The 144179-nt window shown below is 36.5% G+C and overlaps 2 protein-coding genes across 2 annotated transcripts; one reads left to right on the top strand and one right to left on the bottom strand.

The window, feature by feature from the left end:
• Positions 1 to 44907: 44907 nt before the first annotated feature.
• Positions 44908 to 56521, bottom strand: LOC102963750 (60S ribosomal protein L36-like). Its single transcript, XM_042979801.1, is given in 4 exon segments — positions 44908 to 45169; positions 45172 to 45473; positions 49486 to 49735; positions 56500 to 56521. Coding segments are annotated over 2 exon segments (351 nt in total). The 5' UTR covers positions 45317 to 45473; positions 49486 to 49735; positions 56500 to 56521; the 3' UTR covers positions 44908 to 44963.
• Positions 56522 to 57974: 1453 nt separating this feature from the next.
• On the top strand, positions 57975 to 94249 carry TDRD15 (tudor domain containing 15). Its single transcript, XM_042982423.1, is given in 6 exon segments — positions 57975 to 58058; positions 64479 to 64596; positions 67088 to 71796; positions 71798 to 73314; positions 77403 to 77515; positions 93274 to 94249. Coding segments are annotated over 3 exon segments (6282 nt in total). The 5' UTR covers positions 57975 to 58058; positions 64479 to 64596; positions 67088 to 67090; the 3' UTR covers positions 77462 to 77515; positions 93274 to 94249.
• Positions 94250 to 144179: the final 49930 nt, after the last annotated feature.

Genomic DNA, 144179 nt, shown 5'->3' with positions numbered 1-144179 from the left:
AGCTATCCTAGAAGGGGACTTCTTTAATAGCTTTACTAAGACAAAATTCATATCATAAAATACACACTCATTTTAGGAGGATAGTTCAGTCATTTTTAGTATATTCACAGAATTGTACAACCTTTACCACAATACATTTTTAGATGTTTTTATCACCTCAAAAATAAATCCCACACCAGTTTGCCAACACTCCCTCAAATCTGCATTTACCCAGCCCTGGGCAGCCACAGATCTATTTCCTGCCTCTAGATTTGCTTATACTTGACACTTTATACATATAATCATAAAATGGGTGGTCCTTTTTGACTGGCATCTCTTCACCCACCGTAAGGTTTCCAAGGGTCATCCATATTGTAACATTTCATTCCTTTTCATTGCCAAATAATATTCCATTGGATGGATATACCACAGCTTATTTATCTATTCATCAATTGGCAGACATTTGTGTTGTTTCCACTTAGGGGCTATTATGAATAGTGCTGCTATGAACATTTGTGTATTAGTTTTGCATGACATATCTTTTCATTTCCCTCAGGTAAGAGTAGAATTGCTGAGTCATATAGTTAACTCTACTTGAAGGACAGCCAGACTTCAGACTTTTCCAAAGTAACTGCACCATTGTGCATTCCAACCACCAGTATCTGAAGGTTCCAATTTCTCTGCATCTTTGCCAACACTTATTTTTATCTGTCTTTTTGGTTAGAGTCATCCTAGTGGGTGTGAAGCAGTATCTCGTTGTGGTTTTGATTGGTATTTCCATGACGGGTAATGATGTTGGGCATTTTTTCATGTTCTTATTGGTAATTTGAGAAATGTCCTTTAGAGAAATGTCTGTTCAAATCCTTTGGGCTTTGAACTTTTTAATTGAGTTGTTTTGACTTTTTGTTTGTTAAGTTGCAAGAGTTCTTCATATACTCCGGATATAAGTCTCTTATCAGATGTAGTATTTATAAACAGTCTTTCATTCTGTGGGTGCCTTTCACTTTTTTGATGGTTGAAGTACAGAAGTTTTAAATTCTGATGAAGTCAAATTTATTTTTCTTCTGTTGCTTGTTTTTTGGTGTCATACCTAAAAAATGTTACTTAAAACAAGGTGAAGAAAATGAACTTTTATATTTTCTCCTAAAATGTTTATAGTTTTAGGTTTTCTATTTATACCTGTGATCCATTTAGAGTTTTTTTCTGCATGTAGGAGATTCCTTTTGAGCCTTATTTTTAGAAATGTCTAGGTTCTGTGAGCTTGTACATGGCCCTGACTAACCTCTCCTGCTACTTGCTCATGGGGCATTATCTGTTCCCCGGGAAGATGACATCAGTCCTATTGCTCAATGAGCAGAATCAGTCCCTTATCAGAGTACTGCTCCTCCCTGGTGCTTTCCAAGCAGTGACCAGTCACCTGGGACTGAGAACCACAGTCCCTGAGGGGATAGGCCCTGAGTCCTTGTCTTTTCAGTAGGAAAAAAAGATGTTTTTGGTCTCTGAGGCTGAAATCCAAAGCTCCTTGTGGAGTCCCAAATGCCACAATGCTGTGATAGCTGTCTTTGCTTTTTCTGCAGAAAGGATCCAGTGAAATGAAGTTTTTGTTTGCACACCAAACAGTTCAACATGTTCTACAAGGAAACATAGTAATAAACTAGTATTAAATAACACTAGTATTAAATAAAACTAGTACTAAACAAAACTAGTAATAAATAAAAGAAGTGACATAATGAACCTTAGAATGGTTACTCTGGGGGTGAGAAGGAGAAGAATGGGAGTTGAGAGTGGGGGCAGGGAGTTAGAAGGGGGACTATTCAGGAGTGTCTTGGTGGCTTATTTGGCTGGGCATCCGACTTCGGCTCAGGTCATGGTCTCAAGGTTAGTGAGTTCGAGCCCTGCATCAGGCTCTATGCTGACAGCTTGGAGCCTGGAGTGTGCTTCAGATTCTGTCTCTCCCTCTCTCTCTCTGACCCTCCCCGACTCTCTCTCTCTCTCTCTCTCAAAAATAAACATTAAAAAAATTAAAAAAAAAAGAAAGCTGGCAAATTATAGGTTCTCTGCCCCTTTCTTAAAAAAAAAAAAAGAAGAAGAGGGACTATTCAAACAAATAAACCAACAGACCATTGATAACAGTATGCCAGACACTGGGGGGGGGGGGGGGGGGGAGAATGGTCCTCTCTCTGCTCCTGAGTGCAAACAAAATGATAGTTATATAAGTATAAATATTTTTTTAAACCCCAATATTTATCAAGCACCAAAAATGTACCAATCCTTATGATAGTGAACTTTCATAAATTATCTCATTTAATTTCCAAAAGAAAAAAATCTTCAAAGTAGATATTTTAACCACCAATCTTACAAATAAATAAGGAAGCCAGAGCTAAATTCCATGCAGCTCACCAGGTTCTAATGTCTGCATTATGCAAGTAGGGGCCAATTATGAATGTGTAAGAGGATCAAATAAACCAAGGTTGCATCTCGGTGACTCTGGTCATACACACAGAAGTTGCCTTCTAACTGGGGAGGGAAGCTAGTGTCTTACTAAGAAGAGCTGCATTCCACATTGCTTTGAGGGTTTGTTAAGGGCTTTGGTATTCATTATTTCTTTTAACTCTTCTAATTGTCCTGTGCGTTTTATGCTGTATGTCACAGGTGAGGTATCTGAAGCTGCCTGGAGTTAAATGACTTTCCAGGATCACCTGGCTGATAACTAGCTGAACTAGAACTCAGGTTTTCTTCCAATCCCAAGTAGTTTGTACGCCATCATCTTGAATCTCAGTGAGAAGATTAGGAAATCCAGAACTCTTTATGGCATTTGTTCAAGAATTAAGGCAGGGGTTATTGAGCCTCAGCTGTCTCCCAGAGAGGATGCTCAGAGAAGCAACATGAAAATACCGTAGCACTCATGGCCGGAGCTGGAGATAGGGCTGAGTGGCATTTCCTAAGGTAGGCTTTTGATAACATTCAGATTTCTGAAGAAATGTGCTTGTGGGGAAGCACATACATGCGGAAACACCTGCGGTCACTGCTCTTTGGATGAGATTTTAATGTAAACGCTGTTTATTGCAATTTCCCTCTTCTACATGCCTTTTCCCCAAGTAGATACATGAGAAGCTGGCTCACATACCTTACTTCTTTTCCATGTTGGTTCTGTACATACATAATGGTGTTTGCATGGCTAATCCTCCTGGATCACCCTCCAGAATATGAGACACTGCATCACACCCTGAAAATCCTCTGAGAATGACTCAGTGTGAAACAATGTGTCTGTTCTCTCCTTCCAGACCAGGTCTTGGGACTTGAGTCCCTCAGGGGAATGGCTGATAGCATTCTCTATCACTGGCTGACCCATGAGCATAGTTAAAGGTCATCCTTATAAGTTACTTTGGAGAAGTCCAATATAAAATGGTAAATTGAGGCAATTAATTCAAATTAATCTATTCCTCTTGACTCTTACACTTTTTTTAACCTGAACATTTTAGTTGAAAATGGTGATGGATGTCTGAATTATCCAGATAATTACTTCATTCTCACTTCATTAATGCCAGAGCTGTGTCTTCTTGTTAGAGGGCAGATGAACTACTCCCTTACTGCTCAGAGAAGCTAGAACCTTCCTGAAAGGAGGGAGGTAGACAGGTGAGGAGTTTTATGACTAGAGCAGCTTCTGAGTTCATCCCACTGATGACCCCCCTCTATTGCTCTCCTCAGCTGGATGCTGTGCTTCCATCTCAGTGCTCCCCTGCCTTATCATTCTTGCATGGGTGGAGAAGAGGTGCTCCTATGTGTGTCTCCTCTCACATGCCCTCACCTTACTTGGGTCCCTCTCAGTACTCTCACTACCTTGCCCTGGTCACCAAGCCTTAGCCCTCATTTCCACTTTGTCTCCAGGTTGTCTGTTCTATTCCTCCTCCTTCTTCATATTTTCTTTATCACATCCACCATTTTCGTACTCCATTATCTCTGAATGAATGATTGTTTTGAGCTATTTTGTGGCCTGTGATGCTGGCACATGTGGAATATACCAAAATCATTCCCCAGATAGCCTGAGTATTAATTTTGATAGGGCTTCGATAACAAAGTACCACAGACTGGGTGGCTTAAGCCACAGAAATTTATTTTTTCACAATGCTGGAGACCAGAAGTCCAAGATCAGGGTGTTTGCAGAGTTGGTATCTTTTGAGGGCTTTCTCCTTGGCTTGTATGTGGCTGTCTTTTCCCTGTGTCCTCACATGGTCTTCCCTCTATGTCTGTTTCCTAATCTCCTCTTTTTATGAAGACACCACTCATATTGGATTAGGGCTCACCCTAATGACTTCATTTCACTTAATTTCCTCTTTAAAGGCTCTTTCTCCAGGACAATCACATGCTTTGAGGTACTGGAAGTTGGGACTTCAAAATATGTCTTTGTCTGCTTGGACTGCCATAACAAAATACTGAGTGCTTAAACAACGGAAATTTATTTCCTTACAGTTTGGAAGCTGAAATTCTGAGATCAATATGGTAGCATGGTTGAGTTCTGGTAAGAGCTCTATTCCTGGCTTGTAGGAAGCCTGTGTCCTCACATGGCAGGGGAGTAGGGATGGGGTGAGGAGAGGAGAGGGAGAGAAGTTCTGCAAATATTATTACATTAGAGATTAAGCTTTCAACATATGAATTTTTGGGTCAACACAGTTCAGTCCACAACAGCATATGAATTTTAGTGTGTCTGTGGGGGGATACACTTGAGCCCAGAATAGTCTGAATAGGGGATTAAAAACACAAGTATATGATTTCCTTACAGTGGGCTGTGATATGGACCCATACTTTCTTTGTTTCTTGAGAAGGGTTTTGAAGAGCTTCAAGAAGATCCTGTTAGTTGACTACTTTACTGTAGACTATGGTCCAAATAGTTTTGTATCTGCCTCACAGAGCTAAATATGGCTTCCTCAGTGTCTGAGTGCTTCCTGAGTTGGGTTTTGGCCATGGTGCTTGTTGCACTGGAAGAATATTGTTGGAGAATGCTCCTAGGGCATATTAGTGGGCAGCATTGCTAATGCATTCCGGGGGCCACACAGCCATGAAATCCTGGGACATTTATTCCAAGGGTAAGAGAAATCCAGAAAACAACTATCCTGGGACATTAAGACAGTCTGTCAACAATAGCAAAATAACCCAGGAAGAAGAATGATAAAGCTTGTTGACTTTTGCTCTCCAGGAGCTATTTTTCTTCTTGCAGAGTAAACTCATCTCTGGGGGATTAAAGGCAGCCTCCCAGAGAGCTATGGACTCCCTTCCACCTCCAGGCCAGCAATTCACTTAGCTCAAGAGACAATGGTGCCAGTGACCTGAGTCTAATCTGGAAGGGCAGATTAATGCTTGACACTGTGGTTGCTTTGGGTAGGGAACAGAGAAATAAAGGTGTCTCTGGCAAGAAAAGATTAAGTGTAAAGACTGTAAATTAGGAAAGAATCATTTATGTGAGATATCAAGCTTCTTCAAGGAAGTGCTGGAAGAAATATTTTTGGTTATTTAGGAGATTTTAAAAAGTGACACTTTGGATGTAAATCAGCCTATGAAAAATAGTATGGTAATAGTATATTTGGTAAAAATGATATCAAAATAAGGCAAAAATAGAATTATATTGCTTGGCTGAGTAGTCTGATTGAACCCAACCATAGTTTGATTCCATTAGGGTCAGATAATTTATACTGTGTGATTTTAATTATTTTAAATATGTTGGGGTTTGTTTATGACCCAGTCTATGGTCTATATTGTTAAATATTTCATGGTTACTTGAAAAGACTATATTCTACTGGGTTGGGTGTAGTTTTCTATAAATGTCAGTCAGATTCTGTTGGTTGATGGTGTTGTTGAGTTCTTTTATATCTTTGCTTATTTTGTGTATTGATTCCATGAATTGCTGAGAGTGGGGTGTTAAAGTACCTGACTAGAAATAAAGCTGGGACTCAAAAACCAGAAAGAATGAGGCTTCCTCCTATCAATCAATCAATGAATCAATCAATTAGTAAAAAAGGCATTTTGAGATACAGATGGGCCCAGTTAAGAGAATTGGATGTTTTCTTTAGGTGTGATATCAGTGTATATAGGCTTATGCTGATATACTGAAGCATTTGTAACTTCCCTTTATCAAGATTTTCTATGTTTGATTAATTCATCTGGTTAGCCAGACTTGGTTCAAGGCAACCTATGGACTAAGGAGGATGGCAGAGCTTCCACATGTTGGATGGTCTACTAAGGAACTTACTCTTGTTGTAGAACAAGTTGATGGCAGGCAGCCCCAGAAACCCACCATTTTTTCAGAGTTGGGTACTGGTGCTTCCTTTGCTCATGTATCTATTCTTTTTAGGAAGTGAACCAGCAGAGTGGTTAAGAGCATAAATTCCCAAAGCCAGAGCTTGGGCTTACATTGGCTGTGTGATGGGGACATGTTATTTAGTGTCTTCCTTCTCTTTCCCTACCTATAAAAAGGGAATCATAATAGATGTTCCTGCCTGATAAGGCTTTGTGATTATTAAATGAGTTAATGCAGAGAAAGTACTCAGCCTAGCTCAGGAACATGGTAAAGCGTAGGTAAGTATTAGTTATCATCACTGGTCTGTCAGTACATCCTTTCTTCTTTTTTTTAAATGCTTATTTTTGAGAGAGAGAGAGAGAGAGAGAGAGAGAGCAAGTGTGTGTGGGGGGGGGGCAGAGAGAGAAATACAAAGATATTCCCACAACATTGTTTGTAATAGCAAAGTTTAGAAACATATTGAATGTCCATTCACAGGAGACCAATTCAATAAATTACTGAACAAATACATAATGGAAAACTATGCAGTTCTGTATGTGCACCAATATACAATGATCTCCAAGATACACCATTATGTGAAAAGTAGATGAAAATAATAGTTATAGCATGTTTTCTGTGTAAAACTGTGTATACATGTACAATATTGCTACAACATACAAATGTATGCTTGTATATGCTTATGCCTTTTTTTTCTTTTTATGAAATTTATTGTCAAATTGGTTTCCATACAACACCCAGTGCTCATTCCAAAAAATACCCTCTTCAATACCCATCACCCACCCTCCCCTCCCTCCCACCCCCCATCAACCCTGTTTGTTCTCAGTTTTTAAGAGTCTCTTATGCTTTGGCTCTCTCCCACTCTAACCTCTTTTTTTTTTTTTTCCTTCCCCTCCTCCATGGGTTTCTGTTAAGTTTCTCAGGATCCACATAAGAGTGAAAACATATGGTATCTGTCTTTCTCTGTATTGCTTATGCCCTTTTTATTAGAGTTCTTCAGAGAAACTGAACCAGTGGGAACCTAAATTTGTGTAAGTGTATATACTTAGGTGTATATGTGTGTGTGTGTGTATATATATATATATATATATATATATATATAGTATTATATATATTAAATGTATTTTACATCAGGAGTAAGTATTATCTATTAAAAAACAAGTAAAATATAATTTTTAGAGAGTGGTAATGGGTAAGATGGTGATGGTGTGGCCTAGAAGATGGGGAGGAGAGTGCAAACCTTGCTCAGAATTTACTCTTACATTTAGGAAGATAAGGAGTAAAAACAAGTTGCTCCAAGTGAACCTTATGGTAATCAAGCACCCAGAAGCATTTATGTTCCAGTGTATCTTATATGTGTTTTTGATGCAAGGAGGCACGAATGGTAGAAAAGTTTGTAGACCTACGAGTCGCACAAAGTACCTGGAACATAGCAAATATTCAACAAGTTTTTATTGATTGAGTAAACAGAGAGGTGGACCCCTCTGCCCAGTTATAGATGATGAAGTTCTTTTGAGCTTCAAGGAGACTGCAAGGTGAAATAAATAAACTTTCCCGGAGACTGTACGAGCTCTGGGAAGTCCCCTTGGCATTTGTGTGTTTTGCAAATATTTCAAATATGATGTGTTTGTTCAATGAATAGATGAATGAATTTGTTGAACAAAACTTTTCCATCTTCTGTATCTCGCGTGGGAAGGAGCTATCTTTGTATATGGTGGCAAATATTTAATCACATGTCTTGATTGATGGAGATTCATAACTTAATATTTCTCATCTATCATTCACAATTTGTTTCCTTTCTGTTTTGATTGCCTATGAGATGTGACAATTAGACTGTTTTCCTCTAAGGTAGTTTCCATTGTTCCATGGAAAGATCACCTCTTGGGGGCACCTGAGTGGCTCAGTTGGTTAAGCGTCTGACTTCAGCTCAGGTCATGATCTCGCAGTTTGTGGGATCGAGTCCCACGTCAGGCTCTGTGCTGACAGCTCACAGCCTGGAGCCTGCTTCAGGTTCTGTGTCTCCCTTTCTCTCTCTGCCCCTCCCTTGCTCACACTCTGTCTTTCTCTGTCAAAAATGAATAAACTTAAAAAAAAATTAAAGAAAGATCATCTTTTGTATTAAAGCACAGAGTTAATAGGAATGCTTCTGGATGCTCAATTGGATTTGAAAAGGGTATTGGTATCTTAAGAGAGTACACATGTATTTTAAAAGATCAAGAGAATATCTATGGCAAAATTATTTGCAGCTTACTTTTAAGAAGTTCTGTTTGCACACACACGCACACACACTTTATTCACAACTCTCAAAAAATTACTGAATAAAGAAGGGAAAAAATCCATATTCTCTTGGTGCAGTAGATGGTTTTTGGTAATTTCTACCATCTGTGTGGCCAGACTTAACTTGGAGAATGTTCTTCTTTAGTGCTATGTGAAATTCCTCTGGCTCTACCCTTTAAAGTATTGTGCTACTCTGACCACAAGCACAGAATCCACTTTTTAATTCATTTTTATGGTTAAGTAGCGTGATATAACTTTTATTTGAGTAAAATTCTTGGGGATTTGAAAAAAAAGGAGTAGTTTAGAATTGGAAATATAAACACCCTGGTACATAAACCACCGGCTCACTTTTTCAGCAAAATAACCTATTAATTCATACCAATGAACTATAAAGCTGCGAAGGGGAGAATATATTTCTCATTTCTCAGCTATCTGAAAATTGTCACTGGGCCAACCTTAATCAGCTTTCCCATTATCATCTAAATGTACATTGAAATGTAGCATCATAAACTAAATGGATATTTTACATTATCATGTTAGATTTTCACTGGTTGTATAGCTGTCTGATATTATTTTCTATTATTTTAGAAGCCAAACAGAGCTCCTTTTATACAATGCTTACACAACTCTCCAAATCAACTTTATATAACTGAAGTCACACAGTGTAGTTAACTGTTAATTTTTCCTACTCTTTATTATTCTATTGGTAATGACCCAGTTACAACAGAGATAGTTATTGATTTAGAATATTAGAAAAAATAAATAGAAGACAACTCATGTTTTATACAGCCTAAATTTTTCACTTGTCACACCAATGTTTTAAAAAGTGAATGAATTAACATTGCTAGTGTTAATTATCTGTAAGAAACTTACTACTCTAAATAATTAGGTTTTTTCATACAAAGAGAAAGAAGCATCCCAATTTAGGTATGGAATTAACCTTCTTTGAACTCAGGAAAACTATACCTGTGAAATTAGGCCACAGTTAATCTTCTGATTAAAACACATGGATTCAGCTTATACAATTGTGTAAAAGTTATTTAGTGATTTAGAGGATGCCTCCTACAGATAAACTTTCCCCTCAGGTCCTCGGTAATGAAGAAAAATAAATAAAGAAAAAAATGCTTCTCCCACAACAAAAGCAAAAAGAAATAGACACTTTCAAAGAATAAGTTTTAGATTTGCTTAAATTCAAATTTTTAAGAAACAGATTGTATGTACACAATGCAATCAGATAACAAATAGCCAAACAGGACTCTGAATTGCAATAAGCCTAATAAAAAAGAAACATTGTGGCCCACTGGATATGAGATAGCCCACCTAGTCCTTTGTCTCCACATTTTCAAAAGCAGCAGTCACAGTGACAGACTCCACTATGGGGCAGTCTGTACTCTTCACAATGATGACAGAAAGGGTAGGATTGGCTGCATTGCACTACAAATTGATTACCTTCAATTTACTTGCTTTAAACCTGCTGCCACAGTAGGAGAGACACTGGAATGCTTGCACAGATGTCACAGGGATTAGTGACATATGACACTATATTTTCAGAAAATGAAGGTCAGCCCTTGGGTTTGGTCAAAGCATCTCTAATTGATCTTCCACAGGGTACATATTTCCATGGAGGCAGTGATACCCTATCACTAGGGTCTGATAACTGACCACTCAGCAAGTTGATGTTGGGGCAGTAAACTGGAGAGAAGCATGCTTCTGTTACTCAAAAGCACCTCTCACCTCCCGCTTTTTATCCAGGATTGCAGGAACTACTCTTCTTAATATAGGAATATATAAAAACTACAGTGGAGAAAACTAATCATTTAATAAACTTGGGGGCACACAGAGCCCTTTGTTGATCTGATAAGAGCTAGTAGCTTCTTACTGTAAAAACCTAGAAATGTCCATCAAATTTTGCACAAAACTTCAAGGGAGTGAAGCCCCTGAAACCCATCCATGGACCCTAACAACTCCTTAGTTAAGATGCTTACTGTACCAGCTAAAGGATAAGGTTCATACTTAATTCCTCTTTGTACCTCTAACCTTTCTAGTGCAGTGACGGGCCTGGAGTAGATTTTCAGGTATTTTGGGAATAAATAATTTACTGGGGGTTGGAGTTGGTGCTCTCATTCACAGGGAGCTCCAGAGCACCAGTAGAAAACCTCCTAGAGACTCAGTGCTCTCATGTCGGCCATTGCCAGAGGTCTACTGCTTTCCTGTTACTGCCTCTTGTCTGTGTGTTCAGGAGAGAAGGATTCCAAGAAGATAATGAGTGATGGGTGTGGGTGACAATCAAATGCAAGCAACAGCAACCCCAACCTGACTACACTGGATAAGTCATGAGTGAGGTCATTGCTGTCAAGCTGACCCTGATTTTGGCTCTTGCCCATTATGTTAGAATATTAGAATATCATTGTACTTCAATAGATAGTATAGTTAACTGCTCCTGTGTCACCAAGAAATCTTTGGAGTGAGCCAGAGAGTCAGTGCACTGAGGTACAGGTCCAGAACCAATGGTCTTGGCACGGAATCTGTGCTATAGAAAGAATACAGGAAATGGCTTCAAATTTATTCAATGCTCTGGCTTTAGAAGCATGTCTTTTTCAGGGTGAGGAGAGGATTATGATTGCTTTGTGTGTCTGTGTGACAGGGGGATGGAGAAGGAGGTCCCAAAGCTATGAACTCAAACCATGCTTTGAGAGATATTTTGAGGCTCTACTTTCTAAAGCACATGTGACCTGTGACATGATTTTAACTCCTGGTCCAGAGCCTTCAGTATTGTCTCAGAGACCCCCTTCCCCCCCCCCCCCCCCATGCCTTGGTAGTCCTTAAGAGTGGAGCTACACTGAGCCATGAAGCAGGATGTGTCATTGATAGCTAATCAGTGCAGGTATCAGGTTTCGATGAGAATGCCCCAGTGGCAAAAGTTTGGCTCAATTACAGTACATCAATAACACAAATGTGGCAAGTCTCCAATTACAGATTGTTTTTACTGCCTGCTTCTTACTCTGTCCTGGCCTATAGATACTATGCATAGTGACTGGCCAGGGTCAGGACTGAGGGAAGATGATCCAAAGAAGAGAAGATCTAGGCTCTGCTTGTTGTGAGCTGGTAGTTGGGGTCAACCAGGCAAGCAAGGACCACAAAGGGGAGAATGGCTCCACATGGTGGCCCAGGCAGATTGTTCAGGCCCTGTCCTAGTTCCTTCTCTTTTGTTCTTCTGTGAGCCAAATGTCACTCTTTCTCTAGGGTTTGCTTTCAGTGGACCTCCTGGAAATCTCCCCTAATATCTCAGCTCCACCTCCCCTTCTGTGATCTCCTGTTACCAAAGAGGAATTATTACCCACGTGGCATTTAAATGTTCTCAATAGTCTGCAGTGTTTCTGGTCATTCTCCTTCTAGTTAGATCCTTGAGCACAAGACATCTATAGGCACTGTCCCATGGGGCTGAGCAAGTGTAGAAATCAAGAATTTGTAGATTGAGTAAGTTAGGTATCTGACTATTAAATAATTAGAGAGCTAACAAGGCTGAATCCAAATTATTTTATGAACATTGGCATGGAGAGGGCATGTAGTCTCCTCAGCATTTTTCAAACTTTTTGAAGATGACCCAGATTAAGAAATTCTTTTCCCATCACAATAAAGTATTCACAAATATAAGTAATAAAAGCAAAAGTTACCTGAAACAAAACTTACCCTTACTACATGTGATGCACTCTGATATTTTCTGTTATGTTCTATTTCATTAAAAAAAAAATGTTGGTCACCACCCATTGAATTGATTTCATGATCCACCAATGGGTGGCTACTTTTTGTTTGCAAAACATTGGCTTGCCTCGTGGGATTGTAGTAAACCCGATAAGGAATTCTACCCTCCTTTCATTCTTCTCTAAAAACCATAAAAATATTTTCTATTCGTACATAGTTTACATAAAATCCAGAGCAAATACTTATAACAGTTCTGAAGTAGGTTTAACTGTATTTCACAGCTAACAAGTGGTGAAGTTGAGATGTAAGACTCCAAATCTTGGGTTGTTTTCACTTTATCATGCTACATCCATTATCATATCTGTGTCTTTCTAGTTGTAAGTGCCTAAAGGACCAGGGATACACCTAGCATCAGGCTGCATGCCCAGGAAGTGCCTGGTGAATACCTGATAAACAGAAGGTTATAATAAGGTTTGTCAAAGGCCATGCCTCTTATGAGGTATGATTATACTTCATGTATAATCTCATACCTATGACGGTATATGAGCCATTGGTCGATTGGGTGGCTCTGGAAAAGTCTCCCGAGCTTAGAGGGCTTCTTCAGTGAACACATAAGAGGGACTGACAGAGGGATACTGTTTGATTCCTCCCTATATTTGAGCTTTTCCTAGAGCTCCCAAAGAAAGGTCCAGAAAGGCATTAAAAGCACCAAACAGGAAGATCTTTATTTCTGCTAGTTTTCCCAAACAGCTGGTTTTCCAAGTCTGTAATTTGTAGACCTGGCTTCTACCAAACCCTAAATCCATGACCAGTAAACTATTGAGAACATGCTCCAATTTCTGTTGGACCTCTCCAGCTAAATCTGATGTCCTTGGGAAACACAAACATCTGTCCTAAGGTATATATATATGTGTGTGAGGAGGTAAGGTAAAAGAGTTAAGACTGAACAGGCACTGAATAATCATCTGTTGAATGCATCAATGAATGACTATATGGATGAAAAAACTCAAAGTGTAAGCATATGCTATACATATGTAGATATTCAGGATTTTTTGTATGTGCTCATATGAGGCTCTTTTCCTCAATGACCTAGGAGGGGGAAATGTGACAGTCCTCTGGGTACTTGGAAAGGAAGGGACAGGTAGAGAGAGGAGTTGAGAGAGGAGTTGAGAGAAAAGGGAAGATAAGAACTGGAAAGAAAAATGAGAGGGAAATATGTGGCTAGAATAACAGGAAGAGGACCCAGCGACACTGAATGTTGATCGCAATCTTTGTTAGTTCTAGAATTAACTTTATCTTACCTGTTACTCTGTATACTTTGTTGGATTCAAAGTACATGTTTCACTGGATGGAAAGTTCCTGTTTACTTATTCTTTCTGACCTAATTTTAAAAGGCTATTTAACCATTTTGGTAAGTTTCTTATAGCTGATATACCTCTGAGCTGAGGTGAGGAATGGGAGGAAGGGGTGTCATGGTGGCTTCTTAAATCCAGTTCATGTGGAAGGACTGAGAGGGGAAGTCTTCTCTAGCATTGAATCAAACAGAACCCTCTTAGCAGGAGCAAAATAGGTGATGTTGCAATGAAAGGATTCACCTTTCAACCTCATGTTTGATACGGTTTTGGGAAAAGAACAGCATTCTGTCCAAAAGTCAAGTCAAAAGCTTCTCCACACATTGATTTCCCAATCCAGGACTGGTAATATCAAATAAAACAAAGGCCCTTTCCCCAAATGAAGGCATTAGTAAATATGTCTTTGCTCTCCTGGGAATTCTGTTCTCTCACAACATCTTTCTGAATAATCACTTTCCATCGAGAGGGGAGTTTAATCTTTCCATTGAACTATATGGTGATGGAAGAGGCCAGTGGTTCCAAGGGCAGAAGAGAAGGCTGGTACTACCCTTGGGCATGGGAGAAACATTAGGATCAAGAGCACAGCTACTGGAGCCAGACTGCCTGATCTGAATTTCATTCTGCTACCAGCTATGTAAGTTACATAACCTTTCTGTGCATTATATGTGAAAGAGGGATAAAATAGTTTTATTTCTAGGAATAAATAAGTTAATACAGGTGATGCACTTAAAACAGTGACTTAATCAGGCATTTAATAGGTCCTAGATATTAGAGGATATAAGAAAAGAAATATTCATTTTCTAAATTCAGAGTTTATTTTGGTAATTTTTTTTCATTTTAATAATGACTAGTGGCTTCCAGAATCTTGTAATGATAGAACTGAAAGGAATGTTTATTTTACAGATCTGCAAAAAAGCCCAGAGTTGAGCTCTCTAAGGCCACATAGCTACCTAATGGCACATTCAAGTCTTAAAACCAGACTTCCTGATTCTAGACCATTCCCCACTGTACCATACTCCTTCCCTAGAGGAGGATGTCCAGGACCAAGAAAGTTCTATCAGAACAATAATTATAATCAGAACTACAGTACCTCCCCCAAGGACTCCCATGTCACTCCAAAGACAATCTTAAGCCGACTCATTCATTCATTTGTTCATTCATTTACTCACTCAGCACTGAGTTAGGCTACCCACAGAAGGTACAGAAAAGTAAAATATAGATGTTGTCCTTAAAGGACTTCAATTGAAATTGGGGCAATAAGGTAGGCAGAAATTAAAGTGATACAATAATGTAGTTATTTCTCTAAGGTGAAAAGTATTGGAAAGGTTAGGCATCTTTTGCTGTCTAACCAATCACATGTTCAATAAGAAGTTTCTGATAGGGTCAGTAAATTTATGAATGACTAAAATAAATGAAGCCAAGTAGATCTCCTATGAGTTGGACTGTGCTTAATGTTTGCTGTAGCTATAGGTGTCAGAGGCTTCAAATTTCTGTCGTGTCTGTTTTTGTCTCCCTGTTATCCGGGGATTCCCTACCTCTTCCTTAGACAGAGTCAGTGGTTTGTGGTGGTGAGGTGTTGGGAAAGGGAAGCGCTCTGTAATTGTATGGTAAATCTCAGTGCTTTAGTGTGCCTGGGTCCTTGGGATGTGACGTTCATAAGTGCTTCTTAGAATCCCCCCATCCTGTAAGTAAGAAAGGAAGGGTCCAGGGGGATGGAGTCAGTGGAGTGTACTTCTTCCAGGTAGCATAAATCTGGTTAAATCATTCCCCTGGAGAATAGGACTTTGTTATGGAAGAGATTCTGACTTTATTTCAAAAAAAAAAAAAAAAAAAAGAAAGAAAAGAAAAAAGAAAATTTCTTTGTTGCCTGTCAGAGCTATGAGGTTATCTTTCTTGGCTCTTCACCATGAGAACCTGGTGGGGTCTGAGAAGTAAAGCCCATGAAAGCAAGAGAGACCCCTAAGAGCGCTGACTCCAAGAGTCTATTTCTCTCATACTAGCCTACACTCAGCTCTAGTGATTTGTCAAAATTAGCATGAAAGTGTTCCTATCAAAGTATGGCTCCAGTGCTCCAGGTAAGCAGATCTCAGTAACTCTCTGGATTCCATTCTATGTCCAGTTTTCTGGGTGGCTCTTTGCCATGCAACCTCAGCTCCCTCACGAGTCCAAGAAAAAATTTATTAATTTTTAGTTTGTTCAGTTGTTTTTCTTTGTAAAAGATTGGGAGTGCTGACAACATCTACATGTATGGCTGAACCCTGAAGGTCCAACTTGATTAGTTTTTTGCATTTGCATATGCAAATGCCGGCACCATTTATTGGAGAAACAGTTCTTTCCCCATTAAATCTTTTGGCATTCTTGTCAAAAACCATTTGACCATACATTTGAGATTTTATTTCTGGACTTTCAATTCTGCTCCCAATCTTTATGTCTACTCTCATGCCAGGACGACACTTTATTGTTTGCAGTAACACTGTAGTAAGTTTTGAAATTGGGAAATGTATCCTCCAAACCCACTATTCTTTTTAAAGATTGTTTTGGTTATTGCATTTCCATATGGATTTTAGGGTCATCTTGTAATTTTCTGAAAGAATCCAGCTGGAATTTTGAAATAGACTGCATTGAATCAAGATCATTGGGGAGTTTTGTTATCTTAATAGTACTGTCTTCCAGTTCTTAAATATCAGATGTCTTTCCATTTATTTTAATATCTTTCAATGATATTTTATAATTTTAGGTGTACAAATGTTATACTTTATACTGTATTAAATGTATTCCTAAATATTTTATTCTTTTAATACTACTATAAATGGGATTGTTTTCCAAATTTCATTTTTGGATTGTGCATTGCTCATGTATAGAAATAAAATAATTAATTTTTTATTTTAATCATTTGAGTATAGTTAATATACAACCTTATATTAATTTCAGGTGTATAACATAGTGATTCAACAGCTCTAAACATTATGCTCTGCTCACCACAAGTGTAGCTACCATCTGTCACCATACAATGCTATTACAATATCATTGACTGTATCTCCTGTGCTGTGCCTTTTATTCCCATGACTTATCAATTTCATAACTGTAAGTCTGTCCTAGTCCCCTTCACCCATTTTGCTCATCCCCTTTCCCTCTGGGCAACCAATTCTCTGTATTTAGAGGTCAAATTCTGCCTTTTTGTTTGTTTTTTCATTTGTTTTGTTTTTTAGATTCTACATATGAGTGAAATAATATGGTATTTGTCTTTCTCTGTCTGACTTATTTCACTTAGCATAATATCCTCTAGGTCAATCTATGTTGTCTCAAATGGCAAGATCTCATCCTTTTTTTATGACTGTGTAATAGTCCATTGTATATGTGTGTGGGTATGTATGTATATATGTGTTTATGTATGCCACATCTTCTTTATCTGTTTATCTATTGATGGACACTTAGGTTGCTTCCATATCTTGGCTATTATAAATAATGCTGCAATGAAATAGGGGTGCATATATCTTTTCAAATCAGTGTTTTCATTTCTTTGGGTAAGTACTCTGTAATAGAATTATTGGATCATATATTATTTTTATTTTTATTTTTTTGAGGAACCTCCACACTGTTTCCACAGTAGCTGTACCACTTTAGATTCCCACCAACAGTCCACAAGAGTTCCTTTTTTTCCACATCCTCACCAACACTTACTATTTCTTGTCTTTTTTATTTTAGCCATTCTAACAGGTATAAGGTGCTATCTCTAAGTTGATTTTTTTAAATGTTTATTTTTGAGAGAGAGAGAGCACAATAGGGGGAGGAGCACAGAGAGAGGGTGACTGATGATCTGAGGTGGGCTCCATGCTGACAACAGACAGACTGATGTGGGACTTGAGTTCACAAACTGCGAGATCAAGACATGAACCAAAGCCGGTGGCTTAACAAACTGAGCCACCCAGGCACCCCTCTAAATTGATTTTTGTATGTTGATCTTGTGTCCTGCAACCTTGATGACCTTGTTTATTAGCTCTTATGATTTTGGAGTGTTTATTTTAAGGTGGTCAGTTAAAGCTTCTCTACGGTCCAGTGAAATTGGGATTTAAAATACCCACAATATTTACCCATTAGAACCATTGTTATACTAAGAAAGCACAATCTTTTTTTTTTAACATTTTATTTTTTTTTCAAGAGAGAGAGAGAGAAAGAGAGAGAGAGCAGGGGAGGGCATAGAGAGAGGGAGACACAGAATTTGAAGCAGGCTTCAGGCTCAGAGCTGTCAGCACAGAGCCCCATGTGGGGCTCAAACTCACAAACTGTGAGATCATGACCTGAGCTGAAGTCAGACGCTTTACCAACTGAGCCACCCAGGTGCCCCAGAAAGCACAATCTTAATAAGATGGTGATGGTAAGATAAACAGTAGCTAGAAAAGTCATGTGGTCCAGATGATTCATTTTTATTATGGGCCTAACTAACATGAACATGTTTATAGGCTGAAGAGAAGGAACAAGTGGGAAGAAAAAGATTGATATTTGAGCAAAAAGAAAATGGCTGGGGTGCCTGGGTGGCTTGGTCAGTCAAGCATCTGACTTTTGATTTCAGCTCAGGTCATGATCTCACGGTTGTGGGGTTGAGCCCCGCATCAGGCTCTGTGCTGAGAGCATGGAGCCTGTTTGGGATTCTCTCTCTCTCTTTCTCTGTCCCTTTCCCACTTGCGTGATCTCTCTCTCTCTCTCTCTCTCTCTCCCTCTCAAAATAAATAAATAAACTTAAAAAAAAAAGAAGATGGCCGATAAAGTGTCAAAGGAGTCAGAAGGGGGTGAGTTAAGTGTAGGCACTGACTTTAGATACCTTAAGGTTTACCTTATGTTCTTAGACGTTGAGAAAGGAGTCAAGGGTACAGATATGAATGAGAATGTGAGCTCGAATGTACATTAAAACTGCTGACTAAAAGCAAGAAGGTGATGGAGAGTAAGCTTGATGATTTCAATTTCTCCATGACATAGGAGCCTTGGTGATCTGCTGAGGGGAGGAGTTTTGGGGAGAATGGCAAAAGTTTGGAATAATTGTTGGGGAGGTTGAAGAGCAGTCTGACCAAGAGCAAACCAAAGGGTCAATAGGTGTTGCTAAGGGACATGTGCATATATAAAGAGACATAGAAGTAATAATGCTGCATCAATCTTGGGCTAGAGATTTACCGTACAGTTGCTGTAGCAGGGAAAGTATATTAACAAAAAAGTGTTAAAGATGCTGGTAAAGAATAATGGAGACAACTAGTCATGTTATCACAGACTAGGTTGGCAAGGGAGCTTTAGAAGGTCCCCATAGAGTATGAAAAAATTGTGGCGTTAAAGAACTGGAGGTCCTTACAGTCAAAAAGTAGGTTTAGTGGAAATAAAGGTACAAGAAAAGTAAGTAGAAAGATAAGATGTTAAGACCCATAGTAGAATAATGGACTTCAGAATTTCTGATGTGGTACAGCTAGTAAGATTCCAGATGTGACTTGGCCAATTATAATAGAAGTGACAGCCACTGGAATTGTGGAGGTCCAAGTCCGTGTTTCTGGATGGCTCATTTACATGAACCTTGATATCACCCAGAATTATGATAGTAACTGGGGTAGAGAGAAAGACCCAGGTCCTGTCATTGTCAATTAATGAAGAGCGGTAACTGGGAAGTTGGTAGATGTCATTAACAAAGTGAGGCAGAGGTTGGTATACCTGAATGACCCAACCTCATAGATTCACATTTACCCAACATACCTGAGGGGATACAACATTCCCATTAATAAGAGTGACACACTCTGGAATGGTTCTTAAGGTGAGGGAACATCATAAGAGAATGTTTGGGGGTGACATAGGGGGATAGTCCATATCTATGCTAGAAAAACTTAGTTTGATAACTCTGATTATACCCCATTAAAAAGTGTTAATTTCCACTGTCCCTCTCTTCCTATCGAGAACTGCTCTTTTACGGATGGGTACAGAAATTCAGGGAGAGTTCCTGAGGAGCATGTAGCTTTTATCCCATCCATACTCCTGCTTGCTACTGAAGACTATATAAAGACATGAATCTAGATTGCTGACAGATCTTTTCAAGGAAAAATGCACATAATTTTCATAATTACACTCAACTTGATACAAAAGAGCCTAAATTCATATATTCGCTTTTTATAACTGAGATGTTACTTATAGTGAAGTGAACAGATCTTAACTGTTGGTGAATTTCTACAAATGCATAAGCCCTCAAGCTATAGAATATTTTCATTACACCAGAAAGTTCTCTGGTGACCTTTCCCGCTCAATTCCTGCCCTTCTTGAGGCAACTGTAATCCTGATTTCTAGCATCAAAGGTTAGTTTTGCCTGTTTTAGGACTTTATATTAATGGAAACACAGCAGGTACTCTTTGGTGTCTTTTTTTTTTTCTGCTGAGACTAGCAAGGTTTAAAGTTAGAATTTGGGGATTAAAGGAAGTCATTTTAATGGAAAATTCTCATTAGTACTAAGGTGGCTAAATTCAGACCAGAACAAAGGCAGGTGTGTGAAAGATCTCTGGTGTGTTTCCACCTCCTGTATAGTTTGCCAAGAAAGCCTAAGACAAATTTTAGTTAAGCATTACAGGAACTATCCTGTGGCCAAAGCCCAGTAGGCTTTGTGGCCCCATCACCTGAACTCCCCATTCCTGAACTCTTTATTGTCTCTGAAATGTATCAAAGGAAACAGTTCCTTTCTGTACCTTCTGAGAGGGATAATAAACCTGCTATGTGCTTGGTAGGATGGTACTGTTCCTGCCTCAGGGCATAAAAAGAAAACCCTAGAATATATTCTCCAATGTAAAAATGAAATCCCAGCTTAAACATGGTATCCTGGAATAGATTTCTTAACATCTGTTTTAATAGAAACCAAAGTCTGAGCAAGTATCTTTCCCTTCCTTAAAACTGTGCTTATGTACGTGGTGATGCTATGGATGAAATGTTTGTGTCCCCTCCAAATTCATCTGTTGGAGCTCTAACCCTCAGTGGGGTGATATTTAGAGGTGAGGCCTTTTGGAGGTAAGTAGGTTGGATGAGATCATGAGAGTGGGGTCCTCATGATGAGATTAGTTCATTTATGAGAAGAGACCCAGAGAGAAGTCTTTCTCCCACTCTCTCCCTCTCCCTCTCTTCTTCATCTCTCTCTATATCTCTCCCTCAATATTTCTCCCTCCTCCCTTCTGTCTCTCAGTATACTGCCCCTGCCCGCCATCTTCCTCCCTCTCTCCTTCCCAAGAGAAGACTTAGAGTGAAGTTATCTTCTTGGCATCTTGATCTTGGACTTCCAGTCTCCAGAACTTTGAGAAATCCATTTCTATTGTTTAAGCCACCCAGTCTGTGGTATTGTGTTCTGGCAGCCCACGCTGATTAAGATAGGAGGTAAAATTTATTAAGCACTAACTATGTGTGGGACCCTCTGTCACATGTAATCTTTGAAACAAAACTAGGAGGTAGGTACTAGTATCTCCATTTTGCCAGGAAGGAAGATAAAGCTCAGCATCACACAGCTGGTAAGTGATGACAGATATCATCGAATCACCCTCTGCTCCAAGGAAGTTGTGCCCATTTATTTTCTCACTACAACCCTCATACACTTACTAATCTTCATAAATAACCCCAACCCTTTAAGAAATTCCTGATGGGTCTGTCTCACCATAAGGTCTTGATATCATTGCTTCCTTTTTTGAGCTAATGGTTGAGAATGGTGACAGCTTCTGCAACCAATGAAATATTGGCTTTGATGCTTCCGTATCAGCATATACTCATCTACAGGAGGATTCTTAAGGAAACAGAAGGGGGCTGGGTACTTGTACAGACAGGCAATGGTGCCTTGGCAAGAGAAGGCACCATGGGCAACATTTAGGGAGGCAGCTGGAGGGAGGGATATTCTGGTTTTGTCTTGTCTTAATTGCCACATTATTCTAAGGGGGTCTTGGATCAGAGATGAGATTAGGGGAGCTGAGACTGCTTTGGGATTGAGTGGTATGTCCCTAATACAACATACATTTTGACTGAAGTCTGCTTAGTAGGTGAGGAACTTAGGAGCAGAGTCCCACAAAATAGGGGCCTCAAAACACAAAACAAATAAAAATACAACTGAAGGAATACACAAGGATGTATCATCTCTTCCCTATTGCTTTCTCAATATGGAAAGTAGTGGCATTGGCCTGAGTCAGTAGGATAATGTCATGATGGTGAAGGCCGTCTTGGATGGGTAGCCTTTACTAAGATAGGTACATATCAATGTTACACAGCTGGGAAGAGGCTGAACTAGTATTTGAACCTAGTTTCTTTCTCTCCCTTTCAGATTTATTGAGTTATAATTGACATAAAATTGTAACGTATTTAAAGTGTACACTGTGATGATTTGACATATGTATATACATTTTAAAAAGATTTCTCCCATCTAGTTAATTAGCACATCCATCACCTCACATATTTTTATGTGTAATATATATTGTAATGTTATGTACATATTTTATACATATATATACATATATATACACGTATGTATGGTGAGAATACTTAAGTTCTACCCTCTTAGCAAATTTTAATTATAAAACAAATATATAGTGTTACTAACTATAGTCACTGTGTTATACATCAGATCCTTACTCATTTTATAGCTGAAAGTTTGTACCCGTTTACCAGCCTCTCCCTATTCCTTCCCCCCACCCCTGCTCACTCCCATTCCTGGCAACCGCTTTTCTACTTTATGTTTCTATGAGTTTGGTTTTCTTTTTAGCTTCCACATATAAGTGATGCCATGTGGTATTTGTCTTTCTGTGTCTAACTTAATTCACTTAGCATTATGCCATTCATGTTGCTGTAAATGGCAGAATTTCCTTCTTTCTCATGGCTGAATAATACTCCCTTGAATATATAGCCTATATCTTCTTTATCCATCTGTTGATGAACACTTAGGTTGTTTCCATATCTTTGCTATTGTGAATAATGCTGCCATGAACATGAGAATGCACCTATCTCTTATATTTCCTTTTTTCATTTCCTTTGGATATGTACCCTGAAGTAGGATTGCTGGATCATATAGTAATTCTATTTTTAATTTTTTGAGGACTCTCCATGCTGTTATCCACAGTAGCTGTGCCAATTTATATTCCTACAAATGGTGTTAAATGTTTCCCTTCTCCCCACATCCTTGCCAATGCTTGTTAGCTCTTTTCTTTTTGAGGAGAGCCATTCCAACAGATGTGAGGTGATTTATTGTGGCTTTAATTTGTATTTACCCAATGATGAGTGATGTTGAGCACCTTTTCATGTATCTGTTGGCCATTTGTATGTCTTCTTTGGAAAAATATTCATTTCTGCCTATTTTAAAATCGAAGTGTTTGTTTTTTGCTGTTGAGTTGTGTGATTTCTTTATATATTTTGAATATTAACACTTTGTCATATATATGATTTACAAATTGCCTTTTTAGTTTTAGTTTAAAAATTTTTTTTTAATGTTTATTTATTTTTGCAAGAATGGCAGAGAGTGTGAGCAGGGGAAGGGCAGAGAGGGAGACACAGAATCTGAAGCAGGCTCCAGGCTCTGAGCTGTCAGCACAGAGCCCAATGCAGGGCTCGAACTCACATACTGTGAGATCATGACCTGAGCTGAGGTCGGACGCTTAATCGACTGAGCCACCCAGGTGCCCCTGCCTTTTTAGTTTTTGATTATTTCTTTTGCTGTGCGGAAGCTTTTTCATTTGGTGTAGTGCCAGTTGCTTGTTTTTGCCTTTGTTACCTTTGCTTTTGGTGTCAAATCCGAAAGATCGCTGCCAAGATTAACGTCAAGGAGCTTACCACTGATGTTTTCTTCTAGGAGTTTTATGGTTTCAGATCTTAAATTTAAGACCTTAATCCATTTTGAGTTGGTTTTTGTAGATGGTACAAGATAGGGATCCAGTATCATTCTTTTGCATGAGGTTGTCCAGTTTTTTCAATTACCATTTGTTGAAGAGACTATCCCTTCCTTACTGTATATTTTGGCTCCTCTGTTGTAAATTAACATTTTTTAAAAAGTTTATTTATTTCTGAGAGAGACAGAGCATGAGTGGGGGAGGGGCAGAGAGCCAGGGAGACACAGAATCTGAAGCAGGCTCCAGGCTCTGAGCTGTCAGCACAGAGCCCGATGCGGGGCTCTAACTCACAAACTGTGAGATGAAGTATCATCTCTTCCCATGACCTGAGCTGAAGTTGGACACTTAACCTACTGAGTCACCCAGGTGCCCCTCCTTTGTTGTAAATTAAATGACCTTACTGTAGATAGGAGTTTATTTTTGGATTCTTTGTTCTGTTGATCTATGTGCCCATTTTCATGCCAATACTATCCTATTTTGATTACTATAGCTTCATAATATATTTTGAAACTAGGAAATATGAAGCTGAATCTGGTTTCTTTCATTATAATAACTATATTCTTTTTACTATGTAATTTTTCCGCTTTACCCTAAGGGGTTTCCTACTGCCCTGTTACATTGGCCCCAGTAGGTATATAGGTAATTTTCTTAATTTCCCACAGCACAGCTGGGAAATATTTTTTAAAACAGTTGATTTATTCAGATTTTCTATTCCGTCTTAGGTCAAATTTAATCACTTGTATTACAGGAAATATATTCATTTCTTCTAGGTTTTCCAGCGGATTAGTATAAAATTGTTATATTCTTGTAATTTCCTTCTATCTTTTACATATGTAAAACTCATTCCTAATTTTTTTTGTGGCTTCTCTTTTTCCCTTGATTAATCTTGTGAAAGGTTTTTATTATATTCAAGTAACAATGAAAAAGAAAAAATAGGGGGAGTTTGGGGAGTTGACAAATGCCACCTATTTGATAAATATTTTTTATGAACTCTCTGCCATGCACTGATCCTAGTTAAATGCTGCTGATAGGTGGGGTGACCATATGCCCCAATCTATGCCTATTTCAGGTATAAAAATTAATAGAACTCCCTTTTACTCTCAACAGTAATTTGGGCCAAATTAAAGTTGACATGTACAGTGGTGGCTTTAAGATAAATTTTGGTGGAGTTTTGAAGATGGAACCCTGGTTGGAAGGACTTACAAAAATGGAGGCGAACATCTGGAGACCATAAGAGATGATTATTTTGAAGAGTTTTGCTATAGGAAAGGGAAGAAATGAGGTAGGAGGCAGAGGAAATGGAGTTGTTTGCTATTTTACCTGTTTCTGCCTTTATTATTTTTATTTCTTCTTTATACTTTCTATGGGCTTATTTGAGTTGTTTATTTCCTAGCCTCTTAGATTAATGTGTAATGCATGTGAAGCCATATATATCTTTCCATGAACAAAACATATAGGTTCTGATATGGGGTGCTTTCATTTTCATTAATTTCTAAATTATATGAAATTTCAACGTTGACATTTTCTTTAAGCAATGAATTATTTAGAAGTGACTTAAAATATCTAGATGCCTGGATTCAATTTAAAAAAAATTCTAGTTTCAGGACACCTGGGTGGCTCAGTCAGTTCAGCATCTGACTCTTGATTTCAGCTCAGGTCATGATTTCGTGGCTTGTGAGTATGACCCTCATTTCAGGTTCTGTGCTGACAGTGCATGGAGCCTGCTTGGTATTCTGTCTCCCTCTTTCTCTGCCCCTCTCCTGCTTGCTCTCTATGTCTCTTTCAAAATAAATAAAAATAAACTTAAAAAAAATTTTTTTTCTAGTTTTAATACACTATTTTCAATTAAGTGGTCTATATATCTCTATGTATCTTCTTTGTTTAAAAGTTTTTAACGTTTATTTATTTTTGAGAGAGAGAGAGGGAATGAGTGTGAGCAGGGGAGGGGCAGAGAGAGAGACCAAAACACAGAATCTGAAGCAGGTTCCAGGCTCCAGCTGTCAGCAGAGAGCCCAACGTGGGGCTTGAACTCAAGAACTGTGAGATCATGACCTGAGCAGAAGTTGGATGCTTAACCGACTGAGCCACTCAGGCGCCCCTCTATATGTCTTTTTAAAAAAAAATTATTGTAATTTCCTTTCTGACCTTCTATAGGACCAATTTTTATAAATTTTAACTGAGTAAAATGAACAAATTGTGTATTCTCTATTGAGTATGAGTTCTATGCCTATCTATTAGCATCAATTTGTTAACTATATTATTTAAGTCCTCTGTATTGTTACTCACGGTACATCGTAGTGGGAGACTTTAACAGACCTCTCAGATGTGGATTTGCTAATTTCCTTTTGTGATTTTACCAATTTTTCATGTACTCCAAAACGATGTTAGGAGCATTTAAGTTCATGATTATTAGATCTTCATGGTGAATTATTTAAAATGTGAAATATCCTCTTTTAAACTTGTAATCTTTTTGACTTTCGATTCTGTTGTGTGTGATGCTGATGCTGCTCTTAGCAACTTTCTGTTCGTGGTTGCCAGGAATATGTTTTCAAGCCTAGAGTAATCACAGTTTTGGCTTTTCCTGGCAAGCTGCATGTGGCTGGATTCTTAAAATCCAGCCGATTTTACCTTTTATAAAACAGACTAATCCAGTTCATATGTATCATTATTTTGGATGTATTTAGACTTATTCCTGCCATGTCATTTTGTGTTGCAGATTAACATCCTTTCTCTCATTTCCACTTCAGCCTTTCCATGGATGGCTGGGATTTCCCTTGTTCCTCTTTTCATTTACTGGTTTGAAAACCATACACATTTTATTTTTATGCTTCTAAGAGGTTACACTTAAATTTTTATCATTAGTGTTTAAATTTATATTTTTCTAACAGCGTGAGGCTGCTCACTACCTACTAACTTTTTTTTAAATTATTTTTTTTAACTTTTCACTTGTTTTATTTTTTATTTTTTAAAATTTACTTCCAAATTAGTTAGCATAGAGTGCAACAATGATTCCAGGAGTAGATTCCTTAGTGCCCCTTACCCATTTAGCCCATCACCCCTCCCACAACCCCTCTAGCAACCCTCAGTTTGTTCTCCATATTTATGAGTCTCTTCTGTTTTGTCCCCCTCCTTGTTTTTATATTATTTTTGTTTCCCTTCCCTTATGTTCATCTGTTTGTCTCTTAAAGTCCTCATATGAGTGAAGCCATATGATTTTTGTTTTTCTTTGACTGACTAATTTCACTTAGCATAATACCCTCCAGTTTCATCCACGTAGTTGCAAATGGCAAGATTTCATTCTTTTTGGTTGCCGAGTAATACTCCATCGTATATATATATATACCACATCTTCTTTGTCCATTCATCCATCAATGGACATTTGGGCTCTTTCCATACTTTGGCTATTGTAGATAGTGCTGCTGTAAACATGGGGGTGCATGTGTTCCTTCGAAACAGCACACCTGTATCCCTGGATAAATGCCTAGTAGGACAATTGCTGGGTTGTAGGATAGTTCTATTTTTAGTTTTCTAAGGAACCTCCGTAATGTTTTCCAGAGTGGCTGCACCAGCTTGCATTCCCATACCTACTAATAACTTTTGACAAATCTTCTGATACTTTTATTTTCCTGAATTCTTCATTAGCATCCCTGCCTCCATCTTCTATACCCCATGTTGACATAATCTGAATTTTGACACCAGAATTTTGTTTTTAAAAAATAATTTTAGGGGAACCTGGGTCGCTCAGCCAGTTAAGCATCCATCCGACTCTTGATTTCGGCTTAGGTCATAATCACAGGGTCGTGGGATTGAGCCCTATGTTGGGATCCACGCTGAACATGGAGCCTGCTTGGGATTCTCTCTCCTTCTCTCTCTCTGACCTTCCCCCGGCAAATAAATTAATTAAAAAATTAAAAAAAATTTATAATTATGTCTCATAGAAAAAGTCGTTGTATTATTTTCCTGCAACTACTGCAGCTCGTTGTTAAATCTTGGATTCATTTTCCTGTAGAGTCTCTAATAGTTCTCTTAGCTTTCAGACAGGATCTATTGAGTTATTAAAACTCTGACTTCCTGGGTATTTGAAAAAAATCTTATACTGTTCTCACATTTGATTAATATTATGTATGAATATAGAAATTTAGATTTGAACTTCTTTTCTTTCAGTGAAGATATTATCGAATGTCTTTTCTTCATCCAATACTGTTGATGAAACACCTAATGTCAAATCTGATGAGAATGACTGTGAATAGTCACTTTATCACCCTCTCTGGAAGCTTCAGCAACTTCTCTTCACCCTCGTAGCTATCCTCATAGCTTAGAATGTTGGCTAATATTCTGAATTGTCACTACCTTTGTAATTGGCTTTTGTGTGTGTGTGCGTTTATTTTAATCCTGCTCCATATTTGAAGGACCATTTCAATCTGAAGATTTATGCTTCTTCAACTGTAAGAAGAAATTCCATTATTTTTTTTAGATTTTATCTCTCTTTTATCCTCATTATTCTCTATTAGATAGATGCTATGACATACAGAACTTTCCTCCATATATCTTCAAGTTTTCAACTTTTCTTCACCTTGTGCTTCATTCCAGATATCTCATTTCCTTCTCAGCTGGGTCCAGTCTTCTAATCCTATCTACTGAATTTTTTATTTCAGTAATTACATTTTTTTTATTTCTAAGGTTTATGTTTGGTTTGTTTTACACCAGACTGTTCCTGATTGTCACTTCTTCTTATCACTCTATTAATTTTTCATAATCGTAATTCTTCTGTTGGCTTGTTATCTATTTTTCATGGTGGCTTCATGTCAGATGTTGGTGATTTTGGCTATGGGCTCATCTTTGTGGTTTGGATACCCTGTTGGAGTCTTTATACTTCTAGTCCCATGGCCAGCCATCAGGGAGGTATTGGGGTAGCTACTGAGGTTTGTGCTCCATAATGTTTTCTGTGAGAATAGGAGAAAGGCTGCGTGTGTGCTGGGTAGGATATCTTAGAAGCCAATATTCTGGGCTTAGTCATTCCATCTGGGCATTTTCAGGCTCTACTCTCCTTGAGCATGGCCCCTGCCCAAGAATAGGCCTGAATGGATGCGGAGGAGGACAGCAGGCTGTACCAGGCACAACCAGTGTGGGTACCCAACTCCTTTCCCTGTCATTTGCATTGAATGCCTCCTCTCGGAGCCTGGCTTCCACCACCTGGAGGCATGAGATAGGCTTGGTGATGCCCCTATCTTCTGTGGCATACTTTCCAAAAAGCTTCCGAACAAATTCCAGGCTGCTGTTATCTTCTTCAAACTAATCTGGTGTATTTTTAGACCCTCAGGAATTTTTCATAATTTTGATTAGCTAAAAATTTCTCTTTGAATTTACAGAGTAAGGTATGTATTCTCATACTCAAAAAAGAAATGTAAGGCTTAGAGTAGAAATATAGAGAGCATTGGGGAAGGAGAGAACACCGCTGTCTGCAATTAGTTTCCTATGTGCAAGGCAAAGCTTCCACTTTTACTTCGGGTTGTTTGCCTTTTTCTTATCTATACTAGAGACAGTAAGCAATTGTCACTTATATTGTAAATATTTGTTACAAATGCCTTTTAATTTTGCTTATGGTCACTTCTGAGATACAGAAATTTTATGTTTTTATGAGGACAAACCTGTCCATTTTTTACTCTAAGATTTCTGGATGTTGTGTAATGCTCAGGAGGCCTTCCTAATACATAATTGAAACCTATTTTTATTATAGTGCCTTTTAATATTTCATGGTTCAATCTTTTGTGATTAGATATTTCATGTTTAGGTATGGATTCATCAGGGTTTTAATTTTGTGTTTCGTGTGAGATTTGATGTGTGTCCCATTCCCTCTTTTCTAAGATGAAAGCTTTTATTGCTAATTTCCTTCCTTGCTCTGTTACCTTGTTTTAGGTGGGTGGGTGTGCAGGGGCAGTTAACATTTTTTAGTGCATAGGTCATCAAACCATAATGAACCAAACTGGTATTTGATGGATGGACTGTGCAACACTCAGAGTTCTTGAACTTTGAGATGAATGTAGTACCTGCCTGGAATTTGGGGAGGAGACGAGTGTGAAGAAATGTAGGTACATGAAGCCAGAGAAGCTGACTGTGGCAGAGAGCACCAACCACTGAAATGATTTTCCGGTTTTCCCCTTGGACACATAGCTAGAGTTCATCTCCCTGCCCCCCTCTCTACATAACCAGGTGACTACTGTTCTCTCTAGTAACAGTGTGAACAGTCTTCATGCCAAGCCCATAAAAACCTCTCACTTGTACTCCTTTTTGAAGCCTGGATATATAGGTGATGAGGTTCTAGGAGATGGGGCCACAAGATGAAAGGATTTTAAATACGGACAAGGCCGTGTGGAGGAGAGTTGCCTCCTGGCCAGAAACATTCTCCTTGGACTAATACTGAAGTGAGAAATAAGCTTCTTTGGTGTCTGCCCAAATAAGACAGGGGATTTAAGTTTCTGGAAGATATGCTGTATTGAGTTAGGGAAGTTTCCTTCCATTTTTGACTTACTGTTGTTTTTTTTTTTTTTTTAATTTTTTTTTTTTTTACATTTTTATTTTATTTTTGAGAAACAGAGTGAGACAAAGCGTGAGTGAGGGAGGGGCAGAGAGAGAAGGAGACAGAATCTGAAGCAGGCTCCAGGCTCTGAGCAAGCAGTCAGCACAGAGCCTGATGCGGGGCTTGAACCCACAAACTGTGAGATCATGACCTGAGCCGAAGTCGGATGCTCAACCGACTGAGCCACCCAGGCGCCCCGACTTACTGTTGTTTTAATCAGTAGAGGGTACTGATTTATTTTATTTCTTATTTTTATTTTTTTTAACATTTATTCATTTTTTTTTTTGAGAGATAGAGACACTGTGAGTGGGGGAGGGGCAGAGAGGGGGAAACACAGAATCCGAAGCAGGCTCCAGGCTCCGAGCTGTCACCACAGAGCCTGATGTGGGGCTTGAACTCACAGATGGCGAGATCATGACCTGAGCTGAAGTTGGATGCTTAACTGACTGAGCCACCCAGGTGCCCCTTATTTTATTTTATTTTTTTAAGGTTTATTTATTTTTGAGAGAGAGAGAGAGAGAGAGAGAGATTGATTGGAGGGGTAGAGAGAGAGGGAGATACAGAATCTGAAGCAAGCTCCAGGCTCCAGGCTGTCAGCACAGAGCCGGATGCTGGGCTCGAACTCATGGACCACAAGATCATGACCTGAGCCAAAGTTGTATGCCTACCCGACTAAGCCACCCAGGCACCCCTGTTGTTTTATTTAAAAAAATCTGACAACTACTTAACTCTAGAGAAAAACCTGATGGTTACTCCAGAGTATCATAGAAATATTATTATGCTTAAATCCCCCAGTGTAATAAATTATAATTATTTTGTTGAGTTTTGATTTAACAATGTCACCATTTTCTAATTTATTTATATTTGCTTTTATTTTTATGAATTCCTTCCTTCTACTTGGTTTTATTTTGTTTTCTTTTTCTAATATCTTGAGTGCTGTTAATTTTTTGTTTGTTTAATTAGAAAGGTATTCAGGGGTAAGAAGTTTCCTATATTCCATGAGTACTGATTCATAATATTCTTTTATTATTTGCTAACTGGTGTGTTAATTCTTAAAGTTCTCCATTAAATGATTTCTGTAATAAACACTGAAATTGTGTGCCTTATGCCAGTCACTGACCAGCAGGATTTTGGAGTGTTCTGGGCCATACTTTACTTTTTGTAACTTATATCAGGGTAATGAATGAGGAGCCAAAGCAATCCCACATTCCTCTATAATATGTTTGGTATTTTTGAGGTAGGGTTTTACCCATGCAAGTCTCTTTATAGGTAATCTATTTCTTTTTCAGTATTAATTGGAAAAATGTACATATTGAACAATAGCTGTATTAAAACTTTTGAATTCTAAAATAATAAAAAATGTGAAAGCCTTAAGCTATGAAAATTGTATATTTCTGTCCTTAAATATTTTAATGCCTATAGGTGAAAATTAAGTATCTTATTAATATGACATGGTGATTTAGGTTTCTTTATTATGTTTATCTTTAGAATAAGTTGCTGGATGGAAACTTAGTATGACCATAAAGTAACCTTTACATGATTTGCTATGGGGATTTAAAGATGCATTTTCTTCTGTCCCCTCTGATCACCTCCTTATTAAAATCAAAGTAACATCTTTTTATGCATAGTGAATTTGTTCCTTAGGGGACTATCAAGTATCATCTTTGGTCTATATTACTGCACTTTAGAATATGGACTCCAGTGCTAACATTTATCAGCTCTGTGACATTTGGCGACTTTCTTATTCTCTCTGTGCTTCCGTTTCCTCAGATGTAAAGTGGGGATAACCAGGGTCTCTGCCTCATAGGATTTTCCCAAGGGTTAAGAGTTCAAAATTTAAAGTTCTTAGAATAGTCCTGGGGATGATGTTAGTTCTATGTACATTAGCTATTTTTATTATAATCTAGAAGCAATCACAGCTAGCTTCTCTAAAAACTTTTTTTTTTTTTTGCTAATATTCTCATTATTAAACTGCCCTTTAAGTTTTTTTTTTTGACGTTTATTTATTTTTGAGACAGGGAGAGACAGAGCATGAACTGGGGAGGGTCAGAGAGAGGGAGACACAGAATCTGAAACAGGCTCCAGGCTCTGAGCTGTCAGCACAGAGCCCCACGCGGGGCTTGAACTCACGGACCGTGAGATCACGACCTGAGCCGAAGTCGGCCGCTTAACCGACTGAGCCACCCAGGCGCCCCAAACTGCCCTTTAAGTTTAAGGGAAATTATATAAACTGTCACAATCTTATCACAAACCCAGGATTTAGGTATTGTTATGCTATATGAGAAGCTAAGAGTGTGAAATAATTTTGAGGGTCACATGGTAAAACGTGACAGAATTGGGATTTGAACTTATGTCTGTCACTGAAGTCCACACACTTCGCATTATAACACTCAGCCTGATGTGACCACTCTCTATAAAATCCAGCACCATAAACTTTTCCTGTCATTACCAAACCAGCGCTTCATCTTTTTTGGTACGCCAAAAAGTTTGTACTTATAGCACCAAGGTAGTATGTCTGTAGTTCTTTTAAGACAGTAGATAGCCCAGCACTGTTGACCTGGAGTAGTGCTCACACTAGCTCTGCCTGATGAAGGACATTCACTCTTTAGAACCACAGAGAGGAGAATGCAGACATTAATGGTTTACTGCTGCTTATCTTAGTTAACCCCAGATAATTTGTCAATCAATACCTAGCCTTTTGATTTTCTCTATGTCATAACTCTCCCAGCCCCTGGTTTCAAATGGGTGTTGAAGATTGCCTGTCTCTAACTCTCTGGGCAGTCTCTTGGCATGAAGGCACTACACAATATCACACGGGTTCCTGGAGTTCATGTAGGAACAGGAGGATAATGGGTGCTTTCTGAGGGAGAGATAGGAGAGGTAGTTGCTGGGAAAATGCATCCTAGGCCTGAAAATAATTAAGGCTTTGATTGTGGCCATTCAAAAACCTATGCCCAGACTATGTCGGTACCTCCACGATGAAGCCAGCATTCTCTGGCCCTTCTGATCCCACATGCTCACTAGTGTCTCCTTCCACCTCTCAGAGCAGCCTCCCATTACACCATTACACAGTGCTGCCCATTGGACTGGATTGTGTTATGTATTGTCCAGTCTCTCCAACAAAATAGTATCCCCCATATCCTCTGCCAAGTGGGGACCATGTAGTGACCATTCTTTTTTTTCATTATGCTAAAATATACATACCATAAAACTTAACCTTTTAACCATTTTTCAGTATACAGTTCAGTGGCATTAAGTACATTTACACTACTACGCAACTAATCACCACCATCCATCCCAAGAACTTGTTCGTTATCCCAGAATGAAACTCTGTACGCTTTAAACGACAACTCCCCAGGATCCCCCTCCCCCATCCCTGCAGTCAGCATTCTACTTTCGGTTTCCATTAGTTTGACTACACATATGCAAGTGGCGCCAGTCATGCGATCTTTGCCCTTTTGTGTCTGCCTTCTTTCACTTTGCATAATGTCTTTGGGGTTCACCCATGTTGTAGCATGTGCCAGGACTTCCTTTTTAAGGGTAAATAATATTCCATTATGTGTATACACTGTAATTTGCTTGTCCATTCATCCATGGTGGACATTTGGGTTTTTTTCCCACTTTTGACGATGGGGAATAACACTGCTATAAATGTTTGTGTGCAAGTAAGTGTCCGTTGAACCCTTGCACTCAGTTCTTTGGGGGTATATGACCAGTAGCAGAATTGTTCAATCATATGGTAATTCTGTGTTTAATTTTTTTGAGGAGGCTCTATGCTATTTTCCACGATGTGGCACCATTTTACATCCTTACCAGCAAAACACAGGCTTCTTTCTGATATCTCTACATCCTCCCAACATTATTTTACCATTATTCTGATTTAATCCTCATGACAGGTGAATGACAATTACTCTATCTGGAATCTTTATTGTACTTCACAATTTGTTTTTGCATACATGAGCCTTTGAACCTTTATAATAATCTTTGGTGTAAGTATTATATCTATATAATTATATATAAGTCATATATAATTATATAAATATATATAATTTCTATATAATTATATAGAAATTGATGTTTGGAGGTGTTTCAAGATCACCCAAGTTCACAAAACTAATATGTGGAAAAGTAAAAAATATGAACTTTCTATTCCTGATTCTTTTTATTATTTGGAGAATTAAACAGACAATACTCTGTTCACTGAAATCAAAGCAAAAGGAAAACTCACACATTGAGAAAATATTCCCAAAAAGGATACCTACTATTCTCCCATATGTCCTAAGGTATTAAAGAAAATAAATGGCTTAAATAAGTGGCAGAAAGGATTTAGGTTAGATATTAACTGGGTGGCTTATGTTGGTGAGACATTGAAAAAGATTACCAAAAGATACTTTGAGATAATTAAAGTCCTGAAAAATGCTATGCGCATTGGATTCCATCCCAGTATGTGCCTGAGGGTGCAGGAAGTGATTCAGTGAATCCTTGTTAATTATTTGAAAGCAGGGGGATAAACTGGCTGTCTTCACATAGTTTCTTTGAGTGAATTCTCTGATTCTACAGCAAAGATTCTACCGAATGCATTTGTACTACTCAGGAGTGGTGTTCTTTGGTGTTTGGGGATAGATCTTTGTTTTCTTGACCCCTTCATCCTTGCTCTCTGGAGAATGCAGGCTCCCTCACTCAATTCCATTTCAGAACCTTCATTCATTCAGTCCTCTGGGGAGAAGTCTGATATGACCTGACTCACCTGGAGTCTTGAGCTACTACTGGGGCAGTTAACTTTCTACACCACTGTTGGTTTGGTTTCACTCTGCTCCCCAGGGAGATTTGAAGAAGATGAAATTTTTGCCCTGAGATTAAAGGGGACAGTTTCAGTGGGTTTATGGCTTGTCAGTGTTGTAGGATAAAGAAGAGACAAGGTAGCTGGTTTAAGACAGTAAATAGCCTAGCTTTTCCAACGGGCCAGCACTGTTGACATGGAGTAGTAATTACACTGCTCCTTGCCTGATGCAGGACATTTAGTCTTTAGAACCACGGAGCAGAGAATCCAGAGCAGGTGAGAGTTGCTGGTGATGACCCCATGCAACCAACTCTGTTACTGTGCAGATGAAAAAGCAGAAAGATGAAAAGATGAAAAAGGAGAGGTGTCAATTATTTTTCTTTTACATTTCAGAGTTGGAAATTGAAGAATGCAATGGAAAACAACAAGAAAAAGGCAAGGGTGTGTACCCATCAATCCCAGATGTAGGGAGACATTCCTTCTGAGTAGCTGTGCCTTCAGATGCCCCATAGGGTCTGCAGAGTTTACAGAACAATTTAAGAACACTTGAGACCAAATATAATCTCAATAAACACACGCAATTAAGGCCAACAGAACCTGGCTTAGTACTTAGCTTATCCTCCTTGTCACCTTCAAGGCCCAGATAACTTCACATAATGTTAGGAAACAACCTCCTTGATCTGCCTCTTTACCTCTGAGAGCAGTTGGCAGCTTCTGTAGGGATCCCTGATCAGTGCAAGATCAACACAAATCCATGAACCTCAATCACTCTGTTTTCACCCACTCTAGATTGCTTTCTCTCTAATTTAATTGCTTGAATTTCAGTGTCTGTGATAAGAACTCAGGGGTAATATCACACACCTCTGGAATCTCTCTACCGATTATGGGCTGTGCCCTGCAAGTAAGGATAGCAGGATTTGGCCAGTTATGAATACAGGGTTCTCTCGGCACTGCCAGGATCTTTATAGAGAATGTCATGCTGTGCACACTCCCCTGAAGCTGGCTCGATTTCACAATTTTTCACACCTATTGTGATGTAACCCTATCTCGAACAAGGTCCCTGTCCAAGTACGCTTTGATGTTTTATGTAATAAGTTGCAGAATTCAGGATTTAAACATCAAAAGTAGAAATCCACAATTTTCTTTTTTATTCTGTAAGATTTAGCATGTTCATTTTTCTTTAATCACAACAGAGCATGGTGAACAAAATGTATTGTGGTGGATTATGAAAATATTTTTCTTTTTCCCTATATTGTACACCTGAAACTAATATTATACTGTATGTTAACTAACGGGAATTTAAATAAAAACTTAAAAAAAATTTATACCATGAAAATTTATTATATTTATGAATCAGATCCATGTTTTAAAGAATCTTTCCAGGTGTAGTGGGGGTTGTGGGACCTCTGAGGGGTTTTGTGACATTGGATCTTAGTCATTCCATCACTTCGATGATGAAGTGAAACACTATGACTTCCAGGTTGTTGGCTACATTGAGGTTTTATGGCTGTATGAAAGGCCTAAATTCGTCATCATTTAACATGGATCTGTAGAGCCCGGGGGATGATTCTGATACTAGCTTTATTGTTTCAAAACCTGGGATTTGGAGCTGGAATGTGCCAAGAAATCTCTACTTGAGTTAAAGGGAAAGCAGGTGGTCCTTCAGGAGGGGAGGGGGTGTGTGTGTTATGAACTCCCTTGTGGTTTCTGCTTCTTGGGTATTTTCCTCAGTGTGACTAACTAAAATGCTCTTTGTTCTTTGTTCCAGAGTCAGAGACATCCCTGCCACGCGGCACAGAGATTTATAACTCTGAGCAAAGGTTTCAACAAATACTATTTCTTTACTCCAAAGTCCATCTATGTGTGCTTCCTGAAATAAAGAACAGAGCATTTCTGTCTTCTGGTCTCTAATCCCAGGAGCCTTAGCAGCAGAGGCTGGGGGAGTTCCAAAAGGTCTTCTTATAACTCTGGAGATAATGACTGGCTCAAACAAGCTGGCGCCGTGTGGGGACACCCATAGACTTTATTTATCTCTCTCTGTCTCTTTTTTTTTTCAGGCTGACATAGTGTCTGCACTGACATACCCAGTCCAGAAAAAAGAAACTGTGTCTGTTATAACTTTTACTTAAGTGGTATAAGTGGAAAGATGATAATGCAAAGATTTGTTGAAAACACACTTCTTATCCAGACAATCCATTGTAATGTTTCAATTAAAAAGTTCTACTCACAGAGATTTAAAAAAAAAAAAAAAAAAAGAAGAAGGACAAGATCTGGGATTAAGTTTAACGACCTGGAACAGGCAAAGAACATAATAAAATTTCTGATTCGGTATCTGGGATGTGGGTATATGATCTGAGATATAAATGAGACTCGTAGATGGCTATTATTACCCTGCCCCCACCACATCCCCTCCCATGAAGATAGGCAACAGGGAAGGTGCTTAAATTCTTTCAGGGCCTATGGTTGTCACTGAGCAATTTACTTCTTTGGTATCTCACATACAGATGGCTGATATAACACACAAAGCTCACCTGGGTGCCAGACTGGGGAAGTGTAGTTCAAGTATCTCCAATCCATGTGACAATGTTATCTGAAAAACATGTGACTTGAAGCCAGTGTAATGACACTAAACCCACTCTAGTGCACATTTTTGTATAAGGCATCCATTTTGGAGCCCAGACCCAATGCTAGTAGAACTCAGTATTACATTACAGTCTGATTTACCACAAGGTCTGGCGGCAGAGTCCAGGTATGGTAATCTTGGAATTACCTAATCTGGGAAGGAGCCAACTGGCCTATGGAATACCTGAAAATGAAACACTGTCTACCAGAGATGGGGAAGTATATCCACCTTCGAAACTGTTAAGACACTCTTGAAAACTGAAAACCACACAAATGCCAACAATGTCTTGGTTCCTGTGAAGTTCACTGTCTAGTAATAAAAGGAGATAAAAAATACCCATCTTAAATAATTTAAGTGGTATACTAAGGGTATATCCAGGGCACTGTCAGAACACAGAAGAGGGACAACACTTATCCAGCCAGACAATGAGGACCAGGGAAGGTTGCCACTATATCTAGTTATAAGAAGTTCGGAGTACAGTTAATGCATCTTGTCTTGAAGGTGACACTTGTCCTCCAAATAACTCAGACTCTTCCCAGAACCATTCCAAAGGACTTAGCTCTTCCCATAAATGCTCTATGTATTTATTCATCTCCATCCTCAGTGAATGGAAGAAAGGTCAGAAATGTGTCACTGCTTTGTAACCTAAGGTCTTCTGCCTTGTCTACTGAATGAGTTACTGAATTAATATTCCTCCCTACACAAATTTTTCTTTAAAAAGTCTGTCCTTTCCTGCCTTGCAGTCTGAGCCCCTACTTCTCTGTACATAATTCTTCACAGATCTCTATCTAACCACTTAGACAAACTGTTTAACTTCATTTGACATTATTTTTTCTGGAAGAGTAAAGCAAAATTGCCTTAGATAGATTTTTTTTGGTTTTACATCATGAAAAATTTTACCCCACTTGCTATTTGCTGTTTTCCTTTTCCCATCTTCTGCATTCTTCCAGGAGGCCTCCTGAATAGTCCATGCTTAAGCTAAAGAAGACTGACAGTTATTTTCAGTACCAAGTCTCGCTTAATAACGAAAAACCTAGGCACATTTTCATTTCCTGTAAAGTTAGCTGAGTCAGGTGAGGTGAAAATCAGAGAACGGGCTCTATCTGGGGCTTCCGGGAAAACTCAAGGCCCTAAAAGTGAATGTTCTCTTCTAATTGCCTGACAGAGCTATTTAACATCCATGACTTAGCGTTTTACATCCTGGACAGGGTCTGACCAGCCTGACTTAACGACAAAGTTAGTTTTGAAAACCTCTTATTCATTTGTCTTTTCTCATTGGCAATGTCCATGAGTCCATTATTCCTACGGACTAGAGAGGAACTCAGGAATTACAAGGATGGGCCCTTTTGGTTAGTGGCTGGCTAGGATTTTGTAGTGTATCCTCTGAATGCATTCACTGTCCTACAGTGGGTCTCAGGGTGTGGAATGATTTGTTATTGAGTAAGGGCCATGCTTAAAGTTTTCCAGCCCGTGTTTGGATGCAATGCAGGGTCACTTCAATTACCTTGGAAATGAGAGTGCTGGTAACCAGTGTAGAGACTATTTTGGAATAAGATAATAACATCTAAAGCCACTTCCAGTTTGATAATAAATATCATGTACTGATTGATATGATGGTGCAGATTTTCTTGTTAGATCTGCTTATGGAGTGAATTACACCAACAGAGGTTTTAACAACATTGTTGAAATACAATTCCCATACCATGCAATTCACCCAATTAAAGTGTATAATTCAATAGATTTAGTATAATCACAGAATTGTATAGTCATCACCACAATCTAATTTTAAAAAATTTTCATCACACCAAAAAGAAACCCCATAATCATTAGCTATAACCAACCAATGTCCTCATTTCACGCCAGCCCTAGATAACTGCTAAACTACTTTCTGTATCTATAGATTCGTCTGTTACAGACATTTCATATAAGTGGAATCATATAGTATGTGGTCTTCTGTGACTGGCTTATTTAATTTAGCATAATGTTTTTAAGGTTCATCCTGTTGTAGAATATATCAGGGCTTCATTCCTTGTTATTGCCAGATAATATTCCATTGATGCATATACATTTGTTTATTCATTCATCGTTTGTTAGACATTTGGATTGTTTCCACTTTTTGGCCATTATGAATAATGCAGCTAGGCAGTGTTGTTTACAAAAGCCAATACATGAAAACAATCTGACTGCTCATGGACAGATGAATGGGTAATGAAGATGTGGTAAATCTACAATGTAATCTTATTCAGCCATAAAAAAGGAAATCCTGTCATTTGCAACAACATGGATGAACCAAGGACATTATGCTAAGTAAAATAAGTCGGACAGAGAAAAATAAATACTGTATGATCTCAGATACATGTGGAATCTGAAAAAGCAAAAAACAAACTCATAGGAAAAGGAAAGATTTGTTGGTTACCAGAGGTGGAAGGGGGATCGAAAGAAGGTCAAAAGGTACAAACTTCCAGTTATAAGATAAGTAAGTACTAGGGATGTAATGTACAACATGATGACTATCATTAACACTAATGTATAGTATATATGGAAGTGGTTAAGAGAATAAATGCTAAGAGTTCCCATCACAAGGAAAACATTTTTTCTTTCTCATGTTCTTTTTTTTTGTGATTATATGAGACAATGAATGTTAACTAAGCTTATAATGGTAACCATTTAACCACATATGTAAGTCAAATCATTGTACTCTATACCTTAAACTTATACAGTTCTGTATCTCATTTATATCTCAATAAAACTGGAAAAAAAAACAAAGCAGCTATAACACTCATGTTCAAGTGTTTGCATGGACACACACGTCTTCATCTCTTTTGGGTATACATCTAGGAGTGGAATTGCTGGGTCATATGGTAACTCTATGTTTAACCTGCTAAGAACTGAGAACACCAGACAGCAATGGGAATTTTTCCTAAGAAAATGTTAAGGACTGATAATAAAAGGAGATCAAGTTTGGGACTGAAGGGGGCTATCTCACCAGACTGCTTTAAGTCTCATAATACATATATGAAAGGTAGTAACAGAAAATATTACATAGACAATACTTAGAAAGCAAAGCTGCAAGTAAACTTTCCATTAGTCATAAAATCCCAAGAGTTATTCTGGTTCAGACAGGAAGGTAAGTAGATTTTTCTATTCTTGTAAATTATTTCTACATGGTATGTTTCAGAAGCACTTAGGGTGACATTGTATATAGATTTCACTGCCCAGAGTAGATCTGAATCTTGTAAAGTTGTGCTGTCCAATGTGGTTATATGTGGCTTTTATAATTATATTAGTTAAAATAAAATAACACTGGGGCGCCTGGGTGGCGCAGTCGGTTAAGCGTCCGACTTCAGCCAGGTCACGATCTCGCGGTCCGTGAGTTCGAGCCCCGCGTCAGGCTCTGGGCTGATGGCTCGGAGCCTGGAGCCTGTTTCCGATTCTGTGTCTCCCTCTCTCTCTGACCCTCCCCCGTTCATGCTCTGTTTCTCTCTGTCCCAAAAATAAATAAAAAACGTTGAAAAAAAAATTTAAAAAAAAATAATAAAATAACACTTAAAATTCAGGTCCTTAGTTGTACCAGCCACATTTCAAGTGCTCAATAACCACATGTGGCTTGTGGCTACCATCTTGGATGGTTCTCTCATTGTAGAAAGTTCTATTAGACAGGGCTATTCTAAAGCAGTGGTTCTTAAATGGATGGTGATTTCAGCCCCCAGAGAAATATGGCAATTTCTGGAGACACATGGTTATTTTACAACTTATGGAAGGGAGGGTGTGACTGGTATCTACTGAGTAGAGGCCAGGGATAATGCTAAGTATCCTATAATGCTAAGGGCAGCATCCACAACAATTAACCTTCCACAAATATCAGTAGTGTCTAGGTTGAGAAACCCTATTCTGCACTGTACATTCAAACTTGGCTAGCCCTTTTATAAAAGTAATCAAAAGAATTACCTGTTTAACTTTTAAGAAATCCATGTGCATGAGCTGTACCCCTAAGATTCTGATTAAGGATGTATGAAGAGAATCCAGGGATCTGTGTTGTTCAAAGCTTTCCAAGCGATTCTTCTGATTGGCCAGATCCAAGAACCATTGCGTGAAAGTAAACTGGCTCTCAGCTCTTAGTTCAGATGAAAATCACCTGGTAAACATTAGCAATACTCCCAGAATAGATTAATGGCTCCAAGGCCATTACCTCTTCTGTTTAATTTCTTCAATTACCTATCTCTCAATTAATGGGGTCATTAAGCACTTAAGACTTGCATTAATTTCCCTTCTTTAAAAAAATTCCTTCATTCTGTGTAAATCCAGGTTGCAAATGATTACATCTTGTTAATTATTGTACACTTTCTGTTTACAAACAGAACAAATGACCTAGAAAATGTTTGGCAGCTGTCTTTGTTCACTGGTGTTTAATGGAAAATAGCTGAGCAAACACGCACACTGGCCGTGTAGGCGGTCCAGCGCAATGTGTCATGGCCCATTGCTTTGCTACCAACTGACTAAATACATGGAAGTGGGGCTTCATTTTAAACAGTTTGAAGTGGTATACTTTAAGGTCAATATAATTCTGCTGAACTTAGAAAAGTATAAAAATAAATTAATTTTAGTTGTAAGACTTTTTTTTTCTATTTTCCATCATTCTGTAATAAATTACAAAAAGGGAACAGTCCTTGCTCTTAAACCTAAAAGGTAGCAATGAAAATGAAACATCAGCACAAGTATCTGTAAGAATAGATGTTAAATATTGTAAGAGGATACAAGTTTGAGAGGAAGAGATCCTTCTGGCTGGAGAGAGCTGGGGAGTTTTCATGGAAGTAGCAGCACCTTTAGCTTTCCCTTCACTTATTCGATATGTTTATGGATTCCTACCTCATGCTGGGTCCACCATATTAGGAGCTAGGGATAAGTAGGCACAATCCGTCTGTTTATGGAGTTTCATTTCCTGGAGGCTAATAAGTCAGCCAACAATTATTTATTGTGTCCCTACTGTGAGCCAAACATACAGACAGGTGATGATGATTCCAAGTGATCAGTGTTAAGGAAGGACACGGTACAATTAATTACGGGTTGGATTTTTATCACACTGAATCCTCCTTTCTAAGCACAGACATATCTCTGACCTCACTTGCAAGGCCAGTATCATAGGGCGCTCACTCACCCTCAGTGATAATTTAATCACGCAGCAGCAGATATTTAATAACATTCTGTCAGGATCTGGTGGATCACTAGGGTTGACTGGCATCCTCCAAGGAATCAGTAAAGAAGTGTAATTAAGAAACTACTGACCTGGGTGCTGGGTGGCTCAGTCGGTTAAGGGTCCAACTCTTGGTTTCAACCCAGGTCATGATCCCTGTGTTCTCAGATGGAGCCCTATGTCAGGCTCCACGCCTAGTGTGGAGCCTGCTTGGGATTATCTCTCTCCCTCTGTTCCTGTCCCCTGCTCACGCTCTCTCAATCTCTCTCTCTCTCTCTCTTTCTCTGAAATGAAAAAAAAAAAGAAACTAATGAACTGATCCTCAGTTTGTTAATACTTCTGATGAAGTTTCTGAGAGAACTAATATGTATTGACTCTTGTCTGTAAATCTGAAATCTGTGTCAATTGTGAGATAATTTCAGGAATATGATTACCATATTGGACACTTTGTAGTGCTGGCTTTATTCAATGTCAAAATAATATGAAATTATAAAACATTTCAAACATCAAAAGTACCGAAAATAATATAACAGATAACTATAGATACTCCCTATAATGCCTAAAAGATCACAACATTTTTTTTTTTTTTGCCTTCAGTTCCGTCTCTGTCATTTTCTCTGTGACATAAATGAAATAAAACATTAAAGATATAGTTAAAGTCTCCCCTTGCACCACCCCCCCCCCCATTCCCTCAGGCTTTCTTCCTGCCCAAGGAGACCAATAACTTGAAGCTGATCAATTAGCATTCTAATGCTCATGTATTAAATGAGAATTTAAAATAAAATTTTTAGCTGAAAAATGGAAAGTTTTCTATATATGTAGGCATGAATAAACAATATATACTGTTCTTTGTTTAGTGTTTATATAAGTGTACAATATCGTACATAGCCTTTGGCAACTTATTTTGATTCAAAGTTATATTTTTCAACATATTTAGGTATATGTAGCTTCAGTTCATTCCTTTTCACTGCTGGACAGGAATCCATCCATTCCACCTTTAGGTCTCTTTTCCCTGGAATATTCTTTATATGGGTTTTCTTTTCTAGATCAGTCCTGCAAGAGGTCTGTCTGCATTATTAGTTTTTTCAGATAGGTATTTATTTATTTATAGCAATTTATTTTTTCTATTTCATTACTTCTTGTTCTTTATTAGTTTTGAATGTCTTAAAAGGTTCCATCTTTATTTTTTTGTCAGTTTTTTTGAAGTACAATTCACATACAGTAAGATTCACTGGTTTCAAATGTATAGTTCAATGAATTTTGACAAACACATGCAGTGGTGTAACCACAAACATGATCAAGAACATTTCTATCACCCCCAAAAGTATTCTCATGACATTTTGCAGTCAATTCCTTCCCTCCTACCCATAAGCCCTGTCAATTACTCATCTGCTTTCTGTTATTACAGCTCTACTTCTTCTAAAATTTCATGTAAATATAAACAATATATAATATTTTGTGCTTGTCTGCTTTCAGTTAGGATGATGCTTTCAGTTAAGATGACCCATGTTATTACATGTTACCAGTAGTTCGTTTTTAGTGCTAAATAGTATTCCATTGTCAAAAGTGACCCTCTTTTTTTTTTTTTAATTCATTCATTTCAATTCAAGTTAGTTAACATACAGTTTAGTCTTGGTTTCAGGAGTAGAACGCAGTGATTCATCACTTACGTAGATTACCCAGTGCTCATCCCAACAAGTGTCCTCCTTAATGCTCATCACCTGTTTAGCCCATCCCCTCCAACCTCCCCTCCAGCAACCCTCAGTTTGTTCTCTGTGTTTAAGAGTTTCTTATTGCTCCCTTTCCCTATGTTCATCTGTTGTGTTTCTTAAATTCCACATGAGTGAAATCATATGCTACTTGACTTATTTTGCTTAGTATAATACACTCTAGTTTCATCCATGTTGTTGCAAATGGCAAGATTTCATTCTTTTTGATTGCTCTCAGCACAGAGCACACTGTCAGCGCAGAGCACAGCGGGCCTTGATCTCATGAACCATGAGATCATGACCTGAGCCAAAACCAAGAGTCAGACCCTTAACCAACTGAGCCACCCAGGTGCCCCTCATCATTTATTTAGGTCTTTAATTTCTTTCAGAAACAGTTTTATAATTTCTAGTATACAGGTATTACACATATTTTGTTAAACTTATCTCTAAGTATTTCATATTATTGATGCTACTATAAATATTTAAATTTTCAATTTCTAATTGTTCAGTGCTAATACACAGAATTTATTTTTTATATTGACTTTGTATTCTGATATTTGCCAAACTTGATTGTTCTTTTTTTTTTCCAAAAAGGCTTTATTACATACAGATGGGAGGGGTTCAGTCCTTCTTAGCTGCAACTTTCTGCATGGCTACCAGGACTTTGCACAGCGAATCTCTCTTGCTCTTGGCAGGGATGTGTGTCCCCACCCTTTTCTTGATGAACTTGAGAGAGAGCCTGTCCTTGGAGACCTTGAGCTGATTCATGGATCGCCATGGCTCCATGGCCATGGCTCCATGGCTCTATGGCCGCTCATACGGGGCTTGCTGCACACCTCTAAGATCCTGTGCTGCTGGAACTTGGAGTGCTTGGTAAGGCTCTGGTGGTGGTGGCTATGCCTCGGCTTGCTCACGTTCTTGGTCACCTTGTGGCCCTTGGTAAGGCCCAGGGCCATAGGATAGTGCAGAGCCATGGTTGCTAGTCCTTAATGGCTCCTGCTGTGGAAGTACCAAACTTGATTTTTTAAATTCTAATGGTTCATTTGTGGATTCCATAGACAGCTTTACTTCTTTTTTTTCATATATGGATGCACTTATTTCTTTTTCTTGCTCTATTAAGCTGGGTAGAACCTGCAGTAAAATCTTGAATAAAAATGGGAAGCATGAATGTCTCTGCCTTTTTTTTCTGACCTTATGAAGAACATATTCAGTCTTTTATCATCAAGTATGATATTAGCTGCAGATGCTTTTTATCAAATTGAGGAAGTTCCACTCTATTCCTGATTTGGAGTTTTCATCATGAATGGGAGGTGAATTTTGTCAATGGATTTTCTGCCTTTATTAAAATGATTATATGGTTTTTCTACCTTAATTTATTGATTTGGTGAAATACATTGATATTTACTTATTTTTAATGTTTATTTATTTATTTTGAGAGAGAGAGATAGAGCATGTATGTGCATGAGCGGTGGAGGGGCAGAGAGAGAGGGAGATAGAGAATCTCAAGCAGCCTCCAGGGCTGTCAGCAGAGAGCCCAATGTGGGGCTCGATCTCACCAACCATAAGATTGTGTCTTGAGCAGCAATCAAGAGCCAGACAATCAACTGACTCAGCCACCTAGGTGCCTCAATAGATTTTTAACTTTTAAAACCAACTTTGCATTCCCAAGATAAATCCCATGTGGCAGTTTCCCTTTATATATTTCTGGACTTGATATGCTAATATTTTGTTAGGGATTTTTGCATTCATGTTTGTGAAGGATTTGGATTTGTAGTTGTTTTCTAATGGCTTTATCTCATTTTGGTATTAAGGTAATGCTTACCTCATAAAATAAGTTGTTAAGCATATTCTCTTCTATTTGGGGGAAGATTTTACGTAAGATTGGTATTTTTTTTTAAATGGTTATTCATTTTTGAGAGAGACAGTGAGCATGGGCAGGGGAGAGGCAGAGAGACGAGGACACCCCTGTCCAAAGGAGGCTTGCTGCTGATAGCAGAAAACTCACAAACCAGGAGATCATGACCTAAGACAATGTCTGAGGCTTAACCAGCTGAGCCACGCAGGTGCCCCAAGATTGATATTATTTCTTACTAAAATGTTTGGTATCATCCACCATGGGAAACTTATGGATCTAGAATTTTCTTTTGGGGGAAGTTTTAATCTACAAATGCAATTTATTTACATGGCCTAGGGCTAGTCATGCTATCAGTTTCTCTTGAGTGATCTTTGGTAGTTTGTCTTTCAAGGAATTTGTCAATTTCATATAAATGGCACAAATTGTTCTTAGTATTCTTTTATTTTAAAATATGTGGTATTTGTAGTGTTGTCACATCTATCCTTTCTTATTTGTATCTTCTCTTATATACTTGATCAGTCTGACTGATCAAGAGTCAGACTTGTGGGAGTTTTGTCAGTTTTATTGGTCTTTTCAATGAACCAGGTTTTAGTTTCACTGCTTATTCTTTGTTATTTATTTTCTGTTTTATTGATTTCTGCTCTGGTGTTTACTATTTCCTTCCTAATACCTATGAATTTAATTCATTTAATTCACTTTTTTATTATCTTAAAGTAAAAGTTTATAATATTAAATTGAAACCATTTAATGATATCAATTTCCTTCAAAGCACTGCTGTAGCTTTGATTCATAAATTTTGATATATTATATGCTATTATCATATATATTATAGCTATACATGCTATATTATATGCTATATATAATATGCTATGTATCATATATATAATATGCTATATTATATCACATATATTATATGCTATAGATCATATATATTATATGATATATTATATGCTGCTTCATAATTTTCATTTAGTTCAATGTATTTTCTAATTTCCCCCATAGTTTCTTCTTAACTATTATTTGGAAGTATGTGTTTAATTTCCAAATACTTAGAGCTTTTCCAAATATCTGTTTGTTGATTTCTAATTTAATTCTACTGAGGTCATAACACATACTTTTTATGATTTATTCTTTTAAATTTGTAGAGACTTGTTTTGTGTTCTAGAATATGGCTTATCTTGGTAACTTTTGTGTGCACTTGAAAAGATACTGCATTCTGCTGTAGCTAGGTGGAATTTTTATTAAATGGCAAATAGGTCAAGTTGATTGATGATAATGGTCAGGTATTCCACACCTTCACTGATTTTCTTTTTACTTTGTCTATTAATGTTAAAATCTCCAACTAAAATTGTGAATTTGTCCATTTGTCCTTTCATTTCTCACAGTTTTTGCTTCAGGTATTTTGAAACACTGTTGTTATTTGCATACACATTAAAGAATATTATGTCCTCTTACCGAATTGACCCTTATATCATTACGCAGTTACCCTCTTTATCCTTAGTAATGGTCTTTGTTCTGAAATCTGATTCCTCTCATATTCCTATGCCACTTTAGTTTTCTTTAGATTGTTAAGCATAGTATATATTTTCCACTTCACTTTTAACCTGCGTTTTTATATTTAACGTGGGTTTCTCTTAGACAACATATAATCAATTCTTGTTTTTTTATCCAATCTTACAACCTGTGCATTTAATTGGAATGTTTAGACCATTTATACTCAATGTGTTTATTGATATGGCTAGGTTTATATCTAACCATCTGCTATTTGCTTCTTATGTTCCATATGTTTTTTTTTTCTCCCTATTTTCCTGTTTTTTTTTTCTTCCTATTTACCTACTTATTTCAACTAGATTTTTCATGGTGTGATAGATTAATTACAAAAACCCTTTCTTGTCTTTATGCGTTCCCATACCACACACTTTGCAAAATGACTGTGAAGATCTAGCCATCAAGTGGAAGAGTTTATTTTCCTTCCCCTTGAATCAGGGCTGGCCCCGTGATTCACAAGGTATATATTTTTTATCTCTTCAATTTCAATCTGTGCATATGGTGCTCCTTTTGTATGTATTTTATAAGTCTCATATAGCTGGATTTTATTTTATATTATTCTTTTATATTGCCTATAGCTATGGTCTGTAACTTTACATTCCAAATCAGTCAATAAACCTATTTGTACTTATATATGCTTACTTTGTCTGAAACTAATCAATTTTATAGTCTCATTATACCAAATAAGATAATTCTTTTAATTGATTTTAACTTCATATTTAGCTATGCTAAATCTTTTCTTTCAAATCATGTTGACATTGTCAACAGTGTTAATTCTACATAATCATTAAATTTGTTTAAATAGTATTCTACTTTTATTTTGAGGAATCCTCAATTACATATTATTTCACAGATGTGTCATCAGTGATTATTTAAATTTATGCTAATTATTGAATTAGCAGAGATTCTTTTCTTCTCATTTAATCCTTCTGGTATCAGGAATTCTGTTGGCTAACATGGATCAAATCACAAGGCCAACCAATATTTAAGGGGAAGGGAAAAAATTCTCCCACTTAGTGGTAAGATCTGCACTCTTTTTGCATTTTAACTCTTCTGATACTTACTTGCCTTCCAAAAGGTTAGGAAATCACTGGTATGTCTTAAAATTGATGGTGTTTTAAAAATGAGTTTGCTACATACACAGTAATGCCAACTTAGCTCACTTGATTAAGTGTTCATTAAAACATTACTCCTTCATTAAGAAATATGCATTGAGTACCTGTGTGCAATACACTGTATTAGGTACAAGAGATACACTTGTACCTGTGTGCAATACACTGTATTAGGTACAAGCTGTCTCACCAGCTGTGAGACAGATGTGATTCTGGTCCTTACCTAACCTACAGTGGGTCTATAGTCCATAGTCACAAGGTCCTGTCAGTTTGATGTTCTACATAATGTTGAATCTGACCCCTCTCTATTTCCTACCTCTGCTCTAGTCTAGCTCAAGCCCTTATGTCTCGTATCTGTTAGTTCAACAACCTCTCTCCCTACAAATCCATTTTCTACAAAACTTTGTGATTTGACTTCATCAGTTCTTAAACTTAGTTCCAGGGTGAAATTTAAACTCTATAGAACATCATGCTCTGTCCTTCGTAATCAAGTCCCTGCTACCCATAGGCTGTATCTCTGAACAAGCTTCTCAATTTACTCTTGTGTGCCACTGACCTGATTTTAGTTCTTTGTGCATTTCCTGCTACGTTTCTCTTTTTTGCCCTGGTCTCTATTATTCAAACATACCTCCATGTCCTCTCTCTCTGCTAGGCCAACTCCTCCGTATCCTTTGAGGCTTACTTCACTGCCACCTCCTGGAGCTTAGAAGAAGGGGCAGAGTGGAGGCTTCAGGAAATATTGTGAAAAGGAACTTGAAGGCAATGAGGGTAGAGCTGGCAGCTAGACTGAGGAAGGGCTGGGCAGGAAGGAAATGATGCTGGAGCCATGATGGCAGGATGAAACCTGGGCTTTGGAACAGGAACAGGACAGAGAGCTCCTAAGGATGATGGAGAAAAGAAGAGTGTGGGTTGGTGTGGGAATTCTTAGTCTTCTAGCTGTTTAGGAGGAGGCCATGATGAACCAGGATGGTTCTGGGAAATGGGAGCAGATACAGCGAAATGGAAACAGTCCACACACCATTGACATTGTCCCATGTACCACATCTTGCGATATATATACCACTTATTTGGAAAACATTTCAACGATATCATTTTTAACAGCCATATAGTAATCCATGATATAATCAGAATCCCTTATTGATAGACCTTTACATGGTTTCTAGTTTATGTTATTTTAAGCAATGCTGTCCTGAATGTCCCAGTAGCTAAAATTGTTCCCAGCCACAATAATCTCCTTAAATGAAATGACAGGGGGTGGGAGAGTGGTTGTGGGAAAGGAGAATGCTAGAGCAAAGGATATTAACAATTTTAAGACTTTAACTATGGAGTTTTCAAATCGTCCCAAAGATCACTTCCATTGAAAGTACTTAGCAGTGTCTCCTCCCCCCATGTCCTCATTAACATTGGGTATTATTTGAAAAATAAAAAGGTCAGGTTTAATTGTATATTAAATAGAAAAGACATCTTCCTTTAAGAAGTGGCAGAATATAGATGTGAGATCTTCACTATGTTCGTGCTGCCTCCTGGTGGCACCTGAAAGACCTGGACAAGGCAAAAAACCCAGTCAAACTGAACTATCTGAACAACTCATCATTGTTAATTAATCTAGGGCTAAAGTAATAGAAAGTGGGTAATAGACACATAGAAAAAAAATGGACCTGACTCTAGGATATTGGAGGATATGGAAACCAGAGGAGAAAATTCTTACCCACATGATATAGCATGTGGTCTGATGCGCAGGAGGCACTCAGAGATGCTTTGCTAAAAAGAATGATGGAAAAAGAAAATTAGTGTTTAAATGGCTAGTTGCTTGGGTGCCTGGGTGGCTCAGTTGGTTGAGCATCCAACTTCAGCTCAGGTCAGGATCTTGTGGTTCGTGAGCTGGAGCCCCACAAAAGCTCACTGCTGTCAGTGTGGAGCTGGTTTTGGATCCTATGTCTTCCGCTCTCTGCTCCTCCCTGCTTGTACTCTCTCTTTCAAACATAAATAAAACATTAAAAAAAATAAATTGCAAGTTCTCAGGGGGCATTTTGTGCAGCTTCCTTAAAGGGGAGGAGGGAGCTACTATATTTTATGCATTAAATTTTTTTTATGTTTTATTTATTTTTGACAGAGAGAGAGACAGAGCATGAGCAGGGGAGGGGCAGAGAGAGAGGGAGACACAGAGTCTGAAACAGGCTCCAGGCTCTGAGCTGTCAGCACAGAGCGCAACGCGGGGCTCAAACTCACAGACCGAGAGATCATGACTTGAGTCTAAGTCGGACGCTCAACCAACTGAGCCACCCAGGCGCCCCTATATTTTATGCATTTAACATCCATTTCTCCTATAGGATGGTGAAGACAATAAAGATCAAAGGGATTGAGAAATTTGCCCAGTGCCACAGTCTTCTAAGGTAATTGTTTCACTAAAAGAATGCTCTTAATGGTAGTTTTCTACTCTGGATCTTAGATTGGTTTAGCAAACAGGGTCATTTTTACTTTTGTATTGTTCCTGTATGCAAGACACTATGCTCCCTATTAGGGATGAAGGAGGAAAGGACAAGGAAGAGCTGAAAATGCAGATGACACAGGTGTGGCCCTAAAAGGAGTTGCTAACCTACTTCTGTTTTCCAGAGTTCCATCCTCTGTTCTGCACACACATTCTGGGTAATCACATCCACGCCTGGGGAATTCAAATACCACCTGTACAGTAATGCATTTGCCCATTTAATCTTTCCCTTAAGATTCACTGAGGAAGGGGTGCCTGGGTGGCTCAGTTCCTAAGTCTGAGTCTTGATTTCGGTTTAGACCATGATCTCATGGTTTGTGAGTTTGAGCCCTGAGCCCTGCTTGGAATTCTCTCTCCCTCTCTCTCTGCCCCTCCCCTGCTCACTGGTGTCTGAGCACATGCATGTACCCTCTCTCTCAAAATAAATAAACCTAAAAAAAAGATTCACTAAGGAAAAGCAATTTGCTCAGTATGTCTCCTATGAGACTTGATGTTGTAGGATAAACAGACATCAAATAGTCACACAAATGAATATATATTCATATATTATGATAAGCAAAGGAAAAAGTCCATGTTGCTATAACAAAATATAACTTGGTGTTAGTGGTATTTAAACTTTATTGCTCTTATATTCTTAATGCTCTCATATCTATAACGATTGATTGAGGGGCTGACTAGATTCTTCAGTCTCCTTCCCCTCCTCTTCCTCCTTGTCCTTCTTTTTATTTTAGTGCTAAAATTAGAGACCGCTTGACTTGAAAAAAGATTTCCTACCTAGCCTTCTCAGAATTATCTACTTTCTGAATTTCTGGGAAGTTTAACAAAAAGGCCTTATCATAAATTACCAAATTATATGTGTTATTCTTTCATTTAAATGTGACTTAGCAGATATATTTATTTTTTATATTTTTAAATTTTTATTTTTTATTTTATTTTATTTAAAACATTTAAAAAAGTTTATTTATTTTGAGAGACTCTCTCCTTGAGAGAGAAGCGGGGAGAGAGGAGGAGAAAGAAGCTGACAGTGCAGAGCCCGATGTGGGGCTCGAACTCATGAACCATGAGATCATGACCTGAGCCTAAACCAAAAGCCAGACACACCTGTCTGAGCCACCCAGGCACCCCATTTAGCAAACATATTTAGAAAATACATTGTTAATGTTAACATTGCTTTCCAAAGCCTTTTTCTTCTTTTTTCATTTAAGTTTCATTTCATTTTTATATAACATATATAAAGTGCATTCATCTTAATTGTACAGATCAATGAACTTAAAAAAATTTGTTTGATGTTTATCTTTGAGAGAGAGAGAGAGAGGAGAGAGGAGAGAGAGAGAGAGAGAGAGAGAGAGGAGAGAGGAGAGAGGAGAGAGAGAGAGAGAGAGAGAGAGCGCACATGACCAGGGGAGGGGAAGAGAGGGAGGGAGACATGGAATCTGACCTGTTAGCACAGAGCCTGACTCGGGGCTTGAACTCACGGACCGCAAAGTCATAAGCTGAGCTGAAGTTGGACGGAGCCACCTAGACATCCCCAGATCAATGAATTTTTTTTTTAATTTTTTTTTTAACGTTTATTTATTTTTGGGACAGAGAGAGACAGAGCATGAACGGGGGAGGGGCAGAGAGAGAGGGAGACACAGAATCGGAAGCAGGCTCCAGGCTCTGAGCCATCAGCCCAGAGCCCGACGCGGGGCTGGAACTCACGGACCGCGAGATCGTGACCTGAGCTGAAGTCGGATGCTTAACCGACTGAGCCACCCAGGCACCCCAATGAATTTTTAACATGAAGACACAGGTAGCCATGAAATCTTTGATAACATTTATTTTTATAATGTGTTAGTTTCTATAAAACCCTGGAGTTGAAGATTTGGTGAATTCAATATCTGAAAAGTTCCCACATGTAACCCAGTTGCCAAAGTGAGTTCTCATTTTCAAATCATTTAGCCAAATCTGCCTTCTTTTCCACCAGAACAAGTCTGACTTTATTTTTCATTTCAAATCAACATATTAGTAAGCATCACTATGATAACCATCTTACTTTGTAATTCTAATTGTAAGACAGATTGCTAAATAAGGAAAAGACCCTTGCCACGAGTTTGTAGTCTGGTTGAAATAAAGTGCCTCTGCTTTAAAACTTCTTACCTACATTTTCGGGTTGGTTTTGCTCTAATAGAACTCTCTCTTGGGAACATTGTATTATTTAAAAATGTCAAAGAGATGAACTAAAAAATGAGAGTTGTTCTTAATACTAGCTACAGTTGTTGGATAAAATACAGGATGTGCAGTTAAATTTGAATTTCAGAGACTAATAATTTTTCAGTGTTTTAGTATATCTGGGTAATCTGCATATTAAAAAAATTTTGCTATTTGAAATTCAAATGTAACTAGGTTTCTGTATTCTTAATTCCTAAATCTGGCAACTCTACTCTTGTTTTACTCCATATTATATCTGCTTATTAACAACCTAACATGCACCAAAACACTCCATTTCTAATGCTTCGCCTTTCAGAAAAATATGAATAACACAGGGAAAGACAAACATGGAAGTTTCACTGATGCTAATATTTTGAACTACTGACTGGTGTTTGAGAGGAATTTATTTTTTTAAAGTTTATTTATATTTGAGAGAGAGAGAAAGCATGAGTTGTAGGGCGGGGGAGAGGCAGAGAGAGAGAGTGAGAGAGAGAGAGAGAGAGAGAGAGAGAGAGAATCCCAAGCAGGCTCCACACTGTTAGCATGGAGCCTGATGTAGGGCCAGAACCCACAAAGTGTGGGATCATGACCTGAGCCAAAGTCAGACACTTAAGCCGAGCCACCCAGGTGCCCTTGAGAGGAATTTATACTCAAGGGCCAAACCAAACACTATGGTAAATAGAGGTAATAGAGACATACCTTTTTTTAAATAGAGATCTAGGAACTAACTGATTCAGGCTTGTGGGTAGCTTGTTTCTCAGGCAGATAAATATTAGGGAAGACTATATATAAAAGGTGACGATCCAGAAATTGAATCCTCTAAAACTATTATGACAGTGCCCCTTGGGAAGTCTTTGGGTATTTCTAAATACAGAGTAATCCAGTTTGATGACTACTGACCCAGACTCCAGGGAAGTCTGAGAGGAAGTGGCCTTTGAGCTGAGAAATGAAGGATGAGTAGGAGTAATTTAAGTACAGGGAGTAGATAGTCTGTCAGATGTTCACAGAAATTCCTCCCAGCAGATCTCAGGAAAAATCATATAAGTTAGAAAGGGAGGGGTGATAATTGAAGTTAAAATGCCCCCAGGTCTTTGTATCATTTAAGAGGAGGATGAAGGAATTGGCTCATTTCAGAATTCATTCCATTAAATAAATGTTACAAAATGTAGGGCAAACACTAACAGATAGTACCAGAGTGAATAACTGCCCAAGTGGTAGAGAAGAAAATGGCAGGTGTGGGTGTGGGTGGGGTAGAGAAGGATAAGTTAATTTTTTTTCAACCAATCTCAAAGAAAACATTAATGGAGAAACCTAGAAAAAGTATAAAAACCTTAACACTTAAAATGGTAGGAATGAATCACATAATATTAGAAATCACAATCAATGTCAATAGACCAAAGGTAAAAAGAAGCTTCTAAGTCTGAATAAACATTGAACAAACAGAAAACGAGTAAACATTGGGCTACATGTTATTTACAAGAGACACTTAAAACATAAGACACAGAAGATTAATAGGAAAAAGGAGAGAAAACAATAAACGAACCAAAGCAATAACAACTAAATGAAAGCTGGCATGACTAAATCAATACCATGCAAAATGAACTTTAAGGAAAAACTTTCTGGACTTGAAGAAGTATATTAAAATTGATAAAATGGTAGATTCCTCAGAAAGAAATTTTACACGTTTATGTACTTTATAAAATATATTCAAAATATAATAAGAAAATATTGGCAGATTTACAAGAAGCTGACAAAAAAAATCACTTTCTGTACCATATATTTGGGCAAAATTAACAACTATTCTAATGGATATATGTTTAAAAAAAATTTTTTTTAACCTTTATTTACTTTTTTGGCACAGACAACGGATGGGAGAGAGTCAGAGCGGCAGGCATGGAATCCGAAACAGGCTCTGATCAATGGGCACGGAGCCTGACGTGGGGCTCGAACTCGCAGACCCCGAGACTTCGACGTGAGATGCAGTCAGATGCTTAACCAACTGAGCCACCCAGGCACCCCATAATGGATATATGTTTTAAAATGACCAGACACTAGGCCATAAAACAAGTTCCAAGAAATTTTAAGTAATCAGTATTATATAGACCATAGTCTCGACCACAATGCAATTAATACAAGTTATAAATTTATATAAAAAAGATAACAATATACCTCATGTTATCTAGAAATTTAAAAAAAAGTATCTTTGCCCCATAGACTACAAAATAAGTCTCAATAGGAATTAGAAAAATTTTAAACAGAATAATGAAATTATCATATTTTATCATTACCATATATTATTACCATAAAAACTTAAGGGATATAACTAAAACAGCTGTTACAGGAAAATTCTATAGCTTAAGTACATTTTTTAGGAAATGAGAGGCTAAAATAAAGCCACTAAACATTCAACACAAGAAGCTAAAATAATTAATAGAACAAACTCAAAGAAATTTTTAAAAGGGAAAGAATATGATATAGAAAAGAAATATGAACTAGAGAATAATTAGAACAAGAAAATCCAAGAAAGATTAACAAGATCTGTCAAGAAAAAAAGTGAGAAGATATAAATAGATACAGAATAAAAGAGGAAATGGTCACAGACACAGATTTTATATTATTTTTTCTCTTTTTTAAAGCTTTTATTTTGATTCTAGTTAGTTAACATGCAGTGTTATGATAGTTTCAGGTGTGTAATATAGTGACTCAACAATTCCATATATCACAAGGTGCTCATCGCACTGTATGTTAACTAACTGGAACACATAAGGGTCCATGTAATCCCTTCGAACTGGGGTTTTTGTATTCTTTGGGTAAATACCCAGTAGTGGAATTACTGGATCGTATAATATTTCTATTTTTATTTTTTTGAGGAACATCCATACTGTCTTCCACAGGGGCTACACCAGTTTTCATTCCCACCAACAGTGCATGAGGGTTCCTCTTTCCCCACATTCCCACCAACACTTCTTGTTTCTTGTGTTGTTGATTTTAGCCATTTTGACAGGTGTGAGGTGATAGCTCATTGTACTTTTGAGCGGCATTTCCCTTGATACAAATGATGATGAGCATCTTTTCATATGCTGTTGGCCGTCTGTATGTCTTCTTTGGAGAAATGACAGACACAGATTTTAAAATAATGTGGTTGTATTATTAAGACTATATGTTAGGGGTGCCTGGGTGGCTCAGTCGGTTGAGTGTCTGACTTCAGCTCAGGTTATGATCTCACAGTCCGTGGGTTCCAGCCCCCTCAAGGGGCTCTGTGCTGACAGCTCTGAGCCTGGAGCCTGCTTCGGAATTCGGGTCTCCCTCTCTCTCTGCACCTCCCCCACTCTCACTTTGTCTCTCTGTCTCTCTCTCAAAAATAAATAAACATTAAAAAAATTCAAAGACTATGTTAATAAATTAGAAAATCTAGGGGAAATGGAAAAATTGATAGAAAAATAAAATGACAAAATTCATGCAAGGAATAGAAAACTTGACTAAACCTGCAGAAAAGAATTTATACGGAACTCAAGATTTTGTCTTCCCCCAAATACCCATACCTAAATGATTTCACAGCTGAGTTCCTATTCTTTCAAGGAACTGTTAATTATTGTGTAATATAAAGTGGTACAGAATACAGAAAAATAGTGACAGTTGCATAGCTCATTTTATGAAGTTAGTATAATTTTTTAAATTAGATTTTTCTTTTTCTTTTGAAATAATTTCAAATTTGCAGAAAAGATACAAGAAGAATAGAAAGAACATGCTCCCCACCCAATAATCTGAAAGTATATTGCTGACATCATAACCCAATCACCCCCAATACTTTAGCATTTATTTATTACCAGCAAGGATGTCTCCTTGCATCACCCCTATACATTCATTGAGATCAGGAAATTAACACCATAGAATACTACGATCTAGTTAATCAGAGACCCAATTCAAGTTTCTCCAAAACAGAGATACATAATTAAATGCAATAATATACCTAAATAAGTGATTAATAGGTGCTCAATAAATGGCCATTACTTTCACTAATCTGTAAATTCATTAGGGGCTCCTGAGTGTCTTTCTTGGGCAGCCATAGGGTAGGTCTGCCCATGTACTCCGCAGTCCTTACACAACTAGAGAAGTGGGGTGATCCTACCCCAATGTGCCACACCCTCATGACAAATTTACATTCTCTACACCACCTTAGTCTGGCTCTGAGACCCCCTACGAGGCTGTCATGGAGGCTTTTAGCCTATCCCACATAAATAAAGCTGGCAGGTCGTCCACGTGGAGCTTGTAGCTCAGATTGGGCACTGCCCTTCCTGGGCCCGACGCAGCAGTCTCTGCTTTGCCCTGGGGCAGGAGGAATTGTACCCACCTGTGAGTCTCCCACCCCTCCTCTCCTGGTAGCGTCCACGCTCTGCACATGCGCCCTGAGACCTATAAGGCGGGGGCGGGGAGGGGGACGCCAGGCGTCAAGCTTGCTGCCATCTTGGGCTCTGGCGCTCTTCTAAGAGCCGTGGGAGGAACGGCCTGGCTGGCGCTTCTTTGTAAGTCTGCATTTTTATTGTTAGCCTGCTGACACCCACCTCACCTTTTTCCTTTGAACTGTCGGCGCTTTGGTCCCAGAGGAGTGAGCAGTGGCCCCCTGCCTCCTGTGGGGGATCCTCCAGTCCCCCCTGCCCTCCCTGTCCTCTAATGGCGTCAGCTGTTCAGCTTGCCGTGACAAAATGCCGTTTTCAGGGAGGGTGTCTCTCAGGGTCGTTTCCATAATGGCTGAGACTATGGCCAGGGGTTTTTACTTGTGGAGCCGGAAAGACGCCAAGAGCATGGAAGTGCTCTCTTGAAGAAGCTTATTTTTACTGAGTCACGTAGTTGTAATACGTTAATACACATTCAGAAATAACTTTTGGAATTTTGAAAAACCAATGCAGACCGTTTGCAGCGTGTCCGCTAAGTAGAAGGTAAAATTAACCCCCCTTCTGTTCTTCCATGCCACTCTCCTCGTTTACCCTTCATGCCTTTTGGGCACCTGCAAGCACGTATTCATGTACCCCTGTAGGATATCGTGTTAGTATTCTCTACATGTTACTCTGACCCTCCTCCCCGCCCCCCAACTTTACAGGATTCCTAAGACCTATTCACCAGAGCCAATGGAGGTAGATTTATTTTTGAAATAATAATTGAAAGGATAAGAGGTGTTCTATAATTATTCCACCATTAATATACATTTAGGTTGTGTGGTGTGTGTGTTTTATAGCTTTACCGAAGTATAATTGTGGTACAAACCACACATGACGTATCCAATTTGATGATATTTGAAACAGGTACTCATGAAACCACTGTAATCAGGATGATAAACCTTTCCGTTATCCCCCACAGTTTCTTCTGGTCCCTGCCCTTAGGCGCACTGATCTGCTTTCTGTCATTATAGTTGGTATTTTCTAGAATTGCATATAAATGGAATACAGTATACATTCTCTTTCTCCGATTTCTTTCACTCAGAATAATTATTTTGAGATTCGTCTATGTTGTATGTATCAATACTTTGTCCCCTTTCATTGGTGATCGTTTTCCATTGTGTGTCCTACAACCATTGTATGGTTCCACTTTGATAAGAGACAAACTGTGGTTATTCAGATTTGAGTATTTTATAGACATTTCTGCAAAAGTGAGTGAAACAAGCTTGATATGTTAGGGAAAATGGACAATATTTATTGATGATAAAATTCATGCTTTAAAGCCAAAATTATAAACTTGGAAAACTTGTGCCCGTCACTGCAACCTTTAGAGCTGCCCAATATCGGTTTTCTTTTTTTTTTTTTTTCAACTTTTTAAAATTTATTTTTGGGACAGAGAGAGACAGAGCATGAACGGGGGAGGGGCAGAGAGAGAGGGAGACACAGAATCGGAAACAGGCTCCAGGCTCCGAGCCATCAGCCCAGAGCCTGACGCGGGGCTCGAACTCACAGACCGCGAGATCGTGACCTGGCTGAAGTCGGACGCTTAACCGACTGCGCCACCCAGGCGCCGCCCCCCCCCCCCCCCCCCAATATCGGTTTTCTGATGAGGTTGGTTGTGATACTTGATTTTTGAAATGTTGGGTAATTGCGGTATGTCAGTATGCAGAAGTTCTGCATAATTCTGAACCAGTATTTTCAAACAAATCAATGTAGTACCTTTAAAATCATTCGTGTTTTAAAGTTCCATTCAAAGTTCGAGATTAAAGGATTTAAAAAAAAATTTTTTTTAACGTTTATTTTTGAGACAGAGACAGAGCATGAATGGGGAAGGGGCAGAGAGAGAGGGAGACACAGAATTGGAAGCAGGCTCCAGGCTCTGAGCCATCAGCCCAGAGCCCGACGCGGGGCTCGAACTCACGGACTGTGAGATCGTGACCTGAGCTGAAGTCAGACGCTTAACCGACTGAGCCACCCAGGCGCCCCTGAGATTAAAGGATTTTAAAGTAAAATTACAAAAAGCTCACTTACATGGTTTTCTGTATTGTATTTCCATACTGTAAGTAATGTCTAAGAAGTCACCCCTCATTGAGTTTTTGTGACTATCAAAGAAGAGTCTCTTCGGCTATGTGAAAAAGCTATTAAAATACTACTCGCTTCTCTAATTAGGCATCTGTGTGTGGCCAGATTTTATTCACATACTTTACCCAAAGCAGCCTATTGCTACACACATTATAGAAACAGCTGTGAGAATCCAGCTATTTTTCTGTTATACCGACATCAGGACTTGCAAAAACTGTAAAGGCATGACCCTCTTCTCACTATATTTTTTGGTTTTGAAAAATATCCTTCATGAAAACATTAATATTTAATGGGTTTATTACGCTTTGAAATGAATAAATACTTTCAAAATGTTTTCTTTTTTTTTTAAAATACATGAAATTTATTGTCAAATTGGTTTCTATACGACACCCAGTGCTCATCCCAAAAGGTGCCCTCCTCAATGCCCATCACCCACTCTCCCCTCCCTCCCACCCCCCATCAGCCCTCAGTTCTCAGTTTTTAAGAGACTCTTCTGCTTTGGCTTTCTTCCACTCTAACCTCTTTTTTTTTTTTTTTCCTTCCCCTCCCCCATGGGTTCCTGTTAAGTTAAAAATGTTTTCTTAATATGGTAAACATTGTCAGAAGCTACATAAACACTCTTTGGGGTCTGTCTTGTCTTGGGCAGCTCTAACAAAACACCTTACGCTGGATGACCTAGTAAACACCAGAAACTTCTTTCTCACGGTCCTGCATGCTGGGAAGTCCAAGATCAAGGTGTTAGCAGATCTGGTGAGCACTTCCTGACTTAACAGATCTCAGATGCCCATGTTCTTGTGATCTCATATGGCAGAGAGAAGTTCTCTTAGGACTCTTATAGAGGCATTAATCACATTCCCAAAGGCTCCATACTCATGCCCTCTAATCCTGATTATCTCCCAAAGGCCCCATGTTCTGATACCATCACATTGGGAGATAGAGTTTCAATATAACTGGGGGGGGGGGGCACAAAAACTCAGTCCGTAAGAAGGTCCTCATTTTTAGGAATATAAGCGTTCTGAGACCAAATATTTGAAAACCATTGGTTTAATAGAACTGTTTTTGGTGTTTGAGAAAGAGAGGTTAGGGAGGAGTCTAGAAACTTCTAAATTAGGGGAAGGCTATAGTTTAAATGGAGTGGCCAGGGAATGCTTCACCTAAAAGGAAACCTCTGACAAAAACTTGAAGGCCGTTAGGAAGCACGCTGATCTCTGAGAGCAATAAACCCAAAACCCAGACTCGGGAAGTTCAAGAAATGGAAAGGCACTGTAACAGGTGTAATGAGTGTAGTAGGAATAAGGTAACAGAAGAACGTGTGTGGAGGGAGAAGGGGAGTCCTGGTGGTAGTGGTTACATGTTGTAGGACTTCTAAGCCATTCTGATGGCTTTAGTTTTCACTTTGAAAATAGCTACTGAAGTTTTTGAACATAGTAGTGCATGCGGCATCCTATATTTTAGACAGGTCCTATGATCCCACTCATGTAGAATTTAAGAAACAAAACAGATGAACATATGGGGGGGAGAGAAGAGATGGAAGAAACCACAAGAGACTTTTAATGATAGAGAACAAACTATGAGTTGATGGAGGGAGTGGGGTGCGAAATGGGCTAGATGGGTAACAGGTACTAAGGAACACACTTGTGATGAGCACTGGGTATTGTGTGTACATGATGAATCACTAAATTCTCCTGAAACCAATATTGCAGTGTATATTAACTAACCAGAATTTAAATTAAAAAGGAAGGGGCACCTGGGTGGCTCAGTCAGCTGAATGTCTGACTCTTGATTTCGGCTCAGGTCTTCATCCAGGCTCTGCGCTGAGCGTGTAGCCTGGTTAAGATTGTCTGTCTCTCTTTCCCTCTGCCCCTCTTCCCTGCTCTCTCGTGTATTCCTTTCTCTCAAAACAAAAATAAAGAGAAAAAAATGTCACTTTACCTCACAAGGTTGATGTGAGGATTAAGTGATTTAAAAAGGTCATTCTGGTTACAATACTGAGAATCATCATGGAGGGGTAGGGTTAAGGATAGAAGCAGAAGACAAGTTAGGAATCTAGGCTGTATCTGCAGAGATGGAAGAAAGTGTGTGTGTGTGTGTGTGTGTGTGTGTGTGTGTGTGTGTATAATATTTTAAATGTGCTTTGGACATAAATCCAGTAGGATTTCCTGGTGGGTTGTGTGTAGGATGCAAAAAAGTGGAATCTAGGATGATTGAAGATAGTTGGCCTGAGCAAATCTTACATGTGGTAGATTATATTGATTTTACTTTTGTTCAAGCTTCATTTTTTTTGCCAGTGATTTTATACATGTTTAACTAGGTTTGTCTCTTGAAAGCCTTCTTTAGCAAAACAAAATTTCTATTTCCTCTTAATTCTTTTAGGTAGTTTTAAAAAATTCTTTGTCTGGTAGTTTTGCTTTTAGTAAAGCCATGTTTCATAGCCTTCCCACTATTGACATTTTGGGCTGGAACTGAGTTCTTTTTTGTGGGGGGCTCTTCTGTGCATTCTGTGATAATGCCTAGCACCTGGTTTACATGTGCTGCATGCCAGTAGCTACCCCTGCCCTCATCCCTGCCCAGTTATGACAAGCAAATCTATCTCTAGACGTTGCCAAATGTTTATTTACTGTAGGACAAAAAAGGGCCATGGTTGAGGACTAATTCAATAAAGAATGTTAAATGGAAACTCTGAGTTTGAAATATGCAGATTAAAAAAATACTGTTTTATTTCCACTGCATCTGTGTCCTAAAAGACCTGAATCTAGAAATCAATCTGAAAAGAGAGGAGGAGAACCAGGGCACAGATGCTTAATCTGAACCAGTCTTTTGCAACACGGTAACTTTGCCAGGGTACTAGTCAGAGTTTTATCAGAATGATCTTAAATTTTGAAAAAGGGACAATTAGTAAGCTGATTCTATCACAAGGGTGCTTTACCTATTTTTATTTGTATGTTTTGGATTTGTGTCTTTCACTTTTAGTTCTTATACATAATTATGTGATTTAGTTGAAAGAGCAGTGTGAAACAGTGGGAGTTGTGTATGTAGAGAACTGGACTGAATCAAAACCTAAATTCAAGCTCCTGAATCCCTTTTATCTTCACTGTTGTTTTTTTTTTTTTTTTTTTTTTTTAAGTTTACTTACTTAGAGAGCACGCGTGCACGCTGAAGAGGGGCAGAGAGAGAGGGAGACAGAATCCAAAACAGGGTCCAGGCTCTAAGTTGTGAGCACAGAGCCCAACATGGGGCTCGAACCCAGACTGTGAGATCATGGCCTGAGCTGAAGTCAGATGCTCAACTGATTGAGCCACCTAGGCACCCAGGTTGTCTTCACTGTTTTGAAATGAAAAGTGGCAATCTCGGTTAAACTAATGTACTGAAAACCTCTAAAAATATTAAAGTGTTACAATAAGGAGCTATTAATACAAAGAAAGACATTTACATTTCTTTTAGAAGATTTAAAGCTTAAAAATTTAAAGTTACATATATGGATCAACTATATTTCTATCAGGTTCCACTGGTCTAGACTTTCTGGATGTGAACTCCTAGAAGACAGTTGCCAAAATGGTCAGAATGACATCTGTAAGATCTATTCTATAGAATTGGGGAATTCTAGTGTGGAAAGTGCTTTCCATATCTATTTTCTTAGTGTTTATAGATAGTATTTTCCACAAACCCTACGGGAATGGTGATGCTGTGAATTTTTAAATTTAATTCAGAAGTTTGAACTTTTGAATTTAGTTTTTAAAAATAGCCTTTTTAAAAAAGAAAACATTAAAATACGATAAATTTAAAAGCAGATACAAGCACTAATTAGCATCATCAGATAAATTTGATTATTTAAGGTGTAGATTTCTTTATCTGAGCCTGTCTGTATCTGATCATATGTTGTGGAACTATTACATATGTCTGAGCTTGATTTTCTCAATACAGTGCTATCAAACACGATAATAAGGCAAATTATTTTATATGTATGTATAGCCTTATAAGGCAAGTGATAATGTTATCATTTGTTGGTTTTATAATTGTATCAATTTATGAAATTATTAGAAAACCACTTATGAATCCAGTTTATAGAAGTTTTATGTTTTCTATTCCTGCATCTTATATTAGGTTAAGAAGGATTTTTGCTGCTGTTGCTGCCAAAAAAAAAAAAAAGTTTGAAAGTCCTAATTCAACCCTCTCACTTTAAAGATTTGGTATGATTCTAAGAAACAGTTCCCCAAATCTCACACAATTGAATCTCATAAAACTCCTTTCCTGATGTCTTAATCTTGAATACGCAAAAGTACTTTCCATGAATATGGTAATAGTCTAAAGAATAGAATATTGAGTAAAGATTGTTGGATGTAGAACTTAATTTAAATTAGGTCTTTAAAGGTCCATTGTATAGAACCATTGTTTAAAACCAATCATGTAATTTTCTCTGAATTGTTACAGTTTGACCTTCAGAAACACAAGGGTAGGAGCTTTATCCGTGACATTGGAAACTTTCTTCATGATCCTGTTGAGCAAGTATTGAAGAGGCAGGTGAAAGAGACTGACACCCCCAGAACAGGTTATTCTGTTTACGTGATCAAGAATCTTTCCCAAAGTAGTGCACTTTGGTAATCATCACACAGGACCTATGAATTTACGTGTCAGTTCTTTGGGGCCCAAACACCTTTCTCCTCTTGAGATTTCTTTGTAATAAATCCTGTCTTCTCCTGCAGAATTAGCATAGATTCTTATGGCCAGCAATTTCTTCAGGCAAAGTAGATGTACTGTTAGTTCTGTCAACTGTGACTGTTTCTCAGATAAGGCCTCCCCAAGTGCTTCAGCAATCTGTTTCTAGATGTTCCTGGCATTGGGTGAGAGCATATGCAAACCAGGCTCAGATTTTTTTTTTTTTATCTCCTGCCTTCTGCTGTGAAACTCCACATGAGGCCATTTGTATTGTTTGAGGGAGGGTTAGGCTTCTGGTAGTTTATTCTATTCAACTTCTTTGTGTGTTTGGGCTTTCTTTGGCTTATACTGTATATACGCCTTCATTTAATGAAGGCATCCTGGCAAATCTGCTTCTTATACCTGAAGAGTGGTATGTTTCCTGAAAGACAAGTATTTTTTTCCTTTTCCTATGTTCTCAGGTGAGTGGTCACATCACCCTTTGGGTGCATGCCAGGAAGAATGTTCTTGTGTTCTAGCACAGGATCCTTTCTTGAGTACTTGGTCTTCCCTTTATGTAAGGAATAATAAGCCTATAAATTGACTTAAGTCTGGGAATTGGGTAAAGGCCTGTGACTTTAAAGGTTTAAGGTGGTTTAAGGCCTTTCTTGTCCTGAAGACAAAGTTTATTCTTGTTATTGGTTTATTCTAATGAAAGTCTTTAGTGTATTGCCCATTGATTCTTTTATTCCTAGACACTCCAGGATCAAATAAGCATAGGCTATAATTTATAGATCAGACCGTGATGATTACCTCCAAATTAATTATCTAGGAGGAAATAAAAACCATAGTTGTACCCAGATGTTCCTAAATCTTAACTCTTTCTCTAGCCTTGCAGTGGCCTGTTTCAATTTTTGGACTTGGGTTTTAAAGGTTAGAAAGGGCTTCTGTTTATCTTTGAGATCGTATTTATACTTGGATAAGATTTTTATTTTTTTGTCCTATATGTTTCTCTTTCATGTTTTTACCTTTTTCCTCTGAGTTTTGGGCTTTCTCTCAAAATTCTAGTCCATTTATCTTTATTGTGTGTTCACTTTCCCCATTGCAGTCTTAAATTTCTTACATGTATTTCTTTGTAATCTCAGTTGTTGCATCTTAATGATTACTTAGTCCTATAAGTGTAGTGCTCTCTTTTGGACTTTTGAAAACAAATCAGACTTTTGAAAAGCAATTTTTTTCTGTTTCCTTCAGCATATTTATTCCTTAGGGGAGCATTTCCTTGGTTTCTTTTAAGTGGTTTTCTCTCTTTTTTGTTAGGTCCAGTGTTTTTCTCATCATGGAAAGAGATTGATAGTTGTGAAGTGTTAACTCCAAGTCAAGTAGAAGTTGAACTGAGCTGTGACCTATCACAATAAGTGTTGGTTCTTGCCTGAATTTGGGGAATATTTTATCCTTGAATATTTGTTTTACTATTTTTAGAATTGTAACAATCTAGAGAAAATTAGCTGGAGCCATAGTTACAGCTTTACCTCTGGGCTAAAGATTTCTTTTCCTTCCACACTTTTTGTGGCCAGCCATACCAGGGAAAAGGTCTGGATTTACTTAACCTGCCTTAGGGTCTTAATAGGCCTGGCTTTCCTTAATGGTGTCTAGGACTTAGCCTATTGCCCTCCATCAAAGAAGTATCCAGGAGTTGTATAATGACGCTGATAGGGTCCAAATGTTACTAATTGATAGAATGCGGAGTGCAAACATCATGTGTCCTGTGGGTTCACCATCTGCCCTTGCTGGTGGCATTCACCCCTTTGAGTTCTGTGTTGTTAGAAGAAGTCTGCATGAGGGAAGGTAGTTTTCTCACAGGAGTAGAAGGAGGACTTTATTTGGCTTCCTTCTATTACACCACATCTGTCCAATATCTAGTAGAAACTTAAGTTTCTAGAAAATAAACATTGCACTCCTGTCTTTTCCAGTGATTGTATGTATGTGTGTATATGTATAATATGTATATATAATATATATATAAAATATATAACATAATATACATAGCATATATAGTATGCTATATAATATATATTACATATTACATATAAAATATATGAAAATAAATATATTTATAATATATATACACACATATTTCCTATTTTTTCATGTTCTCAGTTATTTCAGTAGACTTTTTTAAAAGCAGAAGGCAGTGAAGTTATGTTTTGTCTCCATCTTGTCTAACGAAATTTTTTTTTTAACCAACATGTTCAATTTGATAAATACAGGCATATAATGATTTTACGGTTTATGTCTACATACCAAATTTATATAAGGCTAGTTTCAGGTCTCTATGTGGCAAATTTCATTTAGTTGTGACAGTTGCCTGTGCAGAAGCTAATTAGTACTTATTATTTGCTTTTTAGAAAATGGATTCCACATCTCTGTTACCAATGTTTTTAGACATGGATCTGACAATATCACATATAGAATGTTTTCCTAAGGACATTCTAGTGAAATTTCAAGGCAGAAATAATACTGAATGTGAGTTTGACTACCACATATTACAGAGGGAAATTCAGCATATTCCAAAAGTAAAAGCTAATGTGGACATTGATGAATTTTGTTTGGTGGAAGAAAGAGTATCTGGAGAATGGCAGAGAGGAAGAGTCATGGAAAAGAAAAACGAACTCTATACAGTGCTCCTCATAGATCACGGAGAAGAACTAAGAGTTGATAGTACACAGGTTGCTTCAGCCTGTGGCAACTTATTTGAGCTACCACCACGGGTAATATTTGGTATTTTTGCCAACATACTACCAAATGGGGAAAGATGGCCTCTTAAAGCTTTGAATTATTTTAAGTCATTAGTTGGACTACAAGTGAAAGGTTGTGTACAAGCTGTGTTGCCTCTTCAAAGGACTCTTCTAGAAGTACCAAAAATTATATCCCAGGTTCTTGAGTTACAATTAGGCAGACTTATTGATGGGGATTCATTTCGTCTTATTGTGGAAATGTTAAAAGAATTCCCACAAGAAATGCCCGATTTACTACAACATAGAAGACCTGAATTGTTAAGTAAGAATGATATTCCAGTTGATGTTCAACATGTTCTGGATAATTTGCAGCCATCTTTGTCAGTAGGCAGTATTGAAAGTATAAAGGTATCCTCTGCATTGAGCCCAAGTAAATTTTATTGTCAACTAATTAAATGGATTCCAGAGTTAGAAAATTTAACAGCGTGTATGACTTTGCATTATGATGCTATCAGTCAAGTAAGTAGTCCCACATGTGATAACTTTGGACTACTTTGTGTTGCCAAAAGAAGAAATGGACAGTGGTATAGAGGAATTCTTCAGCAGCTCTTGCCCAATAATCAGGTGAAAATTTGGTTCATGGATTATGGCAGTACTGAGGCTATACCTTCGATCCACGTAAAGAAACTTAAACAGGATTTTATTTTAGTACCATTATTTTCATTTCCATGTTCTCTGACATATTTAAACAGTCCAGATAGAGATGCCAGAAAATCTCAATTGAGTGTATTTAAACAAGCCTTGTTAGGACAAACAGTATATGCACACATCGATTGGTTCAATAAAGATGAACATTTGTTTTATGTAACACTACAAACTCAGGAGTCTACAATTAATTCTAAGTGTCTGCTGAAGACTGTAGGCACACAAGTAATCTGTCCAGTGTCTGAATCAAAAATCTCTAGTATGTTTAAAGAGAGTAGTGCTGCTGATGTAAATGGCTTTGCAGTTGAGCGTTTTGTTGGAAATACTGAATTGTCAATAGACTATCTAAATAAAAACTCTTTGAAAGTAGGTTTTCCTATTAAAACTGTAGAGATGGAGATAGAGGCTGCCTATATAGCTTTTGTAGTATATGTATTAAACCCATCAAATTTCTGGGTACGTACTAATGAACATCAGAATGAACTTCAAGATATAATGAAAAATATAAACAAATTTTATGATTTGTGTGAAAATAGTGAACTGATTCTAAGAAATCCAGAACCTGGATTATTTTGTTGTGCTAGATACAGCAAGGATAGACATTTTTACAGAGCTGTCATCACTGAAATTAATGGCTGTAAGATTAATGTTTATTTTTTAGATTATGGAAATACTGATTCCATACCATTTTTTGATGTAAAAGTTTTGCTTCCAGAGTTTTGTGAGTTGCCTGCCTTAGCCATGTGCTGTTCACTTGCACATATATTTCCTATTGAAGATTTATGGGTGAAGGCAGCAATTGACTATTTTAAAAAAATTGTCTTGAACAAAGAAATTTTGCTGCAGGTTCTAGCAAAAAAAGATGACAAATACATTGTAAATATTCAGAGTATTGAAGCCTCAGAAAATATTGATGTTGTCCCTCTTATGTTACAAGCTGGATATGCAGAATATTGGGAAGTAGAACCAGAGTGTTATCCCAAATCTGCAAGTGAATATTCAGTGTTAAATTTAAAATTTAAAAACAAAGTTAATATTAAAGTCCTATCTGCCTTTCTTGAAGGACCTAAACTTTACCATTCAAATAAGCTAAAAGAAAGTAGCTTGTCTTTGGTAAAAACACCAGCTGTTAATTTCTCAGACTTAAAAAGTCCTTTCACCTTGTCTGTGGGGACTGAGTCACCACGACCTTATAAAGAATATATGTTTAAACCAGGAACAGTCCTTGAAGTTAAGTGTTCTTCTTATTGTGGCCCAGGTGACTTCTCATGCCAGCTTCAATGTAAGTTAGAAGACCTAAAATTACTAATGGAACAAATTCAGAATTACTATAGCATTCATTCAGATCCTTATCAGATTGGGCAGATTGCTTGTGTTGCTAAGTATTCCAAAGATGGGAAGTGGTATAGAGCTGCTGTTTTGACTCGAGTATCACGAAAAGAATTTGACATCGTATTTGTTGATTATGGTTACCAGGAAAGAGTTTTAATTAAAGATCTTTGTGCTATTAACCCACATTTTCTTATGTTAGAAGGCCAAGCCTTCAGATGTAGTCTTAATCATTTAGTTGAACCCATTAGTTGTAAATCATTCAGTTGGACAAGAGAAGCATGCAGAGACTTTGGGAATTTTATTTCTTCATCTAAAGGATTGACTTGCACCATTTATGCCTTAGTTCTTACACATCGAAACTCTTTATGTAACTTAGTGGATTTGCAATCTCCACTTACTAGTGCAAAAGAATTTCTTATGAATCATGGCTCTGCACAGTATACTACATTATCAAAGCCATTCCCATCTTCAGTTAGTCTTTACAGTTACTGTTACTCTTCCTTTAACATAAAAATTGGAAGTGAGGAAGAAATATACATATCTCACATATATAGTCCCAGAAGGTTTTATTGCCAACTTAGTAGAAATAATAAAGACCTGGAGATGATAGAAACAAAAATCACAGAGATTGGTAATCTCAAAAATTGTCCAAAATATGATCCTAGTAAAATGAGACTGTGCATATCTAAGTATGTAGAGGATGGTCTCTTTTATCGAGCTTTAACAATGCCAACAGATTCATTAACTGACTTTCTGGTCTATTTTGTGGACTTTGGAAATAAGCAATTAGTAGAAGAAAGTACATTGAAGGCTATTTCAGATCAGTTTCCAGAGTTGCTGTTTACACCTATGCAAGCTATTAAGTGTTTTTTGTCAGATCTTAGAGATGTAGATTTTCCAGCAGAAATCAATAGCTGGTTTAAAGATAATTTTTTGGGAAAACGATTAAGGGCAATAATATTGTCCAGGGAGTCAGATGGCCAGCTTGGTGTAGAATTATATGATGGATATCAACATATAAATCAGAAAATTAAAATGTTGCTTCATGCTTATGGAAAAAAACTTTGTGATCAAGCACACTGTGTGGAAAAGGGTCATAAAATAAGTGAGAATAAGAGACTTACTATTTCTTTGAAAGGCAAAACAGAAAACCACTATCCCAATAATATAAATAAAACTCATGTAGTAGCATATTCTGAAAGCAAAACAGATCAGTTAATGAATCCCAGAAGTACATATGCCAAGCTTTTGAAACCATCGGCCTGTTTTAAAATTGAACCTGTGTCAAAAAACAAAGTGAAGTCTTTGAGTGATGGATTCAAAAATAAAGGTGTAAAAATTGTCCCTGGATCTGCACATACTCTTGATGAAAATGATGTGGGCCAGAAATCGGTAAGGGTTGTATCACCATCTTTTATCCAAGAATTAAATCAAGCAGACTTTCAAAACCCGTATAATCTTACTAGACCACAGATCAAAGATCTTCCTCAACCCAAAATTTGCTTGAATGCCAAAGTTAAAGGATATGTTTCTAGTGTCAGTAATCCAGCAAGTTTCCATATTCAGCTTGTTGATAATGAAAATGTAATCATCAGACTTGCAGATGCTCTAAATGAAAGAAGAACAAAGATAGTGAAAGAGAGAAAATCAGTTAAGCCTGTGGTGGGAGACCTTGTAGTTGCCGAATACTCTGGTGACCATGCCATTTACAGAGCAGTCATTAAGAAAAATTTGCCAGGAAATTCTTTTGAAGTGGAATTTATTGACTATGGTAACACTGCGATAATAAGCACATCAAAAATTTATGAATTTCAGAGGGAATTCTTAACAATTCCTCAGCTAGGAATCCATTCTTTTCTTAGTGGAGTCAGGTGGAATGAGCCTGATGAAATATGGGACAGTAAAACTGTGGATTATTTTGCATCACGAGTAAGTAACAAAACAGTTGCATGTGAATTTTTGAAAAAGCATGAGCAGAAATGGGAAGTAAATATCATTTGTGATGGAACATCTGTTATTAATGAACTACTGAAATGGACAGCATGTTCAAAACTTCAGCAAACAGGATTGCAGATGCCAGCGGTTGTCTCTCAAAAAGCGAGTTCTGGTGAGGATAATGAAATTAAGAAAGGAAGATCAAATGAATATGAAGGTTCTATGATCCTTCAACCACCCTACCAACAGCTGGGTAATATTCCTTTTGAAGAGTTAAAACCTGGCCAACTGGAAAAGGCTGAAATATTTTATGTCTCAAAAAATGGGACATTTTATGTGAAGTTATCAAAAAATAAAAAAATCTTATCAGATTTAACAGTATTAATCGCTAAAGTAGTAAAAAAAACCTTTATCAACGGAAACTATTAAAAAAGGCTTAGAGTGCTTGGCAAAATCTAAAAAAACCTTGAAATGGTATCGATCAAAAGTAGAAAAGAAGTGTGTTGATGATAAAGTGCTTGTTTTTTTAGTAGATCGTGGTAGGTATGAAATAGTACCATTAGGTAATACCAAGGTGCTTAGTAATGAAATAAGAAATATTCCAAGACAAGCTGTGGCTTGTAAATGGATTTGGTTTGAAAATTTTAGAAACCGGTCATTTGAGTCTATTGTGTGTTTATTTGCTCATCTGGAAATAAATATTCTTTTCCTCAAATATTTAGACTCTGTGTGGGAAGTAGACATTTTGGTAGATGGCCTGTTACTTTTGGAATATTTAAATTTAAATACAGTTCGTGTTGAAAACAAACTTAGATCTTCAGAAACGATTTTTAATATGGAATCTAAGTCTCCTGTGTCATGTACAATAAGATCATATACTTGGGCCCAACTCCAAAATGGAAAGCAGTATTCTGGTATTGCCACTGCTATTTCTGATCCATCAGATTTCTGTGTTCAGTTAGAAGATTTCTTTGACACAATGAAATCTCTCTTTGTGTTGCTTTCTGATCTACCAGAAAACTTACAAACAGTGCCTCAAGAGTGCATATTTCCTGGTGCTAGTTGTTTGTTCAAATATGAACTGGAAGATCAGTGGAATCGAGTAGAAATTTCTGAAGTCTCTAATCGGTCTTTACTACTTGTGTTGATCGACTATGGATTTTCTGTTTACATACCTTATTCAGATACAAAAAATCTCAAAGTTGTTCCTGTGGAACTTCTGAATTTACCAAGGTTAAGTTATCCTTGTGTCTTAGGTGGTATCTTACCTGCTAAGGGGAAGCATTGGAGTGAAGAAGCCAAAAGCTTTTTTCAAGATCAGCTAAGTAAACCAGGCTTAGTTTTTCAGTTGAGGAGGTATAATTTTGAAACAAAACTGGAAGTAGATGTCATTCATGAGAAAAACAGTTTGGCAGATATGTTGGTTGTATCTGGTCTTGCAGTATATTCTAAAGATTCAGATCATCTTAATGATGGAGTTAGTACTACTGGATCTGCTGAAATCCAGTATCAATTACAGAGTAAGCCTGTTTTCCCATTGTTAGATCAAAATTGTTACAAAGGAGAAAATACAAGCTGTATATGCACTGAGAAACAAAAACTAAAAGAGAAAACCGTAAAGAAAGAGGTCTATAAGAACTTAAGGAAAAGCAATATCAATACGCGATTATATTCTAGAAATTTAACTCTGAAAAAGGCTGACATTGGAAAACATAATCCCCGAAGTACCATCACATTTGATACACGTATAGCAGCTTCATTTTGGGAACTACTGAATGATTTGAAGAATAACACTAATTTCATTGAAAACATTTTTGAAAAACTACCAACTGAAGAAATACAAGAAAATAACACAATGGATTTGAGAACAAGGATAAAAGCACTGCGTGTTAATGAAAAAATTATATCTGAGGAACACTTAAAAGGTAGGTACCTATTTAAAAAAAACAGCTTTTTTTGTATATTGTTTTTGATTCCTTGAAAGTTTATTATATGCTAAGATTATCCAAATTGAAAAAATCATAGTGCAAGAAGCTCACTAGACAATCAATAAATGGATAAACTTGGAGTGATTACTTAATTATAAAATGATACTTGAGGATATCTTCCTGTTTTGAATGGTAACCTTTGAGAATGTAATGAAAGTGGAGAGAATTTTTAACCATATGTGCATGTACACATACATGACATTTTATAGATAGTTTAAAGGGTTTCACAAAACTAAAGGCCCATAGATCTCTAGTTAATAAATCTTGCTATTAGTGAGCTCCTGGGCTCATTTTGGAGAACCAATTTTCTGTTATGTGTTTATCAGATGAAATATATCTTTATTTAGATTTTTTGAGTGTACTTTTAGCATATTGCTAATAAAGTTAAATTTATAGTATAAACTGACTTGAACATATTTCTGTTAAATTTTTTAGATGTCAAACTGATTCTATAATAAATTTTAATATTTTGTTATCTGATTTTGCTTATGCACATTATATTTTATTTTCTGTATGGGTTAGTTACTGAGGATTTCGTAGGCTATAAATGTTCCCTGCTTTTAATGAATGTTTGTTCTGACTATAAATCTATTATTCCATATTATCTCTAGTATTATAGCCGGTTACATTCTTTCAGTGAGGGGAGGGATCTTGTTTTTATTGATGTATTTTAGAAGGAGTATTTCATTTGAATTCATATTGAGGTGTTTTATAGTTAATTGATAAAGGCTTTAAAATTGGTCCTCTTATTTTTGAGTATTTTGTTATTAGCAGTTATGGTAGAGTGCTTACTATGTTCTAGGTACTGTGCTAAGATTTTTTGATGTATTATGTCTTTTAAAGTTTACCAAATTCTATGAAGTAGGTGGATATTAAGGTTTAAATGGAGTCCAATAACTAGTACCCATTTCTTTGCCTGAATTCTAAACCATTTTAGAGATGGACAAGGAGAGAAACCATTGATGAGCAAAATATCACATTAAAAATAAAACAAAACAGCCAATGGGCACCTGGGTGGCTCAGTCAGTTCAGCTTCCGACTTTGGTCGGAAGCTTCAGGTCGTGATCTCGCGATTCGTGGGTTTGAGCCTCACATTAGGCTCTGTGCTGACAGCTTAGAGCCTGGAGCCTGCTTTGGATTCTGTGTCTCCCTCTCTCTCTGCCTCTCCCCTGCTCGTGCTCTGCCTCTGTCTCTCAAAAAATAAAATGTTAAAAAATCCCACCCCAAACCAGTATTGATGGACGTGGGTTTGTATCAATGGGAAAGGGGTTTACCAACACCGAGTCAACAATTTAGACTTACCCACAGAGGCGAATTTCTTCATATTGGGGGTCTACCCATGTAAAACTTACAGGTTGAGGCGTTTATCTCCAAAAAAGAAAGGGAGGGGAGGAGGAAGAGACTAAACTGACCTATACCTTTGGACAAAGGTATGCCCTGCATGGCCCTACTCCAAGTGTAAGTAAGGGAGTGAACAAACCAGAGTATTAGGTTAGGAGAATACCTCACCCGTGAATACTTGTACATGGAAGGAAACCCCAGGAATGGGAAGAAGCACCCCTCCCCCAAATTATTGTCACTATTTTATGAATGATGCTCAGGGAAATTAAGTAAATTGCCAACGGCTCTAAAGAGAAAAATCTCAGTTCCTTGTTTACTAGCAACTCTGATGTTTCCACATCCAAAGTCTTTTATTAATTACTGATACTGCCTTTTGGAAAGGAGTTAGATATTTGAGGAAGAGTTTTCTATAAGCTTTTGACCATCAGCCCATATACTCTGGCACTTCTATACCTTCTGTTGTTACTTTACATGTGTTCATTTCCACCGTCTTTGTTTTTCCTTAAGAACCCACTCTTGGTCCCTATCTCTATCCTACCTCCTGGATTCCTAGTACAGAGTGAACCAGTAAGTGAATTAAGTAAAAGTAGCTATTATGAAAACAAAGAACCAAACATTAAATTAAAAAATCTTCACTAGGGAAAAATCATAAATTTGAGTGAGACAAATACAAGAACCATGGTTTCATGGACTAAGAATTTTCTAATACACTTGCCATGATCCATGTAAAACAAAAAAATAAGAAAACATCAAGTGGTTTCATTGCCTTGTGTACTGTCCAAATTCCTAACCCCGATTACTCGTCCAACAGTGGTAGTGTAGTAGCCACTGCTGTTTGTTACTATTGCCTGCACGTGCTTTGAATCTAAGGCAAAATGGTTTTAGTTCTTGGTTGAAGTTATCAATATTTGAAATTGTTGCCTATTAAGGAAACTGGAAAAGTGGCTCTAATGGCCATGCTGTTGAATTTATACTTTGCACTGACATTAAGAAAGCTTTAAAAAATTCTGATGCCTGGGTCTCACTTTGAGATTGTTTTAATTGGTCAGGCTACCACCTCCATGAGGATTTTAAAGCCCCCTGGGTGATTGTAATGTACAGAGAAGGTTGAGAACCACTGTTTTAGAGACGATTGTGGATAACTTTCTGAATTATTTTGTGAGAGAAAACAATTCTGGACTTTGTGAAAAGTCTTAAAATCTATTCCTCCTGTATTTGGAGGCCAGACTATACATAGTGAATTACAGCAATTCTGTGCTAAACTTAATTTGAAGTAAATATAGTAAAAATGCCACGATGTTAGAAATGACCTCAAAGTACAATACATTTATTTTGCCTTGCCCAGGTATTGTTTTAATGATAGAAGTTTCTGCCTCTTATGTTTAGAAAATTGGCTTAACTTTCTCCTAGTTTCACCCGACTGTAACATATCAGTATTAAAATATTCAAACTAGTTGTTTTTGTTTGCAGATTGTTTTCTTAAAAGTTACTAGTCTTTTCCCAGGATGTTTTTGCAGGTTTGTGTTGTTGCTTGTTTGTTTTTCCTGGAAGTCCTTGAATAGATAATTATGGGAACTAAAGAATGTAACAACCCTTCAAAAAGCACAGAAGTATCTAGTCACTCTTTGGTAATGAAGTAGTGCGTTATGTTGATTTGTGCTACCTTCCTATGCTTCCTTATTTAACCGGAGGACATTTTTGAAAGAAATTTGGAATGGCAACCAACTTTAGAGGAGAATTTTGTCTGACATTTTACATTTGAAATAATACACCTAGACATCCAAGGGGAATGGCTGACAGGCATGTAAAATGTTAGACTGAATTTTGAAAATACGAGACTTGTAGGTGATACACACTTATGAATCACTTGCATCAGATGTAGCATGGTATTTAAAATTAAGGCCAGTGAGGCCCCTTGCTCCTTGAGTTTGAATTCCTGCTTCATCCCTTCTTAACTGTGAAACTGTAGGTAAGCTTTTTAACATGGCTGTGCCTCAGTTTTTTCATCTGGAATATGGAAATAATAACTATGCATTTGGCTTCTTGTGAGGACTGAATAAGTTAAAATGTGTAAAACCTTTTCACTAGTATCTGGTACAGAGTAAGTGCTCAGAAATTTTAGAAATATCAGCCATCCCAATAAAGCTCTAATGTATTTGTTTTGTAAATCTTTCGTGAAATTGCAATTTGAAAAATTTCTGATGTTGCTCTGCAAGAAACTGAAATATGTAGGGCAGTGTGTGTGTGTGTGTGTGTGTGTGTGTATCTATATCTATATCTATATCTGTATCTATCTATATCTATATAGTACAATGGTTAGATTAACAGTTAAATTTCTATTTGGAAGATAGGATTTATGATTGAGATAATTATAGTTCTAAATAAAGATTAGAACAGGCTATATGTATTTTTTCCAAAAAGGGTATGTATTAGTGATTGTTTAAGAAAAGATATTTTCAGTTGTTATGTACAATTATATGTATATATTATAGTATATGTGTAATCTGATTATGCCATACTTCACTCCTCTTTTACCTTTTTCAATTGTGACTTTTAGAAATTAACTAAAATTCTGTTCATAGAAGGTATTTTCAAAATAAAATCTTGACTATGAATTAGACCCATAATGCTTGGAAAATTATATTACAGCATATTAATTATTACTGTTTTTGCTTGTGTTTCAGTGAAGGGAGATGAAAGCTCAGATCCTCTATGTATCAGTTTGGCAACAAATAATACATAGGATACCGAATAATTACTGTTTTGTTCTAGATGCTCCAAATATATAATAAAAGTGGTAAGCATATGACAATTTCTAATATTAAAGGTATCTTCAAGGTATCTAGATTGTTCAAATTATTTCCCTAGGAGACAATGATTAGAATGCTACAGAAATTCTATGTGACCAGGAATTGTGATGATTTGTTTGTAGAAGATTACTTAGGAAATGTGGTTCACTCCTAAAGTATTTTAAACATTTGACAAACCATTCTTTGCTTGTGTTTCCACAGTCATTAGATAATATTTTACCATTATCTGTGTTTTTCAAGTGTCTTTCCTGACTGAAACCTTTGTTTCAGTTGCTGCTTTGTAGGGACATCATTGAAATCATGGAAAATACATAGAGAGTTAAGGCTATAGGACTGCATTCCCAGGAAAATATGGGTGCTTTTAGGACTGGCACTTATTAATAGGATATGGAAGAGAAGTCAGAGTTAATCCTATTCTTCCCTTTCTTTAGATCATACAGTGGGAGTTTTCTTTCATTTTATTTTGCAGTCATGCCTTTTTTTAAATTTGGTTTTACACTTTTGGTTGTTCATTAGTTGTAGATATTTGTGCCATTCAAGAACACTGCTGTTTGGTTGCGGGGGGGGGGTAGATATTTTGTCAGTGTATTTAACTGTGAATTAGAATTTATTTTTCAAGTAAACATTTATTGAGCAAATTTAGAGTATTGTTTTGATGCCAGGATAGAACCATAAAATCATGCAAATGTACTTGAGTCAGTGTCCACCAAATAGTTTTGAAGAACTAGAGATTTGGTGATTTAGAGAATATTTGGGGAAATTTAGAAATTTCCTAAGCTAGGTATGGAGAATCAAGTTTATCATTGTACATGTATATTGAATGTATTAATACTGGCATTTTTTTGAGGTTAGGAAGTAATTTCCAGAAATGCTGTTGTTTATGAATATATAGGAGTTTAAGTTGGGTATCTTGAAAGTTTATTCAGTGCAGGGAGGCTTCATATTTTTACGCTCCAAATTAATCTGTGGCTTGTGATTATTTTAGAGCAGAGAATTTAATATTTACTCTTTGTAATCGAATTTCTTTGAATACTTTTGTGTCATTTTCCTCCAAACCTCACCAGATCTCACAGATTATTTTGTGCAATTTGGAAAAGTACTTCTATTAGAAAATGAATTCACTTTATACAACTTCTGTGACTATTTAATACTGGGTTGCTTTTGTTGTTTTGTTACCATAAAACATGGCAAAGTTAATGATTTGGATAAGTAAACAAAAGAAATGAATAAAGTAAGATAAAGTAGTATTAATGGGTGTTTTTTGGTACCAGTTTTATCATGAAGGGCCTCATACCTCTTCAGTTTTTCAGAGTTCTGTTAATTTCATTTATGTGTCTTGAGGTACAGTATTTTATGTTTAGAAATAGACAAACTTCACAAATTTATTTATAGCATTTATGTTATTAAATACGGTAGAAAATGTTTTTACAAGACTACGTTTCAGTTAATTCCTAACTGATTTTTTATTAGACAGAAGCCCAATCTAGAAAGTAACTGAAGAAAGGATTAAAATTGTTTCCTTTTAAGATAAAAAGAGCTTAATTTAAAACCATTTTCCTCTTTTTTATGGAGCTACATTATTATTTTTGTTCTACATTAGCTAGTTTGTTATACTGTAAAATTACAACATGGAGGATGTATAGTAATATAGTTATTCAGAGTACTTTCAAGCAAAAACAAATAGTGTATTCATCTTAAAATTTATATTTTCTTAGGATTAAGTTTTATTAGATTTTACAGATAAGTCAATATTAAAATAATGCTTTTTCCTACTCTAAAACACTTGTATGAATTTAAGTTAGTAGAAGCTGTTATTTTATGAATGTTGGCAATAGACTATTGATTCAAAATTTGGGAAGTAGTAGCACATTTACATTTTTAGATTAAAATATTTCAAAGTTGAGGATTGCTAAGCTTTACTTTTTAAATTTATTTTTTAAAAATTTTTCTCAGAAACATACTTGATAATTTTTTTAAGTTTATTTTGAGAGAGAGCACTTGTGCATGCTCAAGCAGGGAAGGGATAGAGAAAGAGGGAAAGAGAGGATCCCAAGCAGGCTCCATGCCCATCAGCATAGAGCCCTGTGTGGGGCTCGATTCCATGAACCATGAGATCATGACCTGAGCTGAGATCCAGTCAGATGTTTAACTGACTGCACCCCTAAATTCATTTGTAATTTTGCTTTACTCCTATAAATTAAAAAATGTTATTTTTTGAACTCATGTAAAATTTTATAAGAATAGAAAAAGTATTTAGAAATGATAATTGATTTGGTTTTTAAAAAAATATTCACGTATGCATTATTCAAATGGGTGTGTGTATTCAATTTTTTTTTAAACATTTATTCATTTTTGAGAGTGAGAGAGAGCATGAGTGGGGAAGGGGCAGAGAGAGACGGAGACAAAGAATCTGAAGCGCCTCCAGGCTCCAAGCTGTCAGCACAGAGCCTGATGTGGGGCTCAAACTCACAGACCACGAGATTGTGACCTGAGCTGAAGTGGGACGCTCAACCTGCTGAGCCACCCGGATGCCCCCTTTTATTTTTTTTAAGTTTATTTCTTTTGAGCGTGGCGGAGGGGCAGGAAGAGGTGGGGGGACAGAGAGAATCTCAAGCAGGTTCCATGCTGTCAGTTGGAAGCCCGGTGTGGAGCTCGAACTCTTCATGAACTGTGACATCATGACCTAAGCTGAAATCAAGAGTTGAACACTTAACAGCTGAGCCACCCGGACACCCCTATAACTTTTTCTGACTTTTATATGTGTATTTAACTCTGCTATTGCTTAAAAACTTCTTTTGTTCTAGTTGTGTACATTCAAGGGAAATTATTTTTGTTTTGTATATTGAGTATTTTGAGTTACTTTTTCACAGTAAAACATTATAAATATAGTTTGCTAAAATCTCAATGAGTATGTTTTAAAAGGGCAATATAGCATTAACAGAATCATACCTTGTGCATTATAGTGATGAAAAATTGAATTCACTTTAACATTTCCTTTAACCAAAATTAGTTCTTACTCAGACACTCGGCACAATTTTTTTTCTCTTTAAAGGTATTTCTAATTCTCAAAACAGTTTTTAATTTTTCATTTTTTTTCACTTTTGAAGGAATGCTGGAGTTTTAAAAATTATAAATCTTTTTATTTGGCCTATAATTTGGATATATTTCTCAACTTTTTAAGAGTCTCCCGCATTATATTTATTTTCTACATTTGACTTCTAGAATTTTTCTTAGGTTATATCATGATAGCCATACTAAGAGTATTTAAGATTCTTATAGAAGTTCCCCTTTGATGATACATTAACATCTTAGTGTGAACTCTATGTAATGGTTTTTAATGTATTTTCTTAGTTTTCTCATAATTTTTCATTAATCACAAAGTGATCAGTTATTGACTAATGTTATAATGCTATTTCATAATACATTTGTCTCTGTGTCCTTGAACATATTGATAATCTCTGAAAATCTTCTCCTTAGTACTAAAACCTTATCTTTTATAATCTTGTTACAGTCTTCTATATGGTACATTCATTCATCAAACTGTGTTAGATATAGGAGATACAAAAATGAGTCAAATTCTGGTTTTTAAGATACTTACATTATAGTGGTGGAAGCACATTAATAATTATCACAAAGAATGGTACATGGTATGTAATAAAGGTATATAATAAGGTGCTTTAGGACCACAGAAGACCTTGTACTTTACTTCCTAGGATTGGGGGACCAGTTGGAAAAAGACTTTAAAAATATGACCTGTGATGGGGCGCTTGGGTGGCTCAGTAGGTTAAGCATCCAACTTCAGCTCTGGTCACGATCTCACAGTTCCTGGGTTTGAGCCCCACGTCAGGCTCTGTGCTGACAGCTCAGAGCCTGGAACCTGCTTCAGATTCTGTGTCTCCTCCTCTCTCTGCTCCTCCTTTGCTTGTGCTCTCTCTCTCAGAAATAAATATACACTAAAACAATTTTAAAAAATGACCTGTGAGCCTGATTCTTCAAAGATATGCTAGGGAACTTAGACCTACAAGGAAGGAAATTAGAGGCCACATGGTACAGCCACGCACAACTGACTCAGTACAATCACCCTATTTTGTTTTGATCGCCAAGGCCTGAGGGGAGTTGGGAATATAGAAAGTGACTACTCATGGGTGTGGAGTTTCTCTTTGGGGCTCTGAAAATGTTCAGAAGTTAAATGGTGACAGTGGTTACACAATTCTTTGAATATACTAAAACTTACTGATCTGTACACTTGAACAAGGTGAATTTTATGACCCCTGAATATTTCAGTAAAGCTTCTTAAAAATTACATGTATGAAGCTTATGTATAGCTTATGAATTCAATAAGCTATTCCTTGAGACTGTTTAGAGAAGAACAGAGAAATGTAATGAAATTCTGATATCTAGTTTAGGGATTTCAAAATTAAGGGGAATAAAATCTCAAACCTCAAGAACCAAAAAATAAATGAAAAAGGAGATTGCTAGGGTGGGGAGAATGGCATCCTTAGTCTAGATCATTCTATGCATGTCATTATTAGCTATTGGTCACAATAATAGCTATTACTAGCTATTAGCATTTTTAAACCTTTGTTATGTAAAAAAAGTTTTTTTAATGTTTAGTTTTGAGAGAGAGCAGGATACAGAGTGCAAGTGGGGGAGTGGTAGAGAAAGAGGGAGACAGAATCTGAAGCAGGCACCAGGCTCTGAGCTGTCAGCGTAGAACCGGATGTGGGGCTTGAATTCATGGACTGTAAGATCATGACCTGAGCCAAAGTTGGACACCTAACTGACTGAGCCACCTAGGCACCCCTAAACCTTGTTATTTTCTTAAAAAATGTTTTTAATGTTTATGTTAGACATAGTGTGAGCGGGAGAGGGCAGAGAGATAGCGAGGCACAGAATCTGAAGCAGGCTCCAGGCTTTGAGCCTCTGTGCTGACAGCTCAGAGCCTGACACCGGGCTCAAACTAACAAACTGTGAAATCATGACCCGAGCCCAAGTTGGATGCTTAACTGACTGAGCCACCTTAGGCACCCCTAAACCTTGTTATTTTTAAGTGTCGACCTAAAAGTGTACAAAACCAAGATATATAGCTACAGGCTTTCTGATAAAACACCTGTGTAACTGCTACACAGTGCAAAAATGGATCATTACCAGGACTCCAGAAGCTCTTTTCCTGTCCTCTCAAGTATTTATGCCCTTCTCTCCAAAGGAACTACTACCCTGACTTTTGTGGCACTATGTTCCTTTCTTTTTGTGTCTTTAAAGTAGTTTTACCACCTAATTTTGCCAACAACCAAGAAATAATGCTTTTTTCTTTTAATGGTTATATATGGAACTGATAGTATGCTTTTTTTTTTCTTTAAGTTTTTACCTGAGCCAAAACCAAGAGTTAGACACTTAACTGAGCCACCCAGGCACTCCAGTAGTATGTTTTTGTTTCTTTTTGCACAATTTTTAAGTACGAGATTTATCCTTTTTGTGTGTGTGTGTAGTTATGGTTCATTTATTTTAATTTCTTAAAATTATGTATTTATGTATTTATAACACAAGCAAAAAGGGGAGGGGTGGAGAGAGAGAATCCCAATCAGGCTCTGTGCTGTCAGTACAGAGCCCTATGTGGGCTTGAATTTATGAACCATGAGATCATGATCTGAGCTGAAACTGAGTCAGACACTTAACCAATTGAGCCACACAGGCGCCCCATTCGTTTTCATTTCTGAATAAATAATTTTTATTATAGGGTATAAATTTATTCATTCTATTCTTGACAATTTTTTTAGTTTTCAACTATTGCAGATAATAAGGGAAATAACTGCGTGTCATTTCATGAACACGTATGTGCATTTCTGTTGGATGTGTCTGGGTTTCATTGCTGGAATTGTTGGGTCATTGTACACTAGAGGTAGAGAATAGAGGTAGGATGAAACCCTCTGGATGGGTAATTCTCTTCATCTGGTTGAGTGTTACTCCTGTGGAGGATGCCTATGATAAGCATTGAGATGAATCACCAAGATTGATATGCCAAGATTCACATGGTCATTACCACTGGCTCATCCAAATGCCTCTTCTGCAGGTTTCCTTATCTTTGTCTTCCATACTTGTACCTTCTGAGCCCCAGCCAACCAACTTAACCAGTTACCACTGTGTGGCAGTCTATATGTGGTTACCTTAGGTTTCTTCCATTTCCATTCAGAAAGGATGTAGGGTGTGCCCAAAGGGAAAGTTTCTTCTTAGCATTGTTCCTTCAGGGATGTCCCTGAATGGGCATGTAGTCAGGCAGTAGTGCATGCTGGCTTGCCGTGGCATACTGTGTTGACCAATTTATGGATCATACTTGATTGTTAAAATATCCTCTGTCAGCTGGTCATAGGAAACCTTCCTGGGAAGACCAAAATATGATTTTTGAATGTTAAAACACCCTTGCATTTTTGTGATGTCTCATGTAGGCATGTTATGCAGTCTTTTTAATGTTTTGCTAAATTTGGTGCTAGTGTTATTAAAGGAATTTTGTTTATAAGGAATATTGGTCTATGGTTCTTTTTTCTCCACTTTGTTATGTCTTCTCTGGATTTGGTATCGGGAACAGAATGAGTTGGGAAAGGTCTCCTCTATCATCTGAAAATTTTTATGTAGGATTATATTTCTCCTTTGAAAGAAATTTCATTTTTTCCCCATGGTTCTTCCATTTTCTGTTTCATTTCTGCTTTGACTTTTACTGTGTTTGATTTGCTTTTTCTAGCTTCTTGAAGTAGCTATTATTTTAGATCTTTGTCTTTTGTAATAGAAGGGCTTAATGCCAGAAACTGCTTTAAAGTTTATATGTTGAGAGAGAGAGTGAGAGAGAGGAGGAAGAGTGGGGAAGGGGTGGAGATAGAGGGAGAGAGAGAATCCCAAGCAGGCTCTGTACTGTTAGCACAGAGCCTGATGCAGGCTCAAACCCATGAACTGTGAGATCATGACCTGAGGCAGAACCAAGCATCGGACACTTAACTAATTGGGCCACCCAGGCACCCCCAGAAACAACTTTTTAAGTGTTCTTCAGGTGCAGCCCATATATTTTGAAGTGTGTCCATTTTTTAGGTTATTTTTTAATGCCCCTTTATTTATATTAATTTGGATCCAATAACAGTGATTTTCTCAGCTTTTGTTTTCCTCTGAATATCTTTAACTTTAGGCATATTTTCATATCCTATGATAAGCTCTTTTCTTTCTTTTTTTGATAAGCTCTTTTCAGATGTACAATTCAGTGTTTGGTATTTGTCACAAGTTGTGCAACTATCCCCATTAAAAACTTTTACAACATCTTATTCAATATTCCTACATACATTTACTGTTAATTCCCATATCCTTTTCTACCCCCACTCCCTGTTTCAGGCAAACATTAATTTCTGTCCTTAACACTTCTCTTTTCTGGACTTTTTATATAAATGGAATCGTGATATTTGGTCTCTTGTGTTTGGCTTCTTTCACTGAGTAAAATGTTTTTGAGCTACATCCATATCATAGTGTGTATCAGTAGTTCATCCTTTCTTATTGCTTAATAGTATTTCATTGAATAAATATACATATTTCTAAGTTTTGACTGTTAGGATTAATGCTGCTAAAAATATATATGTACAAACCTTTATGTGAATGTGTTCATTTCTCTTGGATATATACCTAAGAGTGGAATTACTGGGTCTTTTGGTAAAGTCATGTTTAATGTTTAAAAAATCCAAACTGTTTTTCAAAGTGAGTGTACCATTTTTATATTCCTGTTGACTATATGGAGGTTTTGCTGATTCTCTGTATCCTTCTATCCTTGTCAATATGTTGTGTCTTTCTTTAAAATCCACCCACCCCCCACTGGCAACCACTGTTTCTCTCCACTTAAGGTCTTTTTTTTTTTTTTTTTTTTTTTTTTTTAATTCATTTTGGCTTAATCTCTGACCTATTTCACTTAGCATTATAGCCTCTAGGTCCATTTGTGTACCTGGGAAGATTGCTGCCTTGCCTTTTTTTTTTTTTCTTGAGTGACTGATATTCCATTGCAAATACATGTACCAGATTTTCTTCATCCATTCATCTATGGATGGACTCTTGGGTTGCTTCCATTTCTTGGCTATTATAAATCATGCTGAAATAAACATAGGAGTGCATGTATCTTTTTCAAATTAGCATTTTTATTTTCTTTGGGTAAATACCTGGTACTGAAATTATTGGATCATATGGTAATTCTGTTTTTAATGTAAGAAACCTACATACTATTTTCCCTAGTAGTGGAACCAATTTACATACCCTTCAACAGTGCATGAGGGTTCCTTTTTCTCCACGTCCTTGTTTACACTTGTTATTTATTCTGTTTTTGATGTTGGCTGCCAGATGTGAGGTAATATCTCATTGTGATTTTAATTTGCTTTTCCCAGCTGATTAGTGATGTTGATCATCTTTTCGTGTGTTGGCCATCTGTATGTTGTCTTTAGAAAAATTCTATTCAAGTCCTCCACTCATTTGTAATTTGATTGTTTTTTGGTGTTGAGTTATAGAAGTCCTTTATATATTTTGGATATTAGCCCCTATCAGATATGTCATTTATAAATATTTTCTCCCATTCAGTAAATAGGCGGTGGTCTGCTTTGTGATGGTTTCCTTTGCTGTGCAAAAGCTTTTTATTTTGGGGTAGTCCTAGTAGTTTAATTTTGCTTTTGTTGCCCTTGCCCAAGGTGACCTATCTAGAAAAATATTTCTATGGCTGATATCAAAGAAATTACTGCCTATGTTTTCTTCAAGGGGTTTTATGGTTTCAAAGTTTCACATTTGGGTCCTTAATCCATTTTGAGTTTATTTTTCTGTATGGTGTAAGAAAATGACCCAGTTTTATTATTTTTCATGTAGCTCTCCAGTTTTCCCAGCACCGTTTGAAGAGACTATCTTTTCCCCATTATATATTCTTGCCTTCTGCATTGTAGATTCATTGAACATATAAGTGTGGGTTTGTTTCTGGGCCCTCTATTCTGTTTCATTGATCTGTGTGTCTGTTTTTGTGCCAATACCATACTGTTTTAATTACTATAGCTTTGTAGCATACATTGAAATCTAGGATTATAATACTCCAGCTTTGTTCTTTCTGAAGACTGCTTTGGCTATTTGGGGTCTTTTGTGGTTCCATACAAATTTTAGGATTATTTATTCTAGTTATGTAAAAAATGTTGATTATCTTGATAGGGATTGCAGTAAATCCATAGACTGCTTTAGGTAGTATGAACATTTTAACCATGTTGGCTCTTCTAGTCCATGAGCATGGAACATCTTTCCATTTATTTGTGTCTTCAATTTCTTCCATCAACATTTTATAGTTTTTGGAATATAGGTCTTTCACCTCCTTGGTTAAGTTTTGTTCCTAGGTATTATTTTTGGTACAATTGTAAGTGGGATTGTTTTCTTAATTTCCCTGTGCTATTTCATTATTAGTGTATAGTAATTAAGTAGATTTCTATATATTTTGTATCCTGTGACTTTACTGAATTCATTTAACAGTTCTAGTAGTTTTTTTTTTTTTTTTTTCTGGAGTCTTTAGCGGTTTCTTATACACATTTTAATATAATCTGCAAATAGTAAAGTTTCACTTCTTCGTTACCAATTTGGATGCTTTTTCTTGTCTAAATGCTGTGCACAGACTTCTACTATGTCAAATAAAAATGGTGAGAGTGACCATCCTTGTCTTGTTCATGATCTTAGAGGAAAGGGTCCCAGTTTTCACCATTGAGTATGATGTTAGCTGTGCATGTTTCATATATGGCCTTTATTACGTTGAGGTGTGTTCATTCTACATCGACTTTGTTGAACATTTTTTATCATGAATGGATGTTGTACTTTATCAAATGTTTTTTCTGAATCTGTTGAGATGTTTTCTCTTCTTAATGTGGTATATCATTTTGAATATATTTATGAATATTGAGCTACCTTTGCATATCTGGAATAAATTGCACTTGATGTGAATGATTTTGTTTAATGTATTATATTTGGTTTGCTAATATTTTGTTGAGGAATTTTTTATGTTTATCACAGATACTGACCTGTAGTTTTCTTTTTTTGTAGTGTTTGGTTTGGTATCAGGGTAATGTTGCCCTGCTAGAATGAATTTAAAAGCTTTCTTCCTCTTCTGTTTTTTGGAATATTTGAGAGGAATGCGTACTGATTCTTCATCAAATTTAAATCCTTTAAATCATGTAAATGTTTAGTAGAATTCACCTGTGAAGCTGTCTGGTCCTGGATTTTGTTTGTTGGGAGATTTTTTGACTACTGATTCTATTTCATTGCTAGTAACTGGTCTGTTCAAATTTACTGTTGCTTCCTGATTCAATTTTGGAAGGTTATGCTTCTAGAAATCTATCCATTTCTTCTAGGTTGTCCAATTTGTTGGCATAATAGTCTTACCTTTTATTTATGTGGTGTAGTTTGTTATTTCTCCATTTATCATTTCATTTGAGTTCTCTTTTTTCTTGATGAGTCTGGCTAAAGATTTATCAGTTTTGCTTATATTTTCAAAGAACCATCTCTTGGTTCTTCATCTGTCATTTTCATTCTTGCCATCCTAGTGGATGTGAAAATGTATCTTTTGGTTTTAGTTTGCATTTCACTAATGATATTGAGTATCTTTCCATGTGCTTCTTAGCCATTTGTATATCTTCCTTAAATAAAAGTTTTCAAAAATTGTTACCATTAATATTTTTTTTGTCTCTTTATTGTTGAGTAGTAAGAGTTTGTTTCTGGATACAGGTCCCTTATCCTGTATATGGTTTACAAATATTTTCCCCCACTTTGGGTTGTCTTCTCACTTTGATCTCCTTTTGAATCACAAATTATTTAATTTTGATGGAGTCCAGTGTGTATCCATATTTTTGTTGCTTTTGCATTTGCTTTTGGTGTCATACATAGGAAGTCATTACCTAATCCAAGATGGCGAATATTTATAAAAGTTTCTCCTAAGAGTTTTAAAATCTTAACTTATATTTAGGTCTCTGATCTATTTTGAGTTAATTTTTGTATGTGGTATGAGGTGGGATATAACTTTATTTTTTTGCAGGTGGAGTTCCAATTTTTACATCACCATTTATTTTATTTTTATTTATTTTTTCAATATATGAAATTTATTGTCAAATTGGTTTCCATACAACACCCAATGCTCATCCCAAAAGGTGCCCTCCTCAATACCCATCACCCACCCTCCCCTCCCTCCCACCCCCCATCAACCCTCCATTTGTTCTCAGTTTTTAAGAGTCTCTTATGCTTTGGCTCTCTATCACTCTAACCTCTTTTTTTTTTTCCCTTGCCTTCCCCCATGGGTTTCTGTTAAGTTTCTCAGGATCCACATAAGAGTGAAAACATATGGTATCTGTCTTTCTCTGTATGGCTTATTTCACTTAGCATCACACTCTTCAGTTCCATCCACATTGCTACAAAGGACCATATTTCATTCTTTCTCATTGCCACGTAGTACTCCATTGTGTATATAAACCACAATTTCTTTATCCATTCATCAGTTGATGGACATTTAGGCTCTTTCCATAATTTGGCTATTGTTGAGAGTGCTGCTATAAACATTGGGGTACAAGTGCCCCTATGCATCAGTACTCCTGTATCCCTTGGGTAAATTCCTAGTAGTGCTATTGCTGGGTCGTAGGGTAGGTCTATTTTTAATTTTCTGAGGAACCTCCACACTGTTTTTCAGAGTGGCTGCACCAATTTGCATTCCCACCAGCAGTGCAAGAGGGTTCCCATTTCTCTACATCCTCTCCAGCATCTATAGTCTCTTGATTTGTTCATTTTGGCCATTCTGACTGGCGTGAGGTGATATCTGAGTGTGGTTTTGATTTGTATTTCCCTGATGAGGAGTGACGTTGAGCATCTTTTCATGTGCCTGTTGGCCATCCGGATGTCTTCTTTAGAGAAGTGTCTATTCATGTTTTCTGCCCATTTCTTCACTGGGTTATTTGTTTTTTGGGTGTGGAGTTTGGTGAGCTCTTTATAGATTTTGGATACTAGCCCTTTGTCCGATATGTCATTTGCAAATATCTTTTCCCATTCCGTTGGTTGCCTTTTAGTTTTGTTGGTTGTTTCCTTTGCTGTGCAGAAGCTTTTTATCTTCGTAAGGTCCCAGTAGTTCATTTTTGCTTTTAATTCCCTTGCCTTTGGGGATGTGTCACGTAAGAAATTGCTACGGCTGAGGTCAGCAAGGTCTTTTCCTGCTTTCTCCTCTAGGGTTTTGATGGTTTCCTGTCTCACATTCAGGTCCTTTATCCATTTTGAGTTTCTCTTTATGATTGGTGTAAGAAAGTGGTCCAGTTTCATTCTTCTGCGTGTTACTGTCCAGTTCTCCCAGCACCATTTGTTAAAGAGACTGTCTTTTTTCCATTGGATGTTCTTTCCTGCTTTGTCAAAGATCAGTTGGCCATACATTTGTGGGTCTAGTTCTGGGGTTTCTATTCTATTCCATTGGTCTGTGTGTCTGTTTTTGTGCCAATACCATGCTGTCTTGATGATTACAGCTTTGTAGTAGAGACTAAAGCCTGGGATTGTGATGCCTCCTGCTTTGGTGGTCTTCTTCAAAATTACGTTGGCTATTCAGGGCCTTTTGTGGTTCCATATGAATTTTAGGATTGCCTGTTCTAGCTTCGAGAAGAATGCTGGTACAATTTTGATAGGGATTGCTTTGAATGTGTAGATAACTTTGGGTAGTATTGACATTTTGACAATATTTATTCTTCCAATCCATGAGCACGGACTGTCTTTCCATTTCTTTATATCTTCTTCAATTTCCTTCATAAGCTTTCTATAGTTTTCAGCATACAGATCTTTTACATCTTTGTTTAGATTTATCCCTAGGTATTTTATGCTTCTTGGCATCACCATTTATTTTAAAAGGCTATTCTGTGTTCACTGAGTTGTTGTGGAACCTTTGGCAAAATCACTTGACCCAAAATGATTTATTTATGGACTCTTAATTCTCTTCCATTGATCTATGGGACTAGTCTCTTGCCTGTACTTCACTGTTGTGATTACTCTAGCTTTGGAATATTTTTGAAATCAAAGGGTAAGTTCTCTCTCTCTCTCTCTCTCTCTTTTTTTCCATATTGCTTTGGCTGTTTTGGGTCTATTACATTTCCACATGAATGTAAGGATCATTTTTTATTTCTAAAAAATACAAAAAAGCTAGATTTTACAGCAGTTGATTCAATCTATAGATTCTTTAGGGGAGACTTGCTATCTTAACAATATTGAATCTTCCAATCCATGAACAGGGAATATCTGTGTGTTTATCTTTAATTTCCATCTACAATGTTTGTAAGTTTTAGTGCACAAGTCTTGAAACTCTTACTCTTTATTTCTAGATATTTTCTTCCTTTGTTGCATGAAATATGTTGTTGATTTAATTCTCTAATTGTTCATTGTTTACTGGAATACAATTGATTTGGATTTTGACCTTGTATTCTGTAACCTTTCTGTACTTGTTTATTCTAATTTATATGTGTATGAGTATAGTTCTTTGGATTTTCTGCATATAGAATGTTGGATGCAAGTAAAATTTAAGTTTTCCCTTTCCATTTGGATCCTTTCCCCCTTTTTTTTTCTTGGCAGAGAGTACTCCAGTATAACGTTGAAAAGTGGTGAAAGCAGGCATCCATGTCTCATCCATGTTAGGAGAAAGGCCTTCTGTCTTACACTATTATGATATTTGTGATAGGTGTTTTAACCTTTAATCAGGTTGAGGAAGATATTTTCTAGTCCAAGTTTGAGAGTTTTTATCACTAATGTCTACTTTAATAATTTCTCTTGGTTATATGTCACTTTTTCCTCTTTTTTCCCCTGTTTTTTAATTACATGGAAGACACTGTGTATGTATATTGTAGTTTTGGATTATGTTATCCTCTTAAGATTTAAAATTTTTGTTCTGGTAGGTGGTTAAATTGCTAATGGATCACTTGGATTTTATCAAGATCTAGTTTAAGGGCACATCTATTTAATTTTGTTTTCATGCTTTTTGTATCTTCTATGGCATAACTTTTCTGGGGTCTCCGCTGAATGCCTGGGTTGTTTTTCCAGGGTGCTTCTATTCTGGCTTGGCCCAAACTGCAAAATCTCCCAAGCACTCTGTTGCCTCCAGAATCTCTTCTCAGCTTTCAACCTCTTAACATAGCTACACTAACTATGGAGTCTTGCCCTGTAGCTTTGTGGACTAGGAGTTTGCTGAGGACCTGGAGAATTACCATGCAAGCTTCTGGGTTTCATTCTCTGTGGCTCTAACTGTGGCACACAAATCCCAGTTGCTATAAATAGCCTTGACCTTTGATTTCTGCATCCTTAATTCAGTAAAACTGCTCCATGCTTGACCTCACTTCCTGCCCATGGTTCAAATAATTTTGGACGAATCACGCATGTTACCTTTCTCAAGGATTGTAGCCCTTCCATGGGTGCTGTGCAACGCCTGCAAACAGTTTTATATGTTCTCTAGGTTTTGGGTCCAGTTGTTTATCATAGGGCAGTTACTTTTGCAGCCAAGACAAGACTTCCCTAGTTTGTCACTAAACTTCTACCATTCAATAAGGAAGCACTTGGAGGTAATACAGGCAATCATTTGGATTCTGGGCATAGTCTTCTCATCTCTTGTTTAATTTCTGCCCTAGTTCTCTAGTAGAAGCTGGATCAGGCGCCTCAGTCAATATATACAACTCTTCTTCTTTGTTCAGTGCATGAGGAGCCCAAAGTGGCTTTTTTTCCCATGTTATTTTTTCCATGTTATTTTAATAGGATTTTGAGAGACAGAAAAAACACATGTGTTACAAGCATTCGTGTTCCCTCCTGTCATTGTGCGTATTGCCTGTAGTACTTTGTTTTCATCACTCATTTCTAGATAAACTGACAGAGAGGATTTTAGTTTCTGAATTTGGCCACAACACTATCTCCTGTCTCCATACTCTTCAAAGAGTATGGAGAAGTGATGGTGCTTGATTTGTGAAGTTGGGTCATATTAGGCTATGTACCTCTGACTTGTTCACTAGAATAGTTACGCTTAATGCTGCATTGCCATGTAAGTAATCCAATTACCTTGAGGCCGCCATGCTTTGAGGGAACTGAAGCTACATGAACAGGTTATGTTTAGATCCTTTTTTTTTTTTTTTGATAGTTCCAGTGTAGGACCATTTGAGTCTCCCTAGATAAGGCCCAGACATTGTGGAACACAGATAAGCCAACTTTTCGATGTTTTCTCCAAATTTCTGCCTCATAGGATCTGTGACATAATATTATTATTTTTATCACTGGGTTTCAGAATAAGTTGTTACATGGAAATAAATAATAAATGGAATAGACTTTGGTACCAGATATGAGATGTTGCTATAACTTTTGGACTGAAGAGTGGGCAGAAACTGGAAGGAAACCTGAAGGTCCTCAAGGAGGCTGTCTGTGAGGGCTTTAAGGAAGTTGAGGAAAATGTTGAAAGCTGGAGGAAAGGAGACTGGAAATCTTTGTTATATATATTAAAGAAAATCTAGCAAAATTGCCACTGCCATAGTATGGAAAACATGAAAATCTATCTAATGAACTGAGGATTTAGTTTCCAAGCAATTTGGAAATTCAAGAGATTTCCAAGCAATTACTGCATGTGTTCTGATTCTTAGTTTTGAATGAGTGTGCTATAGAAGTTGTTCTATGCTTGCCCCACAGTGGTATGTTGGATGTGTGTGGGCTAACATGCCACTTTGTTTCATAGGTCTTCAGATCAAGAGGATTGTCCTTGGGGAACTACTTCTGGGAGCCTAATCTACACTTGGACCTGAATTAGATGATGAGGTCTGAGACTGTTCTGATGCCATAATGGATTGAGACTTTGGAGGTCTTGGGGGAGGGTGTAGTATATTCTACATATGGGAATGATATGAACTGGGGCCAGAGGGCAAACTGCGTCACACTTTATTATCCAAAGGTTGTCTCAGTAATATTTTCTAAGCTTTCATCTACTTTGACTTAGCTGTTCCCATCAAGAAGGGGAATATAATTATCCTTCCCTTGGATCTGTGCAGGCTTATGAGTGCTGTGACCAAAGCATAGAGTAGAAGTGATGCTGTGTGATCTTAAAAAGGTAGTTCACAAACGGTAATGTAGATTTCACCTTATTTTCTGGAACACTTGTACCTGGTATCTTGGACCATCATGCAAGAAATCCAAATACCACATCCAGATTGTGAGGAAACGCAAGCCATGTGGGGAGGCAATGTGTAGGGGCTCCTGTCAACAGTTCCAGAGCCCAGCCATTTGAGTTTTCCTTGCTGAAGCCATGGGTATTGTACAGAGACAAGCCAGCTCCATCATGTTCATACCCAAATTCCTAAGCTTCAGGACCCATAAACTTAATAGAATAGTTGTGTTTTATACACTAAGCCTCGAGGTAGTAACTGGAACAACTGGATAACTTATAAACCATGTTATAAAGAATCATCAGCGTTCTTGGTGTATAGTAAGAGTAAAGAGGCCTGGTAATGAGTAAAGTGAATTTCAGTGAAAAAGTCTGACACATTTTATTGCCTAATGGCTTGCTTATTCATTTATTTGGTTTTGGGATGCTAAGTCCTTTGGCTATCTGAATTCCAGAGAGTAGATGTGCCACTGTACTAGTTTATTTGTAAACGTTCCATTTAGTTTGCATTGTGTTCTACTTGATTTAAAACTCAATAAATATGATTCCTTCAGTTTGCCTCAATATTTTACACATAGATTTGAGATGAATACATATTAAATATTTTGTCAACTTTTTAGAGGGCATTATTCATGAGTTTTAAAAAATGAAAATGACTTATAGATGACCTACGATATAGGTAATTATATATTAATGTTAACCTCTTTTATTAATAAGGGTTAAAGTCTATATTTTAAGGGACTTTATTCGTGATCTATATATACATAACTTGAACACTTTTATGAGATGAAGATAAAAGCAAGTTTTTCTAGCAGATAAAAATGTTTCTATAATTTGAGGGTTTTACTGCCATCTAGTGGCATTCATTTCTGTGGTTTAAATTCCTTTTAGCTTTATTTCTACTCCTCTTTTAGGATTATTTTCTCAATACTTAAGACTTTTCTTTTAAAGGAAAAATATATTTCAGCTGCCTAAACAGACGATAGATTTTTTTGAAGAAACATTGTATTCTACAGAAGCCTCACATATATATGTATATGTGTATATACATATATATATATATATATATATATATAAATTTAATATAAATGAATAAATATGACCATGTTATTCATTCTTAGGTATGTTTTTTTTTTCCTGCACTTTATTTTCATTTGCTTGGGTTCCCCTTATTTTTCCATCCATAGAATTTCTAACTCCTGCCCTAAGGTAGGTCATAAGTCTAGGTTTTCTTCATGTGCATATAATTCAGTGAATGAATGAATATAATTATGTAAACAAACACAATGTATGTGCTTTTGTTATGTTTTAGAAAAAAGATCACGCGTAATTTTCTGCATGTTACTTTTCTTAGCACATCAAAAACCTAAGAAGTAATGCAGTTCTGTTAAATGTGTGCGTGATTTTAAAAAGTACAGATGTATTTTAATTTTGTTTTCAGCAACTTCTCTTTTGATAGACATTTTTTTGCCACCTTGAACATGACAGTGATACATATCTGTGGATGTATATCATTATATAGGGGTAACTTTGTTTCTCTGAGATAGCTTTTTAGTAGTGAGATTGCTGGGTGAAATAACATTTTTAATCGAATACGTGTTTGAATAGATGTTACTATATTGCTTTTAAAAACTGTGTATGAGAATACCTTTTTCCCTACATTACCATTAATACATTTTATAGCATTTTAAACATTTCTGCCTGTATAAGAAGGTCAAATGATTATTTAATTTCCTGATTACTAGAGAATTTGAACAACTTTACATGTGTGTTGATCCTGAATTTTTCTGAGTTTTCTGACTTTAATGCTTGCACTTTGTATATTGTAAGATGTTAACCCCTTGTTTATCACCTCGGTTTACAAATATTTTGTACACAAGCCAACAAAGTTTTAACACTTCATACAATTAAACAGGTGTATCTGTTTTAGGCACTGAATTTCCTAGGCATGTAATTAAAGTCTCTCTCACACATGGATTGTATATTCCAAGTTCCTTCCCTGCCTTTTTTTCACTTTGCAAAGTTTTTATTGTCTGAGTTTTAAGTTTAAATCTTAATCCATCTGGAGTTATTAAACTTTTCAAAATTGAAAGATAACATATACACAGCAAAGTACAGTATTAAAGGATTATCCCAAAGTAAACAGACCCATGTAATCACCAGCCAGTCACTGAGAATAATTTGTATTTTTTTTTTAAAGTTTATTTTGAGAGAGAGCACACATGCATGTGTTGGCTCTTGTGGGGGAGGGGCAGAGAGAGCTGGACAGAGAGACAGTCTCAAGCAGGCTCTGTGCTGTCATTGCAGAGCCCAAAGCGGGACTAGATCCCACAAACTAGGACATCATGACCTGAGCCCAAACCAGGAGTCAGATGCTTAAACAAGTTACTCAGGTGCCCCTCTTGTCTCTTTGTAATTATTAAAACTGCATTATCCTCGATATCCTTGTCATGATATCTATGATCATTGCCTTCCTGATTTTGTTCCTATTTTTGCCTCCTAAACTGGATTCCTAAACATTACAGTTGTTTTTTTGCTCATTGACCTTAATATAAATTAATACAATGTGTATTTTTCATATTCAATGTCTTCTTAAAATTTCATTGGGAGATCTACATTGTGGTGTGCAGCAGTTCTTGCTGTGTGGTATTCCATTGTATGAATATGTAATTATTCCACTGTTGATGGATATTTGGATTTCTTTTTCGGTGAATGGCTACATGGAATATGGCTATGAACATTCTTGAACATTACTCTTGATGCTTTTGTGCATATATTTCAGTTGGATATATATTTCAGAGAGAAACTGATGGCTCATAGAACATGTAGATTTCTAGCTTCAGTAGGTCAGTAATTATTGTCTCAGAAGTTTTCCAAAGTCATTGTACCAGTTTATTCTTCTACTAGTGAGTAAGAATTCCATTTCACATCTTCACCAACACTTAGCATTGTCTTTATGGGTGGTTACAGGTATCTGACTGTAGTTTTGGTTTCCATTTCTGATAAAGTAGAACAACTTTTCATATGCCCAGTGGTCACTAAATTAAGAATTGTTCATTGTTCTTTCTGGGCCACTTTCTTATTAGGCAGACATTTTCTTATTGATTTATAGGAATTCTTTATATATTTTGAATCATGCCCTTTGTCTTCCACTTTTGGTCATCCTTTTCTTTTTTAACTTCTTATGGGTGTACATATTTTATGATTATTGCAAGCTCTTAATTCTACATTTATTTTCCTTTATATTTAGTGCTTTTTGTGTCCTGTTGAAGGAATCTTAAAATACCCTAAATTAATGAAACAGTTTCCTAGAAGAATTTTATTGAGTTCAATTTACAATTCACTTAAAATTTTTGATGTTAGTTATGGGAAAGTGGTCAATATTCACTTTTTACATATAGAAATTCATTTGACTTCATAGCATTTATTGAAAAAGGCTGTACATGCTCTGTTGAACTGATAAATCCTCTTGAACATAAATCAAGTGTTTACTATCCTGGATGTGTTTCTGGACTTTGTGTTTCTTTCATTGACAATACCATAAAGTTAAGGACCCTACTGTATTTAATTATTGTAACCTTACACTAAATCTTGAAAGCTGCCTGTATTCACTAGCTTTTTAAAGATTGCCTTAGCCCTTGTTGGCTTTTGCATTTCCATAAACATTTTAATGATAGCTTTTTAATCTTTTCTTTTTTAAAATAAAATTTTTTTTAACGTTTATTCATTTTTGAGAGGCAGAGACAGAGCATGAACAGGTGTAGGGCAGAGAGGGAGACACAGAACCTGAAGCAGGCTCCAGGCTCTGAGCTGTCAGCACAAAACCCCATGTGGGGCCCAAACCCAGGAACCTGGAGATCATGACCCAAGCCAAAGTGGGATGCTCACCCAACTGAGCCACCCAGACGCCCCTAGCTTTTTAATTTTCTATAAAAGTACACTGTTGTGATTTTTATTGAAATTTCATTCAATCTCTAGATCATTTACAGAAGAATTACAGCTTCATAATATTGAATTTTCAAGTCTGTGAATATGGTATGTTCTTAAACTTAGCTTCTTTAAAATCTTCTAAAAATATTTTATAATTTTCAAAAGAATCTTGTACATCTTTAAATAGACATTTCTAGGTGTATTCATATATTAAGTGTTATAATTTTTAAGGTTTTTTTCTGTAGAAGATATTTGTCTTTTCTCCCCCATTTAAATATTTCATCATTCCTTTTTATAAGTGTGGGCTCATGGATATATACTTCATACTTTAGGTTATATTCCAGTGCTGTGTTTTTTATTCTAATTGTTCCGGCTTTGGCTGTTGAACCCTCTTTCATTTGCCTCTTGTATTCCTTTGACATAATCCTATTGTTTTGTTCTTAAGCACTTGTTTATTTATTTATCTTTAAAAGTTATTTATTTACAACCAAGTTAGTTAGCATATAGTGCAATAATGATTTCAGGAGTAGATTCCAGTGATTCATCTCCTATGTATAACACCCAGTGCTCTTTCCAACAAGTGTCCTCCCTAATTCCCCTTACTCATAGCCCATCCCCCCATGCACAACCCCTTCAGCAACCCTCAGTTTGTTTTCTGTATTTAAGAGTCTCTTGTGTTTTGTCCCCCTCCTTGTTTTTATATTATTTTTGCTTCTGTTCCCTTATGTTCATCTGTTTTGTATCTTAAACTCCTCATGAGTGAAGTCATATGATACTTATTTTTTCTAATTTCGCCTAGCATAATACCCTCTAGTTCCATCCATATGGTTGAAAATGGCAAGATTTCATTCTTGATTGCTAATACTCCATTGTACGTATATGTGTGTGTATACATATATACACACATACATATATACACACACACACATATATGCTTGTATACACACACACACACATACATGTATACCACATCTTCTTTATCCATTCATTCATCGATGGACATTTGGACTCTTTCTATACTTTGGCTGTTGTCGATAGTGCTGCTAGAACATAGGGGTGCATGTGCCCCTTCGAAATAGCACACCTGTATCCCTTGGATGAATACTTAGTCGTGCAATTGCTGAGTTGTAGGGTAGTTCTATTTTTAATTTTTTGAGGAACCTCCATACTGTTTTCTAGAGTGGCTATACCAGTTTGCATTCCCACCAGCAGTGCAAAAGAGATCCTCTTTCTCCACATCTTTGCCAACATCTGTTGTTTCCTGAGTTGTTAATTTTAGCCATTCTGACAGGTGCGAGGTGGTATCTCATTGTGGTTTTAATTTGTATTTCCCTGATGAGTGGTGTTGAGCATCTTTTCATGTGTCTGTTAGCCATCTGGATGTCGTCTTTGGAAAAGTGTCTATTCATGTCTTTTGTCCATTTCTTCACTGGATTATTTGTTTTTGGATGTTGAGTTTAGTAAGTTCTTTATAGATTTTGGATACTAACTCTTTAATATGTTATTTTCAAATATCTTTCCTCATTCCATCAGTCGCCTGTTAATTTTGTTGATTGTTTCCTTTGCTGTTCAGAAGCTCTTTATCTTGAGGGGTCCCAGTAGTTCATTTTTGCCTTTACTTCCCTTGCCTTTGGAGACTGGTTGAGTAAGAAGTTGCTGTGGCTGAGGTCAAAGAGGTTGTTGCCTGTTTTCTCCTCTAGGGTTTTGATACTTTCCTGTCTCACATTTAGGTCTTTCATCCATTTTGAGTTCATTTTTGTTTATGTTGTAAGAAAGTGGTCCAGTTTCATTCTTCTGCATGTTGCTGTCCAGTTCTCCCAGCACCATTTGCCGAAGAGCTCATTCATTCTAATTGCTGTATGATACCCTACTATATGGATATACCACAGTTTTTCTGTTTGGACATTGTTTTTTTTTCTAGTTTTGGTGTTCTACAAATGATGCCATAAGATATTTTTGTATAGGTCTCTGCACATATGCAAGAGTGTCTTAGAGTTTATTCCTAGGACTGTAGCTGCCAAGCCATACTGTGTGGCAATGTTCAATTTTATTAGTTACTGCCAGATATTTTACAGATTTTTAAAATTATACTAGCAGTTTATGAAAATTGGTATTTCTTAATATGCTCACCAACACTTAATATTGATAGGTATTTAATGTTTACTAATTTGGATGTAAAATGAATTTCATAATTTATTTTGAAATTTTAAAATTAAATACTTCTACAAATTTTTCCTTTTAAATCTTCACCCAGATTTCTCAATTTACCATACTTGCCCTATATTTCTGAGTTTGTATATGTATGTATGTATATGTGTACATACATATATGGATTTGTGTGTATGTATATAGCATATGGATGTATATAAATATACTTAGATATGCAACCTATTCTCAAATGGTTAATTTTAATGCTTCAGTGTATATTTCCTATAAACAAGGACACTGCATAAAATCAGGAAATGGACATGTAATCCCTACAATCCAATCCATAGACCTACATTCACAATTTGCCAATTATTCTAATGGTGTTCTTTATAATTGCTCTCTTTTTGATCTTGGATTAAATCTAAGTCATATGTCACCCTTGGTAGTCATGTTTCTTAGTCTTCTTCATTCTGGAGCACTTTCTCAATTTTCTTGACATTCATGACTTTGAGAGTTTTGAAGAACACAGGCCAGTTTTTGTAGAATGACTCTGAATTTGGGTTTGATGTTTTCTTGTGATTAGGTTTCTGGTATGCATTTTGGCATGGCATGAATTCCATAGGAATGATGCTCTGTTCTTCTGTACTTCTATGAGGAAGCACACAATATTAGTTTGTCCCCTTACTGATGATGTCAACTTATATCATTTTCCTAATATCATTTTCCTAGGGTAGTGTCTCCCAGATTTATCTGTAATTTTTATGTTTGATTAATGAGTAGCTGTAATTATTTTATAAGGTTGTATAAATAGCCTCTTATTCATCATTCACCTACTAGTTTTGTAATCCTTAATTCTTGTTTAATCAAATATGACTATAATGGTTGCCAAATGATTTTCTAATTCCATCATTCCTTCTAGATACACAGATTTATTATTAACTTATTCATTCCTGTACTCATATCAGTAATGACTCATGGATTTCTATTTTATTTTAAAAGTTATAATTCATTACTATCATTATGCATTTTGATCCCTAAATTGTCACAGGACTGGCCAGTGTGAACTCCTTTGAACTGATTGCTCTATTTTAATATGTACCCATAATACTTTGAACCCTTCCTTACCATAGAGTACCTTAACCTTAGAATCAGCCATTTCAAGGAGTCCTGCTATCTTTTAGTGAATAATAATTATAAACTGAGATCTGGACTTTTGTGTGTTGATTTATACTGTCTGTCTTGTTTCTACCCCTTTCAGTTGGTAGTTATATTTGTATTAACATGTATATGTCTACATATACATTCATATGCACTTCTACATATATCTTCTCTAAATATTGAAAGTCCCAAGTATTTACTGAACTCTAATTATACCTTCCCCTTTTTCATAATTGTAATGAGATACCGGCCTCCACTATTTCTCAGTATATTTACTTAATTGTTCAGTCCCATTTTAAGTAACCAATCACTTGACCAGCAGGTCATGTTCACCACCCCAGTTCTTCTGATACGGTGGCCACAAAGGCCCAACTCTCCATCTTCTCACCATGGCTGTGTTCCCACTGTTGTTTTAGTGGGCATTTCTTAGATAATAAATTAGTTACACCTTTGGCTTATTGCCTATTTATGCTACTGCCTTAATAAAATCTCTGTTCCTTTATTCCCCCCACTGCCCCCCACCTTCTAGTTGGGTTGTTGTCTTTTTTGTATTGATTTTAGATACTAATACATTTTTTTTTAAAGCTTACTCATTTATTTTGAGAGAGTGTGAGGGGAGGAGGGGCAGAGAAAGAGAGGGAGAGAGAGAGAGAATCCCAGGAAGGTTCCTTACTGTCAGTGTGCAGGCCAGTGCGGGGCTCAATCTCATGAACCTGTGTGATCAAGACCTGAGCCAGAATCAAGAGTCAGATGCTTAACTGACTGAGCCACCCCAGTGACCCTTGGATACTCTATCCCTCTGCCTCCCTTCCCTCATATGTCCTTTTTCCTCTTCCTTTTCCACAGTTCTTTAATGAATCCTACATGTTCCAGTGATGGATCTTGGTGATAATTTTTAATATATGTCATGAATAGGATTTCTGAGAAGGAATACATATATTTGAGAAGTGTTAGATTGCTTTCCAGAATGGCTTCCCTAGTGTACGCTTCTACATGATTGTTCCTGTACCTTCACATTCTCATCAATACTTGACATTGCCCAACTTTGATTTTTTTTAGTATTAATGGTATAATAATGATACAGTATTTTAGGTTTTAGTTGTGTTATTACTACTTTTGAGCATTAAAAAAAATTCTTGTTAACCTACATGTCCTTTTCCTAGTTTACTATTGGGCTTCCCCCTACCCCCTACTGATTTGCAGGAGTTTCTTGTATACTCTGGATCAGAAATATCCAATAGAACTTTCTGTGATGTTGGAAATGTTATTCTGGTATTTCCACTACAGGGATCACTAGCTATATGTAAACTATTGAGCCATAGTAACTACTGGATTGTGGAGTTGACTTTTAAATTTTAATTAGTTTAAATTTAAATAGCCACATGCAAATAGTGGCTCCTGTACTGGATTAGTGCAGGCATGGATATTACTTCTTTGTCATTTTGGGACACTGTAAATATCTTCTGCTTGGTAGTGAACTACATTGTACAAAAAGGATTCATTTTATGTAACATGTATTTTACTTTCTGTTTATGCTTTGGGATTTTCATCATACAGTTCTATTTTAGTCCTAACTTAAAGTTAACATTCTATAGTGTATTTGACCATGAATGGGGTTGTAGGAGTGTGGGCATACTTAGTTTCAGAAAACATTATCAGATTGCTTTCCCAATGGTTGCATCAATTTACACTCTCAAAATGAAGAAGGGTTCCTTTTCTCTGTATCTATGGTAGCTCCTGTTGTTGACCTCCTGATTTTTGCTTACTATAAATGTGCTCTGGGTTTCCTCTTTTTTATAGAGTGTAGTGATGGATATTTTCAGGGATCGCTCAAAGTCATCAAAAATGTTTGCAATTTGTTCATTATATCCCACTTAAGAGATTTTTGTTGGGAATCTGAACTAAGTTGGACCTTTGGGGCAGGCACAGAATTCTGAAACAAGAAAAGTTTTATTTGGAGACTTTGCACCAGTAAGCTTTCCTGTAAATATCTCTGGACTGCTTGGATCAGAAATGCAAGGAAAAAAAAAAAGGACCATCTGCTTGCTATATCTTTGTTCTCCAGACTAAATTCATTATGGGAAGGTTCCCTAATTCCATGCTGGATATTATCTACCTGATTATAAAAATGGCTCCTCTTTTACATTCTGAATATCACCCTAAACCAAAGAAAGAGACTCAATTAACTGTTCATTCAGCAAACATTTATTAATTGAGGTCCTACCCTACCCCACTCTAGATAGTGCTAAGAATGCAATATAATTTATTAGTATACCTAATTATGTTTATTAAGGATAGAGACTATCATATCAATCTCTAATACTTGAAAAGTGTCACCTCAAATTTTAATACTTAATATAGGGCTCAGTATATAGTGAACATTCAACAAATATTTCGAGCAAAAATATGTGTTGACTTAAATGTATACCATGCAGCAGGAATTTTATTAGCCACAATGTTGGTCATTCTTTGTCAGAAAACTTGATCTACTTTATCTCCAAAGGAGAAATCCGCACAGTGTGCTGAGATTTTCAGTGTTTGGAGTATAACCTTTTTATCGTGAATTTACTGGTAATATTATCTATACATAAAAGTTTACATTATGAGTATGAAAGCAGCTAGCCAGAACAACAAATGTAGTCAAGTCCAGAAATATGAATCTCATATGACTTAAAAATTCACTTATCTGGGATGTTTTTACTTGACTGTATTACAGAATTGGGATGTTCATGTGACTTACTATTTGAAATACTTTTCCTAAATGTGAAATGGAATTCTTAGATGTAATTAGCTTTTTAAAAAAGTGACAAGTTTTGTTTTCTAATTAGCCTTCTGGTCATGTAACTACCATTGTCCTTCTGGCCTTTGTCACTTCATGTGATTCATGCTTATCGTCGTGGATTTTCTTTCCCTGCTGTCTTGCTCATTCTTATTGCTTGTTTCATGTTTTTTTTTTTTTTAATTTTTATTTATCTTGTCAGCTTACCGGAACTGAAAGCTTCTGTGTAGTGACTGAAACTTTTCTTTCCACATTATATTGCCTGACATTATATAATGGTCAACACGTATGAGGTGCTTTGAAACTAATCAATAGTAAAATTTACCCACATGTCCTGAATTATTCTGCCATCAATTTGACATGTGTTCAACTCATTCTGGTAGATTGTACTGAGTGAGCCATTCGTGGTTTCCCGTTGATTAACAACACAAGTTACAAAACACTTGCTTGGGGTTTGTATCTCCATTTTTATATTTCCCTTGCATTGTAGACCCATATATCCTACCACATATTTGAAATTTTCAACTGGATGCCTAATAGTCAATTCAAACTTAGCATGCCTAAAATTCTTATTTTTCTTCCCAAAGCTGATGTTCCCCAGTGTTCTTCACCTTAGTAATTGACATCTGCTCACCTACTTGTCATGAGAAAAAAACTTTGATGTTATCCTTGATTGCTCTTCTTCTCCTCCTTCACAAACCTCCCTGTTGTTCTGCCTCTGAAACGCATCCCTCTTGTACTCTGTGCACTGCTACCGCCAGAGCCAGAGCTGCTGCATGTCTGACTGGGACTATTGCAGCAGACTTGTAACTGGTCTCCCTATTGCCTCTTTTGCCCTCTCCCCTGTATACCCAGTCTGTCTTACAAAGCTGGTGGAGTGAGCCTATTAAAACCCAATATGATTAGGTCCAAAATCTCCAGTGGCTTTCTTCCGAATTTGGAATAAAATTCAAAGTCTTTGAGTGGCCTCTAAGACTGTGCAAGATCTGGCGAATTGCTGCCTCTCCTATCTTTCCTTCTTCAGCCTTTCTCATCACTCACTGTTCTCCGGCCACGCTGTTCACTTAATGATCTTGAAGCATGTTTCTACCATAGACCCTTTGTGCATACTATTCCTTGGCCTAAAATACTTTTCCTTAGGAATGTATACAGTTTTCATTTCATTCAAGTCCCTTATTCCAATATTGCCTGATAGAAGCCAATCCTGACCTTGCTCTATAAAAGAACATATCCTCCTTCCATAACTCCCTATCCTCTTACTCTATTTTATGTCATAACATTGATGGCAGACTGATCTTATGGTGTATATGTGTTAATGTTTCTCTCTCCACAGTAGAACATAAGCTCTTTGAAGGGAAGAAATTTGCTAATCTTCACTATAGTCCCTATACTTGGGGGGAATTGTCGACATATGTGCCCCATAAATATTTGCTGAATAATAAGTGCAATTTCTGTGACAGAATTTCTCAATTCTGTGCTCAATTCAGAACATACTTATGTTTTTGTTTTTCTTGCATGAGATTTGGCTCAATTCTTGAGTTGTTGGGCTTTATTTTATAAGTATACCTTTAAATTGTATATTATCAAATTTATAATCTTCTGAATTATTAATTACATGAGTTTGTCCATTCTTTTTAGGATAATTAATCGTGTCTTTTATCTTCTGTAATTCACTGTCAAGAAGATAGACCAAAAAATAATGAGGTCCTTTAGAATTTAAAAATAGAAATTTTGGCCACCAGGTGGAGACCCAGTACTAACTTTTTATGATGAGCTGACTATCCAAAAACAATCATAAAAATAAAAATCGCTTAAACCAAATGCTTTAATTTTTTTCCTTCTCTTTTGTATGTTTCTGATGATTTTTATTCTTTAGATATATTCTTCCCAGTATTCAGGAAGGTTTGGTGTGGCTAGCAAGTTGTAGTGAAAAAGGAATCCTAGATTATGATTCATTTAAATCTCATTCAAGATCCATACAAAGATCAGGGTACTTGGCTAGTTCTGTGGTCAGGTTGGAAGAACAGGCTCTTGAAGAAAGTCAAAATGTGTGAGTAATGCCAAGTGATAAAACTTCAGGAGTCAAGGGATTAATATTACTGGGAAAAATGGCCAGTCAGGGAAAAGTTTAAAAGGGAAAGTAACTCATGATAAAGTCAGTATAACTAAAGTGTGTTTTCCTGGTACAGAATTGTGGAGAGGCTATGAAAGTCACAAATGGAGGAGGCTTCCAGAAATTTGTGAGCAGCAAGATGTTTTGAGGAGTTGTCTAACTGGGCAGGTTGGATTGTTTGTTCTTTCCTAAAGGAGTGGAGGAGTCGGATGGTTCTGTCACTTTTTCTTTCTTTCTTTCTTTCTTTTTTTTTTTTGAATTTTTCATACCATTTTTATGTAGTGCCATTTAATTTGGAAAGTACACATGACACATTTGAAATACGTAGAGCAATGAAAAGGTTTTCCTGGTAATTCTTAGCAAATGTGGTTTCCTCATACCTGAAAGAAGAAATACCCCAGAAGGGAAATTTAAAATAATTTTTCTGGTTTTCTCACTGGATTTCATTTAGCTGGCTTCTGGAAGTGCCCCCCAAAAACACTCCAAAAAATGTAGTCTTTTTTTAAATGTTTATTTTTGAGAGTGAGAGAGAGAGAGATAGAGAGAGAGAGGAGATACCAAGTGGGCTCTGCGCTGACAGCAGAGAATCCAACGTGAGGCTTAAACTCATGAACCTTGAGATCATTACCTGAGCCAAAGTTGGATGTTTAACCAACTGAGCCACGCAGGTGCCCCCAAAAACTTGAAGCCTTTTTGTGGTAATGCTAGGAGAAGAAAAACATTTCATGGCCTATGTGCTATTTGACCTGAACTTTAGAGGAAAGTTTTGCTTTGTGTTTCACAGTCACCTCACAGAGGTTGATGAACTCTGCTCTAGTTTGCCCTTTGCAGGGAGTGAAAGAAATCACCTCGTAACTGATTTTTGTTTTCTCTTGTGTCCCATTAGCCTTTTATAATCTTGTCAATCTAATGTGCCTAAAACAAAGGTGACCTGCCCATGTCTGTCAAAGACTGCATTCAGTGCCAGCTAAAATCCCAACTCTTCAGCATGGTGGAGTCCTTTATAACCTGACCCTGGCTCAACTCAAGTTTAGCTTTTAAAGCCTGCCTTAACTGAACAAAGGTGACACAGTGCCCTCTTTGGTGCTCCCATGTTTTTGTTTGTGCTGTTATATTATCACTTGCCTTGTACTTAACTTTATTGATTTAGATCTTACATAGATTTTTGAGTTACCGGAAGCATGGAATTGTGTCTTATTTCTCAGGATCTTCACCAATGTAAGGACAATTAGTAAACTAGTGAATTTGTCATTGACTCTGTGTTGTTTCTGTAGAAACATGTAGAATCATTTCTTTCCTGCCATGGCATACAAAAGACTTTAGATAACTAATTTGATTGTTTTTAATTCCTGCTTTTTAATGCTCAAAACTAATATAGCCTGTTGGACATGATGACAAACCAAAGAGGATATTATCATTTTAACCTCTTAAAATGTAAATAATTGGTCACTTTTATATCCTACTATGGATAATAGTTAATAAAATGTATTTCTCTTTTGAAAGTTACATGCAACTTAGACGTCAGTGAAGTCCATTCATAACCTCATAGGATTCCTGAAAACAAAGAATGCATGGTCTCCTCCAAAATACCTACACAAACACACACAGAACAACAGTATACATATTAATTAAAGTATAGGGTGACTTTCTTGGTAAACTCAGTATTGAAGAGTGCTTTAAGATTCATTTATTCATTTATCAAAAATTTATTAAGTGCCTACTGTTCGTCCAGCAGTATCCGAGGTTCTGGAGAATATAAAGTGGCCAACTTTTAGCACTTATGGAGCTTATCACCTTATGAAGAAGAAGACAATAAGTAAACAATGAACAGTATGATTTTGGATAATGGTGATTGTTATTAGGAAAATCCAACAGAGTAATAGTTCATAGAATAGCTGGAAGATTGTTTTAACCTTTTTTCTCATTTGAAAGATTATTTGAGCAGTGATGATAGTTTACTGTAATGAGGCTTAATACCAGAAAACAGTATATGTAGAATATATTTTGGAGGTTGAGCCACCAAGTCTTGCTGATGGATTGGGTGTGAGAGGTAAAGAAGAAACAAAGATGGTTTAAAGTTTATTTTTTCTTCGGGGCACCTGGGTGGCTCAGTCAGTTAAGCATCTGACTTTTGTCTCAGGTCATGATCTCGCCGCTCATGGGTTCCAGCCCTACGTAGGTTTCTGTGCTGACAACTCAGAGCCCTGGAGGCTGCTTCAGATTTTGTGTCTCCCTCTCTCTCTGCCCAGAGACTATGTCTCTGTCTTTCTGTCTCTCAAAAATAAATAAACATAAAAAAAATCAAGTTTGTTTCTTTGGCTGGAGAACCTACAGACTTTAGAAAACTAATTTGATTTTGAAATTCTTGTATTTTTGCACACAAAACTATGAAGATGTAGGGACTGTTAACTGGGAGGACATTCCTTAGAGAAAGAGTGAAAGAGTACCACAAAAGTACTCTTCAGCCCTAAATACTCTTGCTTACTCTTCAAGACCATTTTCTTTCTCTTACCTAGGCAGTGTTGTATCTTTGTAGTATTATGAAAAAATGCTGTAAATTTTGGTATCTTAACCCTAATACCTTTTGCCATATAAACCTGAAAATGAACTGAATGACTAATAAAAGGATCTGTTAGAGTGTGCTAGATATTTTCACTTTTTCCCTCCAAATTTATTCTCCACTATTCTCCAACCTGCTCTATTTTCCAAAGGATGACCTTCATAGACTGCACCAATAGGCTGTTTTGCCCTCTGGCATTCGGTTAGGTTTGACCAATGGGATGCACTGGCAGGAGATTAGAAGGTGGGAAGACAGCAAGATTCCTGTGTTTATTTACTGTCTTCCCTCACTGCTATCTTGCTGTAAGTTGGGTGTGTCCCTCTACTGAAGGCCACAGCTTCAACTGTCCTGAATTGTCCTGTCATACAGCTACTCTCTCTAGGATTCAATATCCACTCTATGTCCTTGTTCCTTCACACTTTTTGTTGCTAGTCCCAGGATACTGCACCATTCTTTTTTGATTTCCTTAACCCTTTAGAAAAACCTTTTTAAAAAGTCTCCTCAAAGACCTTGAAATCATTTGTGTCCTTTTAGGATGCTAACTGAATCATAGTGTTCTTATTTGAAAGTCACAGACACACTGGCTGAATTAAAAAGCATAAATTAAAAAGGGTATTACATATCTAGTAGTTATCCAAAATCATATTGCCTGATTTGCCCAATGAGAAAATGTCCACTGTTGCCCTTGTTTCCATGTAACCCTAGATTAAGTTGTTGAACGTTGTTTCCTACTGATGCTAGTTTTGCATCAGGAACAGAACCTTATAATCAGTGATAAATGGCCACTCCTGCCACTGCCACTCATGTAAACCCAAAATCTGAAGTTTTCTGCAGAGTAAGTTTTCTCTTACTGTCCTTTTCTGATTAGTCAAAAATACTATATGCTCCTTCTGTTGATGTGCCTTTTCCTACACTTTCCATTTCTAATCCTCAAATATCTTATTTCAAAGGTTTTGATCAGGCATGTGGACATCTTAAATTCTTCACAACGTTTTACATCTCCATTGTTCTCTGCAAGGCTACTTGAGTAATAATGCTGCAGCAATCTGATCTTCCTCAGTCAGCTGGTCACTGGGAACTTAGCCATAGGGGTGGGTTAAGAGGGAGGTGGCAATGCAGTGTACCATGCCTGTTGCCTCTGGAATCCAAAGAAACCCTCCAAGCAGTCAGTATACTTGCTTTTTGGAAGTGGAGACGAAATGTATGGATATTTGCCTTTTGCTTTGTTAGGGAGTAGCCTGACCTGCCTCAGATCACGGGAGTCCACAATTGTCACTGATGTTTCAGACCTCTATATTTTCATGGAATTTTTCTCAGGTTCTTTGCCACATGTATCTTATCAAGATGAATATTTCATCTGATGCTTCCTGCTTTCTAGAATCCATCAGTGTGTTAGTATACACTAAAGCCTTACTCTGTGGAGCTGGGAAAAATCAAGGTTCCTATAGATTACTTTGTTTTGCAGAACCTGAGAGTTGGCCTGCCCTGAAACAAAACCGTGAAAGTTGCTGCTGTCACTGTTAAGTGAGCACAAGCTGCCTTGACTACTCTGTCTGTTGGATGGTAGAAAAAGAATTTGCCAGAAAAGTAGCTGCATGCCAGGTGATAGGAGTTGGGTTGACTACTTTAATGGCCACAACTGGACCAGCAACTTCAATTGGAAAAATCACTTGATTAAACTTTCCTTCTTTAAGGCCTGTTGTGGGGGGTAAGTAGGGATGTGTTAGAAATCCTTACTTGAGCTACTTTGAAGAATTTGGTGGTGGTGCTAATCTTTCTAATTCTCCAGAGCTATCTGGTGTTTCTATAAATGTACTACTTAGGTAGATGGTACTCGAGGTGTCCACTTTGTCCTTCCCGCTATAAAAGAGTTTTTTACTTCATAAGAGAGCTAGTGTAAGGATTCTTCTATTTCCTAGTATATCTGTTTCAACTGTCTATATTAAGGACCTGGGGAAATGATCATAGGATGAATCCATTGTTACACTGATCTATCTGTAAGACTGGCTTATGTCTGACTTTGATTTATCTTTGATTAGTTGACCACAGTGGCTTTCTGAATTCATAGGGTTTAACATTAACTCAAAGCTACCATGCAACAGTCCTCTGAAGATCTAGGTATATCCCTATGCCTAGTGCCTCCTGTTCCCTTGGGGAAATGTATGGAATGTAGTAACCCCTTCATTTAAGTGGCTTGGGGTGTGTGGAGTAACTCAGAAGTATTTTGTGGAGGGCTATTGCTCTATTTTGGTGGCTCATGTCGGTTATGCTCACCAGACTCAGGTTTTTGAGTTCTATAAATCATGTATAATCTTAGCAGTCTACTCATTCATCTTAGTCCTCTCATTAATTATCTGATACCAGAGGTCACTACTACTCAAACTTCTGACTGCCACTGTAACAATAACAATGTTCTCTTTCCTTGGAGTGGTTAAATGAAGCTCCTACCCTTACACCATCCCGAGATCTCATCATTCCTGTTGACATCATAGCACCTGTGTTACTTGTGGGCATTATCACCAGCAGCCTTGCTCAACAGAGAACAGATACTGACTCTTTTCAATGATACTGGTATTTTCCTCAACCGATATATTTCTAAATTCCTCAACTGAGTATCTTCTGGATTCTCTTGGGGGATGTAGGAGCGTGGGTGAGTAGATCATTCATAATGAATGAACTCTGGCATTACTATTTTCCCAAGTTTTTGGATTCTTTCCTGTATATCATACCAAGAATTTTCTGACACTTCAACTTCATTTAATGTAACCAGTTGAGAGCAGCAGGGGTTTTGTTTTGTTTTGTTTTTCAGGGTAGTGGGAGCTCTACCAATATAATTAGCTGCAAACCACCTGTAAATAAAGGATGTCTAGAGTACTGGGAAGTGGGGTGGAAGAAGTCTGGAGGGTTCCATACTGGACAAGTATCAAGTATTCAGTAGCCAAAACGGATAGTCTCAGCTTCTGGCTGCCACTCTTTCTTTAGGCTGTCTGGAATTGTAAAGGCATAAATATTCAAACCAGCCAAATGGAACTGTTTTAACGACAACCACTTAAAAATCACTGGGTTTGGATGAAATCTGGGGTTCCTTCTTCATTATTGAAATGGTTATAAATATAAATCAAACTATTCATTTAAATTGATCTGGAACTCATCTGTTTCATGGCTGTTTCTCCAAGTCAGTGGATGCAGTGGAGGAGTATGGCTCCGAGAGAATAGGTAAACTGTTCAGTTTTTGACACAAGGAAGATTACTCTTCCACACCTTGAAATTTAACAGTCTTTGGTCCACTTCTGAATTTTTTCCCCTGTTTCTGCAACCATACTATCTTCTGTTAAGTATTATAGACTTGTGTGTTTTCTTTTTTGTTTTAATGACTGTCAGTATAAATCTTAACTCACTTTTTATGGAAGATTTTTATGCTTATTTTCACCTAGTTATGCTTCCAGGTTTAATTTAAAATTTTATTCATCTTTCCAAAAATTTGAATCTTAAGATTAATTTCAGAAATTTGTATGGGAATAGTTTTCATTTTCCCTCTTTTGCGGCCATTGGGCAAAAATAATAGAGTTTATATTATTTCTCAACTCATAACTTATTTCATTGATCCTTGCCTTTCTCTTTGATTTCATGCTTTTTTTCCCCCTTGATTTTTTTTTTATTGCTACTTCCATTCCTTTCTCCTGATAGGTACACATCCTAATATGTTTGACATATGTCCTCAAATGCGTGTATTTTTGTATATTTCTAGTGACATTTTGGGTGTGTGTGTTTTTAAACACATTACAAACATTACATATTTCAAACATAGTACAAAAATAATACTGTACTTTAGATTCTTTTTTCACTCATGACAGTACCTTTGGGACCAATCCATGCTGCTGTGTGTGTCATCTAATACGTCATAGTTAATTGAAGAACATCTAGTTTTTACTATTGGGTAATATATTTTTTTACACATCTGCATGTTACTCCATTCTCCTGCTAGTGGATACTCACCTTCATTTCTCTGTCTAAAGTGCACCGCAGGGAATGACCATGTATTTCTTTCTTCATGGAACTCTGGGAACAAGGATTTATCTGTGATGCATCATCAGATCAATCAACAATTGTTGGGTTGTAGCATAAATAGATACTGCTAGATTGTTTTGGGGTAATGACTACCAGCAGTACATGAGGTCTGTCCTTTGAATAGTGTTGTCAACCAAACGCTTGGTGTTTGCCTCCTTTGAATTTTTTGTAAATTTAATTGTATAGATTGGTAGCTCATTATTAGAATTTGCATTTCTCTGGTAACTAGAGAGTTTAAGCATATCTTCATTTGTTAGCCTTTCTGGCTTTTCATATAATTGTTATTCTTTGGCCATCTATAAGTTTTCCTTTTTTTATTCCCTTTCTGATCTTGGTGTATAACTATTTCCCAAATATTCTAGATATTAATCCATTATTGGTTTTCAGTGTTAAAATTCTCTTCTCCCAGTCAGTTAATACTGTCGATGGTGTTCTTTGTTGAAGAGGGTCTAATTCTTCATCGTTTCTCAGTAGTACGATTTGTGCTTTTTCAGTTTTATTTAAAAAGTCTTTATCATTAATTGATGTAGGTGTTTATTAATGTTTCCTTCTATAATAATTTCCACACTTTACGTTTTTATTTTTGCCTTAATATTTAGATCTTTGATCTATCTGAAATTCACCTTTGGTTATGATATAATGTAGGGAACTTTTTTATATTTTTTCTTCTTTTAATTTTTTTACTCTTTTTTGATTATACCCATTTATATTCCTGTTAACCTTTTATCCCACACCATGGCCAATTTTTGGTTTATTTTTAACATGTTTTTGTCTGACTTCACTAAATGATAAATGATGCTTTATTGCAGTTGAACATTTTTCCTATGTTTATTGAGAAATTAAAATTTCTAAGTATGTCTGATTTACCATTCATTTCTTTTGCCTATTTTTGTTAAAATGTTACCTACTCAATGAGTCCTACCTTAACTATCCTGTTTTAAAATTGCAACACCTCACCTTGCACCCTTGATCCTCTATAAACTGCTTTTAGTTTTTTTCCATAGTGCTTATCACCTTCTAATATATAACTCATTACGTTTACTGCTTATTGTCCATCTCTCATGGACATCTCTGTAGACGTCAGCTCCATAGGGCAAGGATTGTGGTCTGTTTTGTACATTGATGTACCTAGAAAGTTGCATGGCAAATAGTAGATACTTCTTACAGGCTGTCTTCCCTCCTCCTTCTCCCCACTTCTTCCTCCCCCTGTTCCTGTGCTGAAGTTCTGAGTACATCAGAATGGGACTGTATTTGGAGAGAGGTTCTTTAGTAATTAAGTTAAAACAAGGTCATTAGGGTGGGCTCTAATCTAGTGTCCTTAGAAGAGGAAATTTGGACACAGACATAAACAGAGGGAAGTCTATGTGAAGAAATTGGGAGAAGACAGCCATCAACAAGTCAATTAGAGAGGCCTCAGAAGAAATCAGTCCTGCCAAAACCTTGGTTTTGAACATCTAGCCTCCAGAATTGTGAGAAAATAAATTTCTGTTGTTTATGCACCTTGTGTGCTGTACTTTATTATGGCAGCCCCAGCAAGTGAATACAGTGGGCTTAATATATATTTGTTGAGTTGAATTCTATATTTTTTCTGTTGGAATGTTTGCCTTCTGTTTTTTAGGAGCTTTTCAAACAATTTGTTTTAAAGCTTATTCATTTTGGGAGAGAGTGAGCATGAGCAGGGGAGGGGCAGAGAGAATACCAAGCAGGCTCCATGTTGTCAGTGCAGAGCCCAGTGCGGGGCTTGCTCTCACCATGAAATCATGACCTGAACTGAATGCTTAACCAACTGAGCCACCCAGATGTCCCTAGGAACTCTTTATGTTGCAAGAATATTTACTTTATCATATTAAAAATTTATTTTTCTAGTTTCTTCCCCTTTAGCTTTGTTTACATTTGATTACCTTTGAACTTTGTTTAAAGTGAGGTTTTAAAGTTGGTATACGGAAATTTTTAATGTCCGTGTAAAACCAATTATTCCTTGATATACTTAGGGTTATTTCTGGGATTTTTATCCATATTTGTTTATTCTGGTGCTAGTATTCATACTTTTTGTAAATTTATAGTGTGTTTTAACATCTGTCTCTGTTTTTTATAGATGCAGTGTTTGAAAATTTGCCTGAGAATACTGAATTAAGATTAATAATATGATTTTTGCTCTAAATCTTCATAAAAATGGATGTGTTTAAATTCCTTTAGATTGGTCATTTTCTTTTACATTACAAAATTCTCTCATATGGCTGCCTCTTTTTTTTTTTTTTTTTTAAGTTACTGTTGTTCATTCTGTTATTGATGGTTGTGTTTGGAGTGGGAGAAGTGTATATTTGTTCAATGTTGGAAGTTAAGTAATTTCTGTGAGAAAGAGTAGAATTATTTAAATTTTATCTAGTAGAGATCTAACGACTTTTAAAGGTGTAGAGAAAAAGAGTAGGCAGTAGCCTCTTGGCAGTAATCTCACCCATATGCTGATGGGCATCTTTTCAGTGTTTTATTTTTTAATGTGGCCCAACTGGTTAGACACTTAGAGACCAGTGTGAGGCAAGCGAGCAGCCTGGTGGGCAGACCCTGAGAATGGGTGTTTCCTTAAATTTTGTGCCCTGGAAGCTTCTCTTGCCTTAGTCTTGACTCTTCTAAGGGTAGGCTGGGTGTGAGTGTCAAGGACCACCCTTCTATCTGTGGGAATAGGTGCCTGCCTTTGGAGCTGCTGGCAGGATTTGCTCCCTACTCACTACTTCATAGTCCACTCTCCCCTGCAGTCGCTGCCACCCCAGGATTTAGAATGGATAGTGGAGATTCTGCTCGGGGTAGCAGTGCTATCTATTTACCTCCAAGTTAGGAATTTACTTCATATATCATAATTTAGAATTTGCCTTTTTCTCATTCTGGTCTATCTTACAGGATGTTTTACAGAAATTTCTGGCGTGTGGATGTATTCCCCTTCCTACTTCAAGAATCAAGTGGGGGCATGGTCTTTTTGCATTTAGTCATTTCAGTTTCAGAGAGGAGTTAAATATATTTGATCATTTTGTGATCTTAATGGTTAATACTTTGGTGTATTTTCTTTTAGTTTTTTTAAATTCAAAATATATACTTTATACATAAACTGAAATCAAAATTCTGTGATTTAGTGTTCTTATTTTCACCTAACGTTATATCATTATATACCAAATTTTGGTAAGCATATTTTTAATGGCTGTGTAATTCTCTGTTAAAAAGGCATATTGAATTTTGCTCCTCCATTTGACTGCTGGTTGTTCCTGTGTAGGAGATCTTACAGGCTTATTGAGAATTGAGTTTGCTATAAATGAGTATCTGCTTTATGTAACGCTGTATTTTATGACCCTGGTGACAGTGGTGGGGGGATGTGTAAGTGGCAGATTTAATTATAAATTGTAATGAAATGTATCGAAAATGCTTTTGGAACATTGATGAGGAAATAATTTATTTGGCCTTGGTATTTGGGGATATGGTCTCACTGATGAGTGGCATTTGAAATGACCTTAGGGACTTAGTAGAATTTTCAGAGTTAAAAAGAAAGAGCATTCAAAGTAAAAACAACAGCATGAATAAAGGCATGGAGTAAAATACTGTGTGTATGTGTTTATATATATATATATATATATATATATATATATATATATATATAACATATATATATAACATAAATAAAAAAATATATATGGAATTCAGTGCTGACCTGTTTATATGTGTTTATAGCAATCTACTGATAAGTCTAGATATATCCTAGGAAATACTGTAATCGTATCCCTTTTTAGACCTTTATTACTGCTAACAAAATTTAGTCAATTATGTTATTTATACATTATGTCTACATATTTTCCCTTCTTTCTCTGATGGCAGCTGTGAAAACTAAAAGGTTTAGGCAGCTGGTTGGATATGTGTCTTTTGTTCTCTTGTATTCAGCATTTAAATCCATTAGTCTTCTAAGAAATTGTTTTGGGAAAAGACAGTAGCCATCAGAAGATAGAAACCAACTTGAATATGTCTTCCAGATCTCATATGGATATGGATAATTTCTCCAGAAACTGTGGTGTTTTTAGCTAGTGTGAAAACGAGAATATAAAATAGAAATAACTTTTGACTTTCCTTACTTGTGTACTGTTCCCTTAATATTGAGAAGATTCGAGAACTGCTGAGAGTGCAGAATTCTGAGAACAAAGAACTTCTGCATATTTTAAGCTTAAAGTGGGGATTTTATATGTTTTTTAATGTTACCAGCATATACATTAGGGGTGGAAATCACCAACTCTGGAAACAAGGAGGCCCTTTATCAAATAAGTAAAAGGGCAGTGAGATTTGTTAAGGCTGGAGATATAATGGTTAGATAATATGCCAAGTCTGTGGAAAGCGCTAATTATAGCAAGAGATTAAAGTCTCTTGAAATCACTTAAAACTCCGAAGATTCGTTGAAGTAAATCAGAGCAATGTCCCACGTCTCAGTGATGTCAGCACCTGATGCATGAACATCATAGGCTGCTGCTTTCTGCCTTGGGTGTTTCCAAAATTGTCTTCAGGACACAGTGGCTGTAGTTAGCATTCTGAGTTGGATCAAGAGCTTTGCACCTTTAATAGCAAACCTCCAATTACCCGATGGGGAAGGATACCACAGATGCAGCACAACAACAGGGAGATCTGATTCCACTTAGTTTACCTAAGCCACCAATCTATTGAAGCTACTTAATTAAATAATTCTGAAATTTACACCAAGATAAGACTTTATGGCAGTCATCTTTTAATTTGAAAACTAGTAAACTAACTTTTCTAAGATAACCGTGGCTGCCTTTTCCTTCCCTTATTCTAGAAGTGAGATGCTCTCTAGGGTTAGATATAAGTGCGTCGTGTCTTAGATGAATTCTGGTCACTTTCTGGTAGACTGAGTGACTAAGAATAATTTTTCTGTACTCAGAAAATATAAGACTATTGACAGTCACACTCTGAAGTTAAGGTGCTGGTAATACAAATGTTAGGTGTTCTTTAATTTTGAGCTTTGTAATTCAGAAGATGATGTGTCAGGAAATTTTAGGATCAGAGGTGTAGAATAGCAGTCAACTTGAGAGACATGGGGAGAAATGGGTATTTTTTAAAAATAAATTTTAGATAAAATTTAAATGTGTGAAATTTTTATTTTGTGGACTTAGAATATTTGTATTCATAAATTCACAAAAATCTTTTTTTTTTTTTTTAACGTTTATTTATTTTTGAGACAGAGGGAGACAGAGCATGAATGGGGAAGGGTCAGAGAGAGGGAGTCACAGAATCTGAAACAGGCTCCAGGCTCTGAGCTGTCAGCACAGAGCCCGACGCGGGGCTCGAACTCACGGACCGCGAGATCATGACCTGAGCCGAAGTCGGATGCTTAACCGACTGAGCCACCCAGGCGCCCCAACACAAAAATCTTTAAACCTATGTTAAAGCAGGGCTTATAAAAGTATAATTTTTTCTATGGAGATCTAAAGGTCTATTGTCGTATAGAAATATTTCATAATTTTTCCTAACTTGGGGAAATACTGTACAAACTTCTCTTAAAAAATATAAAACCCAGGGAACCTGGGTGGCTCAGTTGGTTGAGCATCCGACTTTGGCTCAGGCCATGATCTCACAGTTTGTGAGTTCGAGCCCCACGTAGGGCTCGCTGCTGTCAGTGCAGAGCCTGTTTTGGGTCCTCTGTCCCCCTCTCTCTTTGCCCCTCCCCTGCTCGTGCTCTCTCAAAAATAAACAGTATATATATATATACACACACACACATACATACATACATATATATATATGTATGCGCATGCAAGGTGTGTGTGTGTGTGTGTGTGTATAAATACCCAAATGTTTTTCATGATTTTTACCTAATAGGGCTTTTTAAAGGCAGTGACTCCATTTTTAGTAAAACAAATTCCAGAACTTAAAACTTGAGGGGCACCTGGGTGGCTTAGTCAATTAAGTGTCTGACCCTTGATTTGGGCTCAGGTCATGATTTCATGGCCCATGAGATGGATCCCTGAATCAGGCTCTGTGCTGACAGTGTGGAGCCTGCTTGGGATTCTCTCTTGCTCTCTCTGTACCCTTCCAGTGCTCACGGGCTCTGTCTCTCTCTCAAACTTAAGGGTGCCTCAGTCGATTAAGCATCCAACTTCAGCTCAAGATCTCATGGTTTGTGAGTTCCAGGCCCCCCCCCCCCCCCCCCCCCCCCCCCCCCCCCCGCTCCCATTCAGACAGACTCTCTGCTGTCAGTGAAGAGCCTGCTTCAGATCCTCTGTCTCCCTCTCTCTCCCTCTCTCTGTCTCTGCCCTTCCCCTACTTGCTTGTGAATGTGCATGCTCTCAAAAAATACTAAAAAAATAAACTTAAAAAAAACTTGAAAGAAGAATCTTGGGTATGGAGGTATGGTAGGAATTAGATTGTTCCTAATTTTGTCCCTAAAATTATTTTTCCTTGGGACTCTCCTCCTTGGACTACTACCTTGCTGGTTAAAGAGGGTCTGTCTCTAGCTACAAGACTATAGAGGCCCTAAATACTAAAAATATTGCAGGGGCAATGGTATGTAGAGGGTTTTATGTCATTATTAAAAATAAAGAGTAAGGGAGGGGTGCCCGGGTGGCTCAGTCCGTTAAGCGTCAGACTTCCGGCTCAGGTTATAATCTCGTAAACGAGTTCAAGCCCCGCATCTGTCTTTGTTCTGACAGCTCAGAGCCTGGAGCCTGCTTTGGATTCTGTGCCTCCCTCCCTCTCTCTCTCTCTGTCCCTCCCCCGTTCATGCTCTCTCTCTCTCTCTCTCTCTCTCTCTCTCAAAAATAGACATAAAAAAATAAAAAAGTAAAGATGTCTAATTGTTTTTCTAATGACCATTTCAATGCTCTTTATGTACACACACAAATATATGTATGTATATATACATATACATTTTGTATATGTAGGAGAGAAAATTTATTTAAAATATTTTTATGCCTATATTTGCATGTGCTCAATCACTGGCTGCCTCCTAAGAACTCAGGCATAGGATTATTTTTTTTTCACATTTTCTGCCTAAAACTTTCTCAGCATCACACTGACAGCCTTTAAGCTATCAGCCCACTGTACATATAGATGATATACACACAGACACAAAAACACATAGTACAACTTTATTTTATGTGTTTATTAGGACCCCCAGTGTTTTCAAAACTATATACTATAACAGCAATATATTTGGGATAATTTGGAGGAAGATAAAAAAAATCCTCGTGTTACCTTTCTAGTTTGGAAACATGAGGATTTTATTTTAAATGTCCACCTTGTTTCCTTTCCTAAATTACTACTAGCCAGCGAGATTTGTTACTTGTGTAAATACACTACACTTGTCTCAAATATCCTGACTCTATAAAAGATCTTGTTCCCATATCATTTTCCTCCGGGACTCTGAATTGATTCATTCTGCAGATATTTTGGTGTGTCTGCTGGATGCAAATCATTCCATAAATATTTATGCAAGATCTGTGTTTGGGACGCAAATGAATATCATTCCTGACCTCAAGATGTTTGTTTCTGATTGGGGAGACGAGAAAATTAGTTATCTGTAATAAAAGGTGGGCTAGAGTAAGTTCTGCATTGATGCCCCCTTAATATTTAAGGAATAGGACAGAGTAGGATTTAGTGTCACAAATGTATTTTAATTTTAGCTCAGACCAACAAAGACATTGTTTTTTTAATCCTTGTACTCCATGGGCTTGGAGGTGAATTTATTTCCAGAAAGTCACTTTGTCATTAAGAGACAAAGCAATTAGATGGAGAGTTTGAAATTCTTCTGTGTACTTTGCCTTATAGGAAGTTACCTTGCTCTTCCCACTCAAATAACAAAAGCAAACAAAGGAAAACACCTGCTTATTTCATCTCTAATTGTGTTTTCTTTCATCTTGGGCCCCAAGGGCCAGATTTAGTCAACAGCTGTGCACCATGTGTGCCCAGAAACCTGTAGAAATTTGTGCCATGGATCTGCAGAGCAGCCCCCCCCCCCCATATAGTAGATTGAGTTTAGTTTTTCCATTTTTGTGTCTATGCGTGATGAGAAATAATTGCACATATATACACACCTAAAATTAACTTTCAGAGTGCAGTGGAAATACCGTTACACCCATGTCTTAAGATTTGGCAGCTATAAAGATACATGAAAAACTGCCCTCTGTATGCCTGCCTCTTCATAGGGAAGGGAAGAGGTCTAGCTGTTTACACAGTGATTAATTTGTAGACTGTAATGGGGGAATCATACGGTTATGGAATCTTTATAGTCAATCAGGGAAATGCAATCTTCATCTTTGGAGCAGGACATTGCTGAGGAAGATGGAGCTATGCAGGGGCCACAATTTAAATAGTCCTATTTCTTGAGTATTTTTGGTTGTGTGTGGGGTAAAGCTAGATATTCTTCATCAAGGGTTTAAAAGTGTTACCAGCTTTTTTATTATAAATCCTCTGGTTTCATATGGAGATACAGAGCTGATTAGTCAACTAAATGTGCAGTAAAAGAAAAACAGCCTTTCTGATAATTTTCTGGTAACTTCATCCATATTTGGAATTTTGCCTTATTGGTGGAGACTCTCAGTTATGTTCAGGTGCTTCGGTAAACTGCTGGGCCACAGCACTTTTGCTAGGTTATAAGTGAGCTTACTTATTTTAAGTATGCCTTATTTTAAGATAGCCTATATTCTTTTAAAACAATGCTCCCACACCAAATAATAGATGAGAGCTCAAGATATTATCAGTCCAGTTTGTCAAAGTCCTGATGTTGTCATGGTGAGAAAAAGCAGCCAGTTAAGATGACAAATGACAAAAATAAATGGCTAAATTAGTGTTGTTCCCTTTTAAAATTATGTTTATAACTTCATGTATGGGATTAGATCTTGGTTCTGGTAATTCATCAAACCCACTATGCCATATGGATTTATGTTTTCACCAAGAAAGAACATGTAGTCTTGAAATTAGTAAGAAAATAGTTGATTGCTCTATAGTGAAATCATAAAAGTCTTTATTTTACTCTTAGTTTCAGTTATTCCTTTGCCTGATGTTTAGGTAGTCTTTGAGGGACTTTTTGCATGATTCGTTTTTGAGCTTGTTTCTTATAAATGATGTTTCATGCCTGTGTCAACACTAGTGATTGCTGCAGCATGTGTCTCTTCTCCTTCTGAACTTTGGCCAGAGGCACACCAATGCGAAATATCAGTGTCCCTCTCTGTCCTGCTGGTCATCTTCCCATCCTGGCCAGGCACAGCCCATTAGGGTTTCCCTGCATCTCATGATGAAGGTTGGAGATTATTTTCATAAATGATCATGAGACTGCTGAAAGGAAACTACAGGGCACAAGTTCTGCAGATATTTTCCTTAACATAAGTTATTTGAAAATACAAGTTGTAAACGAAGTGAAGCCTACTGGCTTCATTGCTCAAGACATTTCTAAACTTTGTATTAAGTAAATGGACTTGAATTTTATGGGACTGTGGCCTACGAAATTAAATGTGGTAATGAAGATTATTAACATAATTAGAGGTATTCTGGTAGAGGTTCTCAGTTGATGTATACATGAATCATTGGTAAACTCCCTTCGGTTTCTTCCCTGCCCATAAAATCCCCCCAGACATGCATTGTTCAGGAAACTACTCTTTAAACTGCCCATCGTAGCCAAAATGTTGGATTATCCTTTTGGCTGCTGTAGTGTCTATGTTTGTGATTTGAAAGATTTCATACCCTTGATGAAATAGAAGTAGTAGCAACATGGCTAGAGGAATCCTCTGTCCAATGATATTATTACTTGTTCATGTCCCTATTCACACATAGATGCTATCATGTCATGGAGTGTTTCACATAGACCACACTATTGGATTGTTAGCACATGTCATTGCTTACCTCTTTCTTGGGATAACCAATACACTTTCAGAGAAAAAATGGCCCCATTAAATTGGCATTGATTTAAATTACATTTACTCTTTTCATACTGTCATGTTTATTCCTTCAAATACCAGAACGTTTGTTCACAAAAGTTTTCATATCTTACCAGTTTTGCTCTTTGCTTCGACTTTTTTCTAGTTGCTGATGTCACTTCTCAGAAGATTAAGGGCAGTTCTGCATAAACTTCTCTTTGTATTCTTTGCTGAAAAAGTGTCTTTTGATAAAAAAATTTACCTAGAATTTTTTTTGTCAAGCTTAGGATCAGCCTCTTTACTAGGATACATTTTCGTAGTTGTGGGGAAATGAACATGCTGAGCTTACATCTCAGATTCTTTTGAAAAACAAATACTTATAAAAAGCAAGCCATACTGAACATTTGAATGTTTCTTTTTTGATTTATAGTTTTATGGCTAATATAAAACTTAAAGTTCAGTCTTTATCATTCAAACATTTGATCTCCCTGTTTTTCTTATTGAGTGGGTAGGTTGAGTTGGGGGAAAATAAAAATATACCCCTTTAAGAAGAGATTCTAAGTAAAGAATATTGCCAGCACTGAATCTCTCATCCAGCTTAGAGGTTTCAATATTTATGGTTTATTTCAGTGGTGTATTGTTACTATGTAGTATCTCTCTCTGTAAGAAAAGGAAGCATCTTGTAAGGTCTGGGCTGTTTTGTCAGACTATTTGTAGCAGAAGCTTATGTCTGGAGAAGGAAAAAAAAAAGTTCTCTTAGTCTTTGCTTAATTATGAGTGTATTTTGACAGTTTGAATGTTGCTAGTTCTTATTAAGGAATTTCATGACTTTAAAAATCAGATTTATTGTTTAAATATTTAGAAAACAGGTTGGTAGCTTTTTTGTTTTCACTAATAACAATAAAGAAAAAAACCTCCTGCCTTGAGAAACAAAGCCCCATCCTAATACATCATTCTCTTCCTGTTAATGTAACTATATTTCTGATTTTCGTCATTAATATTCCAATGCTTGTCTACATTTGTATCTGACTCAAATTTATGCAATTTAAATTTTCATTTTTCAGTTTTTATATAAATGACTTTTTTCATTGGATAATATATTACAGAAGTTCATTCATTTTGATGAATGCAGCTATAATTTCCCAATATTGATAATTTGTATTTGTTTTTATTTGGGTGATTTTCAACTTTATTGATCTTTTCAAACAATTGGCTCTCAGTTTCTTGGATTTTCTCCATTGTTGTCTGTTTTTCAAATTTATTGATTTCTTATTTTCTTTCTTCTGCTTTTTTATTTTTCTAGTTTTTAGTGTAAATATTCAGGTAATTGATTTGAAACCTCTTCTTTTTTTATATGAGCTATGTATTATCTTCTAAGCCCTGCTTTGTCTATGCCCCACACATTCTGTTCCATTGTGTTTTTATTTCATTTAATTCATATTTTCATTAAAAATTTTTTTAGGAGCGCCTGGGTCGTTCAGTTGGTTAAGCATCTGACTTCAACTCAGGTCATGATCTCACAGTTGGCTGAGTTCAAGTCACAACTCTGGCTGTGTGCTGACAGCTCGGAGCCTGGAGCCTGCTTCGGATTCTGTGTCTCCCTATCTCTCTGCCCCTCCCCTGCTTACGCTCTGTCTCTCTCAAAAATAAACGTTAAAAAATATTAAAAAAATTTTTTTTTTCAGCACAGAGCCAGACATGGGGCTCAAACTCATGAACCATGAGATCATGACCTGAACTGAATGGATGTTCAACTGACTGAGCCACCCAGGTGCCCCTAATTCAGCATATTTTCTGAATCATATTTTCTTGTGATTTCCTATTTGGCCCCTGGTTATGTGGAAATATATTTTTAATTTCCACGTATTTGGATTTTTTCCAGATATCTTACTATTGTGGATTTATAGCTTCATTTTTTGTGACCAGAAAACCCACTTTGATGATTTAAATTTTAAAAAATGTATTGGCTAGAATATGTTTTATCTTGGTCAATGTTCCATGTGTGCTTAAAGAGACTATGTATTCTGTTGTTGTTGGGTAGAATATGTTATAAATATCAACTAGGTTAGGTATCCTGTATCCTTAACTGATGTTTTATTTCCTATCTTTATTCATATTAGAACTGTTCCTAACTTTATTCATATTAGAACTGTTGAAGTTTCCAACTGTAGTTGTGAATTTTTCTATTCTTTTTTTGCTTTATGCTTTTTTCTGTTTATAATTTTTTTGAAGCTCTGTTCTTTGGTACGTACACATTAAAGATTGTTATATCCTCTTGATGAATTATCCTTATTAGCATAATGTAATATCTCTTTTACACCTGTTAGTGTTCATTTATAGAAGGTCTAATTTGTCTTCTAAAAGTGATTCATTTCTTTTGATTAGCATTTCCTGGAATATCTTGTACCGTCCTTTTACTTGTAAATTCTCTGTTTTTATAGTTAAAGTTAATTTCTGGTGGACAAAATATAGTTTGATCTTAATAATTTTCCTTCAGTCCTTCAATCTATGTCTTTTAATTGGTTTTTAAACCATTTATACATAATGTATTTTTTTATATGGCAGGATTTAAAAGCTACCATTTTACTAACTTTTCACTTATTTCTTCTTTGTTACTTTTTCCCCTTCTATCTTCTCTTGGATTAATTCAGTATTCACTATGAATACAACTTACTTCCACTATTATCTATGTTTAATTAGTTATATATCTCTGTTTGCTTTTTTTTAGTTGGCTGCTCTAGGGTTTGAAATACATATTTTTCACATTGTATTAACTATTTTACATTCCTCTTTTACATAGTAATTTTATTAAAAGAGCCCTTTGAATTTTATCAAATATATTTTTGGTATGCATGATTATATTGTGTGCTTCCTTTTTGTTAAGAAACAATTCATTTGATAGACTTTGTGAAGCTGAACTTCATCATAATGTATGTATCCTTTTGCAACTTTCTTCATACATTCAACATTTTGTTTCTCAGATTTGACCAATACATGAAGATATGATTTATTCATTTCAGCTACTTTATAGTGTGGAACCAAAAAATTGGTGCAACTCCAAATAAAAGTAATAAACTTATTTACCTCATTTATACTCACTGCAATATTTATCCTACTTCTACCTATCATCATGTCCAACACTCAGTTATACAAAAATAGCCTATATCCCCACTATGTAAAAACCACAATCTCTTACGCCTTTGCCATTAGCATAGTTCCAACTATAATATTTATCTCCTCCGGACAAGAAACAGTTATCTCATATGAGTAAATTAGTTTGTGTATCTGGTTTCTCTACTTCTGGGAAAATTAGTTCTTATTTTTCCTATTATAATCAGTGATGCAATGAATATTTTTGTATATGTCTCCTTATACTTATTTTTTTGATGAGAAGTGCAAATAGTGGGCAGCTTCATTTTATAAATGTCAACTAAGACAAGTTGGTGAACCATGTTGTTCAGGTCTTCGAAATGTTATTAATTTTTTGCTTACAATCCTAAATGTTTATGTTCTTAGTGAGAGAGCTTCATAATAAATGAAGGAAAAAACCCAACAAAACTAGAAAGGAGAAATAAATCCAATAATTATAATAGGATATTTCAGTATTCCAGTATTAGTAAGGATATAGAAGAGTTGAGAATACAATCAACCGCTTTGACCTAGATGATATTCATAGAGTAATTCATGCAGTAAGAGCAGAGTACATGTTCTTCTGGAGTGCACATAGGATATTTACCAAGACAGATTCTATTCTGGTCCATAGGACAAACTTAGTATTTATAAGAATTAAAATCATACTAAATTTGTTCTTTTACTACAATGAAACTAAACTAGTAATGAATAATAGACACCTGGAAAATCTTCAAAATAAAAAAAATCAACAATACAAACTATAATTAAAAATTACATGGAATATTTAAAAATATTTTCACTTAAGTGAAAACAAAAGTACAGTGTATCAAAATGCTTAGGTTGCAACTGAAGCAGTTTTCAGAGGGAAATCTTTAGCATTAAATATTTATATTAGAAAAGGGGAAAGGTCTCAAATCAGTGATTTAAGATCTACTCCTAGGGGCGCCTGGGTGGCTCAGTCGGATGGGCGTCCGGCTTCGGCTCAGGTCATGATCTCACAGTCCGTGGGTTCGAGCCCCGCGTCGGGCTCTGTGCTGACAGTGCAGAGCCTGGAGCCTGCTTCGGATTCTGTGTCTCCCTCACTCTCTGCCCCTCCCCTGCTCATGCTTTGCCTCTCTCTGTCTCAAAAATAAAAAAATAAAAACATAAAAAAAAAAGACCTACTCCTAGAAAAAATGAGAAAATAAAACCCAAAGCAGATAGAAGAAAGTAATGTAAGATCAGAAATAAGTTGGAATCAGAGAAACAATAGAGAAAATCAATAAAAATTAAAGCTGGTCTTTAGAAAGACCAATAAAAAAAAAGAGTGATTAAGAAAAGGCAGAAAAGGATTAAAGAGGAACACCAGTATAGGTCTTTCAAATATTGAAAAGACAAGGGAATATTATCAACAGTTTCATGCCTATAAATTTGACAATATCGATGAAATTGACAGATTTCTTCAAAGACACAAACTACAGAAGTGCTTTTAAGAAGAAATAGATAACCTAAGTAGTTACTCATTAAAGAAAATGAATTCATAGTTAAAAACATTGTAATATTGAAAATTCCACACTTAGTTTCACCGGTGGATTCTTCAAAACACTAAAGCTGAAAACAAAATCAATTCTACATAAATTCCTCCACAGAAAATGGAAGACAATGAAAACACTCCCTAACTAGTTTTTCAGGGGCCCCCATTACCCTGATACTAAAGCCAGACAAAGACATTACAAGATAATAAAAGTGTACACCAGTATCTCTCATGTACATTTTTGAAATTATCATCAAAATGTGTACTGTCATTTTAGCAAGTGTCTTCTGTCATTCTCCCAAAATATGTACTGTCATCCTGGTAAGGATTTGAGGGATGGAAATTTAATCAAGAGAATTTTTAGCATCACACATGTTAAAATTGTTTTGCTCTATTTAAAGCTTGTCTCAGATTTTGACATTTGGACTTTCAATTAAAGTCAGACCTTTTGTTGAGTTTGAGTTGATTAACCTTTTGCAGTAGATAACTTTCCTTTAAATAGTGCCAAGAGATCTCAGAAACGACTCCAATGAATACTTATTTATAGCCTAATATTGCGATTAATCAGTTTCCAGTTTTTATATTTTAGATTAAAAAATTAACTATCAAGGAAATTTAAGCTTATTGTAAAGTTTTTTTTTTTTAACAAAACCAGCAAGAGTCACTTATTTGGCATTGCACATAGAGAATTTGAAATTCTGAGATATTTGGCTGAGACTGTATAGCATCAACTTCTTATGTTGGAGCTTAGGTGTAGACCCTACACTTAGTCTATAATAATGTGCTATGTCAAGTCACACAAATATATTCTGATTTTAGACCTGACATTAAAGTCAGAATGATAAATGACTTTTCAATTGGCCCTTAGTTAAAACTATCTTTGTCACAACTCTAATCAATAAAGTGTCTTGGTGGCCAACTACCCCATTTCCCCAGGACTGTGGTGTTTTCAGTATCTGAGAATAAAACTGGGAAAGACCTGGTTAAACTGTAGGAGTTGAACACCCATATCATTCTAAGTTTTTTTTTTAATGTCCCTCCTGATGATTAACACATTCTTTTCCATGTCATACATGAAAAACAAGTAATATGTGAATCATTGAATATACACCTTTATCCTCAAGATTTTTCAAATGTAATAGAACATCACTTATTGCTTGTTACATGCCTTTCATTTGCTGAAAAAAGTCTTCAGGAACCATTTGTACATGCTTTGTGTACACCATTGTAATCATGTAGTTATCCTGATGGGAATATACATATGTCATAGTTTCTGGGGTAAGAAAACATAAACATTCATTTAGGTTAATATTGTATTTACATTTAACATACATTGTTACAGGCAGCATGTAGTTGGGGATTACTTTTGTGTTTTTCTTTTTAATCTGACACCTTTGATTTTTAATTGGGATCATCAGACCCTTTACATTTAATAGGGTTGTCATCTTGTTACTTGTTTTCTACATGTCCCATCTATTCTTTGTTCTGTTTTTTCTTTCTTTCTGCCTTCTTTTTGGATTGATCCATTTTATCTCCTTTGTTGGCTTATTAGGTATAACTCTTAGTTTTGATAATTTAGTGGTTTCTTTATGGTCTATAGTTACATCTTTAAACATATCAGTTTACTTTCAAGTGATATTACACCACCTCAGATATATAGCATAAGGATTTTCAAGTTGGATACTTCAATTTCCTTAACATATTATTTTCATACATTTTACTTATACATATTTTATAAACTCCACATTGCATTATTAGTTTTGTTTAATCACATTTTAAGGAGATATAAATCATAAGAAAGAAATCTTGTATATTTGTCCATGTAATTACCATTTCCAGTGTTCTTCATGGCTTTGTATAAACCCATATTTCATCTGTTATCATTTTTCTTCTGCTTGAAGAAAATGCCTTCTTTTGCCTACTTTCTTTAACATTTTTGGTAGTGTGGGTCTGTTGGTGATGAATTCTTTCAGCTTTTTTAATGACTGAAAAATTCTTCATTTTACTTTCCTATTTGAAAGATACCTTTACTGGATATAGAAAACTAGGTTGACAGTTTTTTTTTCTTTCAGCACTTAAACATGTGACAGTGTTTTCTCATTTGCAGTGTTTCTGATGAGATATTGCTATCATGATGATATTTGTTCCTCTCTACTTAATGTATTTTCTCCTCACATCCTTGGCTGTATTTAAGACTTCCTTTGTATCACTAATATAGGTCAATTTTATAATGTGCTGTGGTGTAGTTTTCTTCATTTTTCTTTTGTGCTTGGAGTTAGTTGGAATTATTGGATCTGTACGTTTATAGTTTTCTTTATTTGGAAATTTTCTATCCTTCACATATTTTTTTTCCTGTTCCCATTCTCTCTCATCCTCTTCCCCCCAACATTGAAGTTGATATAAGAAATGGCTTCGGTGAAATCTACCATTAGTTTGGCCCTTTAGATTGGACTTAGGATCCCACCTATATTTCCTGGAATTAAATACTTTTTTTTTTTTTACCTGAAAGATTATTTACCAACATTACCAACTTCCAGTGCTCTTGCAACTTCCTTTCTCATTCTGAGATTTTCTTTTTTTTGGTGCATTTTGACAAGTAAATGAAAAATGATTGAAAGTGCTGCTATCTGATGTAACTTTTTGGTGTTAACTTAGAAGTAAATCTTTATAATTTTTCCTGGGCTCTAATGTTGTTTCATTTAAATTTAGGACTATCTGACTACTTTTGAATCTTAATGATTTATCTCGTGTGGAGGTAAATTTAGAAGGCTACAGTAGAAAGAGTTGGAGTAGGTTTGCTGCTCATTGAATTCTAATATTGTAAAATGTGGTTTACTTTTCTGTTGTAAAAGGCCTGATTTAAATTCCATAAGTATCTATGCCTTCCAGGTTATATGATAAATTTAAACTAAGTTCTGGTAAACATCATGCTATAAACTATGATATGAATGGAGTATTAATTTTTGAGGAGTGGGAGTCACTAACATGGATATAGTGATTTCTCATTTAGACTAACAACTTCAGACTTGTTTTTACATTGGATTAAAATAGTAATTTAGCTGCTTAGTAAATAATTAAATGTGAAGAGTGTTATGTAATGTGTTCACTAAGGGTTGGTAAATGTTTTAAAGTACAAATGATTCATTTCTTAATAACATGAGGGATTATGAGGCCATAAGTTTCAGTTAAGGAGGTTATGTCAGGAGTGGACTTGGCACTCGTGCGGAAGCGGCACAGTGAAGTGGGAAGAACATTGCCATGTCTGCAGGTATAGAATTGGATCCTGGTAGTTACACAACCATGAGCAGCTTCATCTCTCTGAAAGCTCAGATTTCCTTCTGTTAAATGCCCTAACATATCATACAATTATAATCATTGTAAATAAACAGTAGCATATGTACTTAGTGTGTACTTATATGATTGTTAGGGATTGAACTACAGTGTATCTCAGGATTGCTTTCTGTTACGTCTAAGATGGGATTTTTCTCAAGAAAACAATACTTTATAGGGAGGGAGTGGAAGAAATTAGTATTGTCTTTGTTGCAGAGATTTTGAGGGGAAGATGAGGCACCCTTACATTATGATCGATTTTTAAAAATTTCTACTTGTTTTAATAATGAATAAATTCAAAGGAGAAACTAGGAAACAAAATGTCTAACCGATAGCTTTCAACAAACATAGTATGGAAATTAAGAACAACTTGTTTTGTTGTTAAATGTGTCTTAAATTAGGGAACTCAAGGTTTTCTCAAATAGTAGCAGAATGAGAAATGGGCTTGATTTTATTTTTAGGTCTAATGGCTGCATCTTTTTTTTAACACTTGGAAAGTCAGTGGATCCAGGTTCGGCAATTTGTGTTTAGAAATTAATGGAGGACGGTGGAGCTAATCTGAATTCAAAGTATAGAATAATCAGTGTCAAATAGTCTTTTTTTTTTTTTTAAGAAAAACAACAAAATGCAACCACAAAAACTAATTGATAGTGGCTGCAGCCTAGGGTGTAGGGTATGCAAGTAGAATGAATAAAAAAAAATAGTGATTTGAATTCTTGTGAAGTTACAGATAAAGAATCTTGATTTTCAGAGGAGGCCCCTAATCTTAAATTCTGTCACTGGTACAAAGACTGTCAGTGGTTGTTTTGGTGCTAAAATCACATAGTCTACACAGTGTTAAGACTATTGTGCACACTAATTTTTTTGAGTGTTCTTTTAATGAACATTTACGAGTACTATTATGAGTTAGAGAATGAAGATATAAAAGTATATAGACAGACAAAAATCTGTTGTAAATGAGCTTATATTATAATAATGGAAGGTAGACAATAAAAATGTTTACTATGTTGGAAGATAATAAATGATCTGAGGAGAAATAAGGCAGGAAGGGGGATTGTGTGTGTGTGTGTGTGGGGGGGCACTCATTGAGAAGGTCATATTTGAGCAAAACACCTGAAAGATGTCTATAAGTTAGCTATGAGTGTCTAGAGGAAGAACAGTCTTCCATATAGAGGGATCAGCAAGTATAAAAGCTTTGAATGGGCTTCTAAGTGGCCTCTTCTATTTGAAGAACAGCAAGGAGGCCAGTGTTCTTGGAGCAGTTGGTGAGGGGAGAGGAGGAGATGTCAGAGATCATGGGGGGTGGGCAGATCATAAAGGCCTTATAAGCCATTGTTGCTTGGCATGAAATGGGAAGCCAAGACAGGGCTTTGAGAGAAGACAGATATGATCTAACATATTTTTAAAGGTTTACTGTGGCTTCTGTATTGAAAGTAGAATGTAAGAGTACTAGAGAGGAAACACAAAGACCAATAGTTCATTAAATAGAACTAGGTTAGTGAGTTGCTGACTTGCTTCCTTATACGTGTTGTGCCAGGGAGAAGATTAGGAGTACCCATTAAACCTCTGAGATTGGAAGGGTTGGCTTCCTTGAGGGAACTGTGATTTTTTCTTGGCAGTTAAGGAAATATCCTAGGTATTTGCAGAGGCATCCTTTCTCCTATTAGTGATGACTTGGTAACAGGAAAGTGAACTTGCTGGCTCTGGCCCACCTGGATGTTTCAGATCTATTTCTGGAATGCAGGTTTTGTAAGGTATGCATGGAGCTTCTTCCTTTTATTCCAACTTAAAAGTTTCCTAATTGGGTTGAGTTCAGATTCTGTGTCATGGTTCTGTTTTGCTGGGAGAAGCTAATAAAGAAGGAAACTATGTATTCTTAGGTGTTGGACAAATCTTGTATAGTAATTAGACAGGATTGCTCCTCAATGGGACAAAAGCCTTAAGAAGCTCAGGCAAACACCAAACAAAAACCTGGCCCATGAATTTAGATGTAGATACCTGATGAAATCTTAGAAAATGTGCTCACATTTATTCTCCAGCAGTGATATTCTTCTCACAAAGCATTGCACACTGTGATAGCTGAATTAGCCTGATAATCTCAAGTTAATTCTCAATTGCTTTTTACATGGTTTGCTCTGTAGTATTGGTTAAAAGAAGAAGGCTAAACAGCTTAAAGAGATTGGTCTAAGAAATTGCAGATTAGGTGGGAAAAGAAAATTAGAACATATGTCTAATAGTCTTCACATTTTTAGGGGATTTATTTATAGAAAGGAAAATAAAGGTGATTTCATACTTCTTAATTTAGAATGAATCAGCCTAAAAGCAGGAAATATTTTTTCTATACATACATTAAAAATTGCTAATTTTAAAAGGTAATCACTTTGATGACTTTAGATGAAACAAGATATGTGAATGAAATTGAGCAGGTCATAAATATATATATTTAAATTATCTCTATGACAATTGAAACAAGACTGATGTTGGCTTCTATTTTGTGTTAACTAAAAGAATAAAAAAATGAAAAGCCCATAGCTAATATCATCTTCAATGGGGAAAAACTGAGAGCTTTCCTCCTGAGATCAGGAACACGACAGGGATGTCCACTCTCACCACTGTTGTTTAACATAGTGGTGTTATGTTAGCCTCCTAGCCTCAGCAATCAGACAACAAAATGAAATAAAAGGCATCCAAGTTGGTAAAGAAGTCAAACTTTCACTTTTCACGTATGACATGGTAACTCCACCTGGAAAACCCAAAAGACTCCACCAAAAAGCTGCTAGAACTGATACACTACTTCAGCAAAGTCACAGAATACAAAATTAATGTACAGAAATTGGTTGCATTTCTATACACCAATAATGAAGCAACAGAAAGAGAAATCAAGAAATTGATCCCATTTACAGTTGCTCCAAGAACCATAAAATACCTAGGAATAAACCCAACAAAAGATATAAAATACATGTATGCTAAAAACTATATAAGGCTGATGAAATAAATTGAAGAAGACAAGGAAATGGAAAAACATTCCATGCTCATGGATTGCAAGAACAAATATTGTTAAAATGTCAATACTACCCAAATAAATCTACACATGCAATGCAATCCCAATAAAAATTGCACTGGCATTCTTCTCAGAGCTAGAACAAACAATCCTAAAATGTATATGGATCCACAAAAGACCCTGAATAGCCAAAGTAAAGTTGAAAAAGAAAACCAAAGCAGGAGGCATCACAATCCCAGACTTTAGCCTCTACTACAAAGCTGTAATCATCAGTATGGTATTGGTACAAAAACAGACACATAGACCAATGGAATAGAATAGAGAACCCAGAATTAGACCCACAAATGTATGGACAACCAATCTTTGACAAAGCATAAAAGAGTATCCAATGGAAAAAAGATAATCTTTTTAGCAAATGGTGCTGGGAGAACTGGACAGCAACATGCAGAAGAATGAAACTAGACCACTTTCTTATACCATACACAAAACGGATGAAAGAACTAAATGTGAGACAGGAAGCCATCAAAACCCTAGAGGAGAAAACAGGCAACAACTTCTTTGACCTCAGCTTCAGAAATTTATTGCTAGTCACATAACCAATGGCAAGGGAATTAAAAGCAAAAATGAACTATCATCAAGATAAATGGCTTTTGCACTGCAAAGGAAACAATCAACAAAACTAAAAGGCAACTGATGGAAAAGATATTTGCAAATGACATATCAGATAAAGGGTTAGTATCCAAAATCTATAAAGAAGTTATCAAACTCAAAACCCAAAAAACAAATAATCCAGTGAAGACATGAATAGACACTTTTCCAAAGAAGACATCTGGTTGGCCAATAGACAAAAGATGCTCCACATCACTCATCATCAGGGAAATACAAATCAAAACCACACTGGGATATCACCTCACACCAGTCAGAGTGGATAAAATTAACAAGTCAGGAAACAACAGATGCTGGTGAGGATGTGGAGAAATGGGAACCCTCTTGCACTGTTGGTGGGAATGGAAACTGGTGCAGCCACTCTGGAAAACACTGTGGAGGTTCCTCAAAAAATTAAAAATACAACTACCCCGTGACCCAGCAATAGCACTACTAGGAATTTATCCAAAGGATACAGGAGTGCTGATTCATAGGGGTACATGTACCCCAATGTTTATAGCAGCACTTTCAACAATAGCCAAATTTTGGAAAGAGCCTAAATGTCTAACAATGGATGAATGGATAAAGATGTGGTTTATATACACAATGGAATACTACTTGGCCATGAGAAAGAATGAAATCCTCCCATTTGCAGCAATGTGGAATCGACTGGAGAGTATTATGCTAAGTGAAATAAGTAAATATATAATATGTTTTCACTCATATGTGGAACTTGAGAAACTTAACAGAAGACCATGGGGGAAGGGAAGGTGAAAAATAGTTACAAACAGAGAGGGAGGGAGGCAAACCATAAGAGACTCTTAAATACAGAGAACAAACTGAGGATTGATGGGGGAGCAGAGGACAGGGAAAATGGGTGATGAGCATTGAGGTGGGCACTTATTGGGATGAGCACTGGGTGTTGTATGTAAGCAATAAATCGTGGGAATCTACCCCCAAAACCAAGAGCACACTATGTACACTGTATGTTAGCCAACTTGGCAATAAATTATATTAAAAAAATTACTTGCTCTATAGTGAAAAAAACTAACACATTCACATGAGAAACAATGGTGTAGCTTCCGTAATGATTTGGGGGAGGAAACCCCTCTAAGCATCCCAAATATTAAAAAAAATCATAATTTTAAAGTTTTTTCTTTTTTTTAAGTTGATGAAATATCATTTATTTTTTTATTTTTTTAAATTTACATCCAAATTAGTTAGCATATAGTGCAACAATGATCTCAGGAGTAGATTCCTTAGTGCCCCTTACCCATTTAGCCCATCCCCCCTCCCACAACCCCTCCAGCAACCCTCAGTTTGTTCTCCATATTTATGAGTCTCTTCTGTTTTGTCTCCCTCCCTGTTTTTATATTATTTTTGTTTCCCTTCCCTTATGTTCATCTGTTTTGTCTCTTAAAGTCTTCATATGAGTGAAGTCATATGATTTTTGTCTTTCTATAATTTTGCTTAGCATAATACCCTCCAGTTTCATCCATGTAGTTGCAAATGGCAAGATTTCATTCTTTTTGATTGCTGAGTAATACTCCATTGCATATGCATACATACACACACACACACACACACACACACACACACCATATCTTCTTTATCCATTCATCCATCAATGGACATTTGGGCTCTTTTCATACTTTGGCTATTGTAGATAGTGCTGCTATAAACATGGGGGTGCATGTGTCCCTTCAAACAGCACGCCTGTATCCCTTGGATAAATACCTAGTGCAGTTGCTGGGTTGTATTTTTAGTTTTTTGAGGAACCTCCATACTGTTTTCCAGAGTGGCTGCACCAGCTTGCATTCCCATATAAAGTTTTTTTCTATCTCTACCAGCTTTATAATTTAATAACTACAAGGGGAAAGCACATGGGAAAATACTCTCATTTGTTAGTTATGAAATGTTTTTGTTGAATTAGCAAACTCCACAAAGTTGGTAGGACCCAGAGAACTTAGAGACATTCCTGACTTATTAGGGATGTTGTAGAGTAGTACTTTTTGAAGATGTTCACACCACCCAAATGAGAAACCTGTGGAATGTTAGATCTTAGCCCCATCTCCCCATGGTATCTATGAGGCTCCTGAGCGCTGTCACAGGCAATCGAGAATCCATCATGGCTGATTTCTGCGTGACTTGAAATGGCACATCATGCAGTCAAACCTTGGCAACCATCTCAGGCTGCTGCCCATCTACTGAGATCATGTGATCTGGGACCATCACTCTTCTTAGATCTCTGTGGCTTCCTTATACTTACTCATTTACTTTTTCCCTCCAGTAACTCTTTTACAAAATATACCATTTCCTTGCTTCTTGAATATTACAGCATTCTTCTTTTAAGTTACAACATTTTTCTGTGTACTTTGTGTGGCTATATTTTGTCCACTCATTCTTAATTAAGAGATGTTTTCCTAGAGCTAGCATTTTCTGATGCCTACATAGAATGATTTCTTCTGTTCTTACTACCTACTTACTTTTAAAAACTGCTTAATTTTACTAGTGTATTTTTCAAAATTGAAAAATTAATAGGTACAATAGTAAAAAATTAAAGTGGAACAGGAAGATATACAATGAAAGTGTCAAAGAAAGAGCATGGAATTTGAAGTTAAGACCTATCTTGTTCATGCTCAAGTACACCATTTACTGCTGCATATGTCTGAACAAGTTACTTAAACTTTCTGAATCTTGGTTTATCAATATGGAAATGCAGATCAAAATGCTCATTTTGTAGCATGTTGTGAAAATTAATTTTAAAGTACTAGAGTGTTATATAAATGGTAAATTGCTATATAGATGTAAATTATTACTAATTGTTACTAATGAAAAAAATTAGCACTTTCCCCCCTCATATTTTGGAAAGAAGGCTGGGGAGATGGTTCCAATTGCTTAAGTGCCATTTATGTATGCATGTACATATGTATATATTAAATATCAATTTTTCTGGGAAATATGGAAATCTTGAATGTAGAATTTGAGGGCCAACTTTTGGACATACCTGTGAAACAATCTGTTTTAAAAAATTGGTCTTTCAAGTTATAAGTATCACCACTGTTCTTTGTATATCTTTAAAAAAATTTTTTTTTTTTTAACATTTATTTTTGAGACAGCATGAACAGGGGAGGGTCAGAGAAAGAGGGAGACACAATCTGAAACAGGCTCCAGGCTCTGAGCTGTCAGCACAGAGCCTGACGTGGGCCTCGAACCCACGGACCGCGAGATCATGACCTGAGCCGAAGTCGGACGCTTAACCGACTGAGCCACCCAGGCACCCCTGTTCTTTGTATATCTTACAGAACTATTTTATTTACAGATGTACTATAAGTGAATTATTGTGTTTTTTTAAAACTTGAAATGTTTATCTATTTTGAGAGAGAGGAGGGGAGGGGTGGAGAGAGATGGAGAGCAAAAATCCTGAACAGACTCTACACTGTCAGTACAGAGCCCAATGTGGGGCTTGAACCTACGAACTGTAAGATCATGACTTGAACTGAAATCAAGGGTCGGATGCTCAGCTGATGGAACCACCCACGCACCCCATATGAATTACTTTTAAAAGAAGCTCACACTGGACATACCATACACTTTCTGAACTTCAAGCACGGAACACTGTATTTTTGGAATCACTTTTATATTCATATGAATCCAGGATAAAGAAGATGTGGTGTATATGTACAACGGAATAATACTCAGCTATAAAAAAGAATGAAATATTGTCATTTTTAATAGTTCTACAGCATTATTTTCTATGGATGTAACCATAATTTATGAGTCTACTCATTATAAGTTTTTATACTAATGCTGCAATGAATACCACATACCTTAGTACATATCCACCAGTAACCCAAAAATCATGCAGAAATGCTGCATCAAAGAGTATGGGATTTTTACATTAGAATATGTGTTGCCAAGTTGCCCTCCAAAGAGGCTGAACAAATTTTCTTTCCTGCTACCAGTGTGTGAGAGTATCTTTTCCCCTTGAACTTGCAAAACTCATTTCCTATCAAGTTTTGATCTTTGTCAAAATAATTTATTAAAAAATTTCTTATTTTAATTATAATTTATTTAATTATAACTTCCGTTAAGTGTCTTTTTTAAGTGTTGATTTCTGATTTTTTTCTGTAAAGTATTTTATACACTTACCCATTTTCTTCTTCTTTTTTGAGCTACAATTGACATGCAGCATCATATTAGTTTCAGGTGTACAACATAGTGATTTGACACTTGTATACATTGTGAAATGATCACCACAATAAAGTCTAGTTACCATCTGTCACCATACAAGGTTAATACAGTGTTACTGACTGTATTCCCCATGATGTAGATTTTATCCCCATGACTTATTTGTTTTATAATGGGAATCTTGTACTTCTTGATCCCCTTCACTCATTTCACTCCAGACCCCAAGCCTCCCCTGACAGCTGCCAATCTATTTTCTATATATCTATAAGTCTGCATTTTGTTTATTTTGTTTTTTAGATTCACTATGTAAATGAAATCAGGCAGTATTTGTCTTTCTCTGACTTAACTTCACTTAATGTAATACCTTCAAGGTCTATCCATGTTGTTGCAGATGGCAAGAGTTGATTCTTTTTATTGTATGTATACACATACCCCACATTTATTCATTTATCCATCAATGGACACTTAGGTTGTTTCTAGGTTATTGTAAATAATACTTCAGTGAACACAGGGGTGCATGTTTTTGAATTAGTGTTTTCCTTTTATTTGGATAAATATCCAGTAATGGAATTGCTAGATCATATGGTAGTTCTATTTTTAATTTTTTAAGGAATCTCCATACTCTTTTCCATAGTGGCTGCACCAGTTTTCATTCCTACCCACAGAGCACAAGAGTTCCCTTATCTCTACATCCTCACCAACACTCGTTATTTCTTATCTTTTTGGTAATAGGCATTCTGACATATATAAGGTGATATCTCATTGTGGTTTTGATTTGCATCTCCATGCTGATTAGAGTTGAACACCTTTTCATGTACCTGTTGGCCATCTGTATGTCTTCTCGTAAAAAAAAAAATGTCTATTCAGATCTTCTGCCAATTTTTAAATTAGTTTTGTTGTTATTGAGTTGTATGAGTTCTTTGTATATTTTGGATGTTAACCTCTTATCAGATATGTGATTTGCAAGTATTTTCTCCCATTCAGTAGATGTCTTTTCATTGTGTAGATGGTTTTCCTTAAATGTTCACAAGCATTTTAGTTTGATGTCATGCATTTGTTTATTTTTGCTTTCATTTCTCTTACCTTTGCAATCTAACCCAAAAAAAGCATCACTAAGACCAATGTCATGGAGCTTACTATCTATACTTTCTTTTAGGAGAGTTTGGTTTCAGGTCTTATGCTCATGTCCTTAATTGGTTAGTTTTGAATTATTTTTTGTGTTGGTGTAAGGTAGCAGGCCAGTTTCATTTTGAGCATGTGGCTGTCAAATTTTCCTGACACCATTTGTTTAATAAATTGTCCATTCCCCATTGTATATTCTTGTCTCCTTTGTCATAAACTATTTGGCCATAAATTCAGGGGTTTATTTCCAGGCTTTCTGTTCTGTTCCATTGATCTGTCTTTTTTATGACAGTACCAAACTGTTTTAATTACTATAGCTTCATAGTATAGTTTGAAATCAGGGAGCATGATACCTCTGGCTTTTTTCTGTCTGAAGATTGTTTTGGCTATTTTGGGTCTTTTGGTTTCAAACAAATTTTAGGATATTTTGTTTTAGTTCTGTGAAGAAGATCATTGGGATTTTGTTAGAGATTGCATTTAGTCTGTAGATTGCTTTGGGCAATATGGACATTTTAATAATATTCTTCCATAAGCTCAGAATATCCATCTGTTTGTTTCATCTTTATTTTCTTTCATCAGTGTCTTACAGTTTTTAGTGTAACGGTCTTCCACATCCTTGGTTAAATTTATTCCCATGTAATTTATTCTCTTTGATGCAATTATGAATGGAATTGTTTTCTTGATTTCTCTTTGATAGTCTGTTTCTAGTGTATAGAAATGCAACTAATTTTTGTGTATTAATTGTGCATTTTGTACCTTTATTGAATTCATTTAAGTTTTTTTACATTTATTTATTTACATTTATATATTTACATTTTTTTAATGTTTGTTTATTTTTGAGACAGAGACAGAGCGCGAGTGGGGGAGGGGCAGAGAGAGAGGGAGACACAGAATCTGAAACAGGCTACAGGCTCTGAGCTGTCAGCACAGAGCCCGATGCGGGGCTCGAACCCACGAACCGTGAGATCATGACCCGAGCCGAAGTCGGACGCTTAACTGACTGAGCCACCCAGGCGCCCCCCAAAAGTTTTTTTATGTTTATTTCTGAGACAGAGACACAGCATGAGTGGGGGAGGGGCAGAGAGAGAGGGAGACAGAATCAGAAGCAGGCTCCAGGCTCTGAGCTGTCGCACAGAGCCTGACGCGGGGCTCAAACTCACAAACCATGAGATCATGACCTGAGCCGAAGTCGGACACTTAACCGACTGAGACACCCAGGTGCCCCATTAACAGTTTTTTGATGGAGTCTTTAAGGTTCTCTATCTACAGTATCATGTTGTCTGTAAATAATGACAGTTTCACCTTTTCCTTTTTAATTTTTATGATTTCTTTTTTTATGCCTAATTGCTTTGGCTAGGACTTACAGCACTATGTTGAATATATGTAGTGAAAGTGGGCATCCTTGTTTTGTTCCTGATCTTAGAGGAAAAGCTTGTAGCTTTTCACTAACGAGTATGATATTATCTGTGAGTTTGTCATGTATTGCCTTTATTATGTTGAGGTATATTCATTCCTTTTTTACCTACTTTGTTGAGAATTTTTATCATAAATGGATGTTGAATTTTTTTCAAATGCCTTTTTTGCATCTATTGACATGACCACAATTTTATCTTTTATTTCATCAATGTGTTCTATCATATTGATTGATTTGCAGTCTTGCATCCCTGGAATAAATCCCACTTGATCATGGTGTATGACCCTTTCAATGTATTAATGAATTCAGTTTGATAAGATTTTCTTAAGGATTTTTGCATCTGTGTTCATAAAAAATATTGGCTTGTAATTTTCTTTTATTTTTGTGGTGTGCTTGTCTGGTTTTGGTATCAGGGTATTGCTGGCCTTATAAAATGAATTTGGAAGCATTGTCTCCTCTTTAGTTTTTTTAAAGAGTTTGAGAAGGATAAGTATTAAATGTTTGATTGTTTGGTAGAATTCATCAGTAAAGCCATCTCGTCCTGGAGATTTGTTGGGAGATTTTTGATTACTGATTCAGTCTCTTTACTAGTAATCTGTCCATTCAGATTTTGTTTTTTTTCATGAATAAGTCTTGGAAGAATGTAAGTTCTTACACACTTCTAGGTTGTACAATTTGTTGGTGTGTAATTGTTCATGGTAGTATCTTACAGTTCTCTGTATTCTGTAGTACTTATTGTAACATTTCTTCTTTCATTTCTTATCTTTCTATTTTAGCCCTCCCTGTTTTTCTTGGTGAGTTTAGGTTAAATATCAATTTGTTTATATTTTCAAAGAACCAGTTTTTAGTTCCGTTGCTCTGTTCTATTGTCTTTTTAGTTTCTATGTCATTTATTTTTGCTCTGATTTTTATTATTCCCTTCCTTTTACTGAGTTTTCAATTTTTTCTAGTTCCTCTAGGTGTAAAATTAAATTGTTTGGGATTTCTTTTGTTTCTTGAAGCAGGCCTGTATGTCTATGAACCTTCTATCTTAGAGTCACTTTTGCTGCATCTCTTATATTTTAGTATGTCATATTTCTGTTTTCATTTGTCTCTAGATATTTTATTTTTTCTTTGATTTATTATATGATCCAGTACTTGTTCAGTAACATACTGTTTAATCTCCTATTTGTAGTTTTTCTAGTTTTCTGCTTGTAATTGGTTTCTAGTTTTATAGCAGTGTGGTTTGAAGGGATGATTAAGATTTCAGTATTGTTGAATTTATTGAGACTTCTTTTGCAGCTTAACTTGTGATCTGGCCTGGAAAGTGTTTTGTGAACACTTGAGAAGAATGTGTTTTTCTGACTTTGGTTGGAATGTTCTGTATATATCTATTAAGTCCATCTGGTCTAATTTGTCCGTCTGGTCTTGTTTGTTTCAAATTTTTGTTTAAATTCTAGTTGGTTAATATATAGAATACTATTGGTTTCAGGAGTAGAATTTAGTGATTCATCACTTACATAAAACACCCAGTGCTCACCCAGTGCCATACACAAAAATAAATTCAAAATGGATGTAAGGCTGAAATTTTTAATTGATTTTATGTTTTTATAGTCTATCCATTGATATAAATGGGGTGTTAAAGCCCCCTACTACTATTGTATTGCTGTCAACTCCTTTCAGGTTTTTAATATTTTTTGCTTTATATATTTTAGCCCTCCTATGTTGGGTACATGTAGATTTATAAATGTTTTATCTTCTTGGTGGAATGACCCCTTTATTACATACTTCCTTCTTTGTCTTTTATTATAGTCTTCATTTAAAGTCTGTTTTGTCTGATGTGAGTAGGCACATCGGTTTCCTTTTTGTTTCCACTTGCAGGGAATATCTTTTTCCATTCCTTCACTTTCACTCTGTATGTGTTCTTACTTCTGAAGTGAATCTTTTGTAGGCAGTATATAGATACGTCTTTTTTTTTTTTTTTTTTGGTCCATTCAACCAGTCTGTGTGTTTTGATTGGAGAATTTAACCCTATTACATTTAAAGTAATCATTGATAGGATGTGCTTATTGCCATTGTGTTAATTGTTTACTGGTTGTTTTGTAGTTCCTTTTTTGATCCTTCCTTTTTCTTTCCTACCTTGTGGTTTAATGACTTTTAGTGTTATATTTAGAATTCTTTATTTGCTTTTGTGTATTTACTGTAAGTTTTTGCTTTATGGTTACCATAAGGTTCACATATTATCATCCTGTGTATTTAACAGTCTATGTTAAGGAGATAGCAATTTAAATTTCAGCAGATTCCAAAACTACATTTTTATATTCCTCTATGTCTTATGTTTTTTTTTTTTTTTTAGCATTTATTTATTTATTTATTTATTTATTTATTTATTTATTTATTTTGAGAGAGGGAGAGGAAGAGAGAGAGAGAAAGAGAATGGGGAAGGGGCAGAGAGAGAGAGGGAGATAATCCCAAGCAGGTTCTGTGATGTCAGTGTAGAGTTCAATGTGGGGCTAGAACTCATGTACCATGAGACTGTGACCTGAGCTGAAACCAAGAGTTGGATGCTTAACTGACTGAGCCACCCAGCGGCCCCCATGTCTTATGTTTTTGATGTCACTTTTTTTTAAATTTTTTTTTTTTTTTTTTTACTTTTGAGACAGAGAGAGACAGAGCATGAATGGGGGAGGGTCAGAGAGAGAGAGGGAGACACAGAATCTGAAACAGGTTCCAGGCTCTGAGCTGTCAGCACAGAGCCTGATGTGGGGCTCGAACTCATGAACCGTGAGATCATGACCTGAGCCGAAGTTGGACGCTTAACTGACTGAGCCACCCAGGCACCCCTGATGTCACATTTTACATCTTTTTATTTTTGGATTCCTTAACAAGGTTTTATAATTTTAGTTAAATTTACTACTTTTGTCTTTTAACCTTTGTAATCTACTACCTTTACTATATACTTTTCCAGTGCGATTTTTACTTTTCTCTGTTTTCTTATTAATTAGTGCCATTTTTTTTTCAGCTTAAAGAAGTCCTTTTAATATTTCTTGTAAGTCTAGTTTATTAGTGATGAACTCTTTTAGCTTTTGTTTGGAAAACGCTTTATTCCTCTTTCAGTTCTGAATGAAAATTTTGTTTGGTAGAGTACTCTTGGTTGGTAGTTTTATCCTTTACAGCACTTTGAATATGTCATGCCACTCCCTTCTGACCTGCAGTTTCTGCTGAGAAATTTGCTGATAGCCTTATTGGGGTTTCCTTTGTATGTAAAATTTGGTTTTCTCTGCTGCCTTTAAGTTTCTCTCTTTAATTTTTGACATTTGAATTATAATGTGGATTTATTTAGGTTCATCTTCTTTGGAACTCTTGGGGATTCCTGGACCTGAATATCAGTTTCCTTCCCGAATAGGAATTTTTCAGTCATTATTTTTTTAAAGTTTTCTTTAAAACTGCCCCTTTCTATCTCTCTTCTCCTTCTGGAATCTCTATAATGTGAATGTCATTCCACTT

Source organism: Panthera tigris, chromosome A3, assembly GCF_018350195.1.
Source record: "Panthera tigris isolate Pti1 chromosome A3, P.tigris_Pti1_mat1.1, whole genome shotgun sequence".
In the NCBI taxonomy this organism is placed as follows: Eukaryota; Metazoa; Chordata; class Mammalia; order Carnivora; family Felidae; genus Panthera; species Panthera tigris.
Note: the sequence above shows the minus strand (reverse complement) of the source record. Positions and strands in the feature narration are given on the sequence as shown.